The sequence below is a fragment of the Vanellus vanellus genome, assembly GCF_965231255.1.
Source record: "Vanellus vanellus genome assembly, chromosome: 16".
Taxonomy (NCBI): domain Eukaryota; kingdom Metazoa; phylum Chordata; class Aves; order Charadriiformes; family Charadriidae; genus Vanellus; species Vanellus vanellus.
Genome location: NC_138921.1, coordinates 14478193 through 14621090, shown reverse-complemented (window position 1 = coordinate 14621090; position 142898 = coordinate 14478193). Strand labels below are relative to the sequence as shown.

Here is a 142898-nt window from a genome sequence, read left to right as displayed (position 1 = left end):
TCACATTTGTGGTTTTTCTTTATAGCGCCATAATTTTTCTCCCTCCTTGTAAAACAGCCACATGGATGTCTTTTATTGATCTGGTGAATAATGAATGGCACACACACACGGAACCAGGTTTTATTTTACTTGTATCTAAAGGAATGCATTAACCTGTCTCCGCAGCCATTAGCTCACCAACCATTCTGTGTGTCACCGTGTCACACCTTTTTTTCCTCTGCGACTTGTTTTTTTTTCTCTCTCAAATGCAGTTTTAGTGACATGCACCTATTCTGGGCTGCGTTTTCTGCTTGGCTGCATTCCCCTGGGGTGGCTCACGTACCTCGGGCTCCCCAGCTGCTCGGGCTGAAGGAAGTTCCACGCTGCTGTGGTGGAGGTGGAAAGGTTGCTGTGCTGCAGTGGCAGGAAGGAAAGAAGACCTGTTGATCTGGCTACGGGTTGTGATCAGAGGTTGAGAGCCACGTTTTATGCCCATATGTTGGGGCTGGGGGGTTTTCATCAGTGGAGGAAGAAACAGCAGCTGCCGATTTCCTGCTGATTTTCTGTGATACTTGTAGGAACACCTACTTCACACGTGGAATAGAGAGAAGAGCACGTGAGCCTCCTGAGGCCCTTCTCCCTGCAGCCCCGCTGGCCCAAAGCTTCGCAGAAGTCGCGAAGGATAGGCTGTAGCAGGCAGGGCACCAGGCTTTGCTGGAGATCCCCACAAAAGGTAGCAGCAAAGTCATGATAAACCCAAGTTCTCTTCAATCATCTTGTGCCTTTTGAAGTACGCCCAACTCTAATGTCAGTGTGTTACTCTGGAAGAGTGGCGAGAGCTGAGGCACTATTTATCAATTTGGATGTTGCTCTAGTGAGTGGTGTGTTTCTCTGAAATGAAATGAGCCCTCTTTTCCCATCTGGCTGTCAAAGGGCAATTTTCTTGGGACAGGTCATCTCTGATTGTTCCTGGTTTGCTTTAGGATGCGTCAGTGCTATTGTGGCTTTCGGTCCTGAGGTGTTGGGCAAAGCTGTGGAACTTAAAAAACAACAACAAAACATTAATTTTGTTGGCAGTGTAAGCCCAGATCCCTGACAGCACTCAGGCTCCCACAGGAAGATACAGGCGTTTTGGGCACGTGAGTCCCTGATGTGCACAATGTGCTTTACACCCAAGTTTAAACTGACAGATACTATTGTTGAATGAGAACTGGACCTTGCAGCCACTGCGCGTGGGGCGCTGGAGGGGGTGAGGGGCTGCTGGAGGTGGGCTGAGCTACCCGTGCACCGCCCCATAGGCCCCGAGGTGCCACCTAAAGCAGTTCTTCATTGTAGTTACTGCTTGCAAAGGTATGACACAAAGCGCGCTCCCCTTGGGGGTTTTAGGCAGCTGGTGAGTTCCTGAAGTCGAGCTCTTTCCAAGCAGTCGGCTTTTCAACCCTTCTCGCTTCTGTTGAAAAGAGGGGCTTGAGCCCCAGGGGTTTTGGTGTTAGAAAACATCTTTCTGGTCTCCTGCTTTCATGGGCACTTGTTTTTAAGTTTAAAAAGCGCTTTTTTCTTTGCAAGATGCAGTCCAATCCCTTCTTCATTCTGCTGGCCGCTTCACAGCTCCCCTGGCAGCATCTCCTCCCACCAGACGGCGGAGGCACCTCACAGACGTGCTTAACACACAGCCCCTCGCAGCTCTGCGTGCACGTACTGATTATTGGGATTTTGTTTAAATTCTGAGGATGAGGCTTCACATTTGCAATCACCCGGGTAGCTCCGCTCAGCGGCTGTGCTCAGGGCCGGGTGAGTCCACATGGTATGAAGAAGACACCTCATGGGGAGGCAGAACCTTCTTTTCTCCTTAAAACCTGCCAAAGAGGGTCAGGTCTGTTGAGCTCTGAGAAGACCTGCCATCCGCAGTCCCAGTCCTGAGCTGGTGCCTCCCACCATTAGCTGATTGAGTTGGTGTTTACTGGAGTCAGCTGAGACCAAAATGCCTCAATTAGCTGGAAACTCCCAGGATAAAACTCCTCCCTGCTGCTGCTGCTGCTGCTGCTGAGTTGTGCCTTTGCTGTTCCACTGCTGGCTGCCCACCTGATCTCTGCAAGTAGGTGGTTTGGGGTCATGGTGGAGGGACAGGAGATTCGGGGTTCCAGGAGGGTGTTGCCGGTGCCAGTTCCCCATCACCCTGGGGAGGAGGATGGGGACAGACCTGTGCACTTTGGGATGAGGCACTAGAACATTGTTATGTTCCAGGCAAAGTTCTAGGTGCTCTCCAGGAAGAAACTCTTTCCAGGAAACAAATGTCTTGAGGCTTTAGAAGTGCAAAAATGGAGATACATTTATTCATTAGGGAAGAATTAGAATTATTCCAGATTTGTCCAGGTAGAGGCCCAACAGAGAATCATAGAATGGTTTAGGGTTGGAAAGGACCTTGAAGATCATCAAGTTCCACCCCCCCTGCCATAGGCAGGGACACCTCCCACTAGACCAGGTTGCCCAAGGCCATGTCCAGCCTGGCCTTGAACACCTTCAGGGTTTTTTGCAGCAGAGTTTGCTCAGGGCACTTCCAAAACCAGCTTGTGTCTGAACGATGGGGGGAATCCTAAACAAGAAGAAACCTTCTGACCAAACAGGAACCTATAAACGGAGGCAGCTTAGATCCAGGCCTAATTTCTGGGGTTTAAACTTTTGCAATCCCAATCCCCGGACCTCTACCTACTTTGTGGGACAAATCTGTACCTCCTCTCAGCAGCCGAGCTCTGATCTCAGCAGAGCCTCACCATTTCATTTCATGCCAATCCTGGATGTCCGCTCGGTTTGTCGGGTGCGCTGGGGGAGAGGGGGCTGATTACAAAAAAGTTTAAAAAAAAAAAAAAAAGTTTAAACTCCATCCGGTGTGTCCTGTTCCGGCAGCTCCCGCTCAGGGACGGAAAAATAGCTGCGAAAACGGAAAATGTCGGTGCGGAGAGTGGGGATCCCCCGCCCCGGGGGCTGCGGGACCCCCTTGGAGCCCCTTTTCGGGCGCGGCGGGGCCGGGCCGGGGCAGCGGGGCCGCCCCCGCGGGGCTGCGGGAGGCGGGGCCGGGCCGGGGGCGGCCCCGCGGTGTCGGGGAAGGCGGCGGACGGCGGCGGGCGCAGCCGGGACGCGCACGGTACCGGGTACCGGGGCGGCGGGGAGCGGGGCCGAGCGGGCGGGGGGTTGACTGGGGCTTGGCCCGGTGAGTGCCTGCCCGGGGCGGGGGGTTTGCACCGGTCCCCTCCCCCGGGGGCTGCCACGTCCTCCCCCTCGGGGGTCCCGCCGGGGCCCGGGGCTCCGTCCCGCTCCGGAAGCCGACACGGTGGCCCCGGCCGGCGCGGCGGCCGCGGGGAGGAGGTTGGGGAGCCCCAACTGCAGCCCCGGTCCCGGTGGCTCCATCCGCCGGCGACGGCTCCAGGCCCCGGGGCCCGAGCGAGCCCAGAGGCCGCCCCGCAAGGGGCCGGTGGGGGGGTCGACGCCTGGGTCAGCTCCCCGCGGGGCTCCAGTGGGCTCTGCTCAGCGCCCGGTGGCCGGGAATGAAGGTGTTGCCGCGGTGACGGGGCAGCGTGGGCCCATCTCCATCCCCTACGGCAGGTGATGAGATGGCCCAGAGCCCACATGCCACCCAACAGCCACCGCTGCCGCGAGCAGAGCCCACCGTGGCCCCCCAGGACCTCCGCTTGCAGGGAGCCGAGGGGAGGGAGAGCAGCCCAAGGGCATGGGTGGACCCCCGGTGGCTTCATCAGGGCAAGAGCAGCTTGTGCTGAGCTCCCCGGCTGGCTTTGGCCAAGGAAGGATGCACGGAGAGCCCCACCAGGCTTGGGGACACGGTTGTCAGCTGGTGTCGGGAGTGGTTTTTGGCAGGGTTTGTGGGCCAGGCAGTCTCACCAGGTTGCCCAAAGAGGAAGAATGAGCTAGTGGGACTGTGACAGAGGAACGTGAGAGCGGGCACGGATGGAGCCCCTCCTGTAGCCATTCTCAGTGCTGAGCTGCAACCGGCATCATCTGTGGGTTTGGGGTTGCCCTGCCCCTCACTGGGCACCCACAGGGACGGGCTGAAGCCAGGGTGCCTGGGGATGAGGTCGGCTCTGGGGGATGCACAGAGAGGAGATGGGGGAGGACAGCATCACCCGCCAACCAGGCTGAAATGTGGGGATCACCTGCTTATTTTGCCTGCGAAGGCTGAAATAATAGTGGCCCCAGATGTTAACAAAGGGAAATTATGGCTGTTTTTCAGCTTGGTGGTGTGGCTGGAGGGTGAGGAGGCTCCGGTTAGCCCGGGGGCAGCTGGGCTGCAATCACAGCCACCTGAAGGGACGAGGGCAGCTCTGGGAGGGTAGTAGAGGGTTCGTCTCGGACCCGATGCTAACAGCAGCCTGCCCTGGTGCATAGGGGTTGAGAGAGCAAATGAAGGGAAGGAAATCGCCTGCTTCCAGCTCCTGACCGATAACCTCCATTGATCAGTGTCTAATAGAAACACAATGGCTCTTTCCAACGGGAAATCGGCAGCTGCCTCCTCTTGCACCATGAGATGCGAGATAAGCAGTGGTGTTTTTTGCTCCTGTAATCGATGCTTTGTTTTGAGATGTTTGGCAATACCTCACGAGGAAGCGAGGAAGTTCCTCGTTGTAGAGCAGCCCAACGGGGTGCAAACAGCATTGGGGAGCATGGTGGGGGCTCTGCATCGCGCCGTGGGAGGTGATGCAAAACAAGCGGTACCACCGTTAAGCAATTTCCCGTCAGCAGGGCCCGTCCACACCGCCTGGCCGGCCACGTCTGAACAAAATGTCATGCTCTTGTCACGCTCGCTGTGGTGAAACGGGAGATTTGGCAGCCTCAGTCGGCCCTGAGCGGGGTGGTGACACTCTGCTCTTGTCCCTCAGACGTTGGTAGGGTGATGCCAGCTTGATCCAGAGCCATGTCCAGGTACCTGAAGCACTTCACAGTGGTGGGCGACGACCCCGTGCAGTGGAGCAATGATTATCAGAAATGGGAGGAGGAGGAGGAGGCTGGGGAGAATGGGGAGAAGCAGCCGGATTCGGAGATCAAACTGGAGCCCACCAGGAGCCGTGTCTCCTTCCAGGACATGATGAAAAAGCTCTTCAGCTCCCACAGGTTTCAGGTGAGGCAGAACAAACCCAGGCCGAAGGGAAATGAGGGCGAGACTTGGCCAAGGGTTCCTGTGACAGCAAAGCTGATGTGGGATGAAGCACGCAGTGGTGGACTGGGAGCAGTGCCGAGCTTGTGAGCACTCGGCGGCTCCTGTGAGAGCAGCTGCTGCCTCCAAGCTGGGCTGTCCTCTCGGAAACACACCGCTTCACAGTGGGTGCAGATGTTTCCTGAGCAGCGACAAGCCTCGGTGCATGCTCACCACGGCACGGGTGGAGGCACGTGCTCTCCCCCAGCTCGAGCTCCTCAAGACTCCCCCAAGCCAAGCAGTGGGGAAACAGCTGGGTTTGGTGGGGAGCGAAGCAGTTTCATACGCGTGAGACTTTGCAGGAACAACCCACTGACCAGGGACTGTGGGAGTGGGAGTCCTGGGTGGGAGTGACAGAAAGCTCTGTGAAATACAACCAGCCAAATCAGGGATGCAGCGTGTTGGGGCGTGTTTAGCTGAAGGCTGTGTCAGCTTCTCTTGCCAATCCATCCATGCTGGGAAGGGGTTTACATCAGTTCTTTTCCTCTTACAGATCCTGGTTGTCTGCTTGGTCATCTTGGATGCCTTGTTGGTCCTCGGGGAATTGCTCATGGACTTGAAAATCATCCATCCGGACAAATATAATATAACCCCAAAGGTAAAATCATAGAATCACAGAATGGTTTAGGTTGGAAGGGACATTAAAGATCATCGAGTTCCAACCCCCCTGCCATGGGCAGGGACACCTCCCACCAGACCAGGCTGCTGCAAGCCCCGTCCAACCTGGCCTTGAACACCTCCAGGGATGGGGCAGCCACAGCTTCCCTGGACAATTTGTTCCAGTGCCTCACCACCCTCAGAGTGATTTATTTTTTTTTTCCCCAGTATCTCATCTAAATCTCCCCTCTTCCAGTTTGAAGCCATTACCCCTCATCCTATCACTACGTGCCCTTGCTGAACACCCCCAACTCTCTCAGCCTGCCAAGCCGAAAATGCAGAGAAATGACAATGTGAACCGCAATTTCCTTCTCTTTGGTGGTTCAAAGCCCACTAGATAGGACAACTGGGCAGGCAGGACCTGGACCTTCAGCTTTGCCGAGCCAGCAGTCACAGGCACACGGACAAAGGTCTTGCTGGGACTCGTGTGACAGCCCTGCAGTGTGTGGGCTCGGCTGACTCGGCTCATGTTGGTCAGTGCAGCAGCTTTGTGTTTCCTTGGGCTGCAGCAGAGCTGAATCGCTCTCTCTACCCTTCTCCTGGTTGTCTTCACACCTGGTCCAGCTTACGCAAAGCCACTGGTTGCCACATGCTCAGTCTGGTTGTCCTTTACAGCAGAAAGAAAGTCCCCAGCCCTCCTCCTCATAGAGTCAGATTAGACGTGCCCTTGAGCGGTGGAGGTCTTCCAGCCTGCCCTGCTCGCATGCACACAGGAGGGGTTCCTGGCCCTAAACTTGTGCTCTCTTTTCTCAGGTTTTCCACTACCTCTCCCTTTCCATTTTAACCATCTTCCTGGTTGAGGTGGGGTTTAAAGTCTTTGTCTACCGCCGGGAGTTCTTCCACCACAAGTTCGAAGTGCTGGATGGGATCGTCGTCATCGTGTCCTTCATCCTCGACGTCGTCCTCATCTTCCGGGAGCACGAGTTTGAAGCTGTTGGGCTCCTGATACTCTTGAGGCTGTGGCGTGTGGCCAGGATTATCAACGGTAGGTGTGTGCGGCCAGCTGGGAGCTCTCCCTTGTGCATGGGCTGAATTTGCCAACCTTACCTGAATTATCTGGGGTCGCATCTTTGTTCCCTTCTTGAAGCCATCTGTGAGACGCCAGGGTCTTGCTCTCCCAGCAAACTCAGAGTTTCGCCTGTGCAGTTTTCATTGCTGGAGTGTGGCCTTAATTAGGCTGTAATTTCTTTGGAGCAGCCACAATCTGCTGTTTGTGTTGGTGTGATGCCTCAGTGATGGGGGGCACGGCAGCTGGCCCAGGCTAGTGGAGTTGCCTAGCTCTAGCACAGCAACATCGGGCATGTTCCCCTAAAAACAACCCGTAATCTGTTCTTGCATCCTTCCCTCCTGGAGGGGGATGGCTCAGGTCTTAAGTTTGCATCGTAGGATCCTTTTGGCAACGGTTTAACAGGGGAGCAGGGTAAAACCCTTCTGAATCTACTTCTGTAGCAGAGTGGGGTTTACTGCTCTGATGTTTTGCCGCGACTCTGTCATCCCCTCCAGGGATGCTGCAGGGAATGTCCTGATCTCACTCTGGATCTTTCTTGCTTGGATTCAAAGGGCTCACGGTAAAAAGAGGGATATATAGGTCCTCAAATCAAACTTTACCGACTCTGCTGTTGTAACTGTGAGTTATTGCAAACAGATGTAAATTCAGACACTTCTGAAACAACTGTTGCTGGAAACACTTTCTCCCTTCTCTGGGAAAGGATTTTGGGATTCAAAAAAATGTGGCAATGGGATTATCCCTAATTTCTGCGTGAAACCTCAGCCCAAGTGCTGTCCTGTGCCCACGAGTGCACTTTTGGTGGGTGCTCTGTACTTGATGCAGCTGTAAGTCGTCTTAGTCAGAACAAAAGGAAAGAAAGGATGGCTGGGGCTGAGTCCATCACTTGCAGCCCCCTGCTGCCATTTTGATGGGAAGAACGTGCCTGATGGGTGGCACTGGCCAGGAAAAGGGAAGACATGAACTAGCCTCTGGCTCTTCTTAGATCAGAGTGAAAGTCAGAGAGAAACAGGATTTGTGTGCAGCTGCGTGAGCCACAGGAACCCCGATGTCTCTTAACACACCGTTTTAAAGCAGAAAAACAAGTAAATCTCCTTATCCTTGGGTGCTCCTGGCTTTCCCCCTAAGCTTCTCACCGTGCCTGCCTGCTTGGAGCAACAGAGGGGACAAAGAAAATCTGCCCCAAGCTTCGGATGTTGTGCATCTGAGCCCAGGCACGGTTCACTGCCTTCAGTCACTGTTGATTGATAGGGAGCAGGTTACAGGCAGGTGGGGACTGTTTGATGTTATCAATGCAAATAAAGCAGCATGGTTGCTTTGTCTTCTGAGAAATGAACCCCCAAACCCCAAGCCTGCTGCCTGTAGCACTAAAACACAGGCACGCACCGGTGCCTGCCTTTGTGCACACTGTTCTGTCAACAGCCGGAGGAGAGCTCTGTTGGGTAGGAAGAACGAGATGTTCTTGATGCTCTTACCAAGCTGCTTTTTTTTTTTTTTTTTTTTTTTTTCCCCTTGGAAAAGGGTGGGAAGAAAATGCCTTTGCTGTGGGGGCTGAGTTCACATGTAATAACCTAAGAATATTTCGGTAGAGAATTGACACCTCCGCTGTAATAAGAAACTGCGTGCCCTCGCTGCAGCTGTGCAAGGTGAAGCCAAAACCTTAAGGACCTGATGATGTGCCATGTCCTGTTACACCTGGCAGGAGCGCTCGGCCCCCAGGCAGGGGACGCAAGCCTTGTGCCCCAGGCTGTGCTGCGCACTGCTGTTAGAGCAAGACTCCCCGCTATATGCTATACGAAACCGGCTAAAATGCAGCCCCTCGTGACAACAAAGCTGCCAGTTACATTCCCCCCAGGCTGTGCCAAGGGAGCAAATTCAAATTCAGGATTTGAATGACAGTCTGACTGATTAATTCAGCTCAGAGGCCAGACTGCCTCTTCCCAGCAGAGTATCAGTATCTGAATCCCTGGGGTGGCTAATTTAAAACCCTCCTCATTAAGAAAAACACTTGGGAAGGGTGGTTTGAAGATGACAGAACTAGAGCTTGAGAGGAACACGTTTAACTTCTTGAATACAGACCCTGTGTACTGTTAACCTCCTGCTCGTGGCTGTTTTACATTGTAAAACGAACCCCCTGTGAATTGTTTCACAGGAATAATTTTATCGGTAAAGACCCGCTCTGAACAACAAGTGTCCAAGCTAAAGCAAGCAAACCTGAAACTTGCAACAAAGGTTGAACAACTGGAAAACAGCTGTGCAGAGAAGGTAAGAAAACACTTTTAAATTAAACAAGGTTTACCCGCTGACTGCTCCCCAGGACGAGCTGGCCTGGGATCCTTTTGCAAGGTTGCCACTGTCAGCTTGGTTTCCTCATCAGAAAGGTGTGGGGTAAGCTGGGCTGAAGAACTGCGGCCCTGCCTGTGCTTCTCTTGCTGCAAAGGAATGACGGCTACCTCTGTCCTACTTATTTTAGCCAGGTTGTCCTGTTCTACTGCAGTGAGATACCTTAAAATAGTTTCCCAGGTTCCCACTGATTTTCCCACTGCTGAAATGCAAAAGCTGTATTAATGAGTTGACTTTTGTCTCCAACAGGAGCAAGAAATTGAGAGGCTTAACAAGATATTAAAACAGCACGGGCTCCTCAGCGAGCAAAAATAGGAGGCCAGTCTTCTGAGGTGGGGAAGTCCACCCTGGAGAGCGCAGTGCTGATATCTACCAGTTTGTCCTGAAAGGTTTTCCCGTCTCTGTGCTTTCTCTTGTATAGTGTTGTCTATAAACATTTTCTATTTGCCTACACTTTGATTAGATCTTGGGATCGCAAAAACAGTTTTGCTGGAAAATTAATCATGCGCACTCCCTGTAAACAGTGATTTCGTAAGACCTTTCTTGTACAGTTGTACAGTCAGAACTGCGAAATAATTTAATAAAGACCCATCTTTACAAGCTATACATCCATGAAAGTACCACGTGTTTTAAATAATTTAATTTTTCTGTGGTAATGTTCTTTGTTTGCAACATCTTGTAGAAACTTGCAGTGCAGATGATAGGAATCCAAGCTGAAAAGGTCATTTCTTCTCTACAAGCTGACCATTTGTCATTAGCACATCTCTTCTTTGCCAACCATTCTTTCCATGTTGTTGGTAGTTTCCTCATTTCTGTTGCTGCTTGTGCCACTTTGTTATTTATATAACGTTCATTTAAAAAATACCAACATAGCACTCCTTTAGTTGACAACCAAAATCAGCACCAAAATAGAGGCAAACATGTGCCATCTTACGTCAAACAATGCCTGGTTCTCAACAGCAGATCTGAGTTCTGATACTGCATTCTCTCATCTCTTCTTCCATTTTAAGTGTTCTTTTGCTGCCTGCTGGGCTACAAAGTTCTTTCTGCTTCCACAGCTCATAAATCAACACATTAAAAGCATGCGAATATGTAAGAACAGATGTAGGTGAGTGGACTGCTGGGAACAGTTAGACTCCAGACCGGGCTGGTCTTTGAACACAACGTGAACTTTTTCAGGTACTAGAAGGTCCCTGCAGTGATACTATCTTATAGTTGGAAAGGAAGATTCAATAAGTGGGAATTTTGAAAGGTGTTGACTGTACCAGGCATCCCCAGTTGATTTCAGCCAGAGTCAGCTGGAAGGGTCATTGAGCTTTTCTGAAAGCATCAATAAACTGTTCGGATTTATAAAGAAAGGTATTTAATTAGTGGTTTGGGGAAAAACAGCTAGAAATACATGGCTTATTCATCTATGAAAACAGATGAAGCAGAGGCTTTGTCTAATAGCACATGATTACTTTAACAATTTAGCTCTGTTCTTCACAGAATAACGAAGCCTACTTTCCAGTCGAGCCATACCGTGTCCCTGTGCTCTTCCCTTCCCCTCCTGCCCCGACACTGCTCGGGCAGGCACCTCGGACTAGCGCTACTTCAGAGCATCCGAGGTGCAGGAAGGCTGGTGGCTGTACATGTGCTGACTGGCCAGCTGGAGCCACCATCAAGTTCATACTGCAACCTTTTTTCCTCTCGGCAGAGGTATAATGAGGAAATTTCTACTTAATATGTTTTTTTTTTTTTCTGCCCCAAAGCTTCTGAGAACCCTCACAAGAACTCACCCTTTCTCTCTTGGCGAATTTTAACCCAGTGTGTCTACATATGGCCCATCACAGTGACTGTATAAACCTTGCTACTTTAGGAAATGGACTAAAAATCAGAAAAAAGCAGGAATATGGCTTGTTTGGGTTTTTTGATGCACACTCACCTTAGACAAATGGAAAGAAAAAATCAAAGGGTAACTTGGCATTAATGGTGGGCCAAGCTTTATAGCCTGGCTCTGCAGGTGAAGAAATATCAGTGAAAACAACAGAACTTGTTATAGGAATAGTCCTTTCCCTTCCTGAGGGAAGCTGCAATGAAAATACAAATGGTCATTAGCTTCAGTCTTCTATTTGTATGACTGCTTTGTTTGGACTAGGTTATATTTTCAGCTGTTATTTGTAAAAGGGTTTTTTTTCATATACAGTTCCATGTTTCTTTTCATGAACGATGTATAGATTTTTACAGAAGTGTGTTTTGGCAAGCAGCCCACAGCTGTGTTTGAGTTGGAACAGAAACTGTTGGGTGTAATACACTGTAATATGAAGTGCTACGTTTAGATAAAGAGATTAACTGGGTCACTGGTACACATCTGATACCGAAGCAAAACAAGCCATTTTTTTTTATCTCAAATCCTGCAATTTAGTTACATACCTGCTTCAACGTGGTGGTAGCGATCGTTGCTGTAACATTGACTATTCTGGCTTGTGGATTGACTAAGGATCCATATTTAGTCCACTTCACTTCTATTTCAAGTGATACTGGTATTTGGCATGAGCTCTGAAAAGTATTATAAATTCTCTCATTGTCTGACTTGTACAGAAGCAGCCACATTAATTATTCATCTTATTAAACTGGCAGAATGCCCACAGAAAGCTTGCTCCAGGAGGTTACCAGAGCAGCTATGCCATGCCTGTGCCCTGGACCGCTGCCTATGCAGGCAGCACAGGTGCGTGGTGCCGCCTTGGCTCAGGGGTGTCCCTGCTGTTTCTCCATAGGTGACAAACCGACTCTGTACCTGCACTTCAGGCAGGACTGTTCTACCTGAATAGGGCAGGACTTTGGCTCTTAGTGATAATGCTGAGCTGGCTCTTTTTAGTAGGAGGACTTAATTCAGTAATACCACTGGGCCAGTAGCAAATCCTTAACTCTGCCAGGGCAGAATTTTGAAGCCTAAAATCTTAAATATTTTTAGATATATCTTCTTGAACTGTCAAGTTTCTGGTTACAGAAATCATTCACTGTTTAGCTGCAAAAACATGAAAGAAACCTATATACCAGTTGTCATTGAGCGGGTGCTGTCATTCAGCACATGCCAAGCAGCTCTGCCTAGCACCAATAGCAGGGACTGCCTGCGTCGGGAGGAAAAGGGCTACTACAGAAGATGTTAAGAATAAATGTAGTGTTTGGGTCACTCAAGCATACTGTTTCTGTGCTTTAAAGGATTCTTGCTATCTTACTCTAACCTGGCATAAAAACACCAAGGAGAAACACTGCTTCTGTTACTTCACTGTTTCAACCTTACCACTTGTGCTTAATCCCATCTGAAGAGCAAGACTTTAAACTGTGGCTAGAACTCATTTTGTACCTAACGCATTGTCCTGATCTGTAACTGAGGTGCCTGGATACCAACTTGATTCAAAGTAAACCCTGTCTTCTACAGCAAGAGTGAAACTCCTCATTTGTGAATATTCCAGGAGGATTTTCCTCCAGTTTGTTTCTGCAGGTTTTTTCCCCATAGGTCTGAGAAACCTAAACTGATGCTGCAGTACAGGTACAGATCTTGGGAGAGAGGACAGTAAAAGTGAAGGGGGGTGGTAGTGGTATAACTTTCACCTGTTCTGAGGTGTGGAGGTGAGTTATCAGCACCCAGTCAAGCACATCCTGGGCTTGAGAATTTCCAAATGAGGCCACATATTCAGGAAAACTTTGTCCCTTCAGTAAATCTAGGAGGGTCTGAGTCAAAGGCTGACATTTCATAGCTGCAGTAATTCTTCCAGAAAAAAAAAAAAAAGATGAGTTAAAGCAAAATCCATTGGTTTGGCACAGTAGTAATTTCTCCTTGCTCTCATGCACTGTTCAAGCCTTCTGGCTACAGTTCATAGAATCATAGAATCATAGGGTTGGAAGGGACCTCTGGAGATCACCTAGTCCAACCCCCCTGCCAGAGCAGGGCCACCTTAGAGCAGGTTGCACAGGAATGCGTCCAGGTGGGTTTTGAATGTCTCCAGAGATGGAGACTCCCCCACCTCCCTGGGCAGCCTGTTCCAGTGCTCTGCCACCCTCAAGGCTAATGTACACAATCTTTTCAAGAGAAAGACCATTGTTAATTAAATGACATTTTTTGTAATTAAATACTCCTACAGCAGCATAAATGTCCCATGACCTGAACAGATCCCAATGGAAAGGGTTGTCAGAGGGTTAAAAGCACTAAATAAAAAAAAAAAAAAAAAAAAAAGGAAACGTCCTCTTACCGTAATTTACAGCCTGATACCATATTATAACCAAATAATATTGGGGTTCTGGCTCCCTGTGCTGCCAGACAGTCCTGGTTGGATGTACTTTGCAGAATGGTAAGCTGACCGTATTTGTTAGTATTCTGAATGATGCCAGATGTAATGCACAGTTAAAGGGAAATTCAGTACTTGATGTATACCATGAAGAAAGAATCCTTAATCATATCCTTAAAATATATCTGAAAATGCTATAATAGCTCAAGACTCCTCTTACACTGTGAAGAAGCACTGTGTACACTGTGTACAATGAAGGTCTAAATCTACTTCACTAAAAAGTCCCGGGAGATTGCAGTCAGGACTGAGTCATTCGCTACTTCTAAAACATAGCCAAAGAAGCACGCTTTTACTTTTGATAAAGAACAGATATGTTTTATAGATGTCCACGCTAGAAAGCATTTGTGAAGATGAACCAAAACAAATGCTGCAAACAAAATTTCAACAGGGAAAGGATATCTTTGTGGCCGGAAGCCCGCTCTTATAGGCAGTCCAACAACATAACCGGGATTACCACTGAGAGGAACTGGCTTTGTATTTACCTGCAAGGCAAAGGTACAGTATTAGTTCTTATCCTGTACTGAAATGGCTGGAAAACACAGAAGTATTTCACTTATTTTAGGATTATTAACTGCCTTGAACATTGATAGCACAAGAGTGCTCCATAAGATTATAACCGCTCTCTAACAGGGACAGGCTTTGCTTTCATTGGACGTACAGAGTCACAAGATGACTCTTCTAAGTGACAAACAGACTTTGGAGACTTTTATTGCCCAGTTCTGAAATGCTGCCTCATTTGCATATCCAGGGCAAGTTACATTTTACCTTGCTGCTAACAATTGTTCTGATTCAAGTTTAATAAGTTTTGTAATTAAATGTCTTTCAACAAGTCATCCGTAACATCTCTAGCAGTTACCTGAGTAAAGCTGATTTCAAAGCTCTGCTGTATTGAAAGTGCTTCTTTGTTAATTGCCCCCAAGACAAAAGAAGCAGCTGCTTCTATTATTTCTCCTGAGTCTGTGTAAGTAATGTGATAACTCACCTGAAAATTAAACATTTTAGATATTAATTAGAACAAATACATAAGAGTATGAAACTAGAAAAAAGGAATTTAAAACTATGTAAGTATTGTTTTCTTTTTCCCTTGCTTAAGAAACACTTGACTACGTGGTAGAGATATACTATATCCTCTAGAGGCCGGAGCCTCTTCAAAACTGACTTCTTGATAAAACTCTTCTAAGCATAAACCTTATGTTCACCACTTAAGATTAAAAGATGAGATGTTGTGCACTCCGTATTCCTCTGTCTCTGCAACCACTGTGCCTGAAGTCATCTTCTCCCAAGCATAACGTAGATTCTAAACTCATGTTATTGTCTGTTACATCATATACACACAGTAATACTAAAAAAGGATTTCATCCTGTCTCCATGTTACATTGCATATAGTTATTATTTTGTTGCAAAACACTTCTATCCCAAAGTCAGTGTTTTTCCTGTCACATTTGCTTTGGAGATGTCACAATATATGGAAACTGTGCAAGGCCTTTCTCACATCTTTGCAATTTGTGAATCAGAAGTGATTTGATGCATACGTGCTTTCCATCAAACGTGAAGAGGAAAAGAACTGTCATACCTACCCCAAGAACGATATTTATGCATAGTTCATCCAAAATCATGGGGAGCCTGAGGACATCACTACCATTAAGTAAAGTCCGCATTCCATTCAGAGACTGGAAAACTACAGACTGGACAGTAATATTAACCTGAAAAACAAATTCATGTCATTTCTGAATATTGTGTATAATTATTTTTGGCTTTTTCTGTATTATTATATTTGTGACCCTTCCGGGTTCTGTTCTGCAGAAACAGCAGCCAATAATCCTCTGAATGACAACTATGTTACATGTATTGCTGAAGTTCAACAAAAGATTCTATTTTTAAGTAACTAGAAAGAGTTACTTAAAAAGAGAGAGTTTTATATGAGCAGAACGCATCAGGCTTAAATGTTTGCAGGTCACGTATTATCTTGGCATTGCTAGGTATCATTACTGACACCAAATGATAGAAATTTTCTAATGTAAAGATTAAGGATAAAGTCCCTGTTCTGATGAAGTCAGTGAAAAACTCCCACTGACTATAATTAAGTAAGAATTTTTCCCCCAGATCTTCCAATTAAGTTAGAAGGATACTTACCATCTGACTTGATTTGGGCACCTAGAGAAGAACAAAAGAATAAATTCAAAGAGCAGCAAAGATATAACCTATTACAAGTAGCAGTTAAGTAAAGCAGTTAAGGCTTAATTGCTTTGCCTATTTAACTCTCTATCACTGCAATAACTTTTACATTGTGGAAGTGATTGGACATACATTACAGTAGCCAGGCAGTGTGAAAATAACTGCCATTCTTTGTGGCTAGTGGGCAAAATGTTACAGTCCAATCCTCTTCTTCCTCTGACAGTAACTGGAAAAATTCTTAGTGACTTCCATCAGTTTTCCCTCAGGCCTAGCTTTGACTGCATTTCCAATAAATATGCAATGTATTCAATAAGTAGTAGATGCAGCTGGTGTTTCCCTTGGATGCTCCATTTGAACATAAGAACTAAGAAACACTGAAAAAGTTTACTTGCATCAGAAAGGGGGCCCGAAAAAGGCATCTCAGTTTGGCATGACCGGTATTGTGCATCATAGCGTTTGGCCTATTGAGGGCGTCAGAGAACATTGTTCCTATTGCAGATCTCTGCAAAAACACTTTGTAACTATTCATAGCCTGCCAGTTTAGGAAGTCTGCCAGGCTGTTCCTACCCAAAGAAATGAAGAGCTTTTGTTGGCCCTTTCTGTTGGTACCGAGTCCATAGTTTCACAGTCTCTAAAAAAAAAAAAAAAAGCAGCAAGTATCCCTCTTGTTATACAGCGTGTGGTCATGCACAGTTGCCTCACTCGAAAATTTCCATCAAATTTTCATAGAAAGGTAGAAATGTCAGGCCAAGGTCATCAATCAGGCCTGTCAAAAGTTTTAGTTTTGTGACTCACAATGAGTCTTTGATTCACATCTTTGAGAAGGGACCAAAAACTGAACTCTGACCGTGAAGCAAGTTCTGCAGAATTATGACAGGATATAGAGATCCCAGCAGGGAACACATTCCTATGAGCTGGAGACCTGAAGGTGGAGCATCTGTCACACGCTGTCACATATTTATAGCAACATCCTGAGGTACAGCTCAGCCATCAAAATCACTTGCGTGAATAAAAGTGTTTGTAAAGATTAGACTCGTCCTTCAGGGAAGCATACTCTTTCTGACTAGGGTAGAGGGAATGATCACAGCTCCTAAAATTCTGTTTATCTGTGACTGGGGTGATGGATTATGTTTCTGTAGGTCACTGGCAGACAGGACTCCAGCCCCACTGGTGCCTCCCACTGACTAATATTCCCACCAGCCAGGGAGGCAAGCAGGGGCAGGCCGCAGCACATTGCTTTGGCAGCTGCACAGTACACACCGCCCGTGGTGTGAGGCATCGCGTTATGAGTATCTTGGTAGAGGGTTCCAAGCTTCTGCAATGCCCCTTGGGTCTGCTGGACAGGCCAGGTTAGAGAGCAGAGGTTAACTGCAACAGTTACCAAGACCTTCATACCACTTGAGTTGCCCAGCCCGGCAGTGAGTATGGGGTCAAAATTATGGGGTTTTCTGAAGGAAGTTCTGCACCAGCCCTCTCACCCAGGGCTCACAGCAAGCCTTCCTCCATTGATGTGTTTTGCCATTTCTTTTGCTGCCAGCTCCACCTGCTGGCACTGGCAGGGCTCCCTGCTCTGCCCCATGACCACCCTGTCCCACATACAACATCACTTTTCTATTGTCACATCCCACCTTCAGCTCTCTTTGGGAAGGAGAGCTTCCTACAGACCATCTCTAGCATCTATTCAGCCTTCTGTTACGGCATCTGATCCTTCCTGAACATCCAGTGTACTTTGGACAGAAATCTGACCTCTCCTAAGGTGGGCCGTTGTACTTGGCAAGCAGCACGTGGGTAACGTGTTATGTACTGTTCTAGTGAGGAAGGGTAATTCATCTTTTAATTCAAAAACATTCACCTGCTTGGAGCCTGGCCTGAGGCATGCTTCTTTTCTGGTTCTGCAGCCACCAAGAACTCTAGCTTTGGGTGCACAAGGAAACACTCAAAGCCCTTCTGAGACAGAGTTTTCTCCACCTCTTCCACAGAGGGATGATCAAAAGCTAACATTTGTGAACGACTCTCTGCTAATTTCAGTGAGGTCCTCAATGATCAGGAGAATGATCTCAGCTGTGAAACTATGAATCACTTAGTGGGCTTCCCTTTACTGTTGATAGCTTTGCAATCTGTGAGGGACTGGAAGGGATCTTTAAGCAGCAATTCACTATGGAGTACTAATTAAATTAATTTAAATAATTATATAATTTTAAAACATTTTATCAGTGGAGAGTATGCTGTTTCTTGATGATCTTTGGCTTCTGGAAGGAGCTATCAGTTTAAGGTATTATGTATTTCAGTTTCAATTTTGCATGCATGATTTCTTTGTCTTCCTGAATATCTGTAAAGAGCATTTATTTATACATAAGACATCATCCTCCAGTTCAAAAAGGAATGAAAGAGTAAGCCTAGCTTTGAAAAATAACCACAGGCTGGATTTGATAGTAGGTTGGATACAAACAAATTTGCTCTCAGTGGGGTAAAAGGTCATGTTCTTTGAGGACTATAAGGAAGACTTTGCATGTGTGTGCAACACCTCACTATTAAAAATTGAGGCTTGTATGAGAAGTATATATGCAGAGGGTTAAACCTTACAGGTTCTTCTTTAAGTACAAAGGTTTAGCAACTCTTTAAAACCCAGACTTCTTAGAATTATGCACTCTGGTAATAGGCTTCTTGGAAAACACTCAGACGTGCAGAAAAGCATAAAACTGCTGCTATTGCAGTAAATGTTAGCTCAGAGACACAAGCTTGTCTCTTCAAGACCATTATTTTTGTTGGCTAAGCAGAGAACAGTAAATGCTTCTGTTACCAAAGCTTAAAGTAAAAACATTTCCAAAGACTTTCTATATAAAAGTCTGTTACATGGGGAAATTTTTTTCTCCCCAACACACGATTTAAAAACCCAAATAAAACACCATACCCTTTAGTAAATAGAAGTTACTTAATTCTGGAGACACAAAAAGATACGTAATATCAATGGTAAGCTATGACTGTTTCAAATCATACTTACTGCTAAAATGCCAGAGTTGATATAGAACAGCATACTAACTGCTTGAATGTTGTCACATTTTTCCACGCTTACTGATCTAGTGCATTTTGTAGCCTGGTTTACTAAAAAACCTGGAAAAAAAAAGTCACAAAGTATTACTGAATTAAATTAAAGAGTAATTATTAAAAGCAGAAATAAAAAACAATGTAAGAACCTCAAGTATAAGCAAAAGTGAAAGTAAACATAATTTCTATTGCAGATAAGGTTTTCTGTGAGCTATAAAGATTAACACTTTCTTAGATTTTCCAGAAATGCAATGAGACAAAACTACTTCTTAACAATAGAAGCTTAAGAAAAGCTAGAAGATTTTGGACTTCATTTTTGAGATCTCATAAGATTATTTTTTCTTTCACAAGAGACTTCAGTTCTCCTGTCATCGTCATCCTGATTGTTATGATACCATATTTAATAATAACACTGGGGTTTGGAAAATGCAGGTGTGTCGTTTTGGCTGTGGCTTTTTTTTTTTTTTTCCTCTCCACAGATTTTCAGGAAACTGTGTGAAAGGTTAAAATGTAGAGCTCAAGCCTGCAAGTCTGACTTGAGTTGCATTCATGCTGTGAAAGGAACCTCATTGTACCAGGGGAACATCTTACAAAAGTTGCCCAGTTAGGTCTTGCTTTGTGTAATACCCTCTTCCCTCATGGTGTCACCCTTGTACTATTTTATTAAACCAATTATGCCTAACGGGATGTTTTATTGTTGGATGAACAACCCATTAACAAGACTCTCAAGGATTTACACATCTAACTTTGAATGTTTAATATAGATGCACCGCAACTTCCAATCAATGTCTAAAAAAAACCCCAGAGAAACAGAAGCTATTTGAGAAATATTTGTTCATGACTCTTTATCTGAATTTACATTTGTGTGTGTGCCAATTTACTGACTGATTAAGTTCAAGTCAGAGCAGAACACTCTAAAGCAAATAAACTGGAATTCAAACACATTGTCCAACCTGCAGGATTTGCATCAGAGCACCAAGAGGAGACAACAGGACTAGGCAGTCTTAGAAATGCATCCACTGTCTGTATAGGAACACCATACTGCCAAATAAAACAACATATTCAAGTATATAGGTGTGTCTCAGTCCATGGAAAGTTTTAGAGCATTTATATTAACAATAAATCTCAATAAAAGAAGTACTTATTTCCACTATATCTGTCAATACTGTATATACTACTTTATGCATCAATTCTTAAGCCACTGCTAACGGCTTTACATTTACAATAACAAACCAGCTACATATTTTTCATGGATCTTAAAAAATCTAGTTCACTTTTTAAGTAAGCTAACACAAAATGCTACACTTCTTATTTTTACACTTCTATATTTAAAGAGCAAAATAAAGTTTGTCTTTTCCAGAAGAACTGCAACTTTTTAAAAGCAGATGCAAACAATGTTCACTTGTTCTTTTATGGAACAATCTAATACTAAGTGAATCATGTAATTATTTACCTCATATCTATACGTTTCATTTGCATCAGGAGGATTTTGAGCATCTGTGTTCATATTCCAGCTGTCAGGCTCAGCACTGAAAGTAGCACTTCCAAACCGTTCAAGCAATTGATCAAAATTTTCAGAGGTAGGCGTTTCAGGGGAACTGAAAGAGAGTGCTTGTTTATCTGTCAAAACATTTTAAAGAATGGGATAACTTTTAGGATAAAAGATACAGAAAAGTTATTTAGTAATATTTTTCCTTCTGGAGTTGCTAAAACTCAATGAAAGAAAAATACCAATGCATTCTCTTTTCTTTAAGAGAAAACCTAGGTGGTACCATAATTCATCATTTCAGCAGATTTATGAATGCACAAACTTAAACTTAAGGAAAGAGGCAAATCCTTTTCTTTCAAAATCACAGTTTCTAACAGCATCAGATGTTCCAAAACAAAGACATGCCAATTAGTGTCTACAGTTTCCATGCTAAGTATTCAGATGAGAACTGCACAGTCTGGTTAAATTAAGAGAACACAGCACTGATCACTTCCTACTTCCCTGCAAGTTACTTCAAAGCTGGCCATAAAGGATTTGTACCAATGGCACCTATTACAGAGTTGCAGTGATAGATTGAGGAGGAGTCAGTTTCCCATGAGACAACTTTAATGTGATTTATTGTGGAGGCTAAATTATTTACAAAAAAAAAACAAACCTTTTTTTTTTTTCATCAGAGAAGACTAAGAGTTACAGTATGAGATGTTTTAACTCCATAGTCTCAAAAGTGAAAGGATTACAACACAAGGACCGTGAATACAGAATAACCAGTTTTCTGACAGGTTTAGTTACTTCTAATTTTAATCTGTTTCTGGTACCTAAAGAGCTTATAGAAATAACAGCACAATGCTTAATATTGGCAACAACTCTACTTACAGTTTGTAGCATGAATGCAGAAAACACTGGGATTGACTTGGTCAATCAATTTAAATATCCTTTCTGGTGGATTTGCTTCAACATCAAGAGAATATATAGCAGCTTTCTGACTACAAAGACGGTTGTCACCTCTGTAAACAATAATAACAAAATCAATAATCCACTAGAAGTTGGTATTGACCATATTTTAAAGTTCTTTTCATGTATTGAGGCAGCATCAAAAAAGTACTAAAGAGATTGCTCCTTTCAACACAATTTGTATAGCACTTGTGCCTCCTTAGAAGGTTTATATTGTTTTATACTGTGTGCTTAGTAATAAAGAATTCTCCAACATGTTTTATCTAGCAGAGGAAACTCTGTGAGCATCAACATGAAGAAAGGTAAGAGACAGACCAGGGGGAAGGGAAGAGCCTGACTAATAATATTAGAGCTAAAATGACAAGTTGGATGGGATCCAGATGGTGTGAGACACCACAGATGCAGGGTGCACCACAGGCCATACACAGCACAGAAGCACTTGTATTTATACAACACAAGTGGGAAGTATGACTTTTAGGGTAACGTGATGGCATGAAGGCCAGAAAAAAAGGTCAGTTTTGTGAATATTAGAATAATATTCACTTCAGGGCGGGGGGGGGGCAGACGACAGGGGAGATGGGTGGAAAAAAGTCCTACTTGAGACGCATGTAAAAGAAATGGCAGAGTGAGAAACAAGGAGGTGAAATAACCCATCCAATCTAGGAAAAGTATTTGTAGATGTGCTGTGGGTTCATCGACAACAGCCCAGAACTGCAGTAGGCTGCACAGCGAATGTGCCAGTTCATACCCTGAAGAGTACTGGTGTGTCCTACGTGCTAGAAATACAAGATGATGATCCTTGGGAAACTGGTACTTAGGCAGGGTTAACGCAGTCAAGGGCAGATACTGAAGAAGTGAAATGACTTTTAGAAATGACTTTTTAAGCATGGAGTTAAACTTTTCCATTAGGTGAACCATTTGTTAGCAGGATCATAAATCAAACACCCTTTCTCCTCTGTTTCAGAGACCACATAGCTTCTCACTTGTGATCAGTCAAACCCTTTCAGTAACTAACACAATTATGCAAACATATATAATTCTAGATGTGTTAATAATGAGATTTACAATACTTGCAGTCATTGAAAATCCCATGGATTCTCATGCAAAATGAACATTTTACAGAGAAGAATTTGGGGAACGAAACACAAGTTCATTTTATGCTTTTCTAGTTGACAAAGACAGAATAGTCACCCGAGACAATTAAACTGTCATTCAGGAAGGCGTTGATTAGACCTTTCTGATATATATAAATATCTATAAATGGGTAGCAGTAGTCACTGTGTGCAAGAACAATAAGAAACCACAGTCTGGGATGACTGGTAATTCAAATTTCAAAGCACCAAGAATAAACCCTGGTGTTCAGATTGGCATAATTTATGCAGAAGGTGGGTTGAAAAGTTGTACTTAGTGTTCTGAGAAGTCACCAAAAGATTTTTTACATTACGATTTTGAAGTGAGCTTTCTTAACTCCTTTTTGAGAAGATGAAATTGGGTGAAGGTGTTTTCAGATAAACTGTAAATAGCAAAGAAACAACTATTGGCATTACTTTATTGATATAATGTTACATTTTACTGTTTGTAAAGTGACAGACTGGCAGTGCGACAGCAGGTTGGGATGCTGACTTGTAAAACTAGGATCAGAACAATACTCACACTACTTCATTAAGCCCTGAATTGATTAAGTTTCTAGTTGATATCATAAACTGTAATGAAAGAGGTTACTCATAAATTGCTGATGACCTATGGAGGTGGCCAGATGGTGCCATGGTATCAGCTTTCTTGACTTCCAGACACTGCATTATATTGATGAAAATCTGAAGAAGCATTATTCTTCTCCCAACAGAAGGCATCACCACCTAAGCACCCATAGACAGTAGCACAATGAGACAGGAGAAAAACAGGAGCGCAAGTTTAGAAAAGAGGGAATAAGTGAAAGAGAAATGAGTGGGAGGCCAGTTTGATGTTCTGCCTGGTTGGGGCCAAAAGTTTACAGGCTTAGCACAGCAGGAGCTGGTGCAAGGGCAGGCAGAAGTTAGGGTGGCAGAGGGAAGGAGGGGAAGGAACTGATAAGAGGAGGGGATAGAGCCCTTACAAATGCATGCAGCAAATAAAACAAGATTTTGTATTTTATATAGCTATTTATCCACTTACGTGACAATAGGAACTGAACATGTAGTAAAGAGGCTGAAATCGGCTGCATTGCAATCAGGGTCACAGCAGCAATTTACATCACACTGTGCCACCAACAGATCACAAACACACAGCTTGGCAACTGGAGGAGAGATTTAAATTAGAATTAGAATTGAGACTTTACACATTACAGCATGTTCCCTAACACTCTCATTTTTCACCTCGCCTTATTTCTGACAATGGTCAAAAGTCAATATCCAAATTCACGTGTTGGTTGGGGTTTTTTTAAGTCATTTTTAAAAGCCATCTTTTCTGCTACTTAGCAAGTCTATCTGGAACACAATAACAAAACCAAAGGCATACTAAAATCTGATGGTGTGTTCCCTGTGAAATCAAAAAAAGCAACTTGAGTTAATGGGAATTTTGAAAGTATGAAAGTATACTCATCCCTTCAGAGGGAAAAAAAGAAATACGAAAAAAGAAATACAAACAAGGTACGCTTATCTGCTTGTTTCAGCTTATTAGGAAAAAAAAAAAAGAGAAACATTGTGATAGAGCAGTGAGATGTTTACAAGTATTGAGCATGTCCCAGGGTCCAGTAATATATTTTTCTGATGTGCCAACATTACCATAGTTGACTTCTTTGAAATTGTTTTTTCTCTCTGTCTTTAGATACTGTGAAATATTGCAATAATACAGAAAGTAATTGCTAGCAACACTGTAAACTGTCTCAATAAAATACATTTAGCAACTTCCTAAAACATTCTTAGGTTTTCAAGTTCATAAATTCAAAGAACAGATATTACTCTACTAAACTGTTTTTAAGAGCTGCTGTTCTACAATAAATCTAGACTTAAGAATAGCACAGAATGAAGAAAATTAAGACCAGTGCTCCGTAGGCAAGACATTCAAAGCACGCTCATTTGCGTAACTACTGCTTCTTTTATTTCAACTTGACTGTTGTCCGTTTCTCTATGGCCTTTTGGATGCTCTCTGACCGTCTGAACAGTATCCAGGTATTTCCTGGAATCTTTGAAGTTCTGACTGTTCTGTCAGCTGAGTTTAGCACTGGAATCCTTAGCTCACCTTGTAAACAACAGAAGTTTAAACATGGATGACTAGATTGCGCAGTTATGTCTCTGAGATCAGGGATTTAAGTCTCTTTTCCCCAAGGAGGCATGCACTGGGACAACATGTTTAATTTGGCAAGTAATCTAGGGAAGCTGAAGCGATGGCAACACTGGGAAATCAAAAGTTAAATAAAAAGTATACCTGTGAATTAGAAGACAGTGGAAAACACTTTCTGACACCACAATAACAAAAATTTGTGATCTATATTGGCATAGCACCACTATACATCCACGGAGCCGAGGCTGAATTAGGAGTTTTGGAGCAAACTGTGTGTGCAACGAACTCGGTGTGTACATGGAGCTCTCCAAGCACATGCATGGTGAGTCTGGATCTCCCCTGCGAGGCCAGGCTCTGCCCTGCAAGCTCAGAGCAGGGTGCTGGGAGGCCAGGAGAGCTTGCCCTCCATCAGCACCAACTCACAGCCCTATGCATGCTAGGATTAGCTTGCCCAGTACCCGAAGGCTGTGGAGAGGCTTGCTGAGCCTGCCTTTCTGAGGAGGCTCCGAGCCTTGGCTGGAGCGGGGTGCTCAGAGCAGCACTGCAGCACAGCCACGGTTAATCCCCAGGGGCACCAGGGAGAAGCAGGGCTGCTGCCGCGCAGGCCTGTCCCAGCCCTGGGCGGCTGCAATAGGAGCCGGAGGCGGTCCAAGGGCCTAGCGACAACAGGAGGCCTGAGAGAGGTCGTAAGTGGAGCTTCCCTTGGCCCGAGAAGAGTCGCCGATGCCCCGCAGACCCCGCCCCACCGGGCACCCACCGTCCGTGACCGGGGCCGGCCCGCTGCGGGTCTGCGCCCGGGCGGGAGCGTGGGTCTCCGGTGGCGCCGCGGGCTCAGGGGCAGGCTCCACGCTCGGCTCTGCTGCCTGGAGCGGCGACAGGAGGAAGAAGAGGGCCCCAAACCTCAGCGCCGCCGCCATGACAACCACTCCCACACCGCCCCTAGCAACAGCGCGGTTACTAGGGAGCGCGGAGCATCACGGGAAGGGCGTGTTCCGCCCCGCCCCGGGGCATCACGGGAAATCAAGGGGTCTGCTATCGCGGGGCATGATGGGAATGGGGTCGCGCGCAAGGGGCACCATGGCGGGCAGCGAGGGGAGGCCGCGCCCTGGCGAGGCGGCGCTGCGGCCGTGTCTCGACGCCATCTACCGTCTCCTTCTGCCTCCCTCGGCGCAGGTAGACACGGGGTGAGGCTGTACACTGGGCCTTTGGCTAGATGCAGCCTCCTGTGAGGCTGCCACCCTTGGCCTTGTTCTCACTGCTGCCATGCTCGAGCCACCCAGCCCCTTCAGAACGAGCCCTTCAGAAAGAGCTCGGCGCGGCGGTAATCAGGGTGTCAGTGGCCCTGCAGTACCAAGCCAAAGGAAAAGCCTAGGAAAAGGTTTAAAGTGTAGCGACATAACTGTAAGCCATGTATGTGGTTTGGGCAAAAATGCTATTGGAAGGCCACAAACAAAAAAAAAAATGGGGAGTGGCCTCTTGTGAACTACAAAATCCTCTGTTAAGCATATTTTTGCTAACATTTTTGGTTTTAGTAATCTGCTTAATTTTTAAAGTCTTACCAGTTTCTCCTTTTGAAAATGCCATGGGTCTTTAATGCTCAGTGTGCCGAATCATTAATTAATTGCTTAGTAATCTTGAAATATATAGAGGTATTTTTATATTGATTTGGAAAATCTGAGCTAGAGTGACTAAATGACCAGGGTTCCATAAGGTTACCTTACAAATGTTAACGTTCAGGCTTCAGTTCCAACCAAGAGATGACTTCTTAAAATTAAACTCACTGAAATTTGTCTTCTGCATGATCTGCTCAAAAGGAACTTTACAACATTTGCGTGCATCAAACTGACAAGTACATCACACCACAGTGTTTCTTATTTTTCTGAGCAGGTTCGTTCCTATTGTCTTGAAGGGAAGCCAGCAAAAGCTTTAAGACCACAAGAGGGCATGTTCACTTTTATGTTTAATGAACTGGATTGCTCCCTGTGCGAGCCACAACATCTGAACAGCACAACTTCATACCAGCATGCAAATTTAGTACATTAAAAGATGTTTCAGCTTTTTCTATTAAAAACTGAAATAATTCCACAGTGCATACAGCATCTTTGTCAATTCTCCACACTGTCCTCTGCTGCACAAGAGCCAATTATCAACAGAGGTGTCGATGAGTTATGCAAGACAGACTATTGTCTGCCTCACGCAGTATGAGGCTACCAAGGTCATTTGATATTATCAAAGAGCTGGTAATTTAGGATGGATTTGAAATAGCTCCATATCACCTCACAAAATCCTGGAGTCATCCTTCCCCTTGTTTCCAAGGGGAATTTTCTAAGGACGTGGTGACATGAAGGTGAGAATCCAGTGTACTCCACTGTACCTCAGACCTCTGTGTCCTTACATGAAATAATAGTCTCACCTGGGTCTCGATTCTGCATCCCTTCTGTTGAAACAAGTATAACCCAAAGTTACTGTATTTGCCTGCTTCCTTGGGGAAGAACCGATGCATTTAGTCTCTTTGTTTCTTTGCTGTTTCCAAGTTTATTTTGATTCAACTGGAAACATTCATGCATTTGCTTTCAGTAAGGTCTGCTAAATCATGTTACTAATGTTGGCTTTTTTTTCAGGCTTGAAAAGTAACAGTAACTTCAAGTACACTTCCATTTTGCAAAGTGACTGTAAAAATGGCATCATAGGACTCTTCCTTTTCATTTCTCACTAAGGGTGTGCCAGGACTGGCTGCAGCTGTAGAGGCGTATATATGCCTATATTTGGAGGAGGTTATGGGATCTTTAACAAGCAGTATCTTTAATTGTCCCGCAGCAGAGGAACATGTTGACTTTGCCAGTTTACTCACTTAGATTTGCATATTTGTAGCTATGTTCAGGACAGATATTGGTGCACTTTGGCCCTACTTAATAAAGCAGATAGGCACAGGTTGTAGAAGTCAGCGAAGGACCTGTTTGCAACTAGCAGATTTAGAAGTCTTGCAGTTTCAAGAAGAAGGAGGCCTTAGGCAGGGAACAGTCCCTGAAGTAAAGGAGGCTTGTTTTCCTGCCTGTTAAAAGGCAAGTGAAGCTCTTTTGTCACTATTAAGTGAGTGAAGTTTCCACATCCTTTTGCTTGAGGGAAAGTAAAACAGATTTTGGAGTTTTTCTTCTAATTGCTGTGGTGCTTGTCCCAGCTGGGAGAGGCAAGCCTGCAGGAAGGAACAGTTTGAGCGCATGGCTGCTCTCTCCTTTGTTGCCACGTGTTTGAGATGAGACATCTGCCTGGGTGAAGCTGACTTAGGGGCTTACAGTCCTTTGAAATTCCTTGACCAACCTCTCATATACTACATATGGTCAGTTAACAAGATGAAGTTGTTTCTCCTACCTAGAAGTCCTGCAAATTTTGAAACTTGGAATTTAGGTTTCAGGCTTGGAAGGAGAATGGTGCTTAGTTTATTGTTGATTATCATTGGTCATATTCTGTCTTCTGTATCACTTGTTCAACTGCAATGTCATGAGATGAGATAATTAATATTAAAGCACCCCTACTTGTTAGTTTACACATTTCTGATGGATTTAAAATCAGTAAAAAGGGCTGTTGACAATGCACAAGGGAAAATATAATTTAATACATTCTTTTTGCATCCAGAATTACTTTGCAAAGTTGATGGTGCACAGGGGACTAGGCTCCTAGATGAAAACCAAGCCTTGCTGAAATCTGCAAGCTATTCCCAAAAAACAGATGCACCCTGAATGCGTGTGGGCAGGAGCTGGATGAATAAGAAGGTATTATGTCTTACTGCATCTACCATTGAAATAGAATAGAACTGGGCAACTGTTCAATAGCAAAGTATAATGTAATTAATCTGATCTTCTTGTTACCTTTTTTTTTCCCCAGAAGTGAATTAGGGCTTTACTTAGACCAACAGTTCACCTAAACCCGTCCCCAATACTGGTTGTAAAAGAAGAATAGGATGACCATAGATGGTGTGTCATTTCAGTTTCCCCTTTATTAATGCTTATGTGACTAACTCTGAATTCCTTAACTGTAGGCTGTGGTAGTTCAGTAAAGTCTTGATGCCTCTCTAGCAATATGTACACAGAAACAGAATGCAGTAAGTGCCTGCAGAAAGAAAGGTAAAGAAAAATAAAACAGGGAAAAAAAAAAAAACAACACACTCTGTTATACAGAGAAGAAAGGCAAGACCAAAGCCGAGTGTAAGAGAAACCATTTGAAAAATCCCACCACCACAAAACACACCCTTGTATTAGGCTTCTAAAGCAGGTTCCAAAGAGCAAACTCCACAGAGTGTAGGACAAGATCAGGACATAAATAAATAATGCATGTTCTCCATCACAGAGATTTTAATTTATCCTATCAACATGAGTTAATTAATAATTAAAAAGGGCACAGTGATCCTCATGTGGGAGGTCCTATAAAATGAAAATTCAAGCAGTTCAAGATGCAGTAGATTGCTGTCTATTGAAAAACATGTTAAGGGATTTAGTGTATTACTATTTTAATTATGTTTTAAGCAGCAAGATTTTTATGTGCATTTAAGCATTATAGCATGGCATTTGCAATCCAAACATTGCAGGATTAAGTCCCATCAAGTACAGCAAAACCAGGGGAAGTAACTGATTATAAACACAAATAAAACTAATGTCTTTTATGAAATGCTAAGGCTAAACAAAAGCACTACTTATATTTCTCTCATCCAAGCTTACTTTAATAATTCAGTTAAATTTAAATTTTTAACTATATAACTTTCGCCACAGCCCTTCCCTTTTAAAATTACTTGAAATTTAAGTAACTTAATTGCTTTTACACATACAAAATTATTGCTGTTCCTCAGAACAAAAGACACTGGAGTTTTCAGCATAGTGCACCCACATCTGTCCCAAACACACAAACCTAAGTGAGTAAACTGGTAAAGTCAACATGTTTCTCTGCAACAGGACAATGTCAGAAATTCTGCCCATGGACACGTGTACTTTTGGTTAAAAAGTTAATTTTATTTTTGGACATTTAAACTGTCTCAGAGTAGAATTAGCTTAATAATCATGGTCTTCATAAATTATGATGAACGGGGTGTTCAAGCTATTTGCTGGCTGAATGCATGCTGCTTTTTCTGAACACACCATATACGAGGCTTTTAACTGACTCAGATTTTAGCGTTAGGAAGTTTTTAGTAATAAAAAATGCTCAACAGAGTAGCTATCATGACAGACTAGGAAGTGGTATAAATCCTGTTACTTTAAACTTTTAAAATGAGGAGAAAATCCTAAGAGGAAATGGTTTGTATGTGTATTACTTGGTCTAAATACGTATTTTCAGCTTGATGCCATTGAAAACAATGTTACCACTGTCTAAAAGTCAGAGTCACCATTAAACTACAGTAGTTTGTATTTTATAAAGAAGCTGGATGATTTGGGTGAGGTTCTAAAGGAATTGACAGAAAAATTGATAGACAAAATAAATCAGCTCTTTGGGATTTCAGACAGCTAGAATTTGGGTGGTCCTAGTTCCCCACCCTGAGATGGTGATCTCCTGACTCTGCATCTTCTCTTGACTCTTCCATGTGGAGAAGTCTGGTATCGTTGTCCTTTTCACATTAGTTTTCTGTTTTATGCTAACTACGCTGTCTGCACTTCGTTTTGTTTCAAGGCAAACATTGGTTTTGCTCTATGACAGATCACTTTAAAAATTCAAGTGGACAGGCATTTTTAATTAGAGTCAAAACACAGTCAAATAAGGCTGAAATAAACTGCATTCTGGTCTAGCACAACATTAGCCCTTAAATAAATAGTGAGAAGCCTGGGCTGTCTCTGTACAGCAGATGGCATTACAGGTAATATTTATCATACTCCAATCCCAAGGCTAAGATAGTAGGGAGGGAGGATTGACGTCAGCTACAAGTGAATCAGTCTTAATACAAGCTGAAAAACTGCTTGTGCCTTCAACAGTTGATTACATTGTACGGCACTTCTGCTTAGCGCTCCCCATTGCATTTATTAGTCTGTCTGAGCAAGCCTAGCAGGAAGAATTTGTTTTGCTTTGCAGCTTAAATGAACTGATGTAAATGGATCTTGGACTTTGAGGTGGGAAGATTCCACCCAGTTGCAGTAACCAGGGGGATGCCCTTTGCCCCAGATTTTGTGCCAAATTTGTGCATTCGAGAATTTTAAACAAATATCACTTGGCAGGATATCGACCCTCAGGGTACAAGAATAATACTGAGTGAGACAGCAGGGCATGTACCGGGAGGGATATACAGGGACATCTATCAGGACTGATACTGAATTGTGGGGAAAACCAATTCTGCCCTATTTCATTAAAAATGGTTGTTGTTTGTCTCACAGGAGCCAAGTGATCCTCTGAATGAAAACCAACAGCAGTTTTTCACCTGGGTGCAGCATCATCGTGCAGGAGTGAAAGAGTTCAGTGAAGGTTACTAATTATCACGTAAATGATGTAGTCTTCCTTGGCTGTCTGGGCAAGCCTGGGTGGGTGACCAGGGATGGAGGGAGCATGAACTGCTCATGGTAAGCCCTGGCTTGGGAGCCTGTACCGAAACACGGAGTCACACTCTGCCAAGTGTGTTGCCTTGCACTCATACCGAGTTTCTTGATGTGCGAGCCATGGCTGATTGGCAAAGCGATCTGAAGAGAGTCCCGTTGAGCTCTTGGAAACACGTTGTGATGATGAGGCATGGGGAACTCCAGTTTAGTGGGAAGTGTGGTGGGGGATCACAGGCTGAGAAGCAACACGAACCCAGCCAGTGTAGCACAGATCACCTTGCGCTCACCAGAGCTGCCTGAGGGCACCCTGGCACTACAGGCAGTATTGAAATCTGCTGCGATAAAGAAACAGGGGTTAGGCCAGGCTGGACTTACCCTAAGAAGGACCTGGGCAAGAAGGAGGAAGAATGAGAACGAGGGGAGGGAAAGAGTGACTCTGTGGGGGAAACTCTGAAAGTATGTGCTTCCCTTTCCTGGTAGAGATACGGGAGGGGGTGAGGCAGCAACATTTGCTGTGGAGAGTCTCCCTGCAAGTACTGTTTGTCATCTCACACACCCTGACGGGCCTTGGCAGCAGCACACCCTTATCTCCAGCACGCTGGCAAATTCGGCTATACAGCAGCTTCCTAATATACCAAGGCTGGGCCTGGACTGCTCTTTGTGTTCCCTGCACTTTCCTTCTCCCCATTCTAACGGGCAGATTAATTTTTTTCATAAGTTTGGATACAATTTCAGCTTTAGGCGGAGAAAATTTCACGCGTTGCTTAAGCCTTTAGCAGTTTAAAGGGGAGGAATATTGTCTCCGTCAACATACACAGCAAGTGAAAAGCCTACCATCTCTTAACGCTAGTATAATGACGTGCTTCAATAATGTTCCCCGTGGGTTGGTTCCGCGGAGTATGCCGCACAGCTTTTCCTTTCACTGGTGTCAGCTTGGGGTTCAGGTTTCACACCTACCTCCACTTTATTTACACCCATCTATTGTTTTGTTATTTACATCTCTTGGGTTGCGGAATGCAGCAGCAGCAGCAGCCTCTTCATGCCTGTGTATGCCGAAGCGTTAAATGAATTTGCGCACGTCATGCAGAGCTGCCTGCTAAGAACTTCCAAAGGGACAAGCCATTTTACGTACCCACAAGCAGCATGGAAAACTGAGCTGCAAAAGATAAGGAATTGGGTCGTTTTGAACATGGTGGGCCTTTAAAGTGTCGATGCCTTGAAGTTGTTGGTGGCTTTGAAGTCATCTGGGGGGACACCCAAAAGCCGTCTCGCTGCCTTTGTATCACCCTCACCTATGATTAAACTAATTATAGTGGGTTTTGCGTGGTGACTGCGTACTATGGCCTTCTCGTGAAGGGTTTGTTTGGCATTTCGTGCTCTTCACCCAAAATGGGTTAATGCGCCACACTTTCGTGGATTTCCACAGAAACCACACAAGCATCACAGGCCGCAGTGAGCTGGCTCTATCCCTAACTGCGCCCTGCCGGGGAAAACAGGACGAGTTTGTCCTTTACAAACAAATTTTTGTGTGGTGTGACTCACGTAACCGTCCTTAATAGCCACAAAGTACAAACGGCCACCAAGTCCCTTCTGGTTATTTGGAGCACGCGAGACATGCGGCCTGATATGGGTGTGGAGGGCAAGTATCTGGGTTAGGCACAACCTCGCTGTTGAAAACGTAATTGGAATAATTACGGGTACAAAGACAGCAAGCCGGAGGAATTGTCTCCCCTGTCCCCGCCGACGGCCCGTTCGGGGGCCGTGGGGCTCACCCGGGCGCGTTGAGGGGTGGGAGAGAAAGGCCGCGCTCGGCCGCGCTCGGCCGCGCCGCAGCGCGGGGGCTGCTGGGAGCCGCCCGGTGTTATTGTCCCGCAACATGCAAATGAGGCGCGGCGGAGAGCCAATTGGGAGCGGCCGCCGGCTGCCGCGCAAGCGCGTTGAGGGTGGGGCGGAGCTGACCTCACTGCCCGCCCGCTTTGCCGAGCGCCGGGGCTTTAGCACGCGCGGGGGGAAGATGGCGGCTGCGGCCGGCGGGGTGCGGGGGCGGCGCAGCGGGCACCGCCGGCTCTGACCGGACCACCCCACGGCGAGGCGGGAGGGAGCCCGCAGGCCTTTGCGGGGCAGCGCAGGCCGGCTGGGGAGGAGGCAGAGCCCCCCTCGGGGGGGGGGGGCGGCAGCGGCGGCGCGGAAGGCGGGGGCGCTGCCGGCAACCCGGCCGTGAGGGGCCGGCGCGCGGGGCGTGAGGGGCAAGCGCGGGCGGCGGGGGCGAGGGCGGGAGTCGGGCCGCAGGGGGGGGGAGGGCGAGGGGCCGGGCCGAGGAGGGGCAGCGGCGGCTGAGGCAAGCCGGCCGGCGGGCAGGGGAAGGCTGGCTCCCTGCGGCGGGCGGTCGCAGGTCAGGAGGCGGCTGCGCCGGTGGCTCCCCGCGTTCCTGGCTCTGGGCTGCTGGGCGCCCCACGCCATGTTCTCGGTGCTCTCCTATGGCAGGCTGGTGGCCCGGGCAGTCCTGGGCGGCCTCTCGCAGACGGACTCCCGTGACTACAGCTTGGTGACAGCCAGCTGTGGCTTTGGCAAAGATTTCCGCAAGGGTATCCTCAAGAAAGGCATGTGCTACGGGGATGACGCCTGCTTCGTGGCCCGGCACCGGTCGGCAGATGTGCTGGGTAAGTGCTTGGCGGGGCCCGGCTCGGGGGTGCCGAGGTGGCTTTGGCGTCGGTGTGTGGTGACCTGCCCTCCTTGAGCCGCACATGGCGAAGCGGTTCAGTCGCAGACAAAGGAGCCGGTTCTGCCCGTAAATGTCAGCGCGAGTTCTCTTTTTCAGTTTCCAAAGAAAACTCTGGTGCTCTTTGCCGCAGGAGGGTGCCCACTTGGTGCAGCCTGCCTCCTGAACGGGGTGCTGTGGGCGCCGGGGCCCAGCCTTGCCGTTTCACCTGTAAGGTGCCTGTAAGGCCTAGTGGCCCCGAAAGCCGGAGGAACAATTTATAGTGCATTTCGCTTTAAAACCTATCCCAGCCCCATACATACGCATTGCATTTCCACATAAAGGATCATTGAAACGGGCACTTCCTGATTTTAGCGCGTGCTGTGTCCTTGTCAAGTGAAAGGCAAAGTGACATTGAGACTGGTTTCAAATGTCAAACTTCAATTTCAGTATTTGTTCTATCCTCGTTACGCTCTCTGGTTTGGATTCACGTGCAAAATGAATCTTGAGGGTTCAAATTTTAGAAGTAGTGAATAACTATAGATAATCAATGGAATCTTCAGTTTATGAGCAGCATTGCTTTTGACAGTGCGTGACCTTTCTCCTCTCTAGTCAAGGTTGAATTTGGTTAACTGACACTTGGCAAAAGTTAGTTTTCAAGCAACTGATAGAAGTAAATTTTTACCAAAACTTTGACATTAAAAAAAGCTTCCTTCCCCCAACCTCCTTTTTTTTTTTTTTATTTAAAACTGGTGGGATTGCACTGCAGTATCTCATGATGTGATGGTGCTTGGTGATTCTTCACAATTTGGTGCTGTCATTGTAACTTGGTTGCCATTTAATATAGCCGAGATGTTTTTTCAGGAAGCTCTAACTTGGTGCTAGGTAACAGTATTGCTGATTATTAAGGGAGCTGTTACTCTAAGGAGCTAATTATTCTCAAGAGAGCTGTTACTCTAAGGGTGATGCTACAGCTTTCAAGGAGATGTGGAAGACTGATTGATGCATTTTATATGCTCTGCATCTTTTCTGTTGTGCCTGTTCCAGAGAAACTTTTTTCTATTAGAATTAGCTGTTGGACAACCTTACTTTAACATGTGACTAAGGCTGGCTGCCTTTAAAGTTCATACTAGGCCAGCAGTGATAAATAACTGAGCAATTGGTATTTGCCTGTGAGGGAAATGCAGAATCTCCTTTACTTATAGGTGGTCTCTTTGCATAGGGAAGTGGGTAGATTTAAACCCATTTGATGATGTTTAGGGGTTTTTGGCCATATTTGGTAATTGCCACATGTGGGCCTACAGCTTGTCTTGTCTTCCTGCTGAAATCAACAGAGAATTGCATATCTAAGTTTGTCTTTGCATTAATTTTCATGGCAACTTGAAAACAAACAGAATCGTAACTCTGCTTAAAGATCAAACAGCAAAGAAAGCTTCAGACCAGGATGTCTTAAGTACCGAGAAGAAAATAAGTTAAATAGAAAAGCTGTTGGGTTTTTTCCCTGTAAAACTATTTTCATGTTAGTTCTTTATTGCATTTCTAATATACGTACCAAACCCCAAGATCACTGTACGTTCTGCAAGCAGTAACGCTCAGGATGGGTTTTGATGCAATCTAACTTGATGCTTTTACTTCATCTGTAGTTCTTAAGTGTACAGACATAGTAGTTTTCCCCTTGTTTCTGCTACTGCAATCATCCCTTTGCTCTCCCTTTCTCAACCAGATCTTCTACACTGTTGCAAAAAGAATTTCAGCACCAGTGTTTTCCTGCTCTCAATTCCTCTTACTCTCCTTGCACTTAAAGACCCTCATAAATTTTGTGCTAACTCAATACCTGCTGTTGTGGTTTGGGCTGAACTGGTCACTGAAACTCTTCACCTCAACAAAACTTTTGCTTTTCGAGCTGCATTTTTCAGTATTCGTTTAATGAAGAGGCTCACGTGGCTTTAGCCAAAGTGAACACTAGGCACAGTAAGAGTGCTTTTAGAGAACAGTAAATTTCAAGTGTATCACTTTGAGTTAGTCTGCCCTAGCAGTCATCAGTGACAAAGCCATGCCAGATAATTCATTTAAGATTCTTCTGTGCCAGTCTCTTCTAGAACCAATATATGGGAAGCATGCCTGTGTGGGATGGATATGGGTGTGGTGTAATAGTGAAAGAGCTACTCCCAGCCATTTGGCATGAGTGCTTGGGGATTCATTTTCTTAGGTCAAACAAAAGTTGACTAGGCGGTGTGTTTATAGCAGATAGAAAAATATTAAACAATTCTTTTGTTGTATGTATACTGAATAGTCTTAAGGCTGAAAATTTAATAGTGTCTTCTAGTCCGTGCCTTATCCTTTCATAGTAAGATCAACAGAAAGCTTATGAAGATTCATGTTATTTCCAGCCCCCCCGATAGTTGTTAAAGGGCTTGATAAGGACCGTTACTGGCGTGCTTGAATCCTTGGGGGTTTTGTCTCTTATTTTTACTTTTGTCTGGGATGTACCTGTTAAATTTGCATGTTTTCTTCCCATTCTGAGCACAGGGAGAAGCAAGAAACTCAGAACCAGAGTGTTTCCTTTGGGATCACTCTGAGAAAAGGAAATAGCTTTACTACTAATGCTAATCTCTAGAGCTTTATGATTCAGGCCTGTGTTTCCTTTTTGCTGCTGCTTGTACCATATTGTACCTTTCCGTATGTTCGCTGTCAGTGTCTTGGTTGTCCATATCCTCAGAATATTCAAATATCTCCTTGAGACTTGGTAGGCGTTATGTACTACTTCACATCTGAAGGCATGCCTTTGTTACTTTTGAGGACAGAAATACTGTTTTTCAAAGCTGAAAAACAAAACTCTTCAGAAACTGACACACCTGTTTTTTTCCGAATTAGCATGCAAGTAGAATTTTTAGTGCATAGGGAGCAAAAAAAGTTTTTAAAATGAACTTAAACCCTTTACATAAACATTTCACTTATTTAGCAAAACTAAACATTGAAGCTCCTTTATAAATTTTGAGATGTCTTGTGCTGGTGATCATTTTTTCTGTTGTTGGGATCTGCCTTCTCTTGCTTATTCCTGCCTTATCAGGCTCCTGATGTCTTTGCTAGTTTTTTATGGATTTTCCAAGCTGTTGTGTGACTCATTATTGAAACATCACAGCAACCAATGCACATCCCGTGACAGCATCACTTATACAATGTCTGTGCTGGGTAGAAGTTTGGGTGTAGCCGGTGTGACTTGACTAGTCTTCCAAACTATTTCTGTCCCCCAGCAGTAGTAGGAAAAAAACTGTCAGGCAGCAGGGTACTGTTTGTCCACTGCAAAGTTAAAATTTGGTAACTGTTCTGTCTGCTGCAAATCTTCATTTTTATTTCGGCTGGGGAGGGTATTGTAGGACAGCTGTTGTAAACTGAAAGTAATTGCACTTTATTTGAAAATGAAGTTTGTCAGCAGCCTGCGTAGGAGGTATGGAAACCTCTAGAGTGGCAAAGCCCCCTGAATATTGTTAATCTCACTGCCATCAAGAAAAGTAAACTATAAAACGTAAAAGGATTTGTAGATGAAATGTCAAGGTTGTTCTGGCATCTATAGAAGAGGAAGGGATTTTTACTTTGATGTCTGAAGGTCATAAAGATTATGTTAAATGGTTTATTTGGTATCATACCTATTAAAGAGATCGCTGCCTTATCACAGCTTACCACACTGAAGGGGGCAAGTTGTCTGTTCAGAGTAGCCTTTTACCTACTCTATGGGGAGAACTCAAGACATCTTAGAGGGAGTAATCAGCAATTTGAAAAAAATTGTCTATGTGTCTTAGTTTGTAATAGACCAAAAAAAAATTCCTCTTTAATATGGGAGCATAAGTACTGTCACTCGTAGAGAAACTAGAGGTTATTAGGAAGTATCCCCATTAGCAATTATATTCACTGACGTTCTTGTCAATACAGCTAATCCAAATGTCTGCCGAGCTGTTCTTGAATGTAGTAACCTCTTAGAAATGCGGTAGCTCTCTTTCTGAGAATGAAACTAAAGTCTGGTTATTCTTCTTTACCACAGTTTCTGGAAGGGCATTGCACGCAACATATTCTGATCAGCATTTGCAATTGAACACTTATTTTAATTTTAAGTGCTATTGATACGTGTTGATAGCAGACAATTTTCCATTCATATGCAGATCTTAGCAAGTCCTGTCAGAAATCACAGAAGGAAATAAGCAGAGCTGAACACAGTACAGTAGGTGAGATGTTAATCATACCTACGGCACAGGAAATGTTGCAAAAATCTTCTAGTGCTTACTTTGGTTCATCCACGCTGTTAATATTGTGAACCTGAGATTGTTCAGGTTGTAAGTAATTTCGGCACGGCTTGGCTGGTGTCTGTTCTACAGTACCTGTCCCTTTTCAGCATTTAAGCGCCAACCATCAGTAGCAATTTCAGCTATGAAATAAGTTCCAGGGTTACTCAACACCTTGAGAGATTAAGTAGCTGTAGCTATGTAGGGAAGTCTTTGCAAAACTTTCAGAGATAAATAATAGTTAAGTGTTCTCCTGTAGCTCCCAAAATCCACTGAGTGATTTCTCAGGCTTAAATAAAATAGGTAAGAGATCTATCTGGTAAAAATCTTTTTCAAGTACAACAGTATATTGGGGGGGGGAGGGGGGGGGGAGAGAAATAAGGAACTGCTACTTTTTCCTGGAAGTAGATGCATGATTTAATGTTTTCAGTTTCTTTTCTCCTTCAGTCTCCTTCAACTTTATCTGTCACTTTGCTTCTTGCTTTTTGTTCCTTGTTTTCACTTAGCCAGTTACTCTTCCCGTACCTTTCTATTGCATGCAAGGGTAGTTCAAGGTCTACTGTAACTTTTAAAATGCATAGTTGTGACTAAGTAACCTTTCCTTTTGTGACTAGTTATCAGTCACACACAGTCTGCCTTCAGGGATTTGTATTTAACCGGGTTATCTCTTTGTCAAAACCTGGGGGAGCGGGGGAAGTAGACGCCATTTGGCTGTAACATTGTGATCCCATACACGCTGTCAGTGATGCTGCGAAGAGTGCTGGATTTGAGCATGTGACTTGCTTTGGATGGAGAACCTACCTAGGTGTGTGATTTATCTCATTGCTGATAACACAAGAAATCTTATCAGTTTATCTCAGTTCTGATATGCTGACAATTAGATGCTGTATTTCAAACTTGTGTAGTACAACAGGTTGCACTTTGTTACCATTTTAGCCTTCTATATTTGATGCAAAATAAATTCAGTCACAAATATATCCTTTTAATGTTCTTTTATCAGTGATTCATTGCTAATTCAGGTAAGGATCTCAAGAAATTTGAAGTTCAGTGGTATGCATGGAGTGTCTTACAGAGTTAATTGTGGTTGCATGCAAAAGCAATTCCTGCTGGCACACTTGTGCCCTCCTGGTGCTTCCGTGTGTGATTATTATTCTTAGCTGATGCGGTGTTTGAAAGTATCCATCTTTCAAGAGATTTTTGGGGCGGGGTGATACTTTTGGACTCTGACCATGGGTAGGGTAGTTTGCCAGCTAACCAGAACTTCCACTCATAACACTATTTATATTAAGCAGGGTTTGATTAGTATTGTGATTTTGCTCTGAACTTCAAGCCTGTTGAGTTTACATTTGCTCTGAACTAGATAGAACATCTGGATCTGACTTACAAAAGTGTGCGGTGAAAAGTACGTATTCCTAGCCTCAGTGCTGGCTGTTCCCTGGGCTTCTGCAGTTAATCTTATGTGTTGGCAGTCAAAACTTTACGTTTGCATTTCAACTCGTGTTTTATCCCACGTGCTTTTAGCATTTTGAAATAAATTTTGAAGAGTTTCAGTGCCAGTATATTCACTTGCTCAGTTTCAGGGCTGCAGCATCAGTCACTTGTGCTTTGTCTTGAAACTTCATTGCAACTGTCTCTCTCTGAGAGATCTTGATACACTGAATCTTTAAGAGGTTAGAAAGAGCCAGTTTTTGGACTGACACATGCAGTGAGTATTTAATCTGGCAGTAGTATTTGTCTGTTTTCCAACAGAACACAATGTGAGTGTTAACTCTCAAAGATTCTGAAAGGTCTCCATAATATAGTCAAACACTTGAAGTATTTATTCTTTTGAAGTAATTTTTTGTGAAATTTCAGTTGTTTTATTTACGGTGGTTGTTCATCTAGCCACAGGCATTTCACTATGTCACATGGACATTTGTGTAATTTCTGCATGGGCTTGAACAGGGAATATCCAAAGAAATATTCTTTCTATAAAATTTTCTGATTTACTGAATATCAAGGATTAATTACAGATCAATATCAGCAATTCTTCTCAGCCATACGGTTTGTCTTAAATGTCCTGTGATTCCTATTTTGTAAGATGGTTATTTCAAGTTAAATGGTGGATACTGAAAGACAATATTTCAGGTTTTATGGTGAAATGTAAGAAAATGAAAACCTGAGTAATCTTTTTCACTTGTTAAAACTAGTTATTTTGAATATTTACAGGGTTTTTTGGTCTTAGATGAAAACAAAGATTCCTTGGCACTGATACTGTCAATAGCAGTACCTTTAGATTTTCCTTTGGTGACAGAGGTAAAACATGCTATTACATAAAAATGAGTCAATTTTTGAGGTGAGTTTCCAGTTCTTGCCACTTTGGGAGTTTGAAATATTTCACAAATAGTTTTGCTCCTTGTTTGCTGTATATCAAATATCACAGAGTTTTCTTAAACTCTATTCTCCTTTACATTTCATCTATTTCAGTAGCAGTTTATTCAGTCTGTTTTAAAAACACATATTCCTTTCCTATAAAACCATTTAGTTTATGTTGAGAATGTAGAATGATACTGTTTTTATTTTCAAATCATGCTGAAGGTAGGACAGGATGGTTAAAGATCTTCGGGAATGTAAACATTATCTTTTAAGGGAAAAACAATAAAGGTGGATGTTTTCTAGGTGGCACTGTGTGGTATAGGGCTTCTTGAATGTGCTTTGCCTATGTACTGCCATCGATCTTGATGGCAGCAGTAATTCCTGGCTCCGTGCCGGAGCTGGAGGAAGCATTTGACTGCTCTGGCAGTGTTCATGAACCACACTTTGGGAGCCAACAAGGTCATTTAACTTAAATTAAATGAACTGACCTATCATCTTTAAGAGATACAGTTTAAAAAAAAGAAAAAAGAAAAAGTAAAAAAAACCAAACAAACAAACGACCCAAGCCTTTGCAAAAAAACCCCACATTGTCCATTTTGGGCAGAGAGAAGAAATAGGTGCCAGTGGTGGTACATGAGTTAGTGAGCTGATGAGGTGTTGTGGAGGTGTTACAGTGGAAGCATACTCTGGGGCCTGCTCATGAATGTGATGGTCCCATTTGCTTCTGTGCCAGCGATGGAGAAGGAATGCACAACTGTCTTGTTGATTCTTAAGCAGACAATCTGTTCTCTTAAGTATGGTACAAAGCTAAGTCAGAGGACCTACTTGTGGACCATCTAGAGGATGATTGTTTTGGAAGGTGCTGGCAGAATGTACTTAAAGCTGTTTATAGCTTGAAAAAAGCAGACAGGAAGGCAGACAGACAAAGCCATTTCATGGCTCAAGATAGAGTATGAAGTGTGCTGCCATGATTACGGATTCAGATTTCCTGCCTGGAGTAAGAAGTGAACAAAGGCAATCGGGTAGCATACTCTTATTTTTGCTTTAAAATTTGAAATTGGTTTTGATAATTAACCTAATCAGGTGCTTGCTGTGATGGCTTTTTAGCACTGTATACTAATGCTGTAGTGTTTCTGTTTAACTATTTCCCGAGAAGACTAATGCAAAAATAGTTTACTGATCGCTTGAGGGATCTCTGTAACTTATGATGAGCTTGTTTTGTAACCACCTTAGGAGCTGAAAGCTTTGGACGATGCTTGTCAAACATCATCGTTTCATTGCATTAACCCAGTTGCTAGTGCAGCAATGCTGTCTTCCGCTAGCAAAAGTACATCTGGATTGTGTTCATCTTAAAGAGAAAAAAGCCGCTCATCTGGTAACTTCATGTAAAGCAAGCTTTGCCATCTGAACTAAAGCTTAGTTTTTCTATTTCAAGTTCTAGATCTAGAACTTAGAACTTTTTCTTAATCTCTTATTCTAGATTTGTATGCGTGGCAGCAGAAAGCAAAGTGTTAATCCAGTATTAACCTGAAATTGTGGGACCTGTAAAGAGAGGATTAGTTTGTTCTTGAAGAAACCAGAAAAGGCACTTCCGAGAACACCAGGGTTGCTTTTGCATGAGCTTCTTCCCAGGGTCTGGTCTGAAGAGGTGAATACAGGAATCTGCCTTCCTATAGCGTTCTTCTAAGAAAGCAATCGGACAAAGCAGGTGTCTAAAAGGTTGTGCACTATTTTGGGAGAAATCTGATTAATGTTGATAGGCTGTTCAGAATCTGGCTATAACCTCCTGTCAGATTATAGTTCGTGCCAAGGTCAGCTCTAAACCTTCCGTCTCAGTTTCAGATGGTGTCCCATGTGAAGGGCATTTGGAGATGAGTCAAACTTAGTTTTACCTTCTCAGTCAAATTTTCATGCCTTTGCTAATAGCGGCATTTTTTTCTCAGGTGGCTGTTATTCTTCAGCAGAATCTGAGCTCTGAAATTGTCTATTCATCCTTTTTTCACGAATGTAGTATTTTAACTTTATTATGTTACAGAAACCTGTGCTTCAAAGGATTAGTCCCTTACATGCTGAGGATCAAAAAGATTTTTGGAAAAATTTCCAAGTAGAAGTATTTTTATCTCATAAAAAAAATACCTTTGGATAGTATTTCACTTTATGGCTAAAGGCAGTTGAGGAATACTTTAGCCAAATGGGCCCCAGAATATCATACCTGTTGTTTATCTCCCTCTGACCACCCCCCTTTTCTATGTGCATCTTCGCTATTGGCCTCTATGGTTGTTAGAAGCTTTGGCAGAATTGGTCTTCAAGCTTTGGCAGAATTGGTCTAATTTTCTGCTATCTAAGTTTTGAATAACTGAATGAAAATTGACTGGATCATAGTCAGTTTTCATTCTCTTGCTTGGCTGAAGCTCTAAGGAACAAACTATCCTTGCAGGGGTAGGTCCCAGCATTGTGTTGCTTATATGCTTTTTTTTTTTTTTAGTGCACTTTTAAAATGGAAGTTTAGTTTCTACAGAAATTGATATTACCAAATAGAAAGCATTATCCTTCATATGAGCAAGTAGCTTGAGAAAAAAACTTTGGGCTGCTGGATAGTGGGGAAGAGTTTCTTTATAATTTCTATGCTAGTTAAAATCTTAACAACCTTCATATTTAAAACTAATAGAAAATATTCTTCCTTTTTAATGGGCAAATCAAAGGTTAATGTGATTGAATCCTCCTCCCCCCCCCCCCCCAATTCCCTATGTGTTATTCTCTAGCGAAGTCAGCCTTCTCAGAGAGTTCTCGGCATTAGACTTTTACCTTCACTTCAGTAATTCAGATTATATTTAGAGATTTGTCTAGGAGTTGATATCGGAAGTTAATTTATAAATGCTCAGGATTTTTTTTTTCCTTAATCAAAAATGCTTTTCAAGTGAGGGCTATGTCCTACTTTTCAGTTACTGAATATCACATAGTATGTCCAAAATCAAAAACCTTGTTTTGGAAACCATTTCTGTTGATATAACTCTTATTTTTTGTTTTCTTCTAGGGGTAGCAGATGGTGTAGGTGGCTGGAGAGACTATGGGGTTGACCCTTCTCAGTTCTCAGGGACTCTAATGCGAACATGTGAACGTTTAGTAAAAGAAGGACGGTTTGTACCAAGCAATCCTGTGGGGATCCTCACCGCAGGTTATTGTGAGCTGCTGCAGAACAAAGTACCTTTGCTTGGTAAGAAAGCAAAAATACATAAATTGGATCTGTGTTGTATGTTCTCTAGACACATACTTAGTCAAGGTTGCTTAAATGTATTGTTAGCTTCTGCAATAAATTTGCAGGCAGTTATATTTTAATTAACAAAAAAAAAAAGAGAAACATAGTTGTCTTGGTAGCATCTGTATTTTCTCATGTGTGCTTAAAAACAATCTTCATTCAGTAATGCAGAGAATGTGTGTGTCTGTATCTTATGTGTGTGTATGTGTGTGTGTGTGTATATATATTAAAAAAAAAGGCAAAGTGCCCTGTGTGAAGGGTGGTAGTTCATGAGTGCTTGCAGACAGTTTGCAAAACAAGTTCAGCAGTAGAATACGCTGTGGCATGTGGGCTCATTCTCTCTGTTACGTATGTATAAATAACTGTTCTCTGTTGAAAACTCTTAATAGTTGGTTGTGGCATTTTGCTTAAGCTATGCAAGCAAAAATATTTTCTGACGATAATTGGATGCAGTTCTGCTCATTCCTTGCCTTACTGCTCTTGTTGCCTTTTATGTCCAATGATCCTTAAACCTAATTGGTTGACTTAAGTAGCTTATATCATAAGATCACTGGTACTGTATATTATGTTAATAATTCTTTGGGGCAGAATCATTACAGATTTTTTTGAAAGCAACCTAAAGTAGATGCTTAGCATATTCTGTGTCAAACTTGATTTGAGACAGGGCATCCAGCTGCCTTGGGAAAGGTGAGCCAATAGAGAGGCAACACTTGGCCCCAGCTGACAACCTTGAAAACAGAATGCTTCTCTAAAGGGCATGTGACCTTGTATGCACCAAGAAAGTGTTACCCTGCATGATGTGCATGCTTCTCACCTGACCTTAAAGTTCTGTGCCAGAAGAGTGCTGTGTAAGCTATATTTAACTTGTCTTCTGAGCTTAGGAACAGATGTTCTCGCATTATATGCCTAAAGAATAGGTTCGAACCTCAGAACTGACCCTAAGTATCACTAAAATAGCAGTGGTCGGTAATTACATTAGGATTTTGTGTGTTTAATAGTGCTTATTTGTGCAAAGCAGATGTAGCTGTAAGTGATCTACAAAGTGGGCCACTGGTGAGAGCTCTCACAGCGGCTTTGTAGACGGAGGCAGCCCTGCTTGGCTTGACCTTTCGAATTCGGAAAAGCAGCATATGCTGAGTCACAAGATCTGCATTCCACACATGGCCTCCTAGTTACACTCTGCTAATAGAGTTAGAATTTGAAACTAATGATCCTTAGTGTTTCTCCTTTAACAGAGAACAGTATTTTTAGAAGTAGAAATAAAACCCTGGAATTACCACAGCAATGAGTATTTAGAGTTTATTTAAAATAAAAGGAAGGGAGAGGACTTCATTAAGGAGGATTCATTAGGCAATAACTTTCCCTTGGTGTTGTGTTCTAAGTCTTGATACTTAGTTCATCAGAATTCAATGTAGCAAATACGTTAAAGTAGAACTGAAGTGGGAGGAACCTGTGCCATTTATTTAAACACTATTCTTGTATCGCAGAACAATCTTGGACACTAACACATATAAAATCTGAATTTTTCCTGAGATACTGCTTTAACTTTAACTTACCATTCACTAAGAGTGGGGAAGGTCCTGTATGTTCACTAGAGAATAAATTAAGTGCAAGTGTATTGCAGGGAACTCCCTGTATTAGAAAGGGAAACATCTGGAATAGGTGATGCCTAGAGCCAGCTGGACTTCTGCATTAGCAAGCCTGATTATAAATTCAACTCCTTGCAAGCTTGTGGTCTGTCCAAGATGTAGCTGTGCTTGGAAACTTCTGCTGGAAGAATGACGGGATAGAAGATGAAGACTGATCACTAGCCTGACACATAGGGAGTTACGTTAGAGGCAGAAATCAAGAAGAAATGCTTTACCTGTATTTCACCCTCTTTGGAAATGAAAGTTCTTTTGGTGGATGTGCTATCCTATTTGCAGAAATTAAGTGGTTGCCGATTGCTGTGAAGGACTTAGTCTGTGGGTGGGTATCTTTGCAATACAGTTATTTTTGTGGCTTGCAACCAAGCATGTTTGGTGGCTACTTACCAGTGAATGAATCAAGAATTCCTCAGTGCCCTCAAGCATGGCTGGGATAGTTCTGAGCATGGTTGACAAGTAGATATGTTTCTGTTCTGTCTTAACTTTAATCTGGAATAATATTTGACTCTGAAACATGTTTTCTTTAAACTTTTGAAGTTAGTATCCTGAAGATGTGACAGGATTATTTTTAAAAAAAAACAGGAAGATAGCTCTACAGAGCCATATGATGAAGAAAAATATTTTAATGTTCTGACAAGAGTAATGCAATAATACCTAATACTTAATTGCAAGCAGTTCTTTACTTGGTGTGGTTTATTTACAGCTGATGAGTGAAACTGTGTAGAGAGGACCTAGCATTGTATGGATGCTACTAGAATTCTATTATCTTGATGATTTTGGAATTTCAGTATTTTATGTGCCTCCTGTAAATCCAGTCCTATAGCAGAATGTGCTGACATATGTTGGGATGGAAAACTGTAAATAAAGTGGAACAAAACAGGTATTTGTCAGCATAATGTGTTTACCAAAATCAAAGCAGGAAAAGTAAGTTCTGTAGAAAAATCATAGTTTGTCTTGCAAAGATTTAGAGCATTTTTTTATTTTTAATTTATATTAATTTTGGCATTATTGAGTATTTCTAATTGTCATGATCTGTAAGCTTTGATAAATATATGAATAATTGGAATATTTGACTAATGAATCAAATTGGTGAAAGAATAAACCATTTCTGTAAGGCTCACTCCAGGTACTGTATTCTGTTTGCTTCCAGGAAGCAGTACGGCTTGTATAGTAGTTCTGGACAGAACAAGTCATCGTTTACATACAGCCAACTTGGGAGATTCTGGATTTTTGGTAGTCAGAGGAGGAGAAGTAGTACATCGATCTGATGAGCAACAGCATTACTTCAACACTCCGTTCCAACTGTCAATAGCTCCACCGGAAGCAGAAGGAGTTGTTTTAAGTGACAGGTAAGATGGGAGAGGGTCTTAAATTTTTAACCTGCGTATGCGATCATCTCCCAAAAGGTTGCAGTTTTGCTGCTACAGTGCTCTTTGTATAGTGCAGCGTAGCGTGTGGGATTTCAGCATGTATCCAGTCAAATGCTCTTTTGCCTGCCCCCCCCGTCTTTAGGTAATGTGAACATTTCTCACCTTCCACTTAAAATTTTGTCCGCAGTTGCACAGTCCAAATGTATTGGGCTAGTGATGATTCATTCATGATGGCGTATTCCACTAGTCTGTGCTATGCACTAAGCATGTGCGCACATGGAAAAGATGTTACTCCATAAAGCTGCTGCAATAAGACTGCAGCTGGTGTACGCACTGGTCACTGTGCACGAGTGGCTTGTCTTATCAGTGGCTTTCGTTGCCAGTCCCTGTCTGTACTCTCTTGAGACCAGTGTCGAGTACGCTAATTTAGATATTTTGGCAGTGAGGTAGCAAGTACTTGAAGAATAGAGCAGAGGGACATGTGACTGTAACTTGTGTTTCCAAATAGCTGTGTTTCCCGCAGCATATTGTATTTGACCAAAATGAGAAAAAAAACCTGTTTGGCGGAACATCAAGCTGGGAAATGAGAGTATTAGGAAAGGACAATCTGTTCACAGAAATGAGTTGTTTCAAAGGCAGACTTGTACTTGTGTTTTCCGCTAAGAATGTCAGGCTGATCCATCCTCTGACTTTGTGAAGTCTCACCAGTAAAAGAAAATATTTAAAAAAAAAAAAAAAGTAAATCAACTTGCAAATGTGTATTAAAATACAGCTCTCAAATCAATGGTTATACACTTATTAAAGTGATATTCCCTCCTGAATACAGGAGGATGATAAAAGGATCTTCAAAGAGTGACCATAGTATACAGGGACTGCAATAGGCATCTTAAGTTTTTGATACTGCATCAGCCTTTATAGTTAAAGCCTTGTAAAGGTTATAACTCTGAATGCCAAAGTAGCTCTTTTTGAAAATGTTGGTTAAGTTGTTGAAACTCCTGACCATTCTTGCATGTGGTTTTATTACTTCATCATAAGACTGCAGAGAGGAAGCTTAGATAGAACTCGGAAATTAAAACCTTAAATAATCTAATCCCTTTATTCCACTAAAATGCAAGGATTGTTTGAAATTCCAGAACTATAAAAATCTTAATTTTTCTGAGATTCTATGTCATCCATGGGAAGACAAAGACCAAAATGCACAAGGATAATTGATAATGTCCAGTGGAAGTCAGGAAAGCAATCTAATCTGAGTCATCACATAATAAGGAAAGTAGAAGATAAATGAGCTCCCACACTTCAGTTCTGAATCATGATTATAGCTTTCTGGCTAGTTTCTGCGCTGTTCTTGACGTTAATTGGTACTCATGTGTGTTGTCTAAATGCTTCTCCAGTACTTCTTTTTTATTTGCTGTCCCAGTTAAATGTTAAATTTGGCTATATATGGGAATAGGCAGGCAATTGTAACTCTATTAACCTTCCTCAAGCTACGAATCAGTTGAGCAAAGCAGCTTTGCTGCTTTTTTGGCATAGTCAAATGGCACAGGATGCAGCAGTTTCTCCCTTTTAAAGACCCCTGAAGAATCTTTAAACATGAAGGGTTTGTCGTTGTGCTGCTTCTGAGAATCAGGTTTTGCAGCGATATTCATGGCCAAAATAGATAGTTTCTCCTCTTGGTATTGTGTAATATATTAGACATAAGTAGACCAACCGGCTGTGGTCTCCTGGTAGCAATTTCCAGCCATGTTTCATATTCCATTGCATTAGAAAGTGATTCAGAATCCTTAAGCGTTTTGGCCGTTGCTGTTATGAATTGTCCTTTCAAGTATAGCTCTCTTACATATTTAAGATGAGTGAGAAGGAAGCCCTGAGCTGCCATTCTACTTAATGGTTTCCATGGAGATACACTTGTGAAGCAGATTAGTTTGCAGGATTGTTCATCTGGGAATTTTAAATGCAAATCCTTTGTGTAATAGCTGGAACATTACCTGTTTGCAATCACAGTTCTTCTGTTGTAGCTTTCTTGACAAGCCATCCTGGTGCAAAAGCTCCATAGTTAGTGATTATTTCTTCCTTTTGCAGCAAAACACAAACCAGTAGTGAATTACAAAAGCTGTTCATGTGCTAGTTTGACATTGCTTGGTGCCTTAGTGGAAGCTGGAGGCCTTTTCTCTAACCTGTCTGTCACCTTCCCAGCCCTGATGCTGCTGATAGTACTTCTTTTGATGTCCAACTTGGAGACATTATTTTGACTGCAACAGACGGACTGTTTGACAACATGCCTGACTACATGATTCTGCAGGAGTTAAAAAAGCTGAAGGTGAGTGTGTACGTTCTGAATCTCTCACATCTTTTGCACTGGCTATCCCTCCTGGTTACTATCATTACTTTTTATGCACACAACTTTTGTATTATATATAAAAGACACACCACAAAGTGCTATTGTGTAGAGACTTTTCAGTTAATACCGCATGTGAGCAGTAGAAAGGGACACTGACCCCAAAGCGCTGTCTCTTGGAGCTGCACCCGGGCTGCATCCAGAAGCAGCAGCTTGGGCACAGATGTCCCGAGTGGCAGCTCATACCACGTCACCAACTAGTGATGGGAGGCAGAGCCCCTTGGCCAGCTGCTCACACATTGTATTTTACCTTAAAACGTCCCTGGAGGTGTTCAAAGCCAGGCTGGACGGGGCTTTGAGCAACCCGGGCTAGTGGGAGGTGTCTCTGCCCATGGCAGGGGGGTTGGAACTCTGATCTTCAAGGTCCCTTCCAACTGAAACCATTCTATGATCTGTACTTGCAGATTGTAGACTATATACATGAAAATACAGCATTCTCTTACGGGTTATTTGAGGGGGTGAGCTGTGCACTTAAATCTTGAGAAAAGCTTCAAATTATTTTTATAAAGCAGTAATTCTAAAAAAGTATGGGCTGTCTGAATTGTGGGTTGAGTGTGCATCTTTAATGTTCGGCAAAAAAAAATTCCTGGCAACTTTTGCAGGTTAGTGACCACAAATATTCTTCTTAAATAGTAATAATGCATTAAAATATTTTAATTTGGATGAGAACATATAGCTTAAGGCTATTTACTGACAGAAAGGAAAGTATGCTTAGGAGGTATCAATATGTATAACCTCCCTGAGGAAACTATTTTGATGTTATGAAATGCAAATAAGGTTAACATATAGAATTACAGTGCGGTTTCAAAAAAATTTTGCCTGCTCTTATCCTGCAGCTACGTAACTGAAAGGTGGTGTCAGGCGGAGAATGGGTCCTTACAGACCAAGTGTCTGAGGGGCCTCTGCGCAGTGGGCAGACTGCTGAGCTTCCCCCTCCCTGCGGTCCCCGCTATCGCTCTCCCCTCGGTGCAGTGTTCAGGTCTGAAACTGAGACGCGTAGAGCTGTGCTGCGAAATGGAAAATGCGACCGTACTGCAGCACAAGCTGCCACGGAGACTTTAGTCCAGTTAGCGAAGGCAATGACAGCACTGAGATGCGTTGGCAGTGCGGTCATGGTTTGGAAGGGGCTGGGGTCGCCAACCTGTGCGGCTGTCACTTAGGCTGCAGCCAGACCGGACCTGTCTGCTCTACTCCCACCTTCCGAGTGCTGCGCACAGTGAGGTGAGGTTGGCCTGGCCCGGGCGGGCGCTGGTGATGGAATTCCCGTGTGGAAGAAAGTTGAGCTCCACCTTTTGGCGTGTTTGGGAAAGGCACTGAAGTTCCCTGTGAGATTCAGCCAAAAGTTAATCATGTAAATGCCTGCTAATTCCCCAAACTGCGGGGAAGACTCTTGCAATGACAAGGCATTTTAAAATAGTTACAAACAAAAAGAGTGGTCGTTGTCATGTCGTGTTGGATTGAGCAAGAAAAGGCTTTGAGTAAAGCAGCAGAGTTACTGAAACAAACAAACAAAAAAAAGCACTTAAAATGCAGTCTGTAGAAAGTTTGCACACTCAATATTTTTTTTTTCTCATCTAACTTATAAAGCGCCCCTTCTTCCCAGGCGTGCTCTTGTCGACGTGGGTAAGGGGGTCAGAGGAGTAGGACTTCCCATTTGAGGTAAAAACGTTACTTCAACAGAGCCTCCTTTGTGGGGGAAGGATGGTTCTTCCAGCGTGAACTGCTGGTATAGCTACAGCAAATCACCTCTTTCCTTCAGGTGAGACTGTTTAGTCTGTTTTGAGTATTAGTCTTCTAAGTTTCTAAATCCTACAAATCCTCCAAAGCCAAGTCTTGTAGCTGCTGGTAGGGAATAGAGCTCCAGACTTCAGTTGTGAAGCTTTTGCAGCTCTGACCCAAATTTATAAAGCCTGAACAACAGTGAGGGTTCCACTGGGAGAAGGTGTTAACTGGTGCTGTAATCAGTGAGAGAGAGGTCCAGGAGTCAGGGATCTATAAAACTGACGCGCATCAGCAAAACAAATACCAGTGGACTTTCTTGTGTGAATATACATTTTTCCTCATTAATTTAGAACTCCAACTATGAGAGTATACAGCAGACTGCAAGAAGCATTGCTGAGCAAGCTCACGAGCTGGCGTATGATCCCACTTACATGTCGCCATTTGCACAGTTTGCGTGTGACAATGGATTGAATGTGAGAGGTAAGATTTTTTTTAAAATTTTTTTTCCCCTCCTCCTCCCACTCCTGCTATCTCTGAGAAACCTTAAGCGAAGTGAAGTTTTGTTCTGATTGTCCAAAATCTGATAGGAAAACAGAGCGTTAGGAAATGCAGTTGGTGGTAGAGCGCCACTCTAGCGTGCTGGGTTTGGCAAGGACACCAGCTCCCAACGCAGGTCATCCCAGGCCCTGGCTGATCAGAAGCCTCCTGTGGGGAAGCAGCTGGAAGGCAGAGAATGCAGCACACTGATTTTTTTTTTTTTTTTTTTTTTTTAATTTTTTTTAATCTAGTATGTACACTCCTGCCCCAGGAATCCTGCCTGACACAAGTTCTCCAGGCTCTTAGGGAAACTGTACTTAAATTGTTCCTTGGATTGGGGTCTGTGAGTGGTGGTGTGTGGGTGTTTGTTGGGTTTTGTTTTTGTTTTTAAGGTCGTTTATCATTGATGTTTTTTTAGTTAAGATTCTGCCTGCTCTTTGGTGTTGGGTTTTTTTGGGTCAGATTTGTGACCCTTGTACCATCCCCATCCTGATCTCTCTGGTTCTGTTTCCTACACTCTAGAAAGACGCTGACACCTGGCAGAGTTCAGAGTCCTACCAAACACCTTTCTTTTTTCTTTTTCTTTTTTTTTTTTTTTTTCCTAATAACTATAATTCTGCTAGTAAAGCTGTTCTCATTATCTCTCTATCAGGAGGGCAGGTTTTCTTGCAAGACCCTTAAGCGTTTTCCCTAAAGGCAGAGGCGGTAGCTGTAATGCTCTGGCTCCGTGTTGCTACAAAGCTCGATCCTTCAGTAGTAAAACCACAGATCTCCCGAGTCTTGAGGAGTGGTTTGGCTTCCAACATAAAAATCTCTCTTCTCTGAGCTATTTCTCTAGGATTTGAGTGTGTTGCTCTTGCTGTTGAGGTTTGAAAAGTGATTACTAAAAATCTAAAGTAACTTCTAGGAAGATATGTGCAGTAATATAGTGCTGGAGAAGATGCTAAAGAGGTGTTTGATTTACAGTAAATTCCTGAGAAAATAATTCTTTATTGCAGCTTGCTTGTAACAAAGCAATGTCAGGTTTTTTGTACATTTATTAAAACAAAAACCCCACTAAATTGTCTGCTAGAAAACAGGCTTTCTGCTCTGCTGGCTAACAACAATGTTCAAGGCTGTGTACTGCTCTTAATGGTTTGTGATCTCGCTATAACTTTATAACAGCGCTTTTTTGCTGTGTTAAATGTCATCGCCACCCTCAGTCGCGTTTTGGAAAGGAGGTGGCGGAAGCAGAGCTCTTGTGTCCACGCAAAACAGTTTTTGAATATCTACTCTTTGTGAAGAGCTTTCTGTGGGGGAATGTCACAGATCATAAGAAGATGACCCACTGTGGTTTGATGAAATAGTTTTATTTTTCTTCTATTACAGGGGGAAAACCAGATGACATCACCGTCCTTCTGTCTATTGTAGCCGAGTATACAGACTGATCTGCCCGGAGTGTCAGCTTCTGACGTTTTCCTTGTCCCCAAGCGCCTCGCTTCACACCTACGGTTTCCTGCTGGCAGGATCGCTTTCTTCCTTCGCAGCTGATCTCAGCAGCCAGGTCTCGAGCTTGTGTCTCGACAGGCAACAACTGAAGTCCTTGTTACGAACCACTCTCCGGTACAGTACACTGGTCTGCGTCTGCCAGCAAGAAATGAAGAAGCTCAAGGCTTGAAGCATGTCTTTCAGAGCTTAGTCGCTGTCCTTAAAAGGGGGAGGATGAATCCCGCATCGTTACTGCATTTGAAATGTGACTTACTTTCAAAGGATTAGAATTGGTTTATCATCTTTCAAACTAGATTCAATAGATAAAACCTCTACAAGGGGCATATTACTCTATTTACTAGAAACATTCACTATTCATTAAGGGGTATGTTACAGAACACAGTTTCATAAGCATAGTCTTGTTAACAGTGATAGCTGAGGTTTCGTGTTTCTAAGCTCCAGTTTTCAGGAGATTTATAACTGCTGTAAACATTCTGCTCTTGCCATACATGGTGTCAGCCTAGGAGCCTTTTCTAGTACAAAATTTCAAAAATCATACTTAGTTCAAGTTATATGGATGCAAATGTGTTTTGTGATTTCAGGTGCTTAACTGTGATCTTAAAAGTTCTGCAGATCATTCGTCCGTAATGGGCCTGGTATCTGGATGTTTTGGCTGTGGATAATTTTACTTTTATTTAAAAAAAAAAAAAAAAAATTTAACTCGGTCTCAAAATGCCGAGCTGGCCAAAGTTGAGGTCTTTTCAGCATTTTTACCCATCTCGCCAGGATGGGATAATACGGCGTAAATGCTACAGTGGGAGGTTGCACAAAGAACAGATCATCCGCAACTCCAAACGCCTTCACTTTTGGTAGATAATAATTCTCTTGTTAACCAACCATGATTTTTGTTAGTAATTGCCACTCTCACTTGTTTAGAACAGAATATGCTGCACCAGTTTAAGTCCAGTTGATCCTTATCTTTCTGGCTCTCAAACATGCACCTCTTCTCTTACGCTGTGGCAGCAGCAGTAAGTACGGAAATGGAAACTATTAATGAATAATCAGCAAAACTTACATTTCAGTAACTAAAGTTTAGGGGTTTCGAATGAACCTTAATGATGTTTACAGTTATCTAACAGCCACTTTGCAATATTACATTTCCTTTTGAATTACAGTAGCTCACGTTTGTTCCCCCCGTTCCAGCACGCTTTCCTTTTTCTTTCCTGAGGTTCATACAAAAAGCCGATAGCTGTAAAGATATATATATTTTTGGTCAGTTTTTCATTAACTTTTTTGCTGGTAGAAAAGTATGTAGAAATAAATTAAAGCCATGTTTTTATATATAAAAAGTCGGGTAATGTTGCTGTTTAGGTGAGTGCAGTTAAACTTGGTCAGTAAGTAATCTTACCTGCTCTCAAAAGGAGATTTTTACTACCTGGTTTATTGTATTAAAACTGTTTAAGTTTGAGGTTACCTCAACTTGTTTAAAGAATTTTTGTGGACTTGTACTGTATATTTGCGTAACTATGTCAAGCTTTTATTTAAGATCATTTAACATGTACCATGTACATGTCATTTTACTATATTTCAATGCATCATGCTTGTAACAGGCATTTCATTTATAATAAGAGAAAGTGATTAATTTGGAAGCTCTTCGGTAATTTATCTGCTATTCCTAAATTGGCATCATGTTAGCTATCTATTTTAAATCACCTTGTAATTACTTGTCAAAATGCCTTAACTACCCTAACTTGACCAAAATACTATTTTGGTGAGGGTATGGGGAGGATTATATTAATGAAGAAAACTTAATTAGTTTTGCCATCCATGGAACAGTGAGTGGTTGATAACTTTGCACAAATTGTCAGTCCTTGTTTTTTTTTTAAATTGAACAAGCTGTATCTCGCTGTCTCGTTAGGAGGAATGTATTCACACCGCAGCACAGGGCTTTGTTTCTAGCGTTTGGGAGGGAGGCTTCTCTCCCAAATCTGGGTGTCTTGACATTTTATTCTCCAGTATTTACTATCACGCTTCTCGATTAGAGCAGATTTGATCAATTATTCTTTCCCTTGAACTTACCTTAAAGGATGTCCCTGCAGACCCGGGCTGTGTCGCGCTCTGACCCCTGGCTCTTGGCACCCTCGTCCCCAGCCCTCCTTATCTCCCCCCCATGATCTACAGCCCCTCGTTGGGTGATGCAGACGAGCCTGCCGGAGGTGCTTTCCCTGCCTGAGGCGTTGCCTGCGCTGCGCTCGGCTTCTGCTGGGCCGGGGGCTGGAGCGTGAGAGCCTGGGCCAGCGGCTGCCAGGCTGGACTGTGGTGCCCGGTGGTATGAGGCTGCGCTCTCCGCGTTAAAGCCACTCTTGGCTGAGCAGTAGCTACGAAGCCATTTGCCTCGTATCACATCCTGATTTTTTTTTTTTTTTTAATAAAGAACAAATTTGGATTTTGATTTACAAATCATGAGTTTATCCCTCACTGGACACACCAAAGACCAGTAAAGCTTATAGCTTTTCCATCTGTTTATAAAGCAATACTGTATTATAAAGAATTGATATTTTTATCACATGCTTGATTGTTTTTGTTTTTGTTGGTTTGGTTTTTTTTGGTTGTTTTTTTTTTTTTTTTTTAAGATGTGCACTCTAAACATATCAAACCTAATTTCTTCCTATGAACTTAAGCTGTCTGCGCACAACAGATTTTTGGAAAAGGAAGTGACAGGGCCCATACTATCAAAATAATTTTTAAACAATGCATGAAGCAGTAACACTTCCTGGGAGTTAGATTATTGTGACTGTTGAGGAGAGGAAGGTCCAAGAAGGGTGTTCCATGAAAGGGAAGGGTGCGTGAGTGGAGCACAGGCTGCCTTTCAGCTGCTGCAGAGGGCAGGGGGTGTTTGCCATCAGGAGCTGGTGGTTCAGAGTGGTGATCTGAAGGAAAAGGAAGAGTATTGCCCAGCAGTAACGGTGTAACGTCACAGGACTGGCAGGAGTTGGGATTTCTGCAGCAGTGTTACTCGGTATTTGGGTAAAACAGGGCTAAGATGGTATGAATTGGAAATACTCTGTGGTTCCTTGCTACTTTTATGGCTATCTTTGGGAGACCTGCAACATACAGTTTCCCTCTAAAAGTACTTTCTTTGTGTTTATGAAGAAGGTATGGCCAAAAAAAAAAATAATCAGATTTTTGGGACCAGACAGTTCTGACTGAATCGAGGAGAAGGGAGAGGTGAAGGTTTGGCAAAGATGTGAAGGATTTCGTGATGGAATCTCCATCTTGGTAACAGACATCCTTTCTCCAGGTGGAAAAAAGGAGATTGTGTGTGTAGGAATTGGCTGTATGAAGTAGTTTCTTACAAAGATAGCTGAAATAATGAAGCAAATCTGAGTCTGTATCTAATGAGGATGCTTTTTTGTTGTTAAAATGAGACTATCATCTATGCTTACCTAAGAGGCGATTATGTGAATTTCATGTCTGAGGTATAACTTATGCAGGAATAGTTCTGTAAATACATTTAAATGAATTGTAAAGATATTTAATAAATATAGTATTTATACTAAAATGTGTTTTTTAAAGTAAAGTTGACTGCACAAGCTCTGTTTGTTACTGCAGTGATGTCACTGGTGGCGCAGAGATGCGCAGACACCAGTACTTGGGCCATTGAGCTCTCGTTAGACCTTCACACAGCGTTCTCAGACCCGCATCTGAATGACGAGGCAGGGAGGGGGAAAAGATACAGCAACTTCATTTATTCAGTTAAACGCTAGTTCTACAAAGTTCCTCTAAAAATACCAGCTGTTCTATAGCAATAATGTCTTTGGCTCTGCCAGAGCAGATGGGTTTATTTTTCCAGCACTCTGAACTTTACAACAGCAGCTTCATTTGCCTGAAGTGATAACACAGTTTGAACTCCCCAGTGAGATGGTACTGGAGGGCTGAACATCCAAAGCAAAGCTCAGTCGAGTCAATCGTGACCTAAATTTCTGCTGCATTATGCCAGCATCTCACTGTCAGTGACCAGTGCTGGTGGTGAACATGAACAGCGAATAAACGTTCCCCTTTCTGGACTGTCTGAACAGGTATTTGTGAAATGCAGTTCACTGCACAAGCTCAGAACACAGATAGTTTCCATCAAGTTCTAACTTGCTGTAAAAGTGCAATTAAACTTTCTAAAACTAGAAACAGCACCACAATTACCATGTCAAATTTACGTTTATCTTTCGAGGCAGCCCCCAATAGTCTTTGCTTGGATTCAAACTCTTTGTGGCACTAGAGAACTTGGGAGCTCTGCACACTGCCAAAATCCTCTTCGGTGTCGCTAGCTGTTGCTAAACTACAGAAGGTGTGACGGATGGCATCCTTCTCCGTACAAGAAACCGCTCCGAAAAATAAGGAGTGAAACTGGAAAGTGCAATATTTATAGGAGTAAGAAACTGCATGTGATACAGAATTTGGGGGTTAATTATTTCTGAAGCTTTTGCCGCTTTAAAATCTTTACAGGTCTACAGTGTTTCCTAGTAAAATACACCTGCCATCTGTGACTCTTTCCAGTGTCACCGTGTCAGATGTGGTGGTAGTGGTGGTTTTTGTCAGCTATGCTGCTGCGAAAGTTGGTTTCATTGAAACACCACATGCAGAACTAAGTATCAATGCGTGGCAACCCCCAGATGACAGGTAGCATCAGGCTAAATACCAGCTAAGGTATTTCACTCTAAATACAACTGGGAGTCTCCTTACCTTTTGCAAATGAGACCCTGTTGCCTCTCCTTCCAGTGTTGTGTGGCCCTCTGCCTCGGTCAGGGCTGTTCCTTCTATGCCTGCTGTCTCTCTCTTTGTGATCCTGGGAGTACTTGTAATCTTTTGTTTTGCCAAAGGACTCATGGGTTTTGCTGACTCTGTGTTTGGTGTGTTTCCATTCCACTGTGGCTTTTTGGAAGAAACTGCTGCTGCACTGCTATCTTTACCCACAGAGGTTTGTTCAGATTTACCCGTACGCGTCTTTGAACTGGATTGGAGAGAGTAGGTCAGGTTAGTAACTGGCTTTTACGTGGTTTTGTTAGAATGTCTTTATTTTCCGTTAATGAAAAGCCTTATGGCTTTAGAATATTCTCAACAAGTATCTTCCCTTCCCCTCCCACTGCAACAGAACCCCGTGGAGATAAAGGAAAACAGATGCTAGCACTGAGTGCTCTCTGCTGCACCAAGCTTTACCGCTGTGCAAGATGTAGAGATGTTCCTGTCTAGTTCACACCTTCCCTATGAACAAAGGCTGCAGGATCCATATAATGCTTACCAGAACCCTGCAATGAGCACATCACTGCCGTTCCAGCTTAAACCTGACTTGGCTGGAAAACTTTAAACTTCAATTTTTCATCCTCTTATGGCAATCTGCCTCTCTCACCCGCCCCTGAGCCCCACCAGTACCTTTCCTGCCGCTGTGACAAGCAGGGAGGCTGCTGGGATCCTGTCTCCTTTTCAATGTCACACAAGGTAGCCAAAATAAAGCTGGCTTCCAGCACCATGTCTTCAATGCTGAAAGCAATTGGTCTAAACACAAATATTCAGAGACTAAACCAGCATGCATAATTACACATACTGTGGGAGGAAATACAGCTCATGCAACTACACACGCGGATTTTAAAATGCTGAGAATCTAATATATTTGCTGCTGAAGACTATGAGATGGCTTCCTGATACAGATTTAAATGCACCAAGGAGCAAATGCTATACAATATTATAGCCAAATTATAGTTTTAATATGTAACTCTTAAAATTATACTTTAAACAGAAGATGTATTGTTTCTTTAGACTACTAAATAAAATCATTGCACGCCTTAGACCGAGAGCCTGAAGTGTCCAGATAACTTATATATAGGTGCTCATTAGTCAGCATGGCCAGCTATGTTAAATGCTTTATGTGCAATAACAAACTACTTGACCCCATATCGCAGATCAGAAATACAGCTTTCGGTATGAAATGCAAATCTATTTTACTGTTCCAGTTATATACTCTTTGAGTAACCGGCAGACAAAAACCGCCTGTAGAGTTGTAACTGCAGTAGTTCTGCTCAGGTATGTGCCACAACATACTTTCCAGGTATGTCAAAATGGATCGAGACAGGAACACTGGTAGCTTCTGAAAATGCCAGTAGTCCCTGAAAAGACGGGGTGGGTGGTTAAGTGCTGTTTTAAAAACAGAAGATCAATGTTAGAATGTAAGTTTACCCCAGCTGTTGTTTACTGGCAAAAAGAGGGTAAAAGCCCACTACTTCTAGAATACATTTCTTGCCTTCCCTGCGGGAGCTTTGCCAAAGAAGCTTCTGCATGTGGAACTTCTGTGGGCACTCCAGGACAGTTACAGTGTGTCTATCCAGTGCTGGAACTATGTTTTTGTTGTTTTAAAAATGTCTCGCTTGCCTTTCAAAGGCCTCTGCGAGGGACCCCGCAGCATCCTGAAGATCCTGTTTTTTAAAGCCAATCCTCAACCAGCTGGTGAAATACTGCTGCTGGTCAGGAGGCCGGGGGAACACCCCCCAGGGCCCTTCTGCAGGGACCATCCTGCAGTGTCCTCATCAAGTCATGCAAATTAAGGGGAAATGTTTTATTTTTCAAGACAAATTCTTGCTTTACCCTCAATTCTTTAAGGCAAAACGTCACGTCAGAATCCACTCCAACTTGAAAGTAGTCGAATTCATCTGGATTTAGTTGTATTTCAGTAAGCATTGTCTTTGAAAAATCTGTTTAAAATAACAAGAAAGTCAAGGACTCAATGGAGTGAAGTTTGAACTCAACAAAACTATGATTATAACAATAAGGTTTTTACAGCAGCATCGTTTGAACAAATAATTGTATTTTTATATTGACTAATAGGAAGAAATGTTTAGCTCATCAAAATTTATTTCATAACTAAGTAAAATAAAATCCTTGATTTATTTACGGTATATTATGTAGATATAAATGGCTTTTAACAGAACCTATTTTATGTTCCACTGTGTGATCTAACCCAATACCTGCTGCTGTTCTTGCAAACTTGCTTTGTCTACAGGCATTCAGCACAAATAGTATTACCGGCTGTTTATTGTTCCATAGATGGGAAGACCAAAATGCTGCATGACCTTAACAGATTAATTGCTGACAATCATCAGAGGACAATGAAGGTGGACTTAGGCTCTTTGTTTTAAATCATAATCTTTTCCTGATACGTAAGTGGCAACAGGAAACAGGGTCTTCAGTTTCAGGTGTTCAGCTGTTGCTTGTTATCATTAGATTAGTCCGCAGTTGCTATTAGGTGTGTGAGAAGAAAGTACGAGGGCACTTCCATGGTGCGTTCTAGTCTCAGACGCACTCAGGAAAATTCCCCAGCAGCTTAGAGTACACACCTCTCCAGTTCTCTTCCAAAGCCAGGCTGCTCACAAAGTATTACAAACCATTCCCAGGCCTCCATTTCTCTGCTCAAGAGGTTTGTTTTTTTTTTTCCTTCAGCCTTCAACAAGCCCCCATCGCGTGTTCAAACATACTCTCGTAAAGTTCCTTAAAACTGTAGAAATACATACTTATAGCTACAAGGCAGAGCCTACCGCATGCAAACGGCAACAAGTCCAGGCAGAAGGTGTAATTTCTTTCTTTGAAAATTAAACCTGAATGTGGAAAAACCCAAGCCATTGCCAGATTATATGTTCAAAGGACACATTTTGTTTCAGTACATGTACATTTGCTGCGGGCAGTATATTGCATCACACGCTACACAACAAGAACCATGCTTGTAACTCCTCCTCTTTCCCTATGACTGTTTGGTTTTTTGGTATCTCATTAAATTTTTACCTACTATTTTTTTCATCTTCTCTCTTACAATCGCCCTTGTAAGTGTGTATTTCTGAAATAACAAAATTTGTCATTCGAAATTTAAGCCGTTTAGCTTCTTTTTATTTTCAGTAATTTTTTCCCTGTTTCACCCCAGTTTCCCCCACTTGATCCTCCTCGCTCTCCACTGCTTCTGCCTGTTCTCAGCACGGTCCCCACCCCGACGCTCTAGGCAGTCATCTTCTTCTAGGTCATTATCCTCAGCTCTGGTCATAAGCAAGTATGAAAAGCATCCTTTTATTATATGATATACAAGAACCTATACTTCAAACCCACAATTATATCTTTAAAATTAGTTTGAGTCACACGCCAAGACTCTAGATTTTTCTCCATCTCAGATGGAGATCTGAAAATGGCAGTGCGCCGCGTAAGAGCGTTAGGCCAGCTAACACACTGTATCGCCCTTATACTAAGATGCACTCCATAATGATATCAATTCTGTAATTATGGTATTCAGATTTAAATAGTTCTTTTTTAAAACATAAAATTATCTCCTTTCTCCTCTCTGCTGCCATGCTTCTGCTCTTGCAGCACAGTAATTACCTCTGTTCAAGCCTACAGCAAGTGGCATAATTTATTTCAATTGGCTGCTCAGTCTGACATCTGCCACTGATACCAGGAAAGTGTTATTAAAAACATACTTTCTTAAAATATATTAAAACCAGAGGGTGGCAGCGTGACTTAAAAATCTCTCTATATATGTTCCCTCTCTCAAAAATCCATTCGGCCATAAAATGCATTCTCCGTTTATGTTGCGATAGTTATTATTCCTTTAGTTCACTTAAAGTCTCAATATTGTTTCATATTTTGAATTTCCTTACCAGTGTCTTCTTCAGTGTAACTCTTGAAACAAACTTTCATCGGAGTAACTGATAAGGTTACCTCTTCTTGACTGGTTGGAAAGTGAATCATTGTATCAGCCAGCAGCCTATAAAATTTCATTCAACGTTAGAACAATTTTACCTGCCACAAATTACTAGCTAGCATTCATTACTCACATTAGAAATTAAAATTGTTACTTGGCAGTACTGTTGGAAAAACTGCCTTTGAAATGTGCACCCCTTGAAGTGCGCTGTATCTTTAAAACTGATTTATATAGAAATAGGTATATAAGAAATCTAAAAATACAACCAGTAATTCTGAAAGCAAATTTGTTTATTTAATGCCTGTGTATGCTGCCAAATCAGTCTTACATATACATATATCGCTGCTACCTTTCTATATGTATCTATCACAATTTTGAGCAAACCTCGGTATCCTATACTCTTTATTCAAAAGCTTGCAGTTTTAGAAGTCTTTTTATAAACACAATCCATAATATCTATACAGAGATATCTTTATACACCTTTAATGGCTTAATGGTGATTATCGTGACAAAAGCTCCCGTGCACAAGAAACACTTTTAATTGAAACGCTGTCAGGAAAAGCACAGTCTAACTGCTCTCTGCCTCTGCTTGCAACGACAAGCCAAATCTTGGATTCCTCCAGGGGCTGCTTTTCAAAGCAGAACTTTGCCTTATCACATTAAAAAAAAATTGTACTTTTACCACTGGATTCTCTGCCTATAAAATTAAAGCACTACTTTATTTGTCATAGGTGGAAGTTGCTCAAAGGTGTGAATACAAGGTATATGTTACACACTTCTCAAGGTTAGACTGAGTAGGACTAATGGCAGAATGATCCAAATTTCTTAAGTTGTAATATGAAAAACCAAGCACTAGGGCACAGGATTTAGGAATTTGCCATTTTTGACTGTGCCCTAATCACATTTTGATTATGTTAATGACTATGAGAGCAGTATTCCCTCCTGGGTTTTGTTTGTGGGTTTGTTTTTTTTTTTTTTTCAGAAAAAATATTTTTGTATTCATTACCTGGAGTGAACTTTAAGTATGTTTGGACACATGTGCTTTGCAAAAACAGCCTGCAATGGATCACATTCTTGAAACTTCAGATTGTATGTTTTTACCACACCTAAGTAAAGGATACGAACAAAAAATCAATGCTGGTCTGTAATTTTAAATGTATTTTTCAGTATTCATTGTTCTTTTAGGATATCTCAATAGAAAAAGTCACCAAGCGACTCGCTCTAGCTATGTGGAAATAACTCACCCACAAATAGAAAACTGAATTAACATGCCATCTAAGACCTCCTTCATCCTACTAGTTACGCCTGGCCAGCATCTGAGTTTTTTAACAATCCACAAGAAGTGAACAGCAACAAGTGCAACAAATGCGATTTTTGCAGTATTTAACTGGCATATAATATAAATGATGGTGGAATATAAAAGGCAAACCCTACAGGTCTCTATGTATTTCTGGATAAGCATGAGCTAAGAGAGCTTAATTGTCTTGAGACCTAATCCAATACATTATCTCATTATCATTAATACAAGCTAGGTTTTTAATAATATAAAACACTGCCTATTACAGAGCACAGCTCAGCAAGCTATGTTGATGCATGATGGTTCTTTATGAGTATTGCAAAGACTAATGCTGATGAATGTACATGGTGTTCTGCTGGGCTGAGGATGTCAGACACGTTAACGAGTTGAAGAGCTGTAAGTATTAGACGTGGAAAGACCCAGTAAATCCTTTGGTTCAACCAGCTGCCAAAACAGGATTCCCCTCCCTTTCCACAACATGTGTTTTTTTCAGAAATTACTCCAGCCTAATTCTAAATGTTGTGAGCAGTAGGCTGACAATTAATATGTAGCATGCATAACTACTGAACTGAAGAACATCTGATAAAGCCTGCTATAACTTCATTTTAACAAGGTGATGCACATGATAAATATAAATGATGATGTGAAGAGGCTGCAAGTGTTTGGCATAATGTTCCGTCAATAACATTGAGTTAATAATTACACTAAATATTATGTTGCCCTGCTGTTTTAACCTGCTTCTGTTTCTGTAAAGTCACTTTATGCGTAACCTACCATGTTTGCAGAGGAGCTGAAAAGTTATGTGATGATCATTATTATTTGTATAAATGCTGCATTTCTCTACATTCCTTTCCAGCACATTTACACACCTAAATACAGGAAGAACTGACTGTAAAAAAAAAAAAAAAATAGTGCAGAGGTTATTCACCAAGTAATTTTGCAATGTTATTTCCCGAGTTTCATACAGTTTATCTCAAGCTCCTGCTTTTATGGCTTCCCCAAACTGCTTTGTAAGCAGACACTGAGGCACCGATACTGATCCTCGCCACCCTTACCCAATATGTGGCCAACAGGCCTGTTTGCTAAACAACTGCTCAAAGCTCTCCTGCCTCATACTGGCTTTGAAGGCTACAGGAGAAACACTCCAGAGGCAGAAATGTGGTGTTTCTTCACCCCAAGATTAAGATGGTTCGTACTTTGTAAGGAGCAGGGCACAGCTCAGGAGGTACACCTTCTAAACATAATTAAATACCAACGATCTCTTCTGCAGAATTGCTCAGAAGCGGTCAGTTTAGAGACATCTACATGCCTCTATGAGCTTCCCCCAACAATTTCATTTGGAAATTGGGCTAATTTGCTGCTTCCAAAGCTGTGTATAACAATCCATTAAAATGTACCTTAATTATCAATTTACATGGGAGGGATAACTGTTTTTCCTTCTGACATGGTTGAGACACAGCCGTCCAGCAGTAATGTTGAAAAAACATAGATGAGAAGAAGACATAAGCATATGCTGACCTTGAAGAATTCACTGATCTTAAGGCAAGCTGAAAATATAGTAGAACAATTTAACTCAAAACTATTTCATATCACACCTTTAACAAAAAAGCCATCTCTGCACTTCAGTACAGAGCCACAAAACCTTTAAACACCGACATCTCAAAATAAATATAGACGCATCATGCATATAAACACGTTCAAACTTATCACCTTCATTCTGACTGGTCAGAAGTCACTGGTATAATACAGGCATAGGAATCCAAACTATGGACATTTAAGTGGCCCCGAAGTGTGAGTTACCTAAACACTTAAAGCTCAGCTTGTGTTTGAGGCATTTGAAACACTGGAGTTTATTCTAAAACAATCTCCTTGTACACCCGTCCAATAATACATACAGATAAGCAAAGACATTACTAGCACCTCAAAAATTCTTCAGGTATAAAAAGAAATTATCTCCACTTCTGGTTTTCCAGCCTCCCAGCAAGTTAAGGAGAGTCAATCACTTTTAACTAAGAAACCTCTAGAGAAAACCCTAATTCTGCTGGAAATGGTGTTTGATTAATTGGAGGCATTTTAATGGATGCATTCTTCCTGTTGAGTCACATCGGTACAAAAACATGTTTAGAGGCAGCTTCTGATGTGGTACAAAACATAAACCTTTGGACCCACGACAACAGAAATAAACCCCTTGGTATTAATCCAGATGTCCTGGACAAGCTTCAGCTCGGGTAACAAAAAATCGAAGAATATTAGGGGCAGAGTAGGAATGAATCTTCCATGATGTAATCTGCATAATTACAATTACAGAGAATATGGCACTTGTCCATACTGAAAGTGGAGGAAGCTGAGAGAGAAGGGTACCTGTAGGAAAACAACACAATATCCAACAACATAAATACCATTTCCAGGAAAGATTTTTAAATTACAATAAATCAAATTCACTTACACCTTTTTCTACGGGGTCAAACCAAAATTCATCACTAATACGTGCTATGGCATGTATTGCTCTTCCAAACACTAGCAGGAAAAGAAAACAATGCAACATGCATTCTAAGTTAACAAAAAGCTATACTGCATTTTCTCCAGAATAATTTCAGAGGAAACATTGCAAATTTCCTACACATTTCAAAGAAAACTGATAACATGGTGGAAAATATTACTCGCTCCATTTTAGTAGCACAAACACCTTGATGCTTTCAAAAGCTGCCTCCGAGGCGTACCTCAAATGCCATCTGTCCCTTTGCAGAACCTGGGATGACCTGATGTCACCACAAATTGATTCAATGCAATGGGACAAAACACCACTGAAGTTAGAAATTACTTGTCGTAGACGGCAACAAGTTTGTGCAAGCAACAAACAGTTGGACATTTGCAAAGATGTAGCCCTACGAAACACAAGCAACCAACAGCGGGTCTCAAAGTTTGCCTCTGCCCACCCTGGCACTGTCAGAGCAGCATTTTACACGACACACGGGTCACAGAAGGTTTGGTTGGACCTCTGGAAGGAGAGCAGTGTACTACAAACCCCAACCCTCTGCTCTCTGATCCGAACAGCTTTCTGAAGCTACACATTGCCCTACAAAAATGCCACTGTCCTCCTGGGGATGAGGAAAAGGGAGCTCCTCAACTCTGCTGTGACTGTGGTGGGGCTGGCCACAGCTCCCAGTGCTTCGTGCCCCACTTTGCACCGTCTGAAAGCCCCCAGGAGGAAGCCCACTAAGGGCCATTGGCACATACATCCCCATGGCTGCCCTCCCCGCTGAGGTGCGCCACCCTGAGGCGGCCCCGCTCTGGTGTGCCTGTTTCTCCCGCATACACCCCTCTGTCCCAGGCTTGCTGCCTCCCCTGGGGCCACGGGTACCTCTGAGATGAGCCCCCCCAATGACACACTTCATGGCCTGCCGCAGGCTTGAGCCCCCTTCCCTCCACCGCACCCTTCCCTCCACACGACGGCTGCAGGAAGGGCGGGAAACGCCCCTACTGAGAGACCCGGATGTAGCCACGGTGTTGTCTGCGGCGAAACGCGTTTCAGGACAGTTTGGCCTTTCGCAGGCGCCGTAGCGGGCGGTTGGCTCCGGGCTGCCTTCCGGGAGGAGCCGCGGCGGCTGCTGTGAGGGAGCGCGGCGCCGAGCAGGATGGTGAGCGGCGGTGGCGGCGCCCGTCCCACGCTCCCGCGGCCCCTCTCCCCGCCGGGGCTCGCCCCGCGGCGCCGGGGAGGGGGTGGCGGGGCTCGCTTTCTCCGGCCGCGGCCCGCCGGGCCTGGGTCAGCGGCGCGGTGGGGCCCCGCCGTGCGGCGGGCGGGCGGGCGGGCGGGCGGGCCCCGGCGGTGGAGCGGCTGTGCCGAAGGTTTTCTGTCAGTGGCCGGCCAGCAATCCGCCTCGTGCCGAGCTGAGGTAGATGGAGGGGCGGGAGGGGAGCGCAGAGAGGAGGCGCAGCCCCCCGAGGGCCCGGCGGCGGCGCGGAAGCCGCGCTGAGGGGCCGTCACCGGCGGCTGCGCGCAGGAGCCGAGTTTTAATTCAATTAATTATTTTTTTTTTGTTTTTAACGCTTCCTTCATAACATCAACAATTAATTATTATTTGCCTATTCATTTGGCTATATTTTCTTTTCTGTTGCTTTCTTTTGTTTAACATTGATCATGTTTCACCCTGTTTTTCATTCCCCCCTGTCTGCAATCAACTTCTTCATTCCAATAAGGCTGGGCACAGAGTAAGTTTACTCCTCTTGGCTGTTGCTAACACCGGTGGTAAGGGCTTGGTAACGTTATGCGATGATACCAATGTCAGACGGTTCATATGAATCAGGAGCTGCGGTTCAAACCACGCTCAAGATCGCACCTAAATCCCTCGTTAAAGCCAGATGTTGTAACATTCTTTGCTGCTATTTTATGTTGCAGATACCAGTGACTATTAAACACACTTCAGTGCTTTTAATTTGTTTGTCTTATTGTTGCTTGCCGAGCTTTTCTTTAATTAACGGCAGCTCAGACGTGGGGGAAAATACTTCCAGTTCGTCAGCAAAGGAAATGGTCTCTGTTGAATGCGCAAACTCCGCTGACTTCAGTGGGGTTATGTGTTTTAAGCGGCAGTATAATTTTAAACATTAAATACATAACCGGTATTGCATGTCTAAGTCCCTTAAGCGTCAGTAAGAGAATCTATCTATTGCCACTTTAATAAACAAAATCACACGCATTTTTTACTTGCATTCAAGTATATCATCTTTAGACTGATGCTAGTGAGGGTGTTTTTCACTGGAAGCTCTTCAAAGGCCATCAAAAATGCGTCATGTCTTTTTTTTCCTTTCCTGGGTTAGTTTTCAACTGGTAGCTCACCAGTTTTTCAACTGGTACTACTTTACTGACACCTTCAAGCATCTGTTCTCCAAAGGTGCATGGCTTTGATGACGACACTGAGACATTCTTAATCTAAAAAGACCTAAAACCAAACAAAAAACCCACCCAAGTTCCCCTTGCCTTTGTTGATGACTGTTAGCTTGAAGATAGCTACACGGCCTAAAAATTTAAAAAACAAATATTAAAAAAGGTAATTTCTTAGCATAGTTACTACTGCTTTTATGTATATATATATGGGTTGGGTCTCTTACAAACACATTGATGGCTGTCATTTAAGAATTGTCTTACTAACAAAGCATTATGGTTGGAAGACAAACTGTCTCTTTTTAGATGGAGCCATTTATCAAGTCAACAGGGATAGACTGTCTCTAGATCCAATGTTTTTGCAGTGTAGTGGCACAACACCCCATGCTTCATAGAGCTTTTCATGCCCTTTTTGCATAATTAATTTGTTGCTATGTTGCTCGCATTAATTATTTCTTTATTTGCAGATTTAAAGCCTGTAATATTAAACTATGGTCTCACTTAATCTGAATCTATAATTTTGAAGCCCCTGTTAAATTTGTATTCTCCTTGCACATATTGTACTGAAACCATGAATATATAGAACTGGTAATAGAACCCATGTGTGCAATCGTCTGGCTTATCTTCGCTGCAGTGCTCTGGGGTTTTTTAAACCGGAATTCTGTTGTTCAGTGGTTCCTAACAATATGGACTCTGAACAAGCTTCCTGTTCTGGTCAGCTATTAACACATGTTGCAAATTTGCTGTCTTTTTTTTTTTTTTTTTTTTTGTTGTTAGTAAGGAAGAAACCAGAAGTTAATTAAAGTATAAAGAAACTTGAAAGAAGAGTTTTAAAGGGAAGTGGCCACAGTTAGCCAGGTCTGTGCTTGAGAACATGGACTGGAGATGTCCTATATTATTTTTTTGGATGTTTGAGGAGGAAAAAAAAAAAAAAGGTGGGATAGTTTATGGTAGCTCCCAAATTTGTGCAAAGTACATCAAGTAGTAACACATTTCTTTTGTTATACCTTGCAGTGGCTTTGAGCAACAAAATGAAAAAAAAAACCAAACAACATCTGTAGACAGTTGTGTTTGTAAGGCCTCCCCTCTGGATAATGCTTTATGTTAGTAAGGGCCCTTGTTTTCCCTCAGTATGGCAATATTCCATCACCATTTCATTCTTATTTTAGTAGTTTTTATATCAAAATGCAAAGTTATGAAACTGAAGAAAACATTGCAGTGCTTTCTATTTCCTAATGATTCTTAATAAGTGTCTATAACTATCTTTCTTTCCTGTCACGAAACCTGCTAAGTTGGTGTTAGTATTAGGAGATCTTCACATTCCACATCGATGCAACAGCCTCCCAGCCAAATTCAAAAAACTGCTGGTTCCAGGAAAGATCCAACACATCCTCTGCACAGGAAACCTCTGCACCAAGGACACTTATGACTACCTCAAGACTCTGGCTGGGGATGTTCACGTTGTCAGAGGGGACTTCGATGAGGTAGCGTCTTCTCTTGAGAATGACTTTTTTTGTGCATCTTTGACATAAAGGCAACATTTGGGTTATATGTAATTCAAGGAAAAGTGGGCAAACTGAGGTTTTGTAGCACTAAGCACGTGTGAAAAGCAAACTGGGCAAAAGAGTTGGGGTTGCAATCAGTAATGTGAATTGCACAGTAAGTTCTCATCTGTCATCGGTACGAATAAAAGTAATTTGTGTACTAAGCTATGTCTGGGACTCAAGCAAACAGGACCTGCTGCTGTCAGGTCTTTAGAAGTTCTTTGCATCCTACCACATTCTCTGCAGTGTTCATAGAAGCAGCTTTGTAGCTCTCATTTTGTAGCAATAGGGCCAATTACATTGAATATTTTCATGAGCTTTCCACCTCTCTTCTTGGTGTTGCATAGAGTTGTTTTTAAATATAAATCTATACATCTTATGTGCTTGGTTTTTTATTTTTAGAACCTGAATTATCCTGAACAGAAAGTTGTAACTGTTGGACAGTTCAAAATCGGGCTGATTCATGGTCATCAGGTTATTCCTTGGGGCGATATGGCCAGCCTGGCACTGCTACAAAGGCAGTTTGATGTGGACATCCTAATTTCAGGACATACACACAAATTTGAGGCATTCGAACACGAAAACAAGTTCTATATCAATCCAGGATCAGCTACAGGAGCTTATCATGCCTTAGAGAAGTAAGTGAAGTATGGGAAGTACCTGTGTGTGTGTGGGGGGGTTCTTGATAACAAAACTGAACTACAGAACTCATTATGAAGGTTAATGTTTACATTCTAAATGTCAGGGAGAGGAAGCGTTGATAGTACTTGCTAAATCTCCTTGACAGAAGCAGATGAGAGTGAAATATGTAAAGCTTCATATCTGATGTACTGTGCTTACAAAATTTGTATCCATTTTTCTTAGATTGATTTCTGTTAACTAATGGTGAAATACTGCTGAGGTGATTATATAGGCAAAACTAATAGGACTTTTTTCCTCTCTTTCCAGCAACATCATTCCTTCATTTGTGCTGATGGATATCCAGGCTTCTACAGTAGTTACATATGTCTATCAACTAATCGGAGATGATGTGAAAGTAGAAAGAATCGAGTACAAAAAATCTTAAAAATGTCTTTGCTTGTCTGGTATTTTTACCATCTCATTCTGAACTGCAAGTTACTACAATACTTGATTGCTAGTTTACAGTACTACACTTGCTCGCTAACTGCTTAACAATGTAGCTTATTGGTAATAACTTTAAAATGACATTGTGTTTGCTTTTCTCTGTATGAATTGATTTGTAAAATATTCAATTAAAATAACTGTTTAAATACTGTTCCTTAATGTTGTAATAAACTCCACTTCGTAGAAAAACTAAGCTTTATGAACTGTTGTTGGAAAAATGCAACAGTTGTAGTTGCTTTTAAAATGCCTGATGCCCTAATTTGGTGACTGACTTCTAAAGGATACTTGTAAAGGGCTTGGACGAAAAGATTGAGTGCTCTGGGGTCACATGGTGTTTGCTTCAGAATCCAGTTGATATTTAATATTCTCAGTTTCACATTCCCAATTAAGTTAAAAGAATAAAATGGATTGATAAGAGTCTGAAAATATTACAAGTAACTCATAACTTACAGCAGTAATTTTACTGTGGAAGGTTTAACGAGTCTTTTTATAATCAAAGCCGTTTCAAATACCACTGTGCTTTAATGAATGATGGTCTCATTAAATCTATAAACAGCAAAGAGAGGCTTTTCTTTATTTATGGCTTTATGTCTGACACTACATGTATACGCTCTTTGCTCTATGTACAAAGGTTTTAATTAACATAATTCCATGTGGCACTCGCACTACTACTGAAGACTAAACCCTTAGTTGTTGAAGAAGACGGGAGCTTTCAGCTCTCCTATTCTCATGACTGCAGGGAATTGAATGTATTTTAACAGCTCCCATTTCTTGTGACTGCTAACTTTCCAATAAAAATACAGTTTCATTTTTTGTCTTCTACAGAACATTTAGAATGGTGGCCTGTTCCCCTGGCAGATGTTGGCCTTTGTATTGTGACTTTTTTCAGTGCAGTAGCTACGCAAAAAGCTGTACAGTATTTGTCGTGAAGGTTTGAGTTAAACTTACGGTTTTCTGTGGAACTTAAGGGATCAGCTAGAACCCTTACTTCTGTGTCATAAACTGACTAAATAACTTATTTCTATTCAAAATAAACCTGCTTTACCTTAGAAAAAGACCAAGCATTTCAGCTTGGTGTCTCAGGAACGTTTGTCTAACTGCTATTTCAGGCAGTGAAATGCATGCCTCTTGCCTTATCCTGCTGCAGCCATACAGAAAGAACAAAGTTGAAAAGAAAACCTTGGCAAACATTATTCACGGAAGCTTAGTGACCAAGTAGAACATCAATTTACTGTTAAAGTCATAATTAAAAAAGGTTTATGGAATATTGTAAGGCCAAAATGAATATGTAAGTCTTTAATTGTGCTCACTGTAGTTAAAATTACAATTTGTCTACAAAGTTTATTTTACATGAAATACACCACTTACAGTTTTAACAAAAGTTTATCACAACTATGCAAGGTTACAGTTGTGTGAATGAAGTCTTAGAGTGATCCTGACAGCAGACTTAAACATGGGGAAATATAGAAGGAAATAAACTTTAATCCTTCTTAAAAATCAAAGTGTTGAAAATACTGTCGAATAGAAACAGGAAATTCTGCTGTAAATCTAAACTGTTTCAATGGGGATAGAGTATGGAGAAGAAATAGCCCAGAACAGTTTAAAAAATGTGGAAAGCTCAGGATAGCTTTTGGTAAAAGAGCATTGCGGTTTTAGTTTACCGGACGAGTTTGAATTCTCCATGCATGGCCCTCATCTTGCCAGCAGGGGGAGAAAAGGGTAAATCGAGACCTTATCCATGACAGCTCTGTACACACGTCTCCTCTGGTCTGTCCAGATACATCTGGAAGGTAAGAGAACGATATTGCTAGGGCTTAGGAAAACAGGATATAATCCAAGACATGTGAAAGTACATGAAAGCATAAGGTTTAGCATGGTTTAAGTAAAATGAAATATTTGAATTAATAAAGGGATATTTTATTATATTCAATATATTTTAGTAAATTAAATCAGCTATCAAGTATTTTTGCTAAGAGTTGAATGAAAGTCTTCGTTTAGGAAAAAAAAAAAGAGAAAATTATGTACAAAAGTGGTTTGATTTACCTTCAGAAGATCAGAGGATGATATGTCTACCAGAGTAGAATTTCCACATTTCTCTTGATATTCTTGAATTAGGGCTACTGCATCATCAATGCTGTAGGAGGCAAAAGTTTACTAATTTTGTCAACAAGTTCTTGAAAAAGCCAAGAATTTAGACTATATACACTGAAGTATAAAAATAAGGTATGACCCTGTATTTTTGAAGTCAGATGGGTCCCATCATTTCCCAGTAGAGGAAAGCAAGCGCTGACAAGCCTAGCATTTAACCTGTGGCTGGTAATAAACCCAATATATACTAGAATTTAAACGGTTATTTATTGGTTCTTGTCCCATTCTGACTGCAAGCTAACTGGTAACAAAGCGACTTGCAATACTGAGTATTTGGGGTCTGAAATGAAAATTTGCAGCTGTGCACAATGAACTCAAGTGCTGGGAGTCAGTGGTAGATTGCTGATTGAGAGCTGTCCTGCAGTAAGTTCAGCAGGAAGACCCTTTGTGTGGAAGAGAAGAGTTATTTCTAACTCTTGAACAACTTAGCACCAAACTAACTAATTCTTAAGTCTTGAGTACCGGCAGTTCATTTATTTTTTTCAGAGTGTTCTTATTGCTGAAGCTGTGACTCCACGATGCCACTAAGCTGAATTCATCTGAAGGTATTGGTAAAGTGATTAACAGCAAAAGCGTTTGCTTTTTCAGTCAGGTTATTTTTGCTATTTTAACTGTTTGATCTGCCTGCCAGTCCAGGCTCAACAAGCTGTTACTCTGGCTTGAATGACACTGTAAAACTCTATCCTAAGTATGCAAAGTATGAGGTGAGACTTATTTTATTTCTTTAACTTAGAAATACTTTAAAAATTCTTAGAGATTAAGTACTAGAAAATCTCCACAACTTCAAATAAATGAAAAAAAAAAAAAAAAAAATTCAATTTCTGTAATTGCTGTCAGTCATGCATCACCTGTTTTACTAACTTACCAGTTCTTTTTGGCAAAATAATTCACCAGTTCTTTCATTCGGTGAGTATTCATCAGTTGTTGTTTCAACAGTGGAAAATACTTAGTTTTCAATAATTTTCCATATAGCTTCTCATTAATGATATTGTCCAAAACCAAAGATCTAATCTGTAGATTTAAGTTTTAGTAATGGAAAAATATTAATCTATTAACATAAAAAAAAATGCTCTTGAATGAAAAGAGCTCAGACTTTTCTTATTGGACTCCCATAGAGCAGGATTTTTTTTTTGAATTTTTTTTTTAGTGCTGCGAAATGACAGATTTTATGAAGACTAATCTCAAATTCTGGTAGAGGAATGAGTTAGGAAACCTGCCCTTAGGAAGGCAGCCCAAGGCAAGGCAAGAGAGGGTGCGCTTTCATAAGCCCTTTGGCCTTTTTGCTTAAAACATTTATTTCGAAAAATAAAGTAGCGCTGCTGCAAACAATGCTGTCCTACAAACAGCGGCAGCCTGTAACACAGCACTGGGTGCACATACTTGCCCAACATTAATAAAAATGGAAAAATCCCTGCAAATGTTGCTGTATTTTAGAAGCGTGCATTATGTCAACTAATGCTTGGCAAGATCAGGAGAGAGAGGAAAAAAAGGTTCTGTGTACGCTGTAAGCCTCAAAGTCAAAGGTAAGTGTAGTACATTTTATTTATTTACCTGAGAAGCAAATGCCACTACTTCTCCAGTGTTCATGTGTTCATCTATTTGTTGCAGCACAGTTTCTGTGTTACATGTTGATAAGAAACCCTGGCAATAATAAGTTACAAAACATTAATATTCTGTGAATGATTACAGTATGAACTCTGTCTTCAGAGCAAGCATTTGATTTATTCAGGAACAATTAATACTTTGAAATTCTAGGTACAAACATGAAATTATCAAAGCAGGATCTGTGAAGTTTGACTGAAAGAGTAGTTCTCATTGCTTTTAACTCAAGGGTATTTTGCTGTAGCTGTTCCAGATTTTTTTGACTCGTTGCCAGCAGACTAAATGTCTTGCGCTAATGCTGTAATTTGGGAAAATCTGAGCTTAACTTTAATGACTGGAAGGCTAAGAATTTAAGATGCATTTATTAGTGCCAGTTTGCTCATGACAAATAAGAGAACAGACTACAATGCTTCATCTGGGAGAAAAATGCAGAGCATAAATTAATGGAAACAAATGAGAAAAGAACGGAAACTGTCAAAATACATGACTAGTGAGGATATGGCTTTAAGGCAAAAAGTTGAAATCAGACCTTGTGATGCATATCAAGCATCTTTCTAAGAAAGCAGGACTTTCAACTCAACACTTTTCCAAAGGAGAATTCGGTACTTTCCTTACAACCTGCTGTGAAACGAGCCCACTGGTAGCTTCTCAGCAATTATATACGTTCTCATAACTTCACACTGCTCTAGCCAGGTATATGGCTATGGCTTGGGTTTTGTTGGGCTTTTTTTCATGGGTTTTATGGGTGGGATCCAATAAAATATCCTCAAAGCCTCAAAAGGGAAAGTCATATGACAAAGCTGCTGAGGATGACTTCAAGCTAGCTGGTATTGCTTAAAAAAAAAAAAAAAAAGGAAGTGTTCACATGGTTGCTTTCAGAAGGACAAATTCAGGGCAATAGCCTTTGTGGGTGGGAAATGCCAAGCAGCTGTCAGCACTGACATATTTAAATAAGATGGGATTGTAAGTTACCATCTTTCATAGTCTCTGTTGAACATAACATGCTTAAAGACATTTCCATTGCACAGATAGAACAGAAAACTTATTATTCACCTGAATTTGCTGCTCTCGCTTCTCAGACTGAGGAATCAGCAACAGGCATCCCAAAGCAAAAGCGGGAAGGTCCAACTGTGCATATTGTTTAGCTATTCCGATGACATCCAAGTCAGCCAGAACAGGACACCTTCAGAAGAAGACTGGGAGTGAAGTTCTCAACTATGACATGTGTAACTGGATGACTTAGTACTGTCAACAAAGCTGCATTGAGATTTTTAAGCCAGATAGAACAATACATTTTTACCTTGCCTTATTTTCAGAAATGGCCAAGCTATGCGAGTTGAAGTTTCACAGAATACAAATGCATGACAATTTTCTAGCTTGAAAAAAAAAAACCACCCAACTCCAGTTTCTCTTTCTAAACACCCAAGGCCCTGTTTTGAGGGGAAGTGTTGGCCAGCTGCTCAGTGTGATGCTTTGGTACGTATACATATGCACAGTAGCGTAGGCATGTTCTTCAGCTGGATCCCTTTCCAGTATTTCCTAACTAACTTGGTTCAAGTCAGGGTCTGTGGGCTCTGGTTCTTCTCTTGAGCAAGTCAGAGCATTGCAGTGAATAAGATAATGATTTATTGTGCTGGTTTTTAAATTGTAAAGGCAGTGCAAAACTGGTTTATGTATAGAATGTTTTGGAACATTAATACCACAGGTTAACCATGTTTATAGATGTGCAATTGTTACATTTTTGTCATGTCAGGTTTATTCTTTTTAGGGAAATGAATTATTTCTCTTATACTATATGTTAATGTTTTAGGAAATGTGCTATATTTTGGGCTAAGAAAAATATTAACTGCACTTTTAGGGTTGACCATGACACCTTTAAAAATGTCAGGACAGAAAGAGATATCCCTCGTGGGGGCCGTGACTGGGCAGATAAATTGGTTTTCAGCAGTCCATGCTGCTGATTCCAAGTCCCAATTCTGAGAGCAGTTCCCAGGACAGTTTAAGCAGTCAAGGTACCGAGTTGTCAACAGCCTGCAGGCAAGGACAGAATTTCTGTTTGGGTACGTGCCCTCATCCTGTCCTTCCCACAAGAGGCAAAAGGTTCTTCCTCGTGTCTCAGGTACCCCAGTTCTCAGAGCTCCTTTGTGTGTTCCAGGGCAGATTGTTGGATGAGAAATTACAAACGGACATTCCCACTCAAGTAATACAAATGCGGGATGTACCGTGTACTTACTTGAGCAGAATCACAAAACACTCGCAACATTCCTCTAACTGTTTAGGACTCAGTGGACATGAAGCTAAAAAATAAAGAAAACATGATGAAGTAAATATATAACCAAGTTACTATACAAGCATGATAGCTAATAACAACCCTACCTGTGACAAATGGTGACAGAACTACACTTCGCCAAGCTCGACTGAAGTTGGGAATCTGTTGATAACAAAGTTTTAAAGTAATAGCCAAACACAGTTGTAAATAAGTGTACTTGCAAACACAGACATCCTGACCCACACTATAGGTGGAAGAAGCCTGACAATTTTCTTCGCTTTTTATCCTGGATAAAAATTCCCTAATATTGCTTTCCTCATCTCCTAGTAAGTGTTTACTGAAGGAACCACAAGTGCAAAATATGCTATTTCAGTGGTTAATAATGATACTTATCTGCATATTGCATTGTCATAAAAATAGCCATTCAAAAAGAATCTTTTCAGGCATAACACTTCATGGCATAGATGGCTGCCATTCACACACACACGCAAACAGGATGCTAAACTCTTGTTAAGTGAAGAAAAACATTAGGAGTCACAGAATATTTGCTTACCTCCCATAATGAATGAATTCCAGTAATTGCTAGCAAAACTCTTCTCAGATACTGAATCTGAAAAAAAATATTTAATTATAAAATGCTACAGTGTTTTTGAAGATGTGGTGATAATCTACAGAACTGCATTATGCTTGTTGTCTTGTCTGCAGACCCTCAAGGTACCTCTGTTCTTCTGGGAGGAGTAACTGATGCATATAGAAATATGATTTATAGTTCAGTAAATTAAATTATCACAAGCAGCAGCAGCATATGTTGTCTCAGCTAATACCCGAGACTTCTGGTAGTCTTAATAAAACTGGTGCTGAAAAGTTTATGATCCCACCTTCTTTGCTATTAGTACCTAAATCTCATTAGATTAAGACTAGCTTCAATACCTGCTCCTGATACGACCACATTGCCAGGTACATCTGTTACCTCCTTAGGCTGCAGCAACATTACATAAAGTTTGACAATCAGAGGTAATTAAGATTCTGAATGACAAAAATCAGGATTACTATCATAATAAATACATTTTAGGGGTAATATTTTTGTGTGTGTGTATACATATACTCAGATGTATATACATATATGCACAAACTGTCCATATATGTATATATAGTCACACACAAAAATATGCATATTATGTTGTAGAAGTATAATAATATGAAGAATTTTTTTTTAATTTATTATCATAGGATTTAATCTTGCCATCTGAGAGGCTTTGTGCCTTTAAAAAAATAAAACTGCAACAATTTAAGATAGCAATTCTCAAGTATTACTACTGAAACAAATTCCTCAAAGTTTCAACAGTTCAGTATCTAAGAGCCCAAGGTGACCATGTAAATTATCAATAATTGTTCACAGTAAGTTTATAGTTTATGTATCTATCACATTCTTTAGCAATCAGTGGATAAAAAAGCCGCCTTCTCACCTCGCTGCAGAACTTCACGCTTAAAAATTCCTTACCATATTGAAACCAACGAGTTTCTGTAGTAGGCCATTCCACAGCTGGGAATCATATACTTTGTATTCTAGACTAAGTTCTGTCACCAGTCTAACAGCCTAAAGGAGAGCAAGGACACGATGTATTTTAATATACATTCAGAAAAAAAGGCATCTGCACCAAAGATCTTGCTTCCCAGACAAGAGACAAGGTACGGGTACACAAAGGTGGGCAAGTAATAGGGAATAATTATATGATGGGCAGTAGTCTGCACATCAACAGGTTTGGGGCTTTTTTGGTCACTGTGAAAGAGAAGACTCTTTGGGGTAACAGCATATTTGCTGGTATTTTAAAATATAATGATGCATATCATGAGCAGTGTATGAATGGGACAGAATACATCGGAGCAACATCTATTTAGAAATGCATGTGCAATGTAGAAAGGTGTATATTTCACACAAAGTAAAACAAACAAACAAAAAATTACAAAGGATTTAAAATCATACCGTGGGTTCATGGCTGTGATTCTTCCATAGCCCCTTAATCATTCCTTCCTTAGGACTCTTATGAAATGATTCATAAGTATACGGAATATTCAAGATTTCAAACTCTGCCAGATAAATGCAGCATTTTAGAAAATACCTGTAAAAAAAAGACCCCCCAAAAACATGAGTTAATATAAGAATCAGTGTAAATATCATTATAACTCACATAATCAAGCCCAGGATAATATTGGAAAAGTGGTCTTCTGTTGCTTTAAAAAAAAAAAAAAAAAAAAGAAAAAATAACGTAGATTGAAATAACGTAGATTGTACTTGTACTTATGAAGGAGATCTTCATGAAGTAAAATACTTTCTGGTAATTGCTTAGGGAAACTTTATTCACCTGCCCGATGGGTGGCCTGGATCATCTCTAAAGATACACCAGTTACTATAACTCTTACAACTAAAATTTCATTCATGCATAAAGACTGCATATTTACAGAAACCGGTATGTAGGTCGTTGGCATGATGTACTCCGAAAACATCACTTTCCATTAAAAAGGCCCTAATTCCAGATTACCAGCATAGAAATCCTATTCTGGATATTTTCTAAGGAAGTTAGTTCTATAGATATTTTCAGAGAAACATTATTCTGCCGGTATTTTGGTTCCCTATTTTTGCAGAGGACTGTGTCTTTGTAAGATGACCAGTTCTGAACTCTGATGAACTGAATACTATATATACCTGCATAGGAGAAAACGCTTCCATTACTAGAGAAGTAACTGCAATCTATGCAAAAAGGAACAAAATATTTTCCACGTAATGTCATACTACTTTCAGGTTTACAAATTAGGAGTGTGATGTACTGGACTACATTACAGATAAAAGATCTAATTATGCTCTTCAGAAATAGATTTTAAAAGTTCAAAAAAACAGATTAGTAAAAAATAATTCTCCAGATATCATATATTTCTCTCCAATGGCTGTTAAAGACCAAGAAAACATCATTATTAAGGAACACCTTAAGCAAAATTAATCTTACTTTACTTCCTCAATGGGTTTCTTGAAGAGTGATTCCACAGTCTTGGTATCAGCCAAGTAGAGCAGACACTTAAGTGCTCTGCTCCTGTGAACAAATGTCAACTGAGTAACGCCAATCGGCTGAGAGGGGGGAAAAAACAACACAGTGAAAAGTCACAACAATTGGCTGAACGACTAGAAAGAGGGCTAAATATATCTAGCATAAGCCTTTCTAAGATTTTTTTTTTGATTAATTTAGTGGAAATATATGCTAAGTAACAGACTGGTTCATGTTCAACTTTTATACTAACCAGTTGAAATATTTGTCAACTTCAAAGAACACTGCTGAACCAGGTGGTTTTCTAGATTTAGGACTATTAATGCAGGCAAGAAAAAGATCTGTGATATATAGTATCACAAATAAATACATTTAGTAAGTGTGACAGACTGAAGGTTAAGGTTCTGCTAAAATATTTTTACCACTCTGCTTTAATTCAACCCAAAATGAGCCAATGTATTACACCAGCTCAAAGCACATTCTAGAAAACGTTTAATGAAGTTATTTTCAGATAATACCAAGAATAAATTTAGAAAACCAAGAGTTCAAGGGCTGCTCTTGACAGTCAATAGCAAAATTCAACAAACACCACAGTTTTACCCCAGAGGTGGTGCTGGGGAGAAACACAGGGCTCATACAGATACATAAACTATCCAAAACCCAAATACAAAGGCCTTAGGCTGAAACTCATACAGTTAAGCAGACAACACTTGATTTCAACACGAGGTAAAAGCTTCATAAGTAGCAAGCTAAAACAAGAATTTAGAAACTTACAGATGTGGCAGATGTTGTAACTGCAAAAAGCATTCTTGAACTATAATCCACAGGGTGTGACTGAAGTAGATATATAACTCTGCAAAAACGCATTTTTTTTTGAATGCAAGCACAGCATAGCTACTGAAATGCAATGTATCAATAGTCATCGAAATGTAAATATATTCCAGTGTCAAAAAGAGATTAATGATAAGAGATTCTGAGGATATAGAAAACGAGAGGAAAACCTCCAAATAGCTACTCTTAAGCACACACTTATGGCATTTCATTGCATAAATAAGTATTTGATGATTCAAAACTGATGTCACCAGAAAGCAAAAATATGAACGCAACAGTGAGTTCTGAATCACACACACTGTTAGGTTTCTTTAAAAAGCCAGATATAGTTAAACTTGCAAGTTAGCAATAATTTGCCATATTATACGCAAGACAAGATACGTACCTTCGAAGTTCTCCATCTTCCTGTACATCTCCAAAGATTTCCTGAGTTTTCTTTAAAAAGACATGAAAATCTAGTTGAGAGAGTTCTCTAAATTGTTTGCATAAATAGCTGGGTCATATCCTTGCTTAAAGCCTGTCTGAAAGCTGGGCGCCCCTGCTAATGCAGGCAAGGAAAGGGATTCTGGTTTTATCAGTCCTTTCTTTATTTAACTGTATGCTTGGCAGTCAGCACCATTCCTCAGCCCGAGCACCGGTGTTTTGAAGCAGAGGCAATGCCTGCTCCCTGCCCTTCCTCACCCAGCTGTACGCTGCACAGACAGCAATTAACTCTCTGCTAGCTAACTTGCAGTAGGAGAGGATTCATTCTCTTCCTGATTCTAGAATCAGTGTTTGATGAGGCTAATGTATTTACAACTCCTTTACTCCTTTAGGCTGGCTACACAACCTTACTGTAGCACCAAAGATAAGATTTTAATCTCTATACAGAGAGAAGGGAAAGCATTTAAAATCATTCTCACTAGACAGTGGTGTGCAACTATATTGGAAAGGTATTGAAATGGTTAGTAGTCTGAATTCAGATACATCTTAAATAGGTTTGTGAGGACTAAAGGCAAATCGTGCAAAATAACCTTAGTCTTTTGAACAAGTCATATAAAAATATATATATATTATGTAATTGGCCATTTTTCCTCCAAAACCAAGTCTCCAGTGATGACTTACTTCTGAGGGCAGTATGCTTGGACACAGCCATTTCTCCAGCAGTTTATCCCAAATTTTGTTCATATCCAAACTGTTAATTTCAGCTATCTCCTTAGCTGCCATGTGGATATCTACGTAAATAGGTAGAGACAATATATTTACAAACTAGTATTATCTCACTTAGCATTTTTAAAGAACGGCTTTTTGCTCCTTTGAAACTAGATTATGGATACTTACCTGGATAATCTCTGCCAGTTGGATTCTGGATTCTTTGGTCTATACTGTGGTGTTCATATAGTAAAATGATAAGATTTGCTGGTTTCCCAATATACTTTAAATGCTCTCCAGTGTTCAAGTTATGTGTTATTAGAACATTTTCTGTTGCTGATCGCTTATACTGCATATATAATTTCTTCTGCAGGACTTCCGCTTTTTCATGTGAATCATCCTTTACCAAAACACCACAGTTTTTATATAAAACAACCTCCTTTTACTCATAAACGCTAGAAAAATTATCTTAACTTTTTAAAGTCTAAAACAGTAAACTGGGCAGCAAGACCTGTTCTTCAGATCTGATCCCATACCCGTAACTACAGGTATTTTTTCTATAAACAGTCAGCATTAACCATGCTGCTCTAGCAAGAAAACATATTTTGAAAAAAATTGTAAACAAAGGTATGTTGTGAAAGAGCCAAATAAAATATGTACCACATGCACCAGTACGTAAAATTAAGACATTGTGAGGTAAAATGGAGCAGAAAAAAGATTTAATGTTAAACCCTGGCTGCTAGAATTACAGTTTAATTTTGGCACAATTCTATTCAAAGATGTGACTAAATATCAGAGAACTATTTAGTGTTCATTGTGACTCAATAACTCCAGAGCAAGTTTGATATTTATAAGCAAGGGTTTATAAGGGAGATTCTTATTCACTTTTCCACACCAACCATGTAAAAATGAGCCTGAGAATCAAGTCAAAGCAGACTTTCTTTATATATACTACTACAAATAGCTAAACGGTCTTGGAACTCAAAGCAAAAGTTAATAACGCTAATCATCTAACAGCTGGAACAGATTCCAACTCATTCTCCTGCAGCCAGACAAATGCATATAACAGAAAAAAGAATAAATTATTCTTCCTTAAAACTGTATATTTTTTGTCCGGCCTCCAAGAACTTAAGCCTAAATTTTGCTACGTTGGGAACAGGAGAATGTTACTGGACAGAGAGGGTTCTTCTGAGGGGTCACTGAGACAGTCACTTCCCATAACAGGGTTGGGTAAGGTACAATTTGCACATCAGTATCCAAAACACCAAAAGACAAAACACAAACATAAGTACCTGACTGTAAAACAACAGTTTTACAAGCAGTTTACCATTACCTTAGCTGTAGTATTCTTCAGCCATTTGTCAGCTAGATAGAGACAGAATTTAAATGCCTGAATCTGGTCAGGACCTTTTTTAAAGAAAAAAAGGGGGGGAAGGAAGTAAATAAAGTAAGTTTTAATGTATCCTTTCTACAGTATACAGAGTATCCATTTTATTACAAAGAATAAAAAAAAAAAAAAAAGAAGCTATTTAAAATATTAGGAAAGCTCTTGTACTTGAAGAGCAAAAAAATATTATCTATTTGGATTCAGATAATAGAGAAGCTAGCTTAAATTTGGCTGAAATATTTGCTTTTCCTGGAAAACTTGTTTAAAGAGGGTATGAACATGCAGAAACTTTAAGCAAGACAACATGGCTTAAAAACAGAGAAAAAAAGGATTTAATAGTGAGGCTGTGTTATAAAATGGCTGTTGTTCTAGCCTACTGTTCAAAATTGGATGTAGGAGACAAATGCATTTTTGTTCTCAAAATTTCCCAGGTTTTATCCAAGAAGACTGAACAAACGTTTGGTTACAGGCTAGCTTTTCTTTGCTCAAACCTATTCTCCTCCTCCCGTCACTTCACCCCACAAGTCACCACATTTGCACCATACCTGTTGGAAATTCTTGTGCAATCTTGTGAGCCGTAGCTACAGCCCACTCTGGATTAATTATAGACAGCAGATATGACTGAATCGTCTGCACAGTTTTAGTTGTTTCCTTGTTAACAACTGACGTATATCCAGTGCTTCTCATTTCAAATATTTTTGGTTTCAATTTTTTTTCAAAGACATGCTGAGCTGCAGACATGTATAAGATATCCAGTGAAACCTAGGAAAACATTGGAGTAGATTAAGAGTTGTCAGAAGTCCTATTGTTAGGCCAAAATCATGCAAAAAAACCCAAATCAAAATCTCTTTTTTGTAGCGGGTAAAAAGAATAATTTTGAAATAAATCCTTTCAAGATGCTACTTTACCTTCATTAGTTTGGAAATCAACAGAAGCGTTGGGAAGGATTCCTCACTGAGCTCTGCAGCTGAAAGGAAAAAGACAGCGGTCTACGATAGGATCACAGTCCACCTGCACCTTTCTCTATAAAATAAAGCACTTTCAGTTTACTGTTAGATGCAGACCTCCATTGGGATAGAAAGAATATAACCATAATTATCCACACTGGCCTGGGAAGTGGGATATGTGGATTGGTCTTTGAGAGGTCTGAAGAAAAGAATTTAAGGACAGAATTCTGCATTGCATGTATTGTCTCAGCTCCACTGAAAGCCAGTGACCTCACCAGTAGCAATTTGAGAGCACAAGTGCTTTCAGAAGTACTTGGGATGAAAAATGCATTAATAAAGAAATACAATTAATATACACTGTAGAACTTTGAAGTTCACAGATAGCAGAGAAAGGGAATCATACATATATCTAGCCATAGAAAACACTGAACGTACATATAATGTTCCAGAAACATCGTGGAGTTCTAAAGAATATCAGATGAAAGGGCAGTCTGGTTTGAGCAGCCGGAGACAAGGGAATCACATGCTCTAAAACATATTGGTGTTCTAGGTCCACAGGTGGAGAAATTCTTTTATAAGATTCCAGATGTTTGAGGAGGCTCAAAGCCTAGGGGGGCAGGCATAAAAAAGTAATTAAAAAAAAGATGCAAGGAAAAAGCAAAAAAGACACAAGACAACTATATTTCTCCCTGCCCCCCAGTGAACACGCCTAAGTGCTGGAGACGTATGGATTTTTGGTAGGGTTGGTACGTATCTGTAGAGTTTTTATCCCTGCTACGAGCCATTGCTGAGAAACAGCTAGAGATCACTACTTCTTGAATGCCTCTGAATGAGAGCTGTGTAGATAGAATAATTCAATTGATTTCAACAGATTCTCGAATAACTATGCTCATAAATAGACAAAACAATACAGATGCCATTAGCAAGGGAACAGCAACATATTTAGATGTACCTGATTCAGCTGGATACCGCTGTTCTTTTCATCAGCACTTTGTATCACTTTCAGGACAATTTCAATAGTTTCATAGTCATAAGGATCAAGCTGTTGAAAACAACAATCTATTTTACAAGCTCTTATATGATTTGTTTTATAAAAACACACAACTGAGTTAACTTTTTCCAATTTTAATACCAACTACATTGACGTAACACTGAAGAAACAGATAAGCATTATGACATATTTCCCTAAAACAAAAGACTTCCACTTCATAGTCCTAAATCCTAAAAAAATGTCAGGATATTGCAGAAAGACCAAACATGAAGTGATGAAAAGGAAAAAAACCAAAACAAAACAAAAAAATCAAAGCCCCCTAAACCCCTTAAAAACCAAAACCAAACCCCAACCAAACAAAAAACACAAAGATATAATTTTTTTTGCCTCTATCTATTTCTAATGTGGCACTTCAAAATATTTCCAGTGTGCTATGATTTTTAGAAGTGACTTTTTTTTAGAAGTGATTGTTTTCTGGTTGTTTTTTAAATGAAGTTGGGAAGAAATACTTGTCTTTAAAGATAATTAGATGTGTTGTTCTATTGCTTTTTCTAGAGAAGTAGAGAACCGAAACTTAACATTTATGTTCTTTAGCAAAATTGGAAAAAAAGAAACTTTTCAATTTTCTGTGGCATTATTAATCTGCTATTCAAGTGACATGCAGCATTTGAGACTAGATGCACGCTACAGAGATTCTTTTTGTTTGTTTTGGTGTGCTGGTTTTTTGTTTTGTCTTTTTTTTTTTTTTTTTTTTTTTTTACCTTGTACAATATTCCACCGAGTCTAGCAACCAGGTCTTTCGTGCTTTTCAGGAGTGGAATTATTTCTAGTGCTTTAGCTAGTAATGTGGAATGAGGTTGCTTCTCACTGTATTCTGCAGAGTCATCTTCAACATGATTTGCATTAGCATTCTGGAGAAGAAGTGTTTCAATGCAAAGCTGCAGTGCGTCATCGCTGTCCAGCATGAAAGTACTAGAAGACAGAACATTATTTTGCCTGTGACCTTTAGTGTCATCAAGGTGCTTATTTCCTTATGAATAAATTCACCAGAGACCAGTATGTATTCTGATTAATACTTAAAAAAAAAACCAACCCAAACTATTTGCATATTACATTAATTAGGATCTATTTAAACTAAAATAGATTTCAGTAGCCATGGTTATTATTACAGCATCAATTAACACAATTGATTTGCTTCAATTATTACCTGCAGTAATTCAATATAAGATCTGTGTCTACTTTTGGATTTTGTACCAGCGTTCTTAAGAGTTCCTTCTTCCTTATTGGTGGTTGTCTAAATACAGACTCGAAAGAAATCTACAGATAAATAAATAAAACATTTTATCTTCTTCCCAAAGAAGTCTTCTAGACAATATCAAGACTAATTCCTTATATAGTCAACCTTTTACGTTTTCTTTAGTTTTAATCCAGAAATTTTCAAAACAGGAAAAAGCAGTGCATTTACTATGCCCTGTGCCAAATTATATTTAAGCACTTAAAAGTTCTTTTAAAGCACCCTCAATTATTGCATTTCTCAATTTCTGAGGTATATTTAAGCAGACAAGCAGAATGAAAAATTAAGAACAAAACAAACCCCCAACATTCCTTACATTTGAATGGGAAATCTGTCTAAAAATCACAATAAACCTCAGAAGATACTGACATTTACTCAGTTAATAAAACCCTAAAATAAATAAATAAATAAATAAAAATAATCAAACTTACACCAAATTTGCCAAGTTGGATACCCCATTCTGCATCAATAACCAATTCTTGGAATTTTTTTTTTTCTTTTTCTTCACCACATAGGTTAGCAAGCTGTGCTCCAACCAGAGCTACTGCCTAAAAGGAGCGAGAAAGGAAATGAATACAAGTATAATAATTAATCTGAAAACTGGGAATCCTAAGGTCTAAATCCTCAGAGTAACTTAAAACAATTCATAGATAAGCACACAACTGTGTAAACTGAAAACAAACCTCACAGAAGGTAGTGTCCGGATTACCCCACTTACTGAGTTGGCAGTTCAAAGCTACTTTAAAACTGAGTTTCTTTCTCAAAAATATTCTGTTAGTATTGTACTAGTGAAACTAATAAAAGAGGTATTTTTAGGCATCATCTTTTCTCCAAACTTATGTCACTCTCCCTCCCCATGTCCTTGTTATGCTTTACTTCCCATCTTCCTTTTGCGCTTCTATGTGATATTACTGGTGTCTTTTTTAAAGAAATTCTTTAACATGCTCTATTTGCTGAAGAAATACATTGCCTTGTGAACTTACCAAAACTTTTCTGTAATTTTGCCACATATTGTTTATGACATCCCACAGCTTACTGAATGTATCTTCCTTGGGCAAAATTGTGCAATATCCCAATGCCAGGTCCTGATCTATGAAACGACAGCTGAACACCTGTGTTTTAGGAAAAAAAAAATAATTATAAACTTTAGGAATTTATTTTAATAGGTCTCTTTGTATAAAGTATAACACATACAAAGTTAAGTTAAGGACCTTTAAGCTAGGAAAAAAAAAAAAAGAATAAAAATGGATTTCAGGTTTTAGAACTTAAAATCTAAATATACTGAAGCCAGTCAAAAGTAACTTCCCCAAGTCTAAACTGCCTTAGAAGATGGTATATTGCAGGTTTTGCAGATAGCTTTTTAAAAAACTCCCCTCAACTAGAAGTCTACAAATCTAAAATGAAACCAGGATTGAAAATGAGATAGTGAATAGCTACAGATCATAAAGGCCATTATTATAATTTAGGAGTCCTTAAAGGATCCCACAAAGATGAAGCTCCCACTGCACCTAACTTTTCAGGCCCATCGACTTGTGTACGATCAAAGAGCCAGAGCCCCTAAGAGGCTCGAATGAACCAGGGCTACACGTGGCTGCCAGCAAGGCGGTGTCAGTGCCAAGGCTCTTCAGAAACACACGCTCCAGCTGTGGCAGGAATCCAGGCAGCTGGTTCTGTAGAGCCCAATGCTGTCAGGCCACCCAGCCCACCCTTGTCCCATTCTGGTATTGAGACAGGAGAGGCTGTGGAACCCAATCCCTTCCCACTACTGCAACACCACCAGTACTTCCCCTCACCTTCTCTATGGTTTTCCAAGTGGTGTGATTTTTCCAGAAGGCATGGGTTTTGTGGTGTTTGGCCGCAGGACAATTTCAGAATGGGTTTTTGTAATAGAAAGGGTAGCTCCTTTCTTGATAGAGCAGAAGAAAGGGGCTCACTCCTACCCTTTTCAGAGCACTCTTACCTTGTGTAGTAAGGTCAGGATAACGGTCATAGTTACTGAAGTATACTTCTGTTTCAGAGCTATGAGAAAGCTTTTGGTTTCAGCTAGCATGTGGGCATCGTGTAGCTATTATAAAAAAAAAGACAGTCAGAACACGGTTAAAAATAAAATCTAAGCCTTCAACTTCTCCTGTTGTTTATAGCATAATAGGAAGTACTATAGTAATTGTATTTTCAGATTTAAATAAGGTCTTATAAAGATCTCTTCTAGGTCAAAAAAGGATTTCTGTTTCCAAGTGCTTTTGAATTGAGGAGTGTTTCTTGAATATTCTACTTGCAACTTTTCCCATACTAATCAATGATAAAACAACTTGAAAGAACACAATAAACTACTATTAACATTCATTTTATTCCTGGCATCCCTGCAGAGACTGTAAATTTAGTTCTGAACATACTTTGCAAACGGAAACAGAGGACTGTGAAAAATGGGGAAGAAACTACCAGCTCCTTTCACAAAATGACTCAACATCCGATCAAGTGGTACTAATTTTTAAAAGGTCATGGTGATAGCCTCTCCCATACCTATCAAATTCTTATGTAACTACTCTAAAGCTGTTAATAGTTGGCATACTTCTGAGATTTACTCTCAACAAAATTCAGCATTGTCCTTGCCATACCTTTTCACTCAGGGAGAAATCCATGTTGTTCGATACACCATGTTGAAGACAGGATCCAAACGAACTGACTATTAGCCGCAAAGCTAATTCGCACTGACTGCATTCCATGAGGTTCTGTAGCATTGCACAGATGGGAGTTCTAACTGGCAGCAGAAGGTTCTGTCCTGTCATGTTTTGAAAACAATCAACCCAAGAAAATAATTAGTATATTTATATTAAGCATATTGTTCTTGGAATTACTATCAGAGCAGTTTCTCTTTTTCTTCATTAAATGTATGACACAAGATCAGCCTTAGCTCCCTTTGAAACCTTAAATTTCCAGGACTTTTAATTTAATATGGATTCCCATTTTAGTTTGAAAACCAGAAGTTGGTCATCTTCTTGGAAAGGCTCTAATGGATCCTAGCTCTTAGTGCTAGAACTTCTGTACTGAAGTACGGGCTCCGACAACACGGCCAAAGTCACATGACTGAATGGTAGCAATTACCATCCAAACTGGTGTCTTCTGTGCTGAACCAAGCTAGCTCCCTAGAATATGGCTTTAAGTGGGACATCTAGGCACCTATTTAAAAAACTATGGGTTAGTCATGCTTGTGTAGGTTTAATTTAATCCTCATGTTTTCTAGGGGTCTGGTTTATATCTTTAGCGCGGTGACTCTGCCATCATGATACCTTTAATAAATGCGCAGTTTGCCAGGCTTGTAGAGTCCAGAGGATACAGCTTGTTCTCTGAAAGACAGACAAATACACAGCGGCAGTGTGCCAAGAATTCAGCAACACTATGAAGTCTGGAAGTTCCTTAAAAATGCTATAATTCAGGAACAGTACATAAAATAAAGACACATGAACTCTAAGAGCCAGGACTGCTAATTTTTTTCTGTGCCTCATCAGAAGTTATTTTATAGGAGGGAATATCTTTTCAAACACACAAAGAAATACAAACCGACAGTTTTCAGTCACTACTTTGTGTGTAAATCCCTTTGTCTTGATGAGACAGTCAACATAAACACTTCATCTGTGAAGGTAATAGATCTATTCAAATCAATCAAATAAGCATATCCTTTACAGGGAGATTTAGCACTGTGCAACAGAATTTGCAATTACATGCTTTTTAATACGCCAATGACACATTAGGAAGGAAAACATTTACATCAAGAAGTATTAAGAATAAGTAATTCTTAAATATTCAGCGCTGCTTTTACAGAGCTGAAAGTGTCTTTTTTCAGCACCTACAACGTTGTAGAGTTCTGTTTATAATACTCGAAATTTTCAAAAAGTTGTGTGTATCTACAACGGTATATAATACAAGCACAATCGTTTTAGAATAAGCTGAAATTCATCTTGATAAAACCCCGTCTCCATTAGTGGCTACCAGAAGATGTCTAGAGAAGATCATAAGAACAGGGCAGGTTTATAGTAACACTTCTCCAGAGCATTCTGCATATCTTCAGGTATTTGTCATTCAGATTCTTCCTCAACCACAACAAAAAACAAAGTCATTTTTACATTCTAGACTCCCTCCCCCCCGCAACAGATATTTCTTCCATGAGTTTGTCTAATTGAGATTTCTGAGGTAATAATTTCCACACGCATGCTGAATTATTTATATTCCTAGATAAAAATCAATATGAAATACAGGTTGTATATTGACTGAATGTTCAGGAAAGCAAGTTTACCACAAACAGGCAAAAGAGAAGAAGTAGTTTCATATGCAACTGGAAGAGCTATCTGTGGATCAAGAACTATCCCATCTTCATTAAAGAAGTCGTCATATGTCCACTCTTCATAAGGATCTCTATCTCCTCCAAAAGATGTTGTCTAAGTAAGAACATTGTCAAAAGAACACACAATAAAAAGAACAGCTAATAAGTTTACTACTGAACTAAGTGTTGCAAGAGATTGCAGTTTTTGAATACAGGATTAGAACATGATCTTCTATTTGAAAATGGATTCTACTATGCTACTTTCTGTTAAATGGCCAGTAGCATTAAACACATTTCCTACTTAGAGTGGCCACATTTCTCTTTAAAGCCACAGTTATTTAGTTGTAGAGACAAAATACATTCTTAATTAATTTAATGGAGGCTTCCATAAACATTCTTGGCAAAATATTACAAGCAAATATTTTTCAAATGGAACATTTCTTAGAAAAATAACATTCAGTGCATAAATATGCTTGCCTAGCTGCTTTGATCTATTCCACTCAAACTGTAAGAGCCCATTCATTTCAAGTAGCCTAAAGCACTGCTTGACCTGAACAAAAAACAAAGATGCTATTCTAGAACTTGATCCATCTTAAAGTTTTAAAGTCAGCTCTCTACGCTCTCTAGCAGTCCTAGCAGCAGCTATTCAATAAAGTCACTAATATTTTCAGTCACATTTGAGGGATTTATTATACTGAAACATAAGTGGAGTACGCTACTTGTGCTTGTGCCATAGCTGCACTGGTTTTAGTACTCAAATCAGTTTGCTCTTTATGCTGAAGTACACACATATTCAGGGAAATTTTTTATTTGTAGAGTTGTGTGGGGTTTTTTTGTTGTTTGCTTTTTAAACAAACTGATGAAATATGACTGGAGAAATGGGAGGAAAAAAAGTATGTACAGTGAACACTGTTCAGTCAATCAAGACATTACAGATACTAAAAAAATATATTTAAGTTAGCAGAAAATACCTTTGCTGTAAATCCATAATTTTCTATTTGGCACTGTCTATAAATTTCCTTGGCAGCCAATGTATATTTACATAGTTCCAGACAATCTAATAGCAAATCTGTAGAAATATTAAGATCATTAGCATACTATGAATGGAAGGTAGATATGTCCCTATTAAAAGGAAACAATTTTTTGCAGCTTCTATTTTTACAAAGGCATACATAGAAATTACCTTTGTTTTCGTGTTTATTAAATATCATTTTCAACGTTGGAGTCCCAACGTTGAAAATAAATAAATTCTATTTGTAATTACCTGGACTACATGCTGTAGCTGCTTGGCAAGCCATTTCATAGATCACTGATGGAAGATTCATATCTTTAGGAGTGATCATTGGAACATCACCTCCCAACATATGACAAAGCCTCTGACATACTGAAAACAGCAGCCTCCCTGTTCCTTCATTATAGTGATTTTCATAGAACTCCCTATTAAAAAAAAAAAAGGATGTTAAAAAAAAATAGTCCTCAGTGCTTTTACTTAAGGCCACATTCTGTTCTAATTATTTAATTCTTTTTTACTTATTTCACCTATATGACTCACTGCAACCAAAACTTCTGTGACTGAAGTGAAAAAGCACAATGGAGCTTACCTTAGGAGATATATACTGAAGCACATAGAACACGTTAATAATAAGAAATATATTTAGCATTTTCATCTCATCTCTTTTGGGAGGAGGTGGTAGTAAATTTAAATAATCTGACAACTGAAGCATGAGGCAGAGACCAGCTAAAAACTATGACATGGTATGTATAGTCGGTACAATAGTTTTCTTCTATCTGTGTAAGCTGAGAAGCTCACATAATAGCTATTTAATATTGTGCCTTACTTATCTCTCACTATAAAACCATAGGGAATCTTTTTACTTAATAATCATTTTATGGCAAAAACCAATGGCAATTTTCAGAGACTACACTCAACTCTACACGCAATATTGTATACAAGCAATATAAACATATTGCTTAAGCACTCATTTTAGAAAAAAACCTAGAGCAAACACAGAAAACTCCTTTCCTTTGCTCTACATCTACTTACTTCTGCAAAGTATCAGAAATAGTACAAAAAAGCCCATTAAAAGTTATAATCTTGAAATCCTCTGCAGTTTTACCTGCATATTTTTACAGTGTCTTCAACTTTTCCAGCATCTAGTGCTCTCAAGGCCAATTTTTCTCCCAGCTCTTGCTCTGACCGTTGCAGGAGCAAAGCCAGCCTATACAACCTTGATTCAGTAGAACGGTTCTTGGTTTTACCATCTTCTGAATTACAATTCATTGTTTGCACTTTTCTAGACTTTGACAGACATCTGACAGTTTCATAAGCTTTTATGTGCTCCTCAAGAAGCCTAGACATCAGTGAAGGATTCCTAAATTCTTCAACTGAAAGAAAGATATCAAAATCCTCCTGAAAAAAACCCAACAAACAATTATAAATTTGTATTCATGTAACTTCCTTTAAAAATGTTTTCATTTCTTGTTTCATTCCGAAAAATACTTTCAGTACAAAGCTGACTTCACTAGTTCCCACCAATTACCAATTTATGTAATAAATCAGAGAATTTTGCTAGGCAGTAGGTAAGCAAAATAAATCCTGAAGGATACTGCATGCTCAAATGCTGTATTAAATAATTTAAGTTTACAAACTATAAGAATACCTTAATAAAAATATTACAATACTCTATCATGAAATCTTTGAAGTGTTAGCAATTAAGACTTTTAGGACAGTATCTTATTTTTTGGTTTAAATGGACAACTGAGTTCCAGTAATTGGGAACTTTCCCAAGCATTATTTAAATTGCTAGATTAGCCTTAGAATCTCTTTGAAGTCAATATTAAAAACAACCTTTGCACATAAGTTGCAAATAGAATTATTTTTTAATATCATCCATGTTATAAGAACAATTGGAATAACTACATTAAATCAAAAGCAGTTTGAAACTATAAAGACACCCACCTGCAGGGCAGCAAGTGTTTCAAACATTTTTAGGTTTGCCTCACATTCATCTTTCTTCAGAGGATTGTCTGTTGGAGGAGAAAAACAATTACTTCCTGACTCCATTTACAAACAAAAGATGAGATTTTAAAGTTGTAGCTTACCTTTTTGAATACTGAACAGGAATTTAAGGATTTCCACGAGTGTCTTAGTCATAAACATTTGTGGTTTGTGCTGCAGGAAAGGAAGAGATTAATGTTTTGCTTGATCAAAATGTTACCAGTAACAGACAGTGACCCTCAGGCTTCCACTCTATTAAAATACTATGCAACGCCCTACAAACCTCTTAAGCAACAATTCTCAAGTCTAAGATACAACCAGTTAAAAAGCATGAGAACAAAGAGTCATTGCAAATAGTCATTCTTTATAGAAATAGCTGTAATATGTATGTTTTCCACACAGTGTGTTAGCTCTCACAGAAGTTTTGAGAATATACACCCTTCTCCCTTTGTTCTTCCTTCTCTGGCCCAGAATAACTCCCTAAAAAAAAAAACCTGTTAACAAAAATTCTCTTCTGTGGTTGCACAACAGTAATGTCTATTGTCAACTGTGAAGCTTCAAACCACTTTGGTGTGTGGCAAAGCCACACCTACATGTTTTAAATAGATGTTTTCCAAGAAGAACTGGAAAATACATAGGACTAGAGAGATAATAATGCAGCAGGATTTATAAATTATTAATTGAATTCAGATAGCCATGCCAATGTGTGGAGATGCCTTTAAAATTACACAAAGTAGTTGTATAGTATACAGAATCAGAATAAACTCAAGTTTATTCTTTATTTAAAAGGATTCAAGAGGTTACCTAGTCCAACCTCTTGCTCAAAGCAGGACCAGTTCATCATCCCCTTTTGCTGGAAGACACAGGTTTTACATTTGCATCCCCTACCTTTTTTTAAGCATCTGGGTAAGAACAGTATCTAGAATAATTTGTGCACACACTTTACAACATAAAAGGACTTGGTACCTCTTCAGAATTATCTGCTTTATTCTGCAATACCAGTGTTCCCCATATAGTCAACCTCTCTGCAACTTTCTCGGCTTCAGCAAGAGTCAGAGATTTTAACAAAGTCAGAGATTCCTCTCCCTGAAGGTGAAAAAGAACAAAACAACAAGACAAGCAGAAATAATCAAAAGAAAGGGGAATTTGGTTTTGGAAAAGCTAATTTACATGTAATCCCTTGCTTTGCTACAATGGTTGCATGATGGCCAATTGGGTAAGATTAATCTTCTGCTGATGAACTTCAAATTTCTTTGAGAAAATACATTTACTATGACATGACGTCCTTAAACTCCATGAATAGTTTTTACTAAATCTGTGAGGCTTTCAGTGAAATCTCTGTGCTTAGTCACTAAAGGTAATAATAGACAAATTAAAATGCAGTTTTGTTCCCTGGCAATTATGCAACATTTTTAAAACAGTATGATTATCAAGAATACCATGTGCAAATAAGGCAGAACAAAGAATAACATCAGAAACACTATTTTGGAGGGGAGTTAATTTGATTCCTTTAATCAAAAAGCCTCCTTTTCTTCAGGTCAGAGACCTCAATAACATAACCAGGGACGACCACAGGGTATAAAGGTAATCACACCTACGGTAATGTAGCAAGCAAAGTTAAATGTTTCTAGTTAGAACATCAAAGTAATTTAAAGATAAATTCATGGTTTTTTGCTAAACCGGGACTTGAATTTAACTTGGAAGAAAACTTCGTACTAAGAGATAAAAATTCAATACCCTGTATCAAAAGACAAACATTCAGGTGCTCTCAATACCAAAGGGGCAAGTCTGTACTCATGTGAGGTATCATTGCATTAGAAAAAAGCATTTTTCAGAAGAAAGAATCTTTTCTTATAGTTGGCAAGAAAGCAACTTGCCCCAAAACAACTCTAGCAAAAACAGTATGTGAAAATATGTAAAGACTTCAATGCCAAACTTGTTTTATATATTGTGGGTCATAATTTTCATCCTGGTTTTGCCCCAAATGAAGGATGGCTTGTGATGTTTAAAACTCTGACAAAGAGTCTTATTTTCAATGTTAAGTATAGGCAGTTATGTGTACAATTAATAGAACTGTAATGAATAAAAATTATATGTAAACCGTGTATAGGATTTCAGCAAGTAGTACAACTTGCCCCTGTTTTGAAAATAGGCCCCAGTGTCTTTAAATTCTGAGATCAACTGACATGAAGTATGTTAGTACCCTTTCTTTGTCAATCAGGTCTATCATCCTCAGAATGTAGACTTCCACAGTGGGCAACATATATGTTGCTACAATTTTCAAAGCATCCTCCAAAGAAGTAGGGGTATCCTGTTTAAGAATGTATTTCACTAGCCTCTGTAAGAAGAAAACAGATATGGACTTTAGTTTGTTGATGTATAGGACAACAAAGGAAGCAATTTATACACACTACTTCTGCGTTGTAATTTTACAGCTCATAGTAAGCAAGTTACCTAGAAGATTAAAACTTTTGTCTAGAGAAAACTTGACTAAAGCATAACCAGCAGAAGATTGGACTTGGGGAAGAGAATTATCCTGGGAACTCTCAAAATTCAGGGGACTCATCTGGCTCCACAGGATGGCAAGCAACTTTTCCAGAAATACTCATGTTTTCTCCCTAATAAAGGGGAGATGCTAAAAAAAAGAAAATATTTTTTAAAAATTGCCAAGTATCCTTCACTGTGACCTTAGGAGAAATCGGATCTGAAGTCTTGAAAGGACTTAGCCTCAGGGGTAATGGCTTCAAACTGAAAGGGGGGAGATTTACAATAGATATTAGGAAAAAAAAAATTCACTCTGAGGGTGGTGAGGCACTGGAACAAACTGCCCAGAGAAGCTGTGGCTGCCCCATCCCTGGAGGTGTTCAAGGCCAGGTTGGATGGGGCTTTGAACAAGCTGGTCTAGTGGAAGGTGTCCCTGCCCATGGCAGGGGGTTGGAACTAGATGATCTTTAATGTCCCTTCCAACCTAAACCATTCTATGATTTTGCTAATTTCCTCTTTTCTTTCCTGCCCCCCATATAGAAACTACTATATTATCAATGCTGTGCTAATCAGGTTGGGCTAAGCTAATCCGCTAATTCTTAAAAAAAAGTGGGCTTTCAGGAAAAAACGCATCCCGATGGGACAAGAAAAACAGGTATTGGTAACAAGTGGGAGCTGCCAGTTCCTAAGTTTTTTTTTAAATCTGGCTTCTAATACCCCATGAAAATACATGCAGGTAAGCAAAGGGATTTTTGTTTAATAGAATTAAGAGTAATGCTGATCACTTACCATTATCATCTGCTTGTCCTTTAAAAGATTAGTATCTCTTATCCCATAGGCTCGCAAAAGCTTCTTCATCTCCATCAGTCGGTAATTTTCCTGCAGTAACTTTACTCTGTGGACAAATTAGACTATTATCAAGTTATTTGCTACCTACACCTAGGCGATTTAATCATCACGCTACATCAAATACCGCCCTCCCCCCAAGAGAATTCTAATTGAAAGTACACACAAAACCGAGGTGTAGACTGTGGATGTTGCCTTACTTGACATGATTCATTTCCAAATGCTGTTTTACCAGCTGCTCCACTGCTGCACTCCATGGTACCATAGCACCATGCATTATCTGTAGAACTGCATCAAATTTCAGCTATAAAAGGAACATAAAGAGCTTACTTCTCCAAAAAAGCTTACTTACAAGGTAATCTCTCGAAGTATTGTTCACATGCGATTGATTCATTTAGGCAAGCATTTTATTTCCCGGCACAACCTTCACTTGCATAAAGGGCATTCATTATCATAATATGATGTGCCAAGTTAGATTAGAAAATGCTTATAGTAATTTACGACACTGTAGAGCTTGAGTTTCATACATATTAAAGTTGGTGAGTTTTCCACGTGATGACATCAAAACTACAATTGTATTCTAAAGCAAAGAATGACATGTGGGAGAAGATTACTAAAACAGAATAGAAAGACAGCATACTATTTGTTCCTCCTCATACCACTCATGTAAAAATGTACTCGTATGCTTATGTAAAAATTATGTGTTTCATTCTGAACTGATGTGTTAGAGCCACTTGGTACTTACATCTATATCAGAGATACAGCCAATCACAGCTATTGCCTTTGCCTCCCATGCAGTTTCAAATACTGAAGCAGACCGTGTACGACAACGTTCTAGCAAATCCTGTATATTTTGGTAAAGATTATAAGGATAATTGAATTCAGAAAAGATAGGAATATCTTATAAACAAAAATCAAAAGTTTTTTAGACGTTAAGGGACAAATTTGGCCATCTTCCCTTGTATCTGCTCATGCCTTATTACTGAAATAGTAACTATCAATAAGTTCATTGACAGAAGTAAACTAATCTGACAGCTGGTCCTAAAATTCAAGTGTAAATAAAAATGGGCATGGGATCTGTTTTCTGTTTATTCATGCTTAAATAGCTTTCTTCAAAAGGAAGAAATTATGGATACCTTTATGTACTGTAGAAGAAGTTCATCCTTTTGTAGATTATGTTTACATAGGTAGGGTTTTATAAACTTTTCCAAAATGGATGGGACAAGCTCTGGTGCCAGAATTTTATCAAACATGCGAAACACAATAGTAGTTGCGTTTTCCTGCGCAGCAAGCAGAACAATGCCATGTTAGAACATCACACATGTTAGTACATGATCCTTTACATCTCATATAATTCAACATCCAGTGTCCATTGAAATCAATTGAATGATTTCAAGAACTAGCACCCTTCTTTAGCTCAAATAAAAGCTTTCTTTTCCAAAGTCCCGTATTGTTCAGTTGTACTTCTAATTTCTCTGTTGCTAGTACTTGCTCCACAATAGATGATCTGTAATAAACTGCAAATCCTGGAGTTGAAGCCATACCTTCTCATAGTATCTCGTCACATTATATATTTATACCCATGGTTAAAGAAAATTTATAACAAATACAACATACCAAATAGCCTTAGCAGCTAAGCTTCTTTTGTTTGACTTTAAATCATGTGCTACAAGACTCTTCTCCTTCCCAGAACAATCCACTCAATGTACTCAAAAGCACTTTTTTAAGTGTCTGCAGAATTACCTTTTCAAAATCACAGAGTGCCAGCCTGCAGTTGTATTTTCTGTACAAGTTTATCAATTCTTGTAAATCATTTACCAGCTTCTTTAACCTACGTACTTCTTCACAGTCAACACATCTCTGAAACAGTGTTTAGAAGTGAAACATTAGAAGACCATCAAGTTCTGTCATAAACAGGAAGAAAACAAATTATTCTCCACATCTCTGGTATAAGACAAGGGAGTTGACTTACAATGCAGCAAGAAAGATTCTAGTAAGATATTAGGAAAAGATTCTTTCTAAATATAAAGACAGTGATGGACTAGTAGAGCCTGCAGAGTGAAGAGGGATGAGCATTTCATTCACTGAAAGTCTTAAGGACAGGTAAGACAAACGGCTAGGTGCAATGTACCTACAGCTGACATTTTCTTTGGATTTGGAACCCTATTTTTAATGTGATTTTCCAAGACCCCTCACAAACAATTTTTGATGCCTTGCAGTCTTGAAGATTTTATGAATATACACGATGAACTGTTACCTTTATATGTCATACAACAAAGAAAATCAAGTATATGTTCAAAGTGGGAATTAGAGCAATTTTTTCTTTTTTTTCCATCATGTACTTCAAACATGGGAAGTTTAAGACTGCTGATTTAACTAATGTAGAATGTCAATATTCCCAACTTTTAAAATGCACAGCTAGTTAGCTTTAAGCTTTATCATTCTCCATTTTCATACTACCACTTTTATATATCGTAGGTATACTAGCATCCATAACATACATAATTTATTTGTTTGCCCAAATTCTGTATTCATAACCTTACAGCTAGCTGATTTTTAATACCTGTTTTCTCCAGGACATAGCACATGGTTAATTGCAATTAATTTCCCAAAATTTTGACAGAGATGAGACATGTTTTTAATTTAAGTTCATAAGGAGTATCTTTACTGAAATTTAAGTGTTTTGTGGTACTCAGGCTTATTTGTGTACAACAGAATAGTCAAGATTATTCATATTTAGACTATTAATACATCTGTTAAAGGTATTAATGTTACACTGACTTTTTTTTTAATCTTTAAACCCAAGGAGATTGGAACTCAGTTCCTTCCTTTCACAGAATTAAGGCAATCTTCAACAAAAACAATAGTGACATAATCATCAGCCATTCCAACTCTAGCACAGAGGATATGTTCTGAAGTCTTTTAGCAGCAAGTCCTTATATTTGCTACATTTCTTACCAAAGGAGTCCACTGGCCAAAAGTTGTCAGTCCCGTTTCACCTTGATTTTTACTTGTAAAAAAAACCTCTGCCATTTGGAGTCCATTTTCTGGCCATTTTGCCTGTACAAAATAATTGATATTAGCAAACTGTTACACAAATAGGAATACAAGACATACAAAGTTTCTGCAGTATGACTTACCTTATCAGTTAATTCAAGGTTTCGAGCACCTTGTTCCAGCCATTTTGCTAATATTTTCTGAAAAAAATACAGTTGTAAGTAGAGTAATGTTATCTATTAAAGCAAAATATGCAATTAGAGATTTGTTTTAAAAGAAATAATTTAAAATATAAACTGTAGGGAAAAGAATTCCTTTAAAAGACAGAGGAACAAGGTTCTGACATTCAAAAATAAGTCTGTAGGTCTGACTATAAAATTATCTTATTCTGAGAAAATTACATTTTGCATTTATTAAGTCAGACTTACCTGTCCCTTTGGCACAACTCTTCTTATAAAAGGGATCACAACATCTCTAAGCCACAAACATAGTTCCCTCAAAGGAACAGTGAAACGGATGGCATTAAGCAAGTTCTCCAGCATTTTCTCATCAAAGCTGTTTTCAAAATCTGCCTAATATATTAAAACAGAATAATTACAGATATATGGAGTACACGTTTATCTTTGGAAAAGCAGTTTCACTAATATGAAGAAGCAATAGATTTCACAAATACAAAGAGAAAACCTCAGTAATCAGAGACATGAATTATATAGGCCTGTTCAGAAAAACTAGAGCTTGGTCTTCTTAAACAAGCAACTGAAGCAATTTCTTTGCAAATTATGGTGGCAGGATCATGTCCCATTACTTTAGGGCCTGCTCTATAGTTCTGTCTTATTAAGAAAACAACAGACATGGACCTGAAAGTCCTGCACTAAAGAATATAATAGCCCATAGCCACGATTATGAATGTGTCGTTCAGACTAAGGAGTCTATGTGATTATTTTTAAAGGATTTCAAGGTAGCCAGCAAATGTCCACTTAAAAATTCCGAGAGCTGTGCTTGCAAGAAAGTGAATGGAAAATTATAACTACCACAGAATAAATCAAAGAATTGCCATCCTTCAGACCTAGAAATATGCGTTCTGACATCAGAAACACCCGTTTGTTCTTAAATCAATAAGAAGTTCAGCCTTCTAAGGAGCTAGGTGAACAGGTAATCACTATGATAATAGATGAGATTCTGCCATAGACCTTTGCTTCTTTAAGGAGCTGGTTTGTAATCACATCAGTCTGATTCTGTTAAACAAGGCTGGAAAATTTAAGAGACCTAACATACGCCATAAATACCAAAGAGATGTTTATGCCATCTCACCTGATGCCTAAGCCAGAGGTACTGCGCACAAGATAAATCTCCTTCTTCTAGCTGAAAAAGGATATTCTTGAAAATGTCTTCAGTATTCAAGAATTCTGTCCAAGCAATACCACTAGAAGTAAGAGGAGGAAAAGAAACTCTGCTATTGTTCTGTGTCAATATTAAAGGAGTTCAGAAGGAGAACTTCAAACCTTTTCTAGCTTGTCCTATATGCTGTAAGAGACAACAGTAGTGCTAGATTGTGTGTGCATAAAAGTCACACCCCCTCCTATATATGCTAAATAATTAAAAAAAAAATATATATACACAAGATAGTGCATGTGTAACAGATAAAATATGTTTTCAACATATAGGATGATACAACCTCTCTGCATTTTCCCTTCTCCACAGCAGAGGATGAGAAACTTCAGGAAGAGAAGGAAGGGTTTAAAGTTTAATGAACTCAAATTAAAAAAAAAATACAAACCTATCTTAATTTCAATGGTACATACTTAACCATTACAATTAAATTTACTTCAAATCTTAACAACGAAAAAAACAAACCTGAATTTCTCTAGTCCAAAAGCTCCATAGAAAGTTGTAAGCCTTGCTTGAGCTCTCAATACCTGAATGCAGACAAGAGATTTAAGGTCAATATCTGGCTTACCAAACAGTCATATTATATGGTTAGAATAACCATCACAAAGAGAAAGAATGGAGGAAAATAAAGACTTTTCAAGAATTTCAGTTAATCACATATGTAAGTTTGTTTAATAGAGCATTAATCCAAAATTTCAATTGTTTAAACACTTTACACTGTTTCTCCTAGAAGGCTGATGAGGCCTGTCCAGTATACAATAGGACTATAAAAGAAACAAAATTAAATACCCAAAATCACTTAAGAAAGCTTCATCCTTTAATTTCTGGAGCATCTGAAAATTAATCTTTTTATGATTGAAGGAATCGCTTATTTCTGAAACCTGTCATTACTGTGGTTTTCTTCCATACTATAAAATATAATCTTGTTTAGACTTTTAAAAAGTTCCGCAGCAGTACAGTTTTTAAAACTCTACATCATAATTGTTTATCATATGATACTGCCAATCCAAGAAGTTTGTCCTCACCTCAGTTATGGATACCAGAGCCTCATCAGATGATGGAGCAATGGTTCTATATTCTTTCTTCAAGATCTGAAACAGATACATGAAATGGTTTGGCTGACAAGTCAGTACACGCAGAACGTGCCAGACAGTACTATGAATTTAATAAAGACACAAGCTAAAACTTAGTACCTCCGTTAACTGGCGTCTTTATTTTACTATGTTAGACTGATTGAATTTCTACATGTATGCAGGATCAGACAGATAACGTGTATCTCTGATTCTGTCTGATAAGGCAGGAAAGACTAAAATAAGGAAAACAAAAAGCATGACATATTTTGAGCTTTAGTCCTGAAATTAATACTAAAAGGTACTTAAAAAGACTACTACTCAAAACTAAAAACTTGCTTTCTGATGTGAAAATAAAACTGTATGCTCTTTTTTGCCCTTAAGCAACAGCAAGAATGAGGTTGGAACAAGACCTGCTGCTTCTTCACGCTTGGTAACACACAACTTATAACGCACTTACTTTTTGAATGACTGTAACTGGTTTGAAGTTATTCCCCCTCTCAAATTGTACAGAAGCATGTAATAGGAATAGATGAGCATAAATAATTTAAACAAATAAACTCCCTTACTCTGACTTTAGCGTAGTTCAGCATTTCGTGAGTGGTTTCATAGAGTGGCCACGGAGCATTTATGCAGTAATCCACAACAAATTGGCTATCCTGTTTGCATAAGGAAACAACTGACATTAATTCCAAGCTTCTTTATAATTTGACTTACCTTATTAGAGAAAGAGGGTAGAAATAAAAACATACTTGAATTTTTTGCAAATTTTCTTTGGCTTCATTCACAAGATCCAGCCAGGCTTCCTGACCATAACTCCCCACAGAAGCTGAAGCTAGTTTCTCTAAAATTGTGTTTGCTTTCACTTTGTATACAAGCTGTTTAAAAAAAAAAAAAGAAACAACAGTTTTCAGTTCGATGCCATTAAGTTTTAAGCAGTCAGTCTTCAACTGAAAACTCTACGGTTTTGTTCACAATGTTTTTGAGATAAAGCATGTCCATGTGCGTTGAATGATTTCATTACAGAAATGGATTACCAAGGAGTCCCTAACAATTATGGTATCTTTATTTTACCAGCTAAGCCTGGGATTTTTATTTAAAAACAAAACAAAACAAGCTGAGGGAACATTCAAATTGTATTATTTGAATAAACCAATGAACAAAGTCAGATTATGTGTTAATAAATGCATGAGAAAATTCTCTCTCTCTCTCTTTTTTTTTTTTTTTTAGGAACATTCTTTTCTGCTGCTTAAAGGGACAAATGTTCCTTCTCCTGATCCAGCAGTGCTCATTTTGATCAGGAGGGGTACTTCTGCACCACTTCTCATTACAAGGTTGGTTAGTTATTATAAATAAAAACATAGTTCACCATGTAGTCATCTAATTTTGAAACAGCTTTCAAGTACAGCGCGTTGCTTTGTAAGGTAACATTCCACTATATTTGTAATATTTTTAATACTTTCTGTTGAATTATAGGGCAAGAACCTTACTCATAATTTCAGTTATACTAATTCATCTCCAAATGTATTTATCAAGAACGGACAACTTACCTCAACATCTAGTCCAAATTGAATAGCAAAATTCTCTGCTTCAATGAATTTGTGTTTGTGAAGTAAGCGACTTAGTCTAGGGGTGAAATAAAGTATAGTACTTCAATATAAGTGCAAAACCAGAGATAAAACATTAAAATAATAAAAATAGTGTTTCATGGAAACTAGTACCTATTTTCCGGCAAGGCTTCAGTTAAACTTCTCATCACAACAATAGAAACTGGGCCTTCACAGGGTCTGCAGATGAGAGGAAACAATGTGAATTTATCAACTGTGAAACAACTATATGTAGAAGTAATTTTTATATAATAATGATCTAATAAGAAATAAAACAATTATCTTACATCTGATGTTTTCCATTAATTCCTTCCAAGAAGTATATTGTATCCTGTAGCACGCAATAACAGAAATCATTAGGTGGTAAGGTAAATCAGTCAAAAAAGCACAACTGTAATGCACTAAGGGTTTCTTCATCTAGAAACAAATTACTGCTTTTCTCTCAGGTAAGTTTGTTTGGGTTTTTTTAAACGCGTATTATGTTATTTCTTGCATAGTTTCCACCATCTAAAATTTCTGAGAGCCTTAACTGAACAGACTGAAACCACTCTGCTATCCCAATTCAATCACCATCAGCACACCCTCCACATGAGTGAATCATCTTTTCAAAATTACACTCCTTCATTTGGTCCAAGCCATAAGCAGGTCACACTGTACCCATCTTCACATCTTCTAGAATCTGATCTCTGTTCTACATTCCACATGCCTTGGCATTTCCCACCTCAACTTTATCATCTCAGATCAAAGAAAAGGGATATATTAGCTATTATTTTCTCCACTATGTAGTTGCATATATAATTTATTCTGACAAGTGCCTCATACAAGGCAAGCAATTTCATCAGCTTTGCATTTTATTGCATATCAGAAGCTAAACTTACTACATTCAGTTTCACAATTCCAATGAAGAGCCAACTGCTTAGATTTCTGACTTGGTATGCACTCCACTTCACCAGTCCTTATAAAATTCCTAATTCATAAAGTTCCCACCGTCTTTTTTGATCTTCTTTTGTTAAAGTCTTTACAAGGAAGCAGTTTAAACAGTAAAAGAAGTAGCTTGCTCATCTAAACTTAAATAAATCCCAAATAAATCCAGAGCATTTTCTAAGCTAAGAGAACTTAAAACTTCATACAGCTTTTAGTCATAACAGCAGCAAGACCAACTGGCAGTGGCATTAAACATTGCAGTAGATAGGGGCCTAGAATTAAACCGTTCAGTTTGCTATATATTGTATATTTTTCTCCATCCTTTGGGGACATCATTTAATCTTTCTTTATACAGTACCTGCACAGTTTCTAGCACAAATTGGTTCTAATTTAACAATAACACAGTACTGTCTTTAGTAATTATAACTGTTAGGACAACTATATTTCTTCTAAGAACAACAAAAATAATTGAAACATACTGTGCCGATCCCACTTTGAACAAGTGAAGAAACACTAGATACTTCCAAAGAATAGAGTGGTTGCATAGAGGGCAATGCAAAAACCATTAGACTTCTCATCTATAAAAAAAAAAGGGGGGAAACCAACCAAACAAGTCAGATTATTTTTTTCTCATACACTGGTGACAGAGTGGTGTGTACAATATCATTTCTGGGTTCTTATGGAGTTAGACAGAAGATGCTATTTTTATAAGTTTTTATGAAAAAGCAGGTTTCTACAATTTAAGAAAATTTAATGAAGTTTTAGATGTTGTGTCTATATATAGGTTTATTACATATAATTAGACAGATTTCATTTAAAAAACTGTATAATGTTCATCCTGGCATTCTGTTTCAGTTAACGCCACTGACTGTACATGGAAGTAAATACTGACTGTACACAGAGCAGACACTGCTCTAAAGAAACCTGTGAAGGTATGCAAGACAACAGTAAATTGTGCTGCTCTCCTCTATCTGCTTACCATTAAAAAAAGCAAACAAACCAACCCCAAACCATCTATAAAAAAACAAAACAGCAGGGCAGCTTGCCCTGGTCACCACCATAAGACACTGCAATAGTCCCTCACTCTCTCTATCCTAATACAGGTCACATTTCAGTTTTGACTGAGCTCCCGAGAACTCTGTCTGCTCCAAATATTTAGCCATCTCCTTTTCTTCCCCCGCCCCCCACCTTTTTTTCCCAAGTGACTGCATAACAATTGAAGAACAGAACACAGATAAAGAGATTATACCTGTTTGTTATCTGGTATTGTCATGACTATCAGTTTAACATTGGTGAGCCCTTGACTACAGAAGAGAAAAAAAGAAAGCAAAATATACTGTATGAATTTTGTGTTAAAACTGTGAAATATTCTTGCTTCTGAGTTTTAGAAAACTTAGTTTTCCATGGAAATTCGTATATTTTAAAACCCATAGTGCACCCAAAAATAATAGTGGTTTAGCATGTGCAGGACATACATTTGACGACTGACATTTTTAAGCTTCTCAAATGGATCTGATTCTTATTTTTTTTAAACTGTCACAGAACAATGGACAAAGCCAAGTGTCGTGTCTTCTAATCTTAAGTGACGTTAATTTCTTTTGCATTTTAACCAATACACATATATCCAGATTTTGGCTTCTCCATCTGCAGAATGAAGACTTTATTATTTATCTATCCAAAAGACAGACTAGCTTTTTTATAAAAGCAGACTTGTAAGCCATATTATACACCTTATTTCAGACAAGCATTTCCTAAATGATACAGGTTGCATGCAAGGTTCCTTAGCAGAAAAAACAGATAAACCAGGAAAAAGTAGAAAGCGCCAAGGTTTTCTTTTCTACAAGTGAGCTAAGGATACCTCCACAGTCCAATTATTTTCTCTTACTGACTAGAAAGATTTCAACAACAATTTCTAAAAATTCACTTTCACAGAAAATCAAGTGTTTGCGGCACATTTCCTGTAACAACAGACAACTTTTCAGTTTTCGGAACTGGTGTTAAAATGCTTTACTTACCATATGACTGAAGAAGAATCTGACTCCGTACTTAAAAGAAATTCTTCAATATGTATTAAAGGCCAATCCCAAATTAGAGTAAGAGAATAAACATCCCACATGCTTAAGATATTCTAGATTAGAAAAAAAAAAAATCAGATATGGATTTCATATTTTCTTCACAGAAGACATTTTTTGTCTGTGTTGAGCAGAATATTAACACATTGCATAGCTTAAAAAATGACTAGGAGTAGAATAAAAAAAAACACAGTAAGATCAGGATCCTCTGTAAATACAAGCACCTTTATTTTATAGAAACATATTTTAAAGCTATTACTTAAAAAAATATTTTTATAAGCTGGTTCAAGAACATTGTAAAACAAAGACTAAACCAAGTCATTACACATACCTCTGTATCTAAAACAAAGAGCAGATTGTCAAGGACTTGAAGTTTTGCTGCACCTAAAAAATATCCATAGTCACATACACTTATTATTTTTCTTGAGAAATGTATTTGAAGTGAAAATGTATTTAAACATACAATCAAGCATTGGAAACCCACAGGTGTTTAACCTCATGGAACTTCCTAGGTCTGTGAAAAGTTTAAACAGAATTGTGATTTATGCGTCTAAGTTAAACTCCACAAGTCTGAAGCATAAATTTGGGCTGTGCATTTACAAGAAGTGTTCCATTTGGTATATGTGTATTTACTAAAAACAATGAAATAACTGAAAATGTCATAGTATTTGCTGCAATTAAATATGCATTCTACACTTGTCTATAAGAAGAAAAAAAGCCTCTTCTTTACCTTCGATCAGACTTGAATCAGCAAAACTTCGAACAGACACCTGGTTATTGGCAGTGTCTACCTCCCATTTGGAGAGTACGTAATCACCTTTACCCTATTAGTAAAGGCAAAGTAAAATCCGGTTATACATTAGAAGTTTGGCCATTGACAGTTGTGCTTCTTCAATTGATCTTTAACTTACAAATACACTTGGAAAGCTGCAAAACTAACTTAAACTTTAGTGCCTGTGAATGTTGATATTCAGAAAAATATATATATATTTTTTTAAGTTTAGTCTTTTTCCTTTCTCCTTTCAAGACTGGCCATTACTACAGTAATTGTTACAGTCAGCATCCCCAAACATTTTTGGCTCTTCTAAAAACAAGCTGTATTTCAAAACATCCACTTTCTATTCTTAATTAACATAAAACCAGAATGAAATGTACTCGGAACCTACCAAGAAAAATTGCATTGAATTCAACAGGCTTCAGTTAATGAACTCGGAAAACTTTTTTCTAGTCCAAATTAACATTCAAAGTATGTCTATATTTTTATTTTTGTATTAGTTCCTGTACTCAATTAATGCTTAAGGGCTTTTGTTCAGTTGGGACCTTGACCGTTGCTTTGGTAAGCCTTTGTTGAATGTGAACCTGATTGGAAGACTCTTGCCAACTTTGGCTTTGTCTCTGAGCTCAAGGACAAGACTATAAATAGACTAGCCTGTACAGGCTAGGAACCACAGTGATTTACTAAGGTCATCCAACCTGGGTGAAAATATATTTCCCCCATCCATCACAACAGACCAAGTTCTGAAATGACAAGAGTTATTTCCTTACAAGAAAAACTACAGACAGCCTGCACAACTGGTAATCTTAAATTTACAGTGAAGAAAATGAAAGACAGAAATTCTCAGGGCAAAAAGTTTGTCTTCTTTTTCAACCAGCTAGAGATAAATTATGTTACAGATCAAAAAATGCCATCAATGATCACATAAGAATTGTTAGGAACACATTCTTAGTACTTACCCCGATTATCAAATGGAAGTTGTTTGCTGAGTCACTTATCACAAAATTCTGACAGCCGAGACTGTGATACTCCTCTGTGGAAATGAAAGCTGTCTTTATCTGTCCTTGTAACTTGTGGAGTGGAAGATGAAGGCAAAGCAAGCAAAAGGGGAAGAAAAAAAGGTTTTACAATCAGTGGATAAAACCTTGAACTGCTCACTTGTCCACGTACAGAAAAAGTAATAATTACAATTACGAGACGTAATAATAAACTGGTAAGTAGCCAATGAAATGTACAGAGAAAAGTTTTGTTATAAACTTTGCACTTAACACAATGTTACAAGTTAGCAGGTATTTCTTACTTTCTTTGCCGTAATCATATCCATCTTGTTAATTGCTACATTAAAAAAAAAATTAAAAATCAGTGTTAAACAAACTTTTTCAAAGTTTAAAAAAAAGGCACTAAATATCATACAGGGTAGTTTAATCCTAACCTGACTATGCTGAAAAACACTTCAGCCAGGATCTTTGACAGGGTCTATTTATATTGATGACAGTATTGAGTTACAGAAAATTAACTAATAACTATACTTACACAGCATTAAAAATTTAAATTATTCCCAATATTCTTCAGTACAACTAAGACTAGTTATGGTTTATAATCCTGCTTCCATAGTATTCAGTAGTCTCTCTAAAGCAGTGACTCAGAGACACGTAAGCTAAAGGAATTACTGGATGAATACAAAAATAATTTTATTACAGAACTCGTATATTGGTTTCCCTTCAAAACCAAACTAAGATTACACAGAGAATCCCAACTCAATATCTTATTCCTATTACAAAGATGCATGGAAAAGCTTTCTTGAGACAGCTGCCCTGTTCAAATGGAAATTCCAAGTGGTCTGTAGATCATCCTACCTTCCTGTGTTTTAGCAAGTGGGAGACACATAATGCAGAAGAATCCATTGTTTGTGAGAATGAACATATGATAAACACCTAAAAAAAATCCAATACAAATATCTCAAATTTAAGTATTCAAGAATAAGTAAAAAGACTACTTGCTTATAAATAGGACAGTGAAATAACTGAAAATAAAAATAATCTGACCAATAGATTGTTTTTTAAGAAGTTTGTACATCTTAGAGTTTTGTTTGCAATTATGATTTTTGCATGCATTCATCAGACTGCAAATCCTGTTTTCATGACAAAACTACATTTAAAGACATTATATTGTGACAGAGCAAGACTGAGAGCTTATAGAAGAAGAGGAACTACTAAAATTTAAAGTCTGATAAAAGAAGGACAGAGAAGAAATCATTCCTTTTTGAGAATTTTCATATGTTTAGCACAGTCTCAAAAGAAAGAGGTATTGAATTCTGAATGTTTGTTTTCTATGACATTTGTAAAATAATCAATGAGACCTAAATATCTTTACAGGAAAGCATCTTACCTGCATCTTCATTATCTTTTTCAATAAAGACATTTAAGTAAGTCTTTTCACTTGAAGATTTTTCAACCAAAATCTAAAATGGAATCAATATAAAGACTATCAGACTATCATTCTGTATTTTATTTGAAAAAAAAAAAAAAAAAAAAATTGAAATACTGATCTTCAGTTCAAACTTTAAACTTTTTTCTTTCATGAAGTACTGGTTCTTGTTCATACATGCAATTCCTAAATATATTTTCCTTATTTGTTACTTATGGAAAGAAAAGTGTCCCTTTAATCTGTTTGTGTGTTCTAACCAGATGATGTGTTCGAAACACAAGAATTTTGATATTTGGAATAAAGAAAAAACAACTTAAGAAATTCTGAGAACAAAAGGTCTTCAGCAAAATTAGAATAGAAAAATTACCATACCTTAGTCAGCAAGGTTTGTTTTGATGGTATGTGAATAAGATGGAAATTGCCACTTCTCTCACCCACCACAAGAAACTGTTTTTCTTGACACATGCCAACTACATCCACATTAGTATCTGAAAAGTTCCATGGCAAAACATCAAATATTAAGATTGGTTTTTTATTAAGACATTCATGTTTGAAACATGGGAATTGGACAATACAGTGTTCCAGATGTCTTAAAAATTATTTATTTTGATTAAACAAAGTACAGGAAAGGGCTTTCAGTAAAAAGTTAGTAAGCGTTCTAATTAACGTGTACAGAAATACTTAGTTAATTGTATACAGAACAGCAATCACTTTTTATTACTTAAGCTTTCATTATAATAATTCTCTTTACAGGCTAGTTAGATATGCCAGATACTTGATATATTTTCCGATACAAACTTAACATACATATTTTAAGAGTCAGTTTTAACTTCCAGTGGAATTCCAAAAGAATGAACTTACCAAACTGAATGTGCATCTGAAGAGACTGCCCAGTACTGTCAAGAAGTGCCACTGATCTGTCAACAACAATAATACTGCCATCCTTTGAGTTGCATGCGTGCAACTGCGGATTAACGGAGACCTAAGAAGAAAAAGGTTGTCATATATAATAACTGATACACTTTAGAAAATATGGCAAAGAAGCTCTGGTAATTATTAAGAAAAAGAACAACACAGCTTTGATGAGTTGTACCTCTTCTGAAGATGTGATTTGAAGCAGCGTATCCACTTGGTACAACGCAGTGCCACATTCGTGTCCTAAACCAACAGGGAGCTGCTCACTCCCTGTGTCATCATTTGTAAGGAGTTCAATATCATTCCACATGTCTACCTATGATACACATTTAAGGAACATACTGTTAAGTGGAGAGCTTTAAGAAAGTTATATGACCAGGCACAAATTATTGATCTTATTATTCTACCGTGATTCTGCCTCTAGAAGAGAGGGTAGCACAGCGAGCGCCCTAAAGGCAAACTGCATGTTCAGGAAAGACAAAGTTAGGGCGCAAGAGCAATGTGGCTCCCAGCTGATGTCCCCAGCAGGCCCGACTGAACGCAGCTTGGCGAGGACAGCTTTCGCCCCCGAGGCTGAGGGAAATCCAGTGCCAGGGAGCCCTCCCCACCACGCAGCGGCCGCCCCTACCCACAGAGACCGCCAGCCGCCCTCCCATCTCCTCACCGCGGCCCCGGAGACCGCTGACAGCCCGCTACCGCTCTCCCTCAGCCGCCTCAGGCTTTCAAATTGGCGGGAGCGCCGGCGGAGGTTACGGGGTTTATCGGCGGCCAAACTTCCTGCAAACGCGAAGACGCCGCCTAATTTCCACCCGCCCCCAGAATGCACCGCGGCCCGCTCGCTCCCTGCCGCCTTCCCCCGCCCCGTGGTTACATCCGGGCGCCTGAAGGGAGAGCGAGAGCGAGGGCGGGGCGTGTCGCCTCGGTTCGCGAGCGCGGAGGTTGCTGAGGGAGGTTGAGCCCCTTGCGAGGTGTTATCGAAGGGGGAGCGACGTCCCGGGCGCTCGGTCATGGCGGTAAGCGGTGTTCGGTGCTGGGGTTTATGGCGGGAGACGAATTGGGAAAGGGGCCGCCGCGGGGTGTGAGAGAAGAGCGTGTGCGATGAGGAGGGCTGGGTCGGGAAGCCGTGTGCGCGGAGAGACAAAATGGCGCCCGCCGCTCCTTCGCTTGAAGGCGCCATGATGGGCCTCGGGGAGGGGGTGGCCGTTTTTCACCCATCACTTTTCTCCGGGTTTCCAGAAGTTTCTGTTTCATTTCTCTGGGCTTGGAGAGAAGTGAAGAGGTGTTGTGGCCGGGGCTCTATAATTTCCTGGTTAGGGAGAGAAGTATTATGTCTGTAGGAGCGGGCGTTTCTCAGAGGGACTGTGGGGCTGAGGTTCCCTGGGAGGGGAGGATAAAGGGGATCGATTTGGTGGCTGGGCTGTACTCAGTTTTTATTCACGTAGCTTTTCCTGTCCTGTTATTTTTTTTGTGTGTTTGGTCACAGGCCTGCTATTTTCAGCATCCTCTGGCACCCAGTGATTAATTATTTGTCCCATTCTCTTGTTTTTATTGCTTATATCGATAGGAAACGCCTTTGCTGTAGTTACCACTGTTCTTTATGTTCATACACGGCCTAAGAGTATAGCTTTATTCTTTTTTTAAAATTGTGTGGCCTGGTAACATAAAGGCATTTGTTTCTGTGGCCTGGTAACATGCAACGGTGTTTGTCTCATAATTGAGTTGAAGAACTGGTAAGAGTGGTTATCAAACCAATGCGGTTAAGTTTTTCTGAAAGTTACTAAGTAGTCTTGAGTAAAAAAAAAAAAAAACAAAACACCACCAAATAAACCAGACTTTAAAATGATAGAACTCTTCAAAGTTGATTCTAAGTACTTTGTGGTGTTTAAATCTGATATTTTAAGTTCCGGTCTTGGAAGTTTAACCAGTGGTGAAACACAACAAGAGGACCATAAACTTCTGGAAAAAATAAATCCTTTTTTTTTTTTTTTTATGGTGCTTTTTCTGCTAACCTCTGAAGAACAAGATTTTTTTGTGTGTGTGTGTAAAAGGACTTGAATTATGGACTTGTAGTTTTGCACCTAGATTACAGGCACTGTCGTTGTGGTTCCTCTAAAGTAGTAGGTGAGGGGCTTGTTCAGTGGATCCGTGAGCCTGTGGCCAAGTCCATATGTGTTTCTAAGAAGTGAGAATCGTCTTATTGAAGTCTGTCAGCCTTTCTTTGCTGTGTGCGTTTTTGTAGAGCTGAGAGATTTCTCTAAGGTGTAGTGCACAAGGGCCTTAATGAGCAGCAATGTGTATGAATAATGAAACTGGTAGCCTTGGAAAAATGTGGCAGTAGGCTCAATTTCAGTTGGGTACTATGTTTAAAAACTCAGTTAACTTACACTGTTAGCTGGTATTCTCCTTATCCTTTTCAAGTAACTGAAATGTAAATTCATGGAAATTTCAAAATTCCTTTGAAACAACTTCTAGCTGAGTCTTTTGGAAACCCTAGATGGAGCAAGGAGGGACTGAGTAGAAGGGGGGAAATAGATTAGCAGATGATTGATAGATGTGGAATACCAAGGATTGCAATGGCAAAGATCACAAATAGGGGAGTCAGTTCTTGCTCTTTCATGTTCTAAAGTTTTTGGGTTGGTGAGTGGAACAGTATTCAGAAGTGTCACTGAGACTACAGTTAAATCTCTGTGGCAGATGCAATCTGAAGCAGTTAGTGCTCTTGTCAATATGCTGGCATAGTCTGAACTAGATATCTGTATACCATGTGCACGGAGAAGTGAACACTGCTTTATTTCTCACTCTAAAAGGGATTTTGCTATAGATGTATCTTTGTAAGATGCAAATTAATAAAGAATTGGGCAGACTAAATAGTAGTAGCTGAAATATAAATCTAAAGATTTACCTGTAGCATGTTATGAAGAGGGTCTACCATTAATACACAGTGTATTCAGGACAGTCTGTAATATCTGTTGTGGTTTAAGAAAAACTAACTGCTTTGTTTTCAAAGTAAATAAATCAGCTTTTGAGAGGTTTTCACGTGTCTCAGTTTGCAGATAAAACTGCAGCTGGTAGAAAACCATGCAAGTTCGAGTTCTCTGCTATGCTAAATTATCTTCATGAATAGCATTTCTGGGCCAAATTATGTCCTTAGTGAGATCTGCAGCCACACAATGTTCAGAAGTTTTGATTATGACAGCCATTTACATGATCTGAACAAGAGAGGCCAATGAATCTGTAAAGGCATTAACAAAAGCACATTCACCTTTGTGTATGTTTTCCATGCTGTTCCTTTCATTGCATTGTACACTGCTTGTGCACATTTACTTCTCCCAGCACTGAATCACAAAGCAATCTTGACTGCTCTGGGCAAAGTATAAGTTTCTGGGTTTAGTCCTCTTAGGTCAAAGTTTAGAAGGGATGGAGGGAACATCTTGGGTTTTGTCATCTAAGAAAAATATGATACAGAAATTGTTGGGACAGGTGGATGTGACCTATATGTGCTCTCAGATAAATACACATTTTTGCGTAGAGATACTGTTTGAGGTTTTTTTCTTATTCAACAGTTAGCTGTCTAACACTAGTGCAATATACTTCATTCCATTTCTCTTCAAAGTTCATTCTGTACTTCAAAGTACTTTGAGGATTTTGTGCGATGCCTCTAATGCTTGAACTTGTGAGGTGACTTAAATCTGTTGGGACAGTATTGACCTTAAGTAGTCTTAGCCATGTAAATGTTAAAGGGTAATTCACCTACAAACACTATTTAGAGAAAACTATGGATTAGAGTTTAGTCTTACTGATATTCTGAAATGTGCATGGAAAAAGTAAAGTGCAGTCTAATGTACTGGGAGAGCAAAATGTTAGTATATGTTAGTTCTCTTTGTTAAAGTCTTAAAAGATCGATCTGTAGGCAATTACACAGTTCACGGCAACTCTGTCAAGTTATTACCTAACTAATAATGGGATGGCTACTCACAAGATTGTCTTTAAAGAAAACAATTTTAAGTGTGTCTTCAGAGGAAGTACTAAGTAAATAGTTTTTCTTGGGTTTCAGTCTTAAGTTTTTGGCTTTTAAACATTCTGTCTTCATGTGTAGGGTAGCGATACAGAACGAGATGGAGTAGCCCCAGAAAAGTCCTCTCCAGAGAGAGAGAAGAAAAAGGAACAATCAGATGCCTCTAATTCTCCCAGAACATCAAAGCATCATTATTCAAGATCACGCTCACGGTCAAGGGAAAGAAGACGGAAGTCAGGTATGGTCTTCATATAAGCAAAGTTGCTTAATAATGTTCTGGTGTATGCTTGTAGAACTGGAATATTTTTAAAGCTGTTTTGGAAAAAAATATACTGATTTGGCTCTAGTGACTTGTTAAAATTAGGGAAAAATATGAAGCTACTAATTTTGGGTTTGTGTCTTAAATATACTGAAACTTGTCAATTTTAATGATAGAAGTGCTAAGGAAAAAGGTCTTGTCAATAACTGAAAGGAATTAGAAAGATTATAGCCGGCTGATCTCTTCCACTTGGTAAATAACAATAAATGTTTTCTTCTCCAGATACTGAAGGAAGAAAACACAGAAGCCGGAGCAGAAGCAAAGAGGTAATTAACACTTTGTAGCGTTTAGGTAATTGTACAATACATCTAAAAAAGTATCTTGTAGTAATGCACATATGTGTAAATCTATATAAATGACTTTATGGTAAGTACAAGAAATTGGAAACTTTTAAGCTTAAAAATGGATATGGAGATCCTTTCATAGTGAAGCATGATTGCAGCCATCATGTTGACAAGGTAATAGTTTTATAGAAAAATGCTTTCAGAAACTAGTAACTTTTTTTTTTTTGTGGAAACAGCGAAAAGAAAGAATTCATGTGGAGAAGTAGAATGGTGTTCTTGATGACTTTCACAGAGCTTCCATTAACCAAAAGCCTTGGATGGCTTTATTCCTGGCTAATGTTCAGGACTTTCAATGATACATACCCATCTACTTAAGTATATTAAAAATAATTCCCCACCTGACTGAGCTCTGTTTATTGCATCCTTTAATTGTAAAGACTCTCATAGCTTGACAAACAAGCTGAGTCAGCTGGAAACATGACAGTAGCAGCGAAAATGTCAGAGAGCTGTCTCTTTTTTTAAAGTACATAAATATGTGTGTGTATATAAAGGGGAGTGAGAAGAGACAGCATCAGTAATACCTTGAAAATAACTGGCTTACACACCAGAGAAGAGATCAAACGAGCAAACCAGGAGCATCAAAACAGTCAAAGAAACTTAAGCCATGTGGGGCAATAACAGTCTGGGTCAGATGAGGGACTTCTTAACTTTTAACCTCTGGTCAGGAACAACTTCTTTCCCCGTTCCAATGGAAGCTCTGTTTAAAAAAGGAGGAAAAAAAAAAAAGAGGAAAAGAAAAATAATCTAGAGAGTTTTTGTGAAATTGAATATATTGTTTAGCTCACATGATAACATTTCTATAATAAATCATACTCAGCGTGCTAATGCGCGAAGAGACTGAACTGAAGACGCTGCAGACTCAGATAGCAAAATTATAAGCCTACTTCATGATAAGGTAACTATTAGTCATTCAAACTCATTTCCCTTAAAAATATCTTAAATCCGTTATGGGATATAATGGTGGTTTATTACTAAGTGTGTGCCTGGAAGACGTATTTTATGCAAGGACTTTTTTTTTTTTTTAACATTAAAGAGAAATTTTTATTGTTTTAAAATCATATCCAGTGTTTTGCCATGCTGTTGGATTTTATCTTACACAATTTATTTAGCAGTTACTAAGTTTCACAGAGCGAACAGATGAGGAATAATGTCCCACAGTAGATTTACTGTTCATTCATTTGTGAGATTAAGTTATTTGTCTGTAGACTAAATACTGAATGACAGTAATTCTTTTTAGTATGTATATCAGAACAACTACTTATGTGAATACATTCTTAAAAGTAATGTACAGGTAACATGTCAAACTTCAGATGGATTTTTATGTAATGACTGATTATTTGATGAGTTAAGAATAAAATACTGTAAAAGCAGGAAAAATATATGTAACACTATTGTATACTTGAAGAACTATAATCAAATGTATTTAGAAATGGATATATCTTAATAAGGAGTTAGAAAGGCTTGGATAAGTGAGTATAAGCTAATTATAACATTTTCTCTGGACTTGTTTCTTTTGAGAGAGAGTTATGATTATAGGAGAGGTTTTATAAGTAGTAAAGAGATTTAGGTAAGCCAAAAAAAACTGCTAGAGAATTGGGTTTTAGTCTAAAATGAATGTGTATCATGCTTAAATTGTGACTGGAAACAAAAGTTTTATTTAAACATTAGACTTCTGTGGGCTATGCTTTTGTGCTAGAAAGATTTCAAAATAAACTGGATATATTAAGAAAAGGTGTTGATGTCATGACTTAGTCTCTAAGGAAAACACTGGCAAAAATCAGGCCTGACCTTGCTAAGTATTTTTGGCATTGTGGCTATAAAAAGGAATCTTATTTTAAGAGGCACTGCAGGAAGAAATTGCGGTATAGTGGAGCAGCATATCTTTAATTTAAAACTACTGTGGGAGGTCTCAAGGTGATGGACATTAGTTTTAAATACTAAAAATGGGATGTCAGTCATGTATTTTATCACTTTGCTTTTTAAAAACTGTTGGAAGTTACTGGCTGAAGAGAGTTTTGCTCTGAAAATTAATAATCTAACGATGGATATAAAATTGTTTTAGTTCTAAAAGCAAAATAGTATACGTCTGCAACTATGTATGGATTTGAGTAACTTTCTACATGGTAGGCTTAGGCAAATACTATATATTCGCTACAAATGTGTGTATATATATGCATACTCGTAATTTGTCAGGTACTTAAAGATAGGTACTTATATGTTTGGAATGGAGACAGTAACTGAGAATGACATTTGTTTTTGTTACAATGCTGTGAACTCTTATATGGAAACACCGTAAGGATACCTTGATGCTTTAGAAAGTGGGAGGAGGGAAAAGGGGGGAAAAAATTATAGTGTGCATTTGCAGCTTTAGGTAGTTGGTGGCATTAGGTAAAATAGCCATCGCTCATGATTGAGTCACACTCCTAAGGTTACTAATGTTGCATCAAAACTTATCATTTCTTATCTTCTGATACCCATACTAACTCTCTTTGTTGCACTATTTTCCTGAAAGAACCAACTTCTTCTTAAAACAGGCAAGAAGACATGAATCCAAAGAGAAGTCCTCCAAGAAGCACAAATCTGAAGACCACAATGACAAAGAACATTCTTCTGACAAGGGAAGAGATAGCCTAAATTCATCTGAAAATGGTGAGGATAGACATAAACGCAAAGAGAGAAAATCATCAAGAGGGAGGAGTCATTCAAGATCCAGGTCTCGTGAAAGGTAGGTTGTTTTACATGATTATTCTTTAAGTGCATTTGCAAAACCGGTGTTTGGAATTTGTGTAGACTGCTGAAGTATGGCTGAATTATATTACTGACCTAGTTTAACTATAAAGCATCAATATATATGGTATGTTTCAGTTTTCATTGGGTAGTGCATTTGCTGCAACATTTTTTTTTTTTTTCTTCAGATTGGTTCTGAGTAAAAGTACATAATAATTCGAAAGCTTTAGGTGATCTGTCTCATGTTTATGAATACTATACAGAGTATAGAAAACGTACAGTGTATTAAATGTTCCCTGTTGTCAGTGACAGGAAAGAAAATACACTGTAGCATTGTGATGGCTTTTTACCTCCTAAATCAAGAACTTAACCCAGAGACAATGCTGTCTAAGCCTTTTTGCATGGTAGGTCACCTAGCACACTCTTAGGGTAGGAGAATTGCTTGGGACAAACAGGTTGCTGTCAGCAGAACTTTTCTGCTCATAGCTGAAGGATCTGTAGCAAACATGATAGCAAGGAACAAACTTCAGCTAATACGCTGAGGGACTGCGTGTGACTCATGAGCTGAAATTTGGGCATCTCTTCCCTGAGGTATTGGGATACTGTGGGGAGGAGGAGAATTTTGTTATCTTGAATTTAAGAATCCTGCATCTGATTAGTTTGGCTATGTATTTGTTTTGAGATATACACTTTAATGAATGACTAAAAATAGCTGTATTGATGAGTATGATTGATTATGTAAACTCTGTGTAACTCACTTGTCTGTTGTGGCCGGTGGTAGTGTTTGGTTCCTTTCCCATTTCATCTCCTAGTCTTACAACTTTAAACTGTTCCAGGCGTGAACTCTTCCTTGTGTAGTATGCAGTCTCCCCCCCCGCCTGATGCATTTTGCCCTGTGGTGATGAACCTGTATGTAAGTCCTTAAGTAGAAGCTGAATTAAACGTGAGAATATATGTAAGAATTTGGGACATGTGTTTCAGACGTCATCGTAGTAGAAGTCGTGATAGGAAAAAATCCCGATCTCGCAGCAGAGAGAGAAAACGACGTATAAGATCTCGTTCTAGATCAAGATCTAGACACAGACATAGAAGTAGAAGTAAAAGCAGAAGTAGGAGTAGAAGCAGGTAAGTTTAACTTCCATATATGCTTAATAGTGATGTTCTGGTTGAACGGTCTGTGGTGGGATGATATATAGAAGAATGATGGGTTTGCCAGCTAATGTCTATTTGGCGTAACTAAACCTGTTTGGCTTTTTCTCAGTTGTATTGATAGAGTGAGCTAGGGACTGAATAGTTTGTATACGCTTAAAAATCATTTGTCCCAGACAGCTGAAATGTCTCAGATTCTTGGCTCTTCATAGCGTGATTTCATGTTAGCAATTAGAAATGCTTAACTAGTTATTTTGTGGGTATCTTATAAAAACACCATTTTAGAACTTTTGACTGATAAAGTAGAAGGAAAGTAAATAAATTGAGTAGTAATGTTTATTGCAGTTAAAGTTCTTTGTGGTTTCTTGTACCACAACTGAATTTACTACTTTAAATAGGGTATTTAAATGGGGAAAAACTGAAGAAGATACAGCTAACCCTTTCATGTGTTTGATGCCAGAGTAGTGGGGTTGGCAAATCACTACTTTAAAAATACTATTGTATTTATCTGTTTGTGTATATACCATAAAAGGGAAGTTTAACTGGAAATAACTGGCTGTCAGATCAGAAGCTAATCCTGATCAGCTCCACAGACTTTATTTAAAAATGTCTTTGTCTGTGAACTAGCACAGTTAGTGTAGTGCTAAGGTGAATTTTGAGTCAGATGGGCTATTTCTGCTCTGAATGTGTTCTTCTGTGTTAGTGATTACCAGCTCCTTTTTGTCAAGTTCAACATGAGACTGTTTATCATGCTTATTTTTCTACCTATCTTGGGTGCTTCCATTTCTTCCTTAAACCTAAATTCTAGAAGCACAGAGTGAAACACTAGACATACTGGCTTATTCTGCATCTGTTTGACAGAGTTGAGATCTGTGCCTTACCTGGAATATGCTAGAGTTAAGGTTTTCATCACTGTATAGAAGTCAATGTTTTCCAATACTGATGAATCATTCAGTATTTTGATGTAGAGTTCTGAGACTCTATGTGTCACCTTTGCGTTCTTAAAGCCCTGTAGGATTTTCAGAATGACTATGCTGAAATATGACTTAATAACTACTACGGTTGTGTGTTTTTTTCCCTCTGATTTGTTTAAAGTAAAACGAGTAGTTTGAATGCAAATTAGCGTCCCTTCAGAGCTCCCAAGAAAGTGTTGCCAGTGTTCTAGTTCACTTAGTAGTATTTTCACTAGAGTATTTTAAATTGCGTATTTAAAGGGTATAGAAGTTGGTTATGACTACTCAACATTACGGTGGATCATTGGAGAATTAAGAATCTAGCACACGGGTGTAATGCTACAACATCACTTGTGAAACTGTTAAGAAGACTTATCTTTCTGAAGAACTAGTTGAATTACGTGGTTTGTGTCATATTTTATTTTGGCATGCACTTTCTACCAAACTTTCAGCTGGGGTGAGTAGAGCTGGGTCTTCAATTGGTATACATGTTACTTGCATTTAATGGTATTTAAGCCACATTCAGCATGATGTGTAAGGCTTCAGTTCCCCATTATTTCCAGTTATAGATGATGTACACTTACTGTTTTTAAAAGTTCCTTTGAACTTTTTGTGTTTAATGGCTGTGTGAAAACTTCACATCCTGGAATAGATTTCTGCTTCTGCAGTGAAACTCGAATTACCTGAAACAAAACAGGAAATGTGGGAAGAAAATGTAGGGGATAGTCATAACTTAGGAATTTCTTCAACTGGAAACGTGCCTTGTTGGATAGTGATAGATGTACTGCAAGACTCCATTTCTTTTAAGTACTGTTTATATCTTGCAAATCCTACAGAAGGAAAATAAGTGAGGCATAAATCTTTTTTAACAGTAGCTAGAACACTTAATCAAGCTCCAGGCTTGGGTGAAGCCTTTGGAAAGAGAATTGTGTGACAATGTCAGCCTCAAGGAAAACTCTTCACAAGCCATATAAACATGATGTGGAAGCCTACCCTGTTAAAATTCAACTGTGAAATGAATTCCCTCATTCATGAAATGCAATATTTGTTGTGTTACTGTTAACAGGCTATGACAGAAGCATTTGTAAATAGTAGAGCTTGACCTTCTATTTATGGTTCTTTGCATAACCTCAAGCTCACGTTTTCAAGTGATCTGTCCTCACTAGCATTTAAACTAATCTGTTTGTTCTGTGAGAATATAGACCCTCCTGGCAGTTCTTCTGTGGCATTGCTCTGATTAAATGCTAGATGGAAAACATGACACCATCTGCTTGTTTCAAGTGGAAATACTTGAATACAAAAGCTCAGATATTTATTTCCTTGATGTTTACCAGTGCAATAAAGCAACAGACCAAAGACAAGACCAAACTACAATAGTCAGCACGGGAAAAATGAAGGTATCTTTGAAACATGCATTACATCTTATCTCAGGAATGCAGATCTGTCACTTCCGAGTGCCTGAATCTGCATCTTGTCATCTTCTATGAAAAGATAAGTCTCGCCTCCTTTGTATTCTACCAGATTTGTCATGTAAACAAGGATCTGCTTTTGTAACTTCAGTCTGTGTTTCATGATGTTTGTAGATGCTGCCCAAGTTGCAAACAGAAGAAACAGGATATCTGAATGCCATTAAAGTGGCTGTTTTCAAGTTAGCTATTGTCTCAAATGGTTGGTAATAATGTTTAAGTATAAAATTGCAGAAACATCTTTGTGCATTTCAACGTACTGTTTATGGCAAATCTGGGGAAAATGTGAGTGGTATCTCCTGCAATTTAAGCTTTGTTGGACACTTCCAGTATCTGTGACTTCTTTGTTTAAAACAGCAGTGTCATAGGCTGAAATATGGATGCACCCTTACCTCTTGTAAGGTAGATATTAATGATCCTGGCAAGCAGAAATACTGCTAATAGTACTTTATATGTGTATTTTGAGTGGCTGTTGCTTAGATGGAAGTAGATGTATATGTCCTAATAGCAAGTTCTACTTGGGGGGGAGGTGGGGAGAGGGTTACTAAAGAAGTATTGAACTGAATATTTTGGTATTTTGCTTAAAACAATATTTTAACTGGGTTCTTTTCAAATTGTCAGGTTCCAGATAATGCATGCTTTGTAGTTCTATGCACAGTGCTGTCCTTCTCAAAAGCAAACCAGAGGCAGATCACACCTGTTTAAACCAGCTCTCCTGTTTAGCTTGATAGCCTCCCACAAACAGTTGTCCAAGGCACATTTGGTGACGAGTATACAGAAGGGAGATAAATAGTAATTTTCCTGAGTACTATGCCAGTTTTTAAGTAGGGCCTTTTCAAAATGTTAATTTTTAAGATAATTACAGTGATGTGAGGTCTTTTATGGTTTTAAAGCGTTCTTGCAGCTTGATCCATTTTACAGTTCTCTCGCAATTGACTTTACCGAAAGTTACACAGTGTTTTTTCTTGTCAGCTTTTAGAATGAAAATCCCTAGATCTCCAGGTCTGTTTGTTCTGGACACTAAGAGGGTAAATGAATACCCAGAATTACACATTCTGTTAACATCTTGCAGTTGGAAATCTTCAGTTTTAGCTCTGTCTTGTTACAAAGTGTAAGCCGTCACAGGCAGGACGCAGGAACAACCACAAAAACCACACGTGAAATGCAAAGAGTAAATTTAATCTTGCTGCCTTGCAAACTGAGGGATCTCTGAAGCAGCACCTGGGCAGAGGCACGCAGGCAGGAACGCAGGCACCAGGAAGCTCAGTCCTTGCTAGAGAGTGTTACCAAACCTGCTGTTTTCGCCTGTGTATTGAGGATTCAAGCAGGTGTAGTTTAGGACTGTGCTTTGATCTTTCCCACGGCAGGGCAGGAATCTCAAGCAGGTTGGCTAAGGTACCTCCGAGTCTATCACAGGCCTGTGTTATCTAAATGCAGATGTTGTACTTGTCAAGTGCGCAAGACTAGGCAATGATGAGTATGCTAGATGTGTTTTTCTGCACCTCAGCTGCAAGTTACTTGAGCATGTTTACAGTCCTCCTCGCCAATCTTCTGTTAATTTCCCACACGAGGCAAGTGCAACTGTTGCACTGTTCTAGTATAATCTCTGTGAAAGCTGTTCTTGAGAGCTCTACAGTCATTAAGCACTTTTTCAGATTTGTGATTTAATTCTCTATGAAATGTTAAGGTATACATGTACCTTCATTGTTTTAGCAACTCTGTTAAATTTGCTTACAGAGAGCGAAAGAAAAGAATTGAAAAGCCCCGAAGGTTCAGCAGGAGTCATAGTCGGAGTCCAAGTCCACCCCCTTTTCGGGGACGAAATACAGCTATGGATGCACAGGAAGCATTAGCCAGAAGGTCAGAAATTGCTATGATTTTAGTGATACGTGACACAAATGAGTTGCTGCTGTTGATTTTGCACGTCTAAGTATTTTTATTCTCACATACTTCCTTCTAGACTGGAAAGAGCAAAGAAACTGCAAGAACAGAGAGAGAAAGAAATGGTTGAAAAACAGAAGCAACAGGAAATGGCTGCAGGTAGTCCATGTATATTATATTAATTCCTAAACAACAGTGTGAGTGTAGTGTAGTTTTTATGTGCTTAGTGTTACAGTCCTGTCCAACAGATGTGCAGGTTGTCTTTCTTTGTATAATTAACTTGGTTCATCTATAAGAACCACAACTAGAACTTGGAAACATTTGAAAAATCAAAACAAAAATAACAAACATAAAACCTCAACAAAAAAACTTTGGGATTTGTTACCACTTAGTATACAAAAACAAGTTGTATGTTAAGCTGGTAGATGACTTTCTGATGGTCATTGGATCATTCCTTTATGCATCATTAAGCAAGAGTTGGAAAGCTATTACCTGCTTTAGGGGTATTTAGAAGCATGAGGTACAGTAGTTTCACTTTTACTTCTGGTTTACTGGAAGTATTAGAGACTTGTTTCTTAATTTACAAATAACATATTTTATCATGCATTTGTTATTCAGGCATTTTCAACTTATTTCTGATGAAGAGAGGTGTTTGGGGGTTTTGTTTTGTTTTTTATTTTGGGTGTTGTTTTTCCCCAACAATTCTGAACTTACTGTTTGATAGTAAGTTACCTTTCTTCCTCAGCGGCTGCAGCCACTGGAGGCTCCGTTATTAACGTTGCTGCTCTTCTGGCATCGGGAACACAAGTAACTCCCCAAATAGCAATGGCAGCTCAAATGGCAGCACTACAAGCAAAAGCACTAGCAGAGACTGGCATAGCTGTACCTAGCTATTATAACCCGGCAGCGGTGAATCCAATGAAATTTGCTGAGCAAGAGAAAAAGCGGAAGATGCTTTGGCAAGGCAAAAAGGAAGGGGTAATGTTGTCCTTTTTCACTTCCATAAAACTTGTTTGGAAACATCCTGCACTCAGACAGCTTAAGGATGCTTATTAGCATTATTTCCAGCAAAATTACTCAGCCCACTAGGCAAATGTTTGTGATGCAAGCCTTAGGAAAACCCCTAATGTCCTAAAACTTCGGAGGTATAATTGGATGTTAATTTTACTTTTGTCAGTTTGCTTACAATGTGCAATTAAGTATCAAATGCAGATGGTCTCTTTGAACTGGAAAGCAATGGCTAAGCTATAGAAACTAATTCACCACTCCTGTCTGTGACTAGAGATTTTTCATTTGATTGTTGTATCCTGTCCAATTCCAGACTTCTTTTTGAAGTCTGCAGTCCTTGCTAGTAACTTTTCAGGAGTAATGCATTACTAACACTAACAAAAGTTATAAATACAAATAAGCCTTCAAACTTTTATGCTGTATCAAGTAAATGTTGCAATTAGTGAAGTATAGGCCAGCAAATGAAAAAAGGCTCCTTGGCAGTTGCTTTTTCAGAAAGTCTCTGGATTTGAGGGCAGATTTTGCCTGCTGATAGTATGGAAAAATTGGCGCTTTAATATTTGTATTTTTGTCTTTTGACACTATGCTACTGTGGAAGTGTTTGTTAACAGTAAATTAATTGTCATCATGTGTCTGTTACGTAACAAGCTCACATAACTTTTCACGGACTGGTTCATAAGATGTGAAAAACTGAAGCTGGTTCATGTGGCATTGATGGGAAGCAAAAGGGAAGAAAGAAGAAATGTGACTGCTGTCTAAGCAATTCTTCCTGAATTGTGCTGTATATTGCTTAATCGTAATAAGCAAATCCATTTTTACATAATTCACTTTAAGGAAGCATTCTGGCAAGGCTTCCAGACTTTATGGAAATGAGTAAGGAAAAGAATATACCTCCGTTTTGAAACCTACGGTTAAATAAACTTCCCTCCCAAAGAGTTTCTGTGAGGATGCTGTAGGAATGTCAAATGTGACTTGGGAACTGTGTGAGCTGGCACAGGCAGGACGCAGGAACAACCACAAAAACCACACGTGAAATGCAAAGAGTAAATTTAATCTTGCTGCCTTGCAAACTGAGGGATCTCTGAAGCAGCACCTGGGCAGAGGAACGCAGGCACCAGGAAGCTCAGTCCTTGCTAGAGAGTGTTACCAAACCTGCTGTTTTCGCCTGTGTATTGAGGATTCAATCAGGTGTAGTTTAGGACTGTGCTTTGATCTTTCCCACGGCAGGGCAGGAATCTCAAGCAGGTTGGCTAAGGTACCTCCGAGTCTATCACAGGCCTGTGTTATCTAAATGCAGATGTTGTACTTGTCAAGCGCGCAAGACTAGGCAATGATGAGTATGCTAGATGTGTTTTTCTGCACCTCAGCTGCAAGTTACTTGAGCATGTTTACAGTCCTCCTCGCCAATCTTCTGTTATTTTCCCATAGAAGCCTTTTACTTCCAACTTTGCTAGTGCTACACAATTGGCTCATTGTTAGTTTTGCTTTATCGCTTGCTACTGTATTGTGATATTAACGGAAACTTGCGTAAAAAGGTGATACATATTTTTTTTATCTTGTACAGGATAAATCACAGTCTGCAGAAATATGGGAAAAATTAAATTTTGGAAACAAGGACCAAAATGTCAAATTCAGAAAGCTGATGGGCATTAAGGTAAAGAGTTCTGAATGTGTAATTAAGTTGTGTATTACTTGTAGGATAGTGGTTTCTTTTTTCATTTTAAAGTGTACCTTAGCCAGTAAAGATGTTCAGTTAATCTGATCCTACCTGATCTAGTTTAGAACTTTGAAGTATTCCTTATTAAAGCTTGTAAGCAGCATCTAGATCTGAATTAAATTCAAATTTTAGAATTTCATTCTGTTTCTGGCTAACAAGGCAACTGTTACAATCTGTAACAACAGTGGTAGCTGCAACCAATATTCATAACCTGATGAACAGTATTACTTTGTATAAATAAAGTAATTGGAGAAGTTCACTTGAATGAGTTCAAAAAAGGAACTGGATGAAGGCCTCTACGTGTTTCGTGACAGTGAGAGGAAAGCTGCCTTGGAATATTCCTGCGATAAGACCAAATGCTTGAATTCTTACTGGCTTTTGAAAACAACAAAGCAAAATTGTTGTGCTTAGGACAGCTGTAGTATATGAAAACACCAGTCCCTCCACAGCTAATGTTTGTTTTCTTCTGTCTGGTTCCCAGAGTGAGGATGAAGCTGGATGTAGTTCCGTTGACGAAGAGAGTTACAAAACGCTGAAACAACAGGAAGAGGTTTTCAGAAATTTAGATGCACAGTATGAAATGGCAAGATCACAGACTCATACGCAAAGAGGAATGGGTTTGGGGTTTACATCTTCGATGCGAGGAATGGATGCAGTTTGAAGAAAAAAAAAAAAAAGTCAGTTTTAAAGTTTGGGACTATGGGAAGGTTCTTGTTCAAATGTTGGGTCCTTGTTCACCAAAAAGCTAGAGCATTCTAGCTTGCATGGGTGTTGCATTGACTTTAATTTATTGAAAAATACAATTTTTTTTGTAAATATCAGATCAGTGATACTGGTGTTAGTGTTGTAATCAGGTTATACCCACTTCCATTAAACTTGACAGAACTATAGAAGGACAGTATTTTTTAGTTAAAAGTTCTACTTTTCAAACCAAGCAGCAGATGGGATAAACTCATACATGGATATTTCGTGTCCACTGTCTTGTGTACTTTTGTACTTTAACCTTGTACAGTTATTTTCAATTCTTGAAACATGAAAGAAACATTGTGTAGATGTTATTTAGCGGTCTGGGCCAATAGGCACATAATCCAGTGCAAAAAAAACTGGTTAATAATAAAGACATTTTTTCTCTAAGGTCTTATTTTATGTTAATTAAGTTGTCTTTTGGGCCAAACTCTAAGGAAACTAGTTAAGAGATGTCAGGGAAACTCAAAGTCAGAAATAGATGCGATGCTTTGCTTATTTTGGAGTAGGATTTTCCTAAAATCAGATTTGCACTATGGAGCACAACTTGTCATGAATGCTGAACTTTGTTTTTTGTTTTGGTTTGGTTTTTTTCAGTTTGATACTCAAGTTTTAGTAGAGAGCGAGGGATAACCATGAGAAAGTTAGGATGTTGGAGCCCCTTGCTAATATTTCAGTATTTAAAAGCACTGAAAAGTGTCCTAAGTTTTTGTAGTAGATTATACGAGCTTGTTTTAGGGCAGTGCCTACATCTGAGCATGTTAAATGCAGGAGTCAGCGCCTTGCCGGGAGCCAGACTCCTTTCCAGGGCAGGATGCAGTTTGGATGGGGCATCTTTTTCAGAAGAAGAAGAAAAAAACCGAACAAAAACAACAACAAAAAAAGGAGCAATGCAGCAAATGGCTCCGGGAGGCGGCCGTGGGCCTGCCGTGTCGGGGACGCTGCAGCTCCCGGCCTGCCCCGCGCCGCCGGAAGGCGCCGCGCCCGGCCGCAGAACGCGGACTACATCTCCCAGCACGCATAGCGCGCCGGGCCGGGTGCCGCCATAGTGGGCAGCCGCAGTGGCATGCTGGGAGTTGTGGTCCTCCGGCTCCGCCGCGAGGCGAGGGCCCGCCCGCCCGGCGCTTCCCGCTGCGAGCGGCGGCTCCTTCTGCCCTTTGCCCCCTCGGCAGCTTCCCCCCCCCCCCCCCCTCCCTCCAAGCCCCTCCCTTCCTGCTGCAGCTTAAGATGGCGGCTGAGGTGGATTTCGGGGACCGCGAGCTCTTCGAGCAGCTCGAGGAAGAGGATAGGCCGCCACCACCGCCTCGCCTCAGCTGCGAGGAGGAGGAGGGACCCGAGAAAGCTCTGGAGGAGCTGTACGCGCGGCTGCGGGACCGCGAGGAGACGGTGCGGCGCCTCCGGGCGGAGAATATCCTGACGGGAGAGGCAGGGCCTGCTCCGGGGAGGGCGCAGCGGGGCGGGGGGAAGGAGGCGCCGCTCCTGCCGCCGGTTCCCTTCCGGGCCAGCCTCCCGGGGGCTGGCGGCCACCTTCGCCTGGAGGGGCTTCGGCTTCTCCCGCCTCCTGGAGGCCCTGGCCCTTTGTGGGGGAAGGCCCTGTCGGTCTCCGCCCGTCAGCCGGGGCCCTGAAGGACGGCGAAGATTGAGCATGGCGGGGAGGGGGCAGTCTGTCTCCCCCCCCCCCCCCCCCCCGGCGGGTCCCTGCCTTGGGCCGCCTCTGGTGGTGGCTGGTTTTTCCTGCTTTCTGCTTCCGTCACTTAAGAGGAAGTTTTCTCTGAAAACTTTTATCCTCAGAATGACCGGGTCCGCGCCAGCTTCGCTTCAGTTGGCAAAGGAGGCAGCTGAGTACTAGAGCGCTGCGGTGAGGGTTAAAACGCATGACGTTGGACTCCTGCTTTCTGCCTTTCTAGGGAAAAGAGATAGCTGTACATTCGCTTTGAAAATCCATTTTTAACATAGCAAGGAATACTTTTAAAGTGTTAAATCGCGACTGGTTCCCGAAAGGGATTTGGGGTTAGATATTGTAGCAGAGTGGAATCTGAAATGGTTTTTATGGCTTATTTTCTACATAGAAGTTATGTGTGCCTTACTGGGTTTTTTTTTGTCATGATTGTACGTGTCTTAAAAATAAAATACTGCAAATCTGACAATTCAACCATAGATCATACAATGAATTATACTGTTTGGATTGTCACGGCTCATCCTCTTTGTCATCTGTTTTGGGTTTTTTTGTTTGTTTTTGTTTTGGGTTCTTTTGCATTTTATTGCATTGCTTCAGCAACACGTGGATTTGTAAATAGTCCTCTGTGCAGTGAAAAGGAAGGCCTGAAACCACATTTGTCATTCTTTAGCATTCTTGTTAGGTGTTTTTTTTTGTTTGTTTTGATCCTTTAATTAATTTAGGAGTGGTTCTGTGTCTTCCAAAGAAAGTAATGTTCCTTAACAATAGATTAACATCAAGAACTTAAAAGGAAGCTGAATATTCTGACTCGTCCTAGGTACGTTAATGCTGACTTAAAATGGTTTGTATACATTTGAAATGGAGGTAATAGCTGCCTGAGCTGACAATGTCTTTTGCAACATTTTTTAGAAACTTTGTTTGTGTGTCCCCATCCCTGTTCAGATGTTGGGCTTCTAAAATGCCATTAGCATTCTTGAAGTTTTTTAGACTTGAGTATCAAGAACTTAGTTTGTATTCCTGTAATTTTATTTGTGTGTATCTGTCTGTTTATGAAACTTACATGGTCTTTAAGAAGACAGTTTTTGGTAAAGTTCAGCAGTGAGAACAAGTACATTGAAGTGGTTGAATAAACATGAGGTCGTACAAATAAGATCTTACAGTAGTTTACTGTAGTTAAAAGAAAAATTCTGTAGCGTGGTGTTCTGTTATGTTTTCTTTCCACCTCACACTAGGACACCTGCTTTGCTTGGAAGAGGATGATTTCTGTTTAAGTGAATAGGAACTTCTTAAAAGAACAGAACTTGTATTGGCCAAACTTTTCTCTCTCTGTGGACTACAGACTCTTTGCTGTGATAAAACGGATGGGGGATATTTACAGTAAAGTTAAAATGGTAACCATTGTCTGTGTCTCTGTTCTGTTCTTCTAGTGGGATTTCAGTGGACAACTCCAAATTTGATGGACCTCTGTTACAGATTTTATTTATGAACAATGTAATTTCTAAGTAAGTACTTTCCAAGGAAAAGCAATCTTGACAGGAAATGGGATTTTTTTGTTTGTTTGTTTGAATATGTTAGTGTTTGCCCAGAGGATGGATATATGTTTTATTCAATAACATAAACTTGTTAAGCTTGATGCAGGGAAAGGATAACAAGCAATATGACAGGAGATCTGTTGCTTTCATTAGCAATATCTGTTTTTATCATGAAATGAAGCATGACTTCCAGGAACTTGGAGCGAGTCTGAATAGCAGTTTGAGTTTCATGAGTGTTGTGGGTAAATATAGTAAATTAAATTTTCCCTGCCTCTGATTTGATTTTTTGCCACAGTAATATAAGGGTGTTCTCTAATAATAGATGTTATTCATGTTGGTGGGAGTTCGGAGGAGGACAGGAGAGAAATTGACTGCCCCTTTTCTAAGTTCTTAAAAGTAGTAAATGGTAAAACAAAGAAAAAAGACACATGGTTTGTTTCAATCTTGTTAATTTTTTTGTCTCTGTATACTTCTTCACTCCATTACAGGCAGTATCATCAAGAAATTGAAGATTTTGTTTTTAATTTAGTTCAGAAATATGAGGAGCAGAAGAGAGGTGAACAAGAGAAAACGCACTTCAATGTTAAGCCACAGGTACTTTAAAACTCAAATTGTTGTTAGGTGCTCCTTCTCTTGCATCTCTATAGTGGAATTTTTGAAATATTACACTGCTAAATAGCGGAATTCTGGATGTTTTTTCCTTCTAATCATAAATGAAGTAACTATTGAACAAATGTTGTGTAACTACTTTTTCCAAAAATAGAGGACCAGGTCAAAGAAAATATCCTTTTCTGTCCATGAAAATGCTTCTTTAAAATTGTTCCTATTGAAATTTGCATAAAAGCAAAGTAATAAGTTGGTTTAAATAATTGAGAAAAGACCAAAAGGTACAAACTTAATGTATGCTCTTCTGATCATACTTGGCTCAACCTTGAGTATATATAAGAGCACAGATGAACAACGGAATCTGGAAATTTCCATTTTCTTCTCTTCATTTAGAATTTTGAGTTTTACTTAACATTCACTTTTTAGCATCACTTTGAATAAAAGGATGAAATGGCACATTTCTCTTGATGTTTCTCTTAGATTTTGAGATAAGAGTAAAGATGTTCTTATGCAGCATATTTCTCATCAAAGGAAACATTAGAAATGAGCTGCGTCATACTTTGGACTGTGGAAAGCATTATGACATCTCCTTCTTACCGTTTAACTAATGATTCATGAAAGAACGGAAGCTGTATTCCATGTTCTGTGCAATTCACATACTTTAGTAATTTAGGAGCTCTTCTTTTTACTATTATTTTGAATTAATTCTTTGCATTTTTACTTTTCATGTCAGCCCTCCAGTATTCTTTTAGAAGAGGACTGTAAAACAACAAGCTCAAATTCTGTTAAAAAAATTAAAGAAGCTTTTAGTGTAAGTTTTTGACTATATACTCTTCAATGGTAGGTCTGACTCTTCATTTTACATATTCAATATACACTGCTATTAAAATAAGATCTTGTTAAATTTCATTTATCAGTGTAATAGCACTTAAGTTCAGCATGTTTGGACCACATCAATGGGAAAAATACTTATTTGTACAGGTGTGGGTGTGTATTATTTGTAAATTCTTACAGAGCGGGGGAAAAAAAACCTTGGAAGTATTTCAAGTAGTGTAAATTTATAGAAATGCTACCAGTCTGACCTAAATACTGACACGTTTCTGACAATTTTCTGACTTTTTTTCTACAGGTTGTAGGAAGTGTTCTGTATTTTACCAATTTTTGTCTCGATAAACTGGGACAGCCTATATTAAATGAGAATCCACAACTGACAGAAGGATGGGAAATACCTAAGTATCCTGTTTACTAAAACAAGGGCTTTTTTCTGTTTGTCAAATCCAAAGAATGCCAGTCGGTAAATTGAACTCAAATTTTGTTCAGTAGATTGTACATTTCTATCAAAATCAGTTGTTATAGATGAAAAGTTTTACTGAGTAATTAATGGCTTTTTTTACTCAAAACATATATGTATTTTGATATGATTGGCTTGCTGATTTTTAGAAGACACATGGTTGGGAAGAGTGAATGCCTTATCCCCATAAATATATCTTGTGACCTTAGGGATTTCCTGGGCCAGTTTGCAATCAGGTTTGGAATGACAGCTCATTCCAGATACTAATAAGCATTCTCCCTCTATAAAATCTGCTGTTTGGGAGAAGAAAAGGGCTTGGCAAACTCAAATATGCTGTAAGGTGTTTTGTTTTTTTTTTTTTTCAAATGCGGGAGCCAGAGGGGAAAGGCTTTTAATAAAGTTTAAGTATGGAATGCTCTTAACTTGCATCCATTTTTAAAGTTTTATTTAGTGTTTATTAAAGCCAGTATTTGGAAGATGGGATTGAGGGGAAACGTTGGAAAAAGTGTTTTGTAGTATTGTACTCCTCTGCGATAAAAGGAAATTGGACAAGAAATTTCTCAAGTAATCTCATCTCTCCAGTTTTCCAGTACTGCTTCTGCCCCAGAATGAGTCAGAACAAGAACCAGTTTCACAGTTCATTTCTGCAATATCTAGTTATCAAGCTTGTAATAAAGGTCACTTCCTAGTGTTAAAAAACTACTTCTATCTGAATGAAAATTGCAAATTTATAAGCTGGCTAACTTGGGTTTTCTTCTGCCTGTCTTTGCCTGTCTATGCACTGTGATTTTACATTTAGAAAGCTGTCTCTCTTATAGTGCATTAAGTCAATCCTATTCTCCAGATGATATTTGAACTATCTCCCAACCTCTAGGTGAATGAAGTAGATGCCTAACAGTGGAATTTTTGCTAAAGTGTCAAGTTAAGCATGGCTAAACTTTCATGTCTGCCAGCTTAGCTTTGATATTGTTCTTCAAATGTACTTACTGCATCTTACTTCAGAGCTCCCATAGATGACATTAAGCCTAAAATAGCGCTTATGAGTGAAATGGTATATTGGGTACCATGCTTCTAAATGACTGAAGTACTGCACTCAATTAACACATCAGTTTGACTGGTATCTGGCATCTGCTTTTCTTTTTAAAAGCAACTGTTAGATTCTGGAAACTGCTGTGCTTCTGAACTTTACAGAACCTCTTAGTTTTTACCATGCTGGTTTGCTTGCGGCCCTCTTGTCTTCTTATATGTTTTTAGACAAACGGGCAGAGCAGCTAACACATTCCAATCCAAAACCAAATACAAGTCGTATGATATGACCTGTCTGCACTTACTTGAGAAGTGAGTTGTATTTTTTTAAAACTCTACCAAAATATGTTATTATTAAGATTGCTGTGCAGTGTATCAGAATTATTAGCTTGAAACTTCTGCCTATACGCAAGAGGACTGTAGTTCTAGCAAGTGCTGATAAAGAACAAAATTGGTTATTGGATAGAAACTGGGTAGGAGGAAACAACATAAGCCCATCTTAGCAAATAGTTTATAATAGATACAGTTTTATAGTTTATACTATAGAGTTCATATCAAGGATCCATCCAGAAGAGACAGTATTGTAGTCAAAGCGCTATTAGGTTTTCACTGATACTTTAAACAAGATTAAAATTTTGCTTCATCCAGTAGCAGTTCCTTATTGAAATCTAAAGATATCAGCAAGTTTTCAGCCAGATTCTCTCCCTAGATGGACAAGAAATACAAGTAAAACCAAAAAGGTTTGTATTATTCTTAAATATAAAGTTTTGAGCTGAAAAGTTCAGATGTACACTGTGATTATTCCCCAGTATCCTAAACCCTTGAACGTACTTGAGCAATGAGTTCAAATTAAGTAAACCAGTGCAGAGCTTCACAGTCAGTGAGTCTCTCTTGTTTATTGTCTTTCTTTAGGAAGGGCCTAAAATCAATGTGTAAAAACTTTCTGAAGTTTATGCTCACTACTTCTGTTGTTTGCCTTCTTAGTGATTGCCTTGTCATCCTTGCACTGGTGTACTATAATCATTCTTACTGTTTTGTAGAACAATCGCTGACTTATTTTATAGGCTTTTAAGACACACTGATGTTAAAGTTGATGGTATAGCTTTTATGGGAGGTGGTCTTCATAGTGTCTAAAGTCACCGATTTCAGATGCAATGAAGACCAGGAAAGCTTTTAGTGGGAATTTCAAAGATAAAGGGGCATGCTGAGTTAAGCTCTGATTTGATTAGAAGTGTTACCATCTGAATGGAAAGCAGATTGAAGTGTTGTGCTGATGATATGGGTTGGTGATGTAATGTTTGGATCACCACAGAAGGTTGCTGTTTGAATACTATGTAAAGATGAAGCAAAAGATGTGCTTCACTTTTTCTTATTAGAAGCTTCAAGAGGTTGGAGTGTGTGTGTGTCTGAGGGGGTGTTACCCTGGACACTCATCCTTGTGTCACCCCTTTGTCTCCACTTCTGGTTCCCATCCTAATTCAGTAAAAATGAATGTTCAGAAAAGCATCTTTCTCTAAAATTTTTTAAGAGATTGGGATTTCCCCCCGTACGTTGACAATGTTTGTTTGCATGGTATGAGTTTACAAGGAAAATTCAACTTGAAGCCAGCTGCAGTTCCATTCCTGGTTTTCAGTGCACAATTTTACAATATTGTATAATGTGTTCAAACTGTGGACTTCCTAAAGAAGTAGTCATGCTCCTCCTCTTCTTCTTTTTACTTGTAACTGATTTTCAGTATTGTAAAAAGGATCAGACCTCTAATGATACAATCAGAAAAAGAAAAATAGAGGTATTAATGTACTACAGGCATATTAAATTGAGGGGTTCCTTATCTGTACTCCAGAGTTTAAAGTATTGTTTTAACATCTTCCCTTCCTCTGGCCGTAGCATAAGCTTTAGTTACGTAGGTTTTGTTTTCATTTATTGGCACTATCTAAGCAAATATTTATATATTTAATCAGAAACAGAAATCCTTCAGTGACTACTCTGCTATCTGCTGCATGATATAAGGAAACGCGTTTCCACCTTTAGGACAGTAAACTATTGGATAAGGTTGCCCAGAGAGCTTATGCAGTCTCCATCGTGAGAGATTTTCAAGACCCAACTGGTAAAGCCCTGGGCAACCTGGTCTGATCTCATAGCTGACCCACCTTTTGGATTAGAGATCTGAGATGCAACCTGAATTATTCTATGACTATTCTATTCCCTCTTAAAGGAATAGATCTTTATTATACAGGATATAAAAGCTGAATTTCTGCCTGGAAGTACTACTTTTCCACTATAATTTTAGTTCTCTTTCTTTCTTTGTTTTCTTCCTCTCCACCTTCCGTCACGTATTATCCCTGCCCCTCAGTGCTGTGCCTGTGTTTTGCTCATTTGTGTTCTCGTTGGGACTGTCAAATAAACAATATTCTGTTACTCTGTTTTGAAGGTTGACATTAAGTAGTCATTTGAAGAGAAGCAGAAGACAGCATATGAAATCAGCAAGCAATGCTTATGTTTTTTTCTTTCTAAGTCTAAAACTAAAATTTAACAAGATTTAAAATAATTAAGTGCATTTAACGTTGCAAAATGGTTTTCAGGTTTAATTTCTTGTGCATTTTTTAAGCAGGCCAAAACCTCATTGTTTCAATTGTGGTTCTGAAGACCATCAAATGAAAGACTGTCCAAAGGTAAAGTCTACAATGATATTCAAAAGACTGCTGCTCTCCAATAAAAGTTTCAGTGTAACTGCACCATTAAAAAAAAAAAATGCATTGGGGTCAGGATGTACACATGGTTATTTATCTCTGTTGATTAGATTATACTGTTCATACTTATAAATTCTAACATGCTAAATCAGAACATAAATTAGTTTTGTAGGATAATGGTTTGAGTCCCTCCTTTAATTTATGGAGGGACATTTTTCAGTTTGAACAGTCTTCCCTCTTGTTTTAGAGCTCTGCTAGCTCCAATGCAGATACTCTTGGTTTTTTACTATCTAGTGTTCATTACAACTGTAGTTGTATCCCATGGCTGGGTGATAAATGATGAAGCATGCTGAGGGCAAGAAGTACAAGTTTTATGTTGGGTGAAGGAGTGCATAAATTGTAAATTGTCCAAACCTAAACTTCCCAATTGTATTATCTTTAAGCCACGAAATGCAGCTCGTATAAGTGAGAAGAGAAAGGAGTTTATGGAAGCTTGTGGTGAAGCGAGCAATCAGAATTTTCAGCAGCGTTATCATGCAGAAGAAGTAGAAGAGAGGTTTGGAAAATTTAAACCGGGAGTAATTAGGTATCTCTTTTCCTTCCATTAGCTGTTGCACTGCTTTTCTGGAATACCTTTTCTACCTTTGGAGTGCCAAATGTTACTTTCCAGAGTTCTATAAGTTCATCTGCTAGTCCTATCGATGGGCGTATTATGTTCAAATTTGCTAAATTGCACAGATATTTTTCAAATGAAGGCTCATTGCTAGCTTAAGAGTCCTACCCTTTCCCGTGGCACTTCCCCTAATGTAGGGAGATAAACTTTACTCTTTGGCTAATCAAATTGCAAATATATTATGTTCCTAATAAACTAAAAATGAATGCAAGATTCTGAAACTTTTGAGCTTTGAGTGTCTTTTTCTCTCTACTCAAATGTTTTAAAAAATAATAATATGGCTGTAGCAGTCTCCAAAGAAATCATTGGTAAATTTAGTGTAGCATTAAGTTCCACCTTTCCTGTTGTGATAGCTACAGTTAAGGCCATGAATCAGAAGTAACAAGTCAAGTAAGTTGTTCTCAGTGTAGAATTAATTCTCAGAAAATGTTTAAGCATATGTACGCTTGCATGGAGAAATGAAAATGTTAAAAGTTATCTTTAACATCAGAGCTGGTTGTGACATAAAATTGTTATATCTGGGATTGGCAAGCAATATAGTTTAAGCTAAACCTAAGTTATTTTAACTTGATAATTTAAAATTCCACAAAATGTTCATAACTTCCTTCATACCTTCCTTTTGTCAAAACTCAGTTATGTATTTTACTGGAGGAAATTTTGTTTTCTGTTTGTTGTCTTAACTTAGTGGGGAACTTCAAGATGCACTTGGTGTCACGGATAAGAGTCTTCCTCCATTTATATATCGCATGCGTCAGCTGGGTTATCCTCCAGGTTGGCTTAAGGAGGCTGAAATGGAGCATTCGGGACTTGCGCTTTATGATGGAAAAGGTAAGGAATGTGGTGCGGGAATGCAGTTTTCAGTATGCAGGCTATTTACTGGCTGTATGCTATTCTGGAGACAATGAAATACCTAATTTGTAAACCTTCATCTTCCTCATGGAAGAGTGAGAAAGTTGTAAATCAAGTTTTCTAAGGTCACACAAAAGTATTCCCCTTTCGTCTAGCTATGCTGTGACAGTGAAACAACTTTTATAACGATTGGATTGCATAGATGAAGGCTCTTTTGTCAGTGTGTTTTTCATTCTAATCGACCCTTGATATTAGAATGTGGAGTTTCTGTGAAACTGCAAGACTTGCAAATAGCCTATTGTCAAATTTCGTCTTTTTTTAATAAGCTTCTCTCTTTTTACATTTTATGAAGGACACCTTAATATCTTCTAAAGTTCAATAACTTGTAAGAGTAAGAAGACCACCAACAAGCAAAGAATACATTTCTTGAAACCCAACTTATCAAGTAATTTACCAGCCTTTTACTAATGACCAACATTTATGCGGCATCTCGGAGAACAGTCCTGATGCCAAATTCTGAGCGTAGTAATGGTACATGAAGAGTAGTAGTATGAGCATAGTAGTTAGGTCTCTGGGGAAGCTTCCTGCATGTATTTGAAAGATTTGGTCACTGTTACTGCCTTTGTGGATTACAAAGCCTTCTATCAATACTTACATTCCAAAAACCAAGAACCTGTTCTTAAATCCTGTTTATATTTCAGTAATGTTCTTAATTAGCATCAATAATAATTATTTTGTTATAGGTGGTGGTGGAACAGAAGATGAAGGATCTCATCAACGAAAACGCATCACTTATGATGTATCTAAATTGATAAACTATCCAGGCTTTAATATATCCACTCCAAGTGGGATCCCAGATGTAAGTGGCTGTCCTCTGCCTTCTAAACAACATGCAGAGTAAAACTAATTGCTTTTAGATGAGTTTAACATTTTGTATTCTGCATCTGACAGTTGTCTTTCAATAGGCTCTTTTTTTAACCACCTGGTTCAGGGCTGGGGGCTGATGGGGTAATTGACATGACGTCCATCTGTTTGATATCTGTCAACCCTTGTGGGTAGGGTTTACAGTGCTTCTGTGGCGATTATTTCCATTATGAGACCCAGCAGGATAGTTAATTTTTTTAAACACAAAACTTCACACGTGAATGCCTGTTCCTTCCATACATCTAAATTTTCTGAATGTTCATGAATATGAAAATGACTGTGGGTGTTATCGTAGATATAATTTCAACTGTAGAAAACTACATCAAAACAGTGCACAATCTCTGCGAAGCTTTGTAACAAGTAGAACAAAAGGAGCCATATCAGAAGACCTCTTAAGCATAGAGCATACAAGGAATCTCCTGTGGCTGCTGCTGCAGAACTTTTATTTTCAAAAGTATTTTAACCTGCTGTTAGGAGTGAAATTCATCACTACGTTAAAAAGAAGCACTTGTTCTTTTTTCTTTGGCAGCTTTGTGTTTGTCCATTCCGTGGCCTCCAAATGTGTTTTTTCGTTCAGTGTTCTGAACAAAAGTTCTGTCCTTGCGGGTTTTTTCTGGTTTTCACTAAAAATTAACAGTTTTTCAAAGTAAGACGTTTTTGTCTGAACAGTTATTTCAATGGGAAGTTTGTAGTTGTGTTACAAATGTTGAAGAGTAGTTGCTATGAAATAGTTAATAAGACATTTCTTAAAGGTGATGATTTATTTTTAATTATGATTCCTACTGCCCAGTCATAGTGCATTGCATCAGTTATTTGGGCTCACAGGTGAGAGTACTTTGGTTTGCCAGAAGTTCCTACTAAGGATCTATTTACTCTGATAAATGAGGCTTTTGATGAGAACTTGAATTTATCTTCATCTAATTACTCAGTGTTTCTCTGTCATGTTACTAGCCAACCATATGCAACATTATTTCTCTTTTTCTTTTTTTTTTTCTGTAGGAATGGCAGATGTTTGGTTCCATCCCCATGCAGCCATCTCAACAGAAGGATGTTTTTGCTAACTACCTTTCTAATTTTCACGCGGTGAATATATCTCATTGTTATTCGCAAAAAAAAAAAGTTTTCTTGTAGTTAGCGTAGCCAATGATGATCTCTTGTTTATATCTTCCTTTTTTTGCAGAAGGGGATAGACTTTCTTTATGACACTACCAGATGTGAAATGCTGATGCTTGGCTTATCTGTTCTAACAAAAAGGAGCATCATCTTTAGAAGAAATTCCATTATTGCAATTAATATAAGCAGATATCAATTGTGCAGTATTTTATAAACAGTTGTGGAAAAGGTTGCTGTAAACTTCTACAGCCTAAAAAACGTCTTAGGTCCAGACTTCCCAAATAAGTGAAAAGGATACTTGCCATAGTCGTGATTTACAGTAATCTTATTATAGTGACTTCAGAAAATACATGGTAGTCCTGTCCTGGATCATTCTCAGGTCTTCTCGAAGAAGATTCTAGCCTAGTGTTTTGTACTGCAGAATACTTCCAGTTAAGGATGGAAGATGTGTGCTCTGCTCTCAGTCCCAAAGTGTAAGGCTATATGGAATTAAACAATAAATTCTAAGCCTGCCAGGAAGGGACATGTAATACTTGCATGGTGACGGTCTCATAAGATCTAGGTGTCCAGGTGGAAATTTGCTTGTAATTCTGTATTAGGAATGCAGACAGTCTTCTGCCACTTAAACGTGAACAAGATTGCAGTTCTGTTCAATTGCATTGAATCTCTCAAACTTCAATGTCTAGTTTACACACTGGGTCACCAAATGATTGTATAATTATGAAATTGCTTGAAATAAGTTCTTATAGCTGGAAATGTTACCTTGTACAATTCTAATTTCTTTTGTTTTCCTGGATAATTTCTCTTCAGCAAAGTCCAAAATCTATCAATAAAAGGGCTGCATCTCAGTCAAGCTCTCATCATTCAAAACGACGAAAAGAAGACAATTTGGAGGTACCACCAGCTGACATGGACCTAGATTCTGGTAGTTTTTCTGCATTTTTTTTCCTAGTTTCAATTTTTATTTTAAAAAAATTGCTCTGAATTTAAATGTCAGTGTTCATAAAGAGAAACCAATATGTTAGTATTCATTACAGTGGTAACTAATGTAATTGCTAACATGTGCCAGCAGTGTCCTACTATATTTGCATTTGGGGCTCTCTACAATAAGCATTCTCTGTTGCTGTGATTGTTATATCTTCCAATATCAAGCAGGTGGTTTCAGATGTCCTCAGAACAATTGTTCGGTTACAAATTCTGATCTCTTCACTTTGGGTGTATCCTGAAGAAACTTCTGTTATGAAGACCTCCAAATCCTTAAATGTTTGGATTAAATAATGTAGGAAGTTGCAAGCCCACAACTTCTTAAAAATGAGGAGGAGGACTTAACAGTGTTGTTTGAATGTTGGAATAGCTGGAGAAACTTGTGGCTTTCCTTTTGGATTTCCTATGAGGAAATCCTTCAGCATGCAGCACGTCTCAGTGTGGAATAAGTTTGTTCTTGATACATTCAAGAGTATTTTATCTTTTTTTTTTTTTTTTTTTAATCACTAACAGGGCTAAAATCCCCCAAAACGTCATTTCAGTGGATATTAAAACCTTCAAAAAGTTTGTTCTAGCTCAGCTGAAAACCAAGGATAAGAAGACATAAGTCTGCTAGTTAATCAGAGTATTGGCACTTTGAATCTTGTTCTAGTCAGATTTCAGATTCTAATAGATGTCTTTCAATCTGCTTCTAGATCTGGAAGTGTCACAAAGATCCCAAACTCATAACAGTTTTCAGTTCCAACCTCCGCTGCCACCTGGCTGTCCATCGATGTCAAGTCCTCCTCCTTTACCACGAGGAACACCTCCACTAAATCTTACACCACCTCAACCTTCAACACCCACCTGCCCTCCTCTTCCTAGGACTACTCCACCATTGAATTCTTCCAGTGATATTTCTCAGCCAAAAATAGTGGACTCAGTCATGGATGAGGATACTCTGACCTTGGAAGAGCTAGAGGAACAGCAGCGATTAATCTGGGCAGCACTAGAGCAGGCAGAAAGCACAAACAGTGACTCGGATATTCCTGTTGATACACCTTTAACTGGGAATTCTGTTGCATCATCACCATCTAGGAATGAAGTAGATCTTGTTGCAGAAGTAAGGTCAGCTGATAAGGTGATTACAGTGGAAACTAGGTTTTCTGACATCAGTGAACAGATACCAGAAAATGAACACTCTATAACTAGTCCTAATCCAGGAGATAGTTTACTTAACTTAAAGGAAAATCCTGATAATACAGATTCTGAAGGCTTGCTGGATAACACCATGCCTGCTCCCAACCATGAGGCTAACGATGGAGAAAATACAGATGGTAATGTAGTGGTAACAAACATTGAATCATCTGCAAAAAACTCCAGTCTTGTTCCTGATATGAGCAAGTTTGCTGTAGGCATAACACCATTTGAATTTGAAAATATGGCAGAATCAACAGGTGTTTATCTACGAATAAGAAGCGTGTTAAAAAATTCCCCAAGAAACCAGCAAAAGAAGAAGACTTCATCCTAACTGGTCTTCCTTTGTTTCATTTTGTCCAAATCCCTGCTTCCTTCTCTCTCCTCCAATTTTACAAACTCTGATAACTTCCCTAATGCTTTTGTGGGAAGGAGAAAATCTAGACAAATACAGCCCTACCCTGTTCTTCCTTGGAACTGAAGTCAGGGCAGAGCTTCCATATTGACCAGGACCGACAACATGGCCAGAAAATACAGAAGAATTTTCCCAAATTGCATCCTTCCACTAAGGAATAACAGGACTGTTGATTTGTTAAGAACATTTTACATGCCAATACATGAAACTAAAAAGATGAGTTTGCAGTTTGCTATTCATTACTTTGGCTAAGATTTATATAGTCATTGAGTTTCAGGTGGATTGGTGATTATTTTTTTTTATATCTGTCCTTTGTACAATAATCTATACTTTATACATTTTGCTAATTATCCTGTAGATAAGTTTAATATATTCAGAATGTTTTTAAAGAGGTCTAACCTTAAGATTTCCCACGTCAAAATCCTGGCAATTGGATGAAAGTAATCAGGGATTTACCAGCATTATCTTCACCATTTCAAATATTTTTATAAATTATTTATGTGGGTCCGTTTTAATTACCACTGTATCTTTTGTAACGTCATCCTTCATGTAAACTTGCTGTACATACCTGTTCATTGTTGTGTACAGAGGTTTAATAAATGAGCTTTTATATAAAGATTTTTTAATTGGAGTCCTAAATCATCAAAGTAGTGATTTTTGAAAATTAGCTGCTGAAGATAATTGGAAAAACAAGTTGATTCAAATGAGGATGAGTAAAGTTAAATATTTTAGGAAGGTTCACAACTATTGGGTTCGGGTTTTCATAATCAAGAAGCTGTTAAAATTATTTTAGCTACTTAAATAGAACCTTGCCATACCATTCAGTTTTCACAGTCTGAAGAATCGCTCACTTCTGAAAACATAAAAGTGTTACAATTCTGTTGATTAATTGTTCTAACTCTTTTTGCCCTTCTCTTGATTGTCT

General features: G+C 39.6%; 8 protein-coding genes across 11 annotated transcripts; 5 read left to right on the top strand and 3 right to left on the bottom strand.

Annotated features, from left to right (window-relative positions):
• Positions 1–4903: 4903 nt before the first annotated feature.
• Positions 4904–10191, top strand: HVCN1 (hydrogen voltage gated channel 1; the record flags this gene model as incomplete). The annotated part of the gene is made up of 5 exons (XM_082491489.1): positions 4904–5107; positions 5676–5780; positions 6593–6824; positions 8998–9110; positions 9438–10191. The coding sequence occupies 5 exons, from the start codon at positions 4904–4906 to the stop codon at positions 9501–9503; spliced, it is 720 nt and encodes a 239-aa protein (XP_082347615.1). The 3' UTR covers positions 9504–10191.
• A 922-nt stretch (positions 10192–11113) lies between these two features.
• TCTN1 (tectonic family member 1) lies at positions 11114–25351 on the bottom strand (the record flags this gene model as incomplete). Its single annotated transcript, XM_082491872.1, has 14 exons — positions 11114–11257; positions 11601–11726; positions 12783–12939; positions 13421–13561; positions 13916–13998; positions 14373–14498; positions 15094–15219; positions 15650–15670; positions 18693–18802; positions 19690–19777; positions 20190–20356; positions 21099–21229; positions 23328–23448; positions 25192–25351. The coding sequence occupies 14 exons, from the start codon at positions 25349–25351 to the stop codon at positions 11114–11116; spliced, it is 1701 nt and encodes a 566-aa protein (XP_082347998.1).
• A 7958-nt stretch (positions 25352–33309) lies between these two features.
• On the top strand, positions 33310–56225 carry PPTC7 (protein phosphatase targeting COQ7). Its single transcript, XM_082491394.1, has 6 exons — positions 33310–33600; positions 43305–43484; positions 46323–46521; positions 48736–48859; positions 51010–51139; positions 52565–56225. Exons 1-6 carry the CDS (start codon positions 33399–33401, stop codon positions 52621–52623), a joined length of 894 nt encoding a protein of 297 aa, XP_082347520.1. The 5' UTR covers positions 33310–33398; the 3' UTR covers positions 52624–56225.
• A 707-nt stretch (positions 56226–56932) lies between these two features.
• Positions 56933–66080, bottom strand: RAD9B (RAD9 checkpoint clamp component B; the record flags this gene model as incomplete). The annotated part of the gene is made up of 11 exons (XM_082491929.1): positions 56933–57121; positions 57401–57668; positions 58088–58210; positions 58754–58818; positions 59294–59400; positions 61345–61451; positions 62395–62494; positions 63460–63574; positions 64083–64232; positions 65132–65202; positions 66047–66080. 11 exons carry the CDS (start codon positions 66078–66080, stop codon positions 56933–56935), a joined length of 1329 nt encoding a protein of 442 aa, XP_082348055.1.
• Positions 66081–66234: 154 nt separating this feature from the next.
• VPS29 (VPS29 retromer complex component) lies at positions 66235–70386 on the top strand. The gene is made up of 4 exons (XM_082491760.1): positions 66235–66323; positions 68857–69048; positions 69511–69746; positions 70057–70386. Exons 1-4 carry the CDS (start codon positions 66321–66323, stop codon positions 70172–70174), a joined length of 549 nt encoding a protein of 182 aa, XP_082347886.1. The 5' UTR covers positions 66235–66320; the 3' UTR covers positions 70175–70386.
• Positions 70387–71754: 1368 nt separating this feature from the next.
• KNTC1 (kinetochore associated 1) lies at positions 71755–111003 on the bottom strand (the record flags this gene model as incomplete). The annotated part of the gene is given in 64 exon segments (XM_082491651.1): positions 71755–71983; positions 71986–72016; positions 72277–72367; positions 73247–73392; positions 73933–74022; positions 75037–75166; positions 76217–76280; positions 76360–76414; positions 76806–76862; positions 77754–77849; positions 78237–78372; positions 79255–79373; positions 80065–80143; positions 80507–80556; positions 81226–81335; positions 81442–81652; positions 82586–82659; positions 83185–83401; positions 83548–83606; positions 84022–84193; positions 84539–84628; positions 85339–85549; positions 85785–85894; positions 86303–86419; positions 86855–86983; positions 87832–87936; positions 88487–88650; positions 89159–89215; positions 90163–90304; positions 91161–91258; positions 91454–91626; positions 92307–92599; positions 93149–93216; positions 93292–93361; positions 94154–94273; positions 95391–95525; positions 96461–96566; positions 96718–96821; positions 97263–97361; positions 97654–97797; positions 98261–98377; positions 99476–99577; positions 99658–99714; positions 99943–100086; positions 100826–100937; positions 101369–101430; positions 101929–101994; positions 102543–102632; positions 102726–102851; positions 103524–103599; positions 103695–103760; positions 103868–103911; positions 104984–105082; positions 105754–105808; positions 106520–106632; positions 106908–106960; positions 107307–107400; positions 108311–108421; positions 108652–108686; positions 109208–109285; positions 109740–109812; positions 110151–110266; positions 110640–110760; positions 110872–111003. Coding segments are annotated over 64 exon segments (6762 nt in total). The 3' UTR covers positions 71755–71885.
• A 577-nt stretch (positions 111004–111580) lies between these two features.
• On the top strand, positions 111581–127406 carry RSRC2 (arginine and serine rich coiled-coil 2). 3 transcript variants are annotated; one of them, XM_082491891.1, is made up of 10 exons: positions 111581–111706; positions 114790–114946; positions 115250–115293; positions 117906–118096; positions 119080–119223; positions 123404–123526; positions 123627–123706; positions 124293–124525; positions 126120–126209; positions 126754–127406. In XM_082491891.1, the coding sequence occupies exons 1-10, from the start codon at positions 111701–111703 to the stop codon at positions 126931–126933; spliced, it is 1248 nt and encodes a 415-aa protein (XP_082348017.1). In that variant the 5' UTR covers positions 111581–111700; the 3' UTR covers positions 126934–127406. The 3 variants fall into 3 exon arrangements, with proteins under 3 accessions (XP_082348017.1, XP_082348018.1, XP_082348019.1); XM_082491892.1 differs by lacking the exon at positions 111581–111706 and adding an exon at positions 116189–116266 and having other exon boundaries at positions 114931–114946; positions 117884–118096; XM_082491893.1 differs by lacking the exons at positions 111581–111706; positions 114790–114946; positions 115250–115293 and adding an exon at positions 115769–116266 and having other exon boundaries at positions 117884–118096.
• Positions 127407–128243: 837 nt separating this feature from the next.
• ZCCHC8 (zinc finger CCHC-type containing 8) lies at positions 128244–142589 on the top strand (the record flags this gene model as incomplete). 2 transcript variants are annotated; one of them, XM_082491393.1, is made up of 14 exons in its annotated part: positions 128244–128424; positions 129469–129511; positions 130122–130196; positions 130715–130820; positions 131566–131643; positions 131962–132065; positions 133824–133889; positions 135761–135821; positions 136283–136425; positions 137198–137340; positions 138105–138220; positions 139285–139368; positions 140209–140323; positions 141078–142589. In XM_082491393.1, 14 exons carry the CDS (start codon positions 128244–128246, stop codon positions 141890–141892), a joined length of 2130 nt encoding a protein of 709 aa, XP_082347519.1. In that variant the 3' UTR covers positions 141893–142589. The 2 variants fall into 2 exon arrangements, with proteins under 2 accessions (XP_082347519.1, XP_082347518.1); XM_082491392.1 differs by lacking the exon at positions 128244–128424 and having other exon boundaries at positions 129396–129511; positions 135758–135821.
• Between the last annotated feature and the right edge of the window lie 309 nt (positions 142590–142898).

Bases quoted from the DNA above. Each gene is read 5' to 3' on its own strand.
- PPTC7 (XM_082491394.1), top strand. From the start codon at position 33,399: ATGTTCTCGGTGCTCTCCTATGGCAGGCTGGTGGCCCGGGCAGTCCTG. The intron at 43,485-46,322 runs GTAAGAAAGCAA...GTTTGCTTCCAG, and splicing joins GAACAAAGTACCTTTGCTTG to GAAGCAGTACGGCTTGTATA. The intron at 51,140-52,564 runs GTAAGATTTTTT...CTTCTATTACAG, and splicing joins CAATGGATTGAATGTGAGAG to GGGGAAAACCAGATGACATC.
- VPS29 (XM_082491760.1), top strand. The intron at 69,049-69,510 runs GTAGCGTCTTCT...TTTTATTTTTAG, and splicing joins TCAGAGGGGACTTCGATGAG to AACCTGAATTATCCTGAACA. The intron at 69,747-70,056 runs GTAAGTGAAGTA...CTCTCTTTCCAG, and splicing joins GCTTATCATGCCTTAGAGAA to CAACATCATTCCTTCATTTG.
- RSRC2 (XM_082491891.1), top strand. The intron at 118,097-119,079 runs GTAGGTTGTTTT...CATGTGTTTCAG, and splicing joins AGATCCAGGTCTCGTGAAAG to ACGTCATCGTAGTAGAAGTC. The intron at 123,527-123,626 runs GTCAGAAATTGC...ACTTCCTTCTAG, and splicing joins CAGGAAGCATTAGCCAGAAG to ACTGGAAAGAGCAAAGAAAC.